General features: G+C 26.5%; 3 protein-coding genes across 3 annotated transcripts; 2 read left to right on the top strand and 1 right to left on the bottom strand.

Moving 5' to 3' along the window:
* Positions 1-9,282: 9,282 nt before the first annotated feature.
* On the bottom strand, positions 9,283-53,543 carry LOC122509769. Its single transcript, XM_043624010.1, has 5 exons — positions 53,386-53,543; positions 11,533-11,701; positions 11,064-11,262; positions 10,679-10,873; positions 9,283-9,542 (listed from the first exon to the last, which is right to left on the bottom strand). Exons 1-5 carry the CDS (start codon positions 53,541-53,543, stop codon positions 9,421-9,423), a joined length of 843 nt encoding a protein of 280 aa, XP_043479945.1. The 3' UTR covers positions 9,283-9,420.
* Positions 53,544-54,068: 525 nt separating this feature from the next.
* Positions 54,069-63,301, top strand: LOC122509768. Its single transcript, XM_043624009.1, has 6 exons — positions 54,069-54,189; positions 59,459-59,601; positions 59,770-60,211; positions 60,521-60,901; positions 61,112-61,393; positions 63,258-63,301. Exons 1-6 carry the CDS (start codon positions 54,069-54,071, stop codon positions 63,299-63,301), a joined length of 1,413 nt encoding a protein of 470 aa, XP_043479944.1.
* Positions 63,302-80,845: 17,544 nt separating this feature from the next.
* On the top strand, positions 80,846-84,793 carry LOC122509767. The gene is made up of 3 exons (XM_043624008.1): positions 80,846-81,017; positions 81,146-81,296; positions 84,433-84,793. Exons 1-3 carry the CDS (start codon positions 80,846-80,848, stop codon positions 84,791-84,793), a joined length of 684 nt encoding a protein of 227 aa, XP_043479943.1.
* The last annotated feature ends 45,932 nt before the right edge of the window (positions 84,794-130,725 follow it).

Here is a 130,725-nt window from a genome sequence, read left to right as displayed (position 1 = left end):
CATATCTTTAACAAATAATTTTAGCTTTAAAACTCCGATTTGTTGCAGGTCCCCAAACTATGCATCTAAGTTTTTTAATACAATTTAAACAATAGCAAATATTTTTTTACTAAATAGCAATCTATATCATTCCTTACTTTATTTATTAGTTAGTTGATAAGAGGGTTCAAATATTTAACAAATATATTTTTAACTTAAAAACTCCGATTTAAAGCAGGTCCCCAAACTATGCATCTAGCATTTTTAATACAATTTTAACAATAGCAAATACTTTTTAGCTAATTTGCAATCTATAACATTTCTTACTTTATTTATTAGTTAGTTGATAAGAGGGTTCAAATATTTAACAAATATATTTTTAACTTAAAAACTCCGATTTAAAGCAGGTCCCCAAACAATGCATCTAGCTTTTTTAATACAATTTAAACATTAGCAAATACTTTTTGCTAAATAGCAATCTATATCATTTCTTACTTTATTTATGAGTCAGTTGATGACAGGGTTTAAATGTTTATCTAAGATATTTTTAGCTTAAAATCTCTGATTTGATGCAGGTCCGCAAACTATACATCTAAGTTTATTAATAAAATTTGAACTTTAGCAAATACTTTTTAGCTAATTTGCAGTCTATAACATTTCTTACTTTATTTATTAGTTAGTTGATAAGAGGGTTCAAATATTTAACAAATATATTTTAGCTTAAAAACTCCGATTTGATGCAGGTCCCCAAACTATGCATCTAGCATTTTTAATACAATTTTAACAATAGCAAATACTTTTTAGCTAATTTGCAATCTATAACATTTCTTACTTTATTTATTAGTTAGTTGATAAGAGGGTTCAAATATTTAACAAATATATTCTTCGCTAAAAAACTTCGATTTGATGCAGGTCCCCAAACTATGCATCTAAGTTTTTAAATACAATTTAAACATTAGCAAATACTTTTTGCTAAATAGCAATCTATATCATTTCTTACTTTATTTATGAGTCAGTTGATAAGAGGGTTCAAATATTTAACAAATATATTCTTCGCTAAAAAACTTCGATTTGATGCAGGTCCCCAAACTATGCATCTAAGTTTTTAAATACAATTTAAACATTAGCAAATACTTTTTGCTAAATAGCAATCTATATCATTTCTTACTTTATTTATGAGTCAGTTGATGACAGGGTTTAAATGTTTATCTAAGATATTTTTAGCTGAAAAACTCTGATTTGATGCATGTCCGCAAACTATACATCTAAGTTTATTAATAAAATTTAAACTTTAGCAAATACTTTTTAGCTAATTTGCAGTCTATAGCATTTCTTACTTTATTTATTAGTTAGTTGATAAGAGGGTTCAAATATTTAACAAATATATTTTTAGCTTAGAAACTCCGATTTGATGCAGGACCCCAAATTATGCATCTAGATTTTTTATTGCAATTTAAACATTAGCAAATACTTTTTAGCCTAATTGCAATCTATAACATTTCTTACTTTATTTATTAATTAGATGATAAAAGGGTTCAAATATTTAACAAATATATTCTTCGCTAAAAAACTCCGATTTGATGCAGGTCCCCAAACTATGCATCTAAGTTTTTTAATACAATTTAAACAATAGCAAATACTTTTTTACTAAATAGCAATCTATATCATTTCTTACTTTATTTATTAGTCAGTTGATGACAGCGTTTAAATGTTTATCTAAGATATTTTTAAGCTTAAAAAATCTGATTTCATGCAGGTCCCCAAACTATGCATCTAAGTATATTAATAAAATTTGAACTTTAGCAAATACTTTTTAGCATAATTGCAATCTATAACATTTCTTACTTTATTTATTAATTAGATGATAAAAGGGTTCAAATATTTAACAAATATATTCTTCGCTTAAAAACTCCGATTTGATGCAGGTCCCCAAACTATGCATCTAAGTTTTTTAATACAATTTAAACAATAGCAAATACTTTTTAGCTTAATTGCAATCTATATCATTTCTTATTCTATTTATGAGTCAGTTGATGACAGGGTTTAAATGTTTATCTAAGATATTTTTAGCTGAAAAACTCTGATTTGATGCAGGTCCGCAAACTATACATCTAAGTTTATTAATAAAATTTAAACATTAGCAAATACTTTTTAGCTAATTTGCAATCTATAACATTTCTTACTTTATTTATTATATAGTTGATAAAAGGGTTCAAATATTTAACAAATATATTCTTTGCTTAAAAACTCAGATTTGATGCAGGTCCCCAAACTATGCATCTAAGTTTTTTAATACAATTTAAACAATAGCAAATACTTTTTTACTAAATGGCAATCTTTATCATTTCTTACTTTATTTATTAGTCAGTTGATGACAGGGTTTAAATGTTTATCTAAGATATTTTTTAGCTTAAAAAATCTGATTTTATGCAGGTCCCCAAACTATGCATCTAAGTTTATTAATAAAATTTGAACTTTAGCAAATACTTTTTAGCTAAATTGCAATCTATAACATTTTTTACTTTATTTATTAGTTAGTTGATAAGGGGGTTCAAATATTTAACAAATATATTTTTAGCTTAAAAACTCCGATTTGATGCAGGTCCCCAAACTATGCATCTAGCTTTTTTAATACAATTTAAACATTAGCAAATACTTTTTAGCTTAATTGCAATCTATAGCATTTCTTACTTTATTTATGAGTCAGTTGATGACAGGGTTCAAATATTTAACAAATATATTTTTAACTTAAAAACTCCGATTTGAAGCAGGTCCCCAAACTATGCATCTAAGTTTTTTAATACAATTTAAACATTAGCAAATACTTTTTAGCTTAATTGCAATCTATAACATTTCTTACTTTATTTATTAATTAGTTGATAAGAGGGTTTAAATATTTAACAAATATATTCTTCGCTTAAAAACTCCGATTTGATGCAGGTCCCCAATTGCTAAATAGCAATCTATATCATTTCTTACTTTATTTATGAGTCAGTTGATGACAGGGTTTAAATGTTTATGTAAGATATTTTTAGCTGAAAAACTCTGATTTCATGCAGGTCCCCAAACTATGCATCTAAGTATATTAATAAAATTTGAACTTTAGCAAATACTTTTTAGCATAATTGCAATCTATAACATTTCTTACTTTATTTATTAATTAAATGATAAAAGGGTTCAAATATTTAACAAATATATTCTTCGCTTAAAAACTCCGATTTGATGCAGGTCCCCAAACTATGCATCTAAGTTTTTTAATACAATTTAAACAATAGCAAATACTTTTTAGCTTAATTGCAATCTATATCATTTCTTACTTTATTTATAAGTCAGTTGATGACAGGGTTTAAATGTTTATCTAAGATATTTTTAGCTGAAAAACTCTGATTTGATGAAGGTCCGCAAACTATACATCTAAGTTTATTAATAAAATTTGAACTTTAGCAAATACTTTTCAGCTAATTTGCAGTCTATAACATTTCTTACCTCATTTATTAGTTAGTTGATAAGAGGATTCAAATATTTAACAAATATATTTTAGCGATTTGATGCACTCCGATTTGATGCAGGTTCCCAAACTATGCATCTAGCATTTTTAATACAATTTAAACAATAGCAAATACTTTTTAGCTAATTTGCAATCTATAACATTTCTTACTTAATTTATTAGTTAGTTGATAAAAGTGTTCAAATATTTAACAAATATATTCTTCGCTTAAAAACTCCGATTTGATGCAGGTCCCCAAACTATGCGTCTAATTTTTTTAATACAATTTAAACAATAGCAAATACTTTTTTACTAAATAGCAATCTATATCATTTCTTATTTTATTTATTAGTCAGTTGATGACAGGGTTTAAATGTTTATCTAAGATATTTTTTAGCTTAAAAAATCTGATTTCATGCAGGTCCCCAAACTATGCATCTAAGTTTATTAATAAAATTTGAACTTTAGCAAATACTTTTTAGCATAATTGCAATCTATAACATTTCTTACTTTATTTATTTGTTAGATGATAAAAGGGTTCAAATATTTAACAAATATATTCTTCGCTTAAAAACTCCGATTTGATGCAGGTCCCCAAACTATGCATCTAAGTTTTTTAATACAATTTAAACAATAGCAAATACTTTTTGCTAAATAGAAATCTATATCATTTCTTACTTTATTTATGAGTCAGTTGATGACAGGGTTTAAATGTTTATGTAAGATATTTTTAGCTGAAAAACTCTGATTTGATGCAGGTCCGCAAACTATACATCTAAGTTTATTAATAAAATTTGAACTTTAGCAAATACTTTTTAGCTAATTTGCAGTCTATAACATTTCTTACTTTATTTATTAGTTAGTTGATAAGGGGGTTCAAATATTTAACAAATATATTTTTAGCTTAAAAACTCCGATTTGATGCAGGTCCCCAAACTATGCATCTACCTTTTTTAATACAATTTAAACATTAGCAAATACTTTTTAGCTTAATTGCAATCTATAACATTTCTTACTTTATTTTTGAGTTAGTTGATAAGAGGGTTCAAATATTTAACAAATATATTTTTAACTTAAAAACTCCGATTTGAAGCAGGTCCCCAAACAATGCATCTAGCTTTTTTAATACAATTTAAACATTAGCAAATACTTTTTAGCTAATTTGCAATCTATGACATTTCTTACTTTATTTATTAATTAGTTGATAAGAGGGTTCAAATATTTAACAAATATATTCTTCGCTAAAATACTTCTATTAGATGCAGGTCCCCAAACTATGCATCTAAGTTTTTTAATACAATTTAAACATTAGCAAATACTTTTTAGCTTAATTGCAATCTATAACATTTCTTACTTTATTTATTAATTAGTTGATAAAAGGGTTCAAATATTTAACAAATATATTCTTCGCTTAAAACTCCGATTTGATGCAGGTCCCCAAACTATGCATCTAAGTTTTTTAATACAACTTAAACAATAGCAAATACTTTTTTACTAAATAGCAATCTATATCATTTCTTACTTTATTTATTAGTCAGTTGATGACAGCGTTTAAATGTTTATCTAAGATATTTTTAAGCTTAAAAAATCTGATTTCATGCAGGTCCCCAAACTATACATCTAAGTTTATTAATAAAATTTGAACTTTAGCAAATACTTTTTAGCTAATTTGCAGTCTATAACATTTCTTACTTTATTTATTAGTTAGTTGATAAGGGGGTTCAAATATTTAACAAATATATTTTTAGCTTAAAAACTCCGATTTGATGCAGGTCCCCAAACTATGCATCTACCTTTTTTAATACAATTTAAACATTAGCAAATACTTTTTAGCTTAATTGCAATCTATAACATTTCTTACTTTATTTTTGAGTTAGTTGATAAGAGGGTTCAAATATTTAACAAATATATTTTTAACTTAAAAACTCCGATTTGAAGCAGGTCCCCAAACAATGCATCTAGCTTTTTTAATACAATTTAAACATTAGCAAATACTTTTTAGCTAATTTGCAATCTATGACATTTCTTACTTTATTTATTAATTAGTTGATAAGAGGGTTCAAATATTTAACAAATATATTCTTCGCTAAAATACTTCTATTAGATGCAGGTCCCCAAACTATGCATCTAAGTTTTTTAATACAATTTAAACATTAGCAAATACTTTTTAGCTTAATTGCAATCTATAACATTTCTTACTTTATTTATTAATTAGTTGATAAAAGGGTTCAAATATTTAACAAATATATTCTTCGCTTAAAACTCCGATTTGATGCAGGTCCCCAAACTATGCATCTAAGTTTTTTAATACAACTTAAACAATAGCAAATACTTTTTTACTAAATAGCAATCTATATCATTTCTTACTTTATTTATTAGTCAGTTGATGACAGCGTTTAAATGTTTATCTAAGATATTTTTAAGCTTAAAAAATCTGATTTCATGCAGGTCCCCAAACTATGCATCTAAGTATATTAATAAAATTTGAACTTTAGCAAATACTTTTTAGCATAATTGCAATGTATAACATTTCTTACTTTATTTATTAATTAGATGATAAAAGGGTTCAAATATTTAACAAATATATTCTTCGCTTAAAAACTCCGATTTGATGCAGGTCCCCAAACTATGCATCTAAGTTTTTTAATACAATTTAAACAATAGCAAATACTTTTTAGCTTAATTGCAATCTATATCATTTCTTACTTTATTTATGAGTCAGTTGATGACAGGGTTTAAATGTTTATGTAAGATATTTTTAGCTGAAAAACTCTGATTTGATGCAGGTCCGCAAACTATACATCTAAGTTTATTAATAAAATTTGAACTTTAGCAAATACTTTTTAGCTAATTTGCAGTCTATAACATTTCTTACTTTATTTATTAGTTAGTTGATAAGGGGGTTCAAATATTTAACAAATATATTTTTAGCTTAAAAACTCCGATTTGATGCAGGTCCCCAAACTATGCATCTAAGTTTTTTAATACAACTTAAACAATAGCAAATACTTTTTTACTAAATAGCAATCTATATCATTTCTTACTTTATTTATTAGTCAGTTGATGACAGCGTTTAAATGTTTATCTAAGATATTTTTAAGCTTAAAAAATCTGATTTCATGCAGGTCCCCAAACTATGCATCTAAGTATATTAATAAAATTTGAACTTTAGCAAATACTTTTTAGCATAATTGCAATGTATAACATTTTTTACTTTATTTATTAATTAGATGATAAAAGGGTTCAAATATTTAACAAATATATTCTTCGCTTAAAAACTCCGATTTGATGCAGGTCCCCAAACTATGCATCTAAGTTTTTTAATACAATTTAAACAATAGCAAATACTTTTTAGCTTAATTGCAATCTATATCATTTCTTACTTTATTTATAAGTCAGTTGATGACAGGGTTTAAATGTTTATCTAAGATATTTTTAGCTGAAAAACTCTGATTTGATGAAGGTCCGCAAACTATACATCTAAGTTTATTAATAAAATTTGAACTTTAGCAAATACTTTTCAGCTAATTTGCAGTCTATAACATTTCTTACTTAATTTATTAGTTAGTTGATAAGAGGATTCAAATATTTAACAAATATATTTTAGCGATTTGATGCACTCCGATTTGATGCAGGTTCCCAAACTATGCATCTAGCATTTTTAATACAATTTAAACAATAGCAAATACTTTTTAGCTAATTTGCAATCTATAACATTTCTTACTTAATTTATTAGTTAGTTGATAAGAGGGTTCAAATATTTAACAAATATATTTTTAACTTAAAAACTCCGATTTGAAGCAGGTCCCCAAACTATGCAGCTAGCTTTTTTAATACAATTTAAACATTAGCAAATAGTTTTTAGCTAATTTGCAATCTATAACATTTCTTACTTTATTTATTAATTAGTTGATAAAAGGGTTCAAATATTTAACAAATATATTCTTCGCTTAAAAACTCCGATTTGATGCAGGTCCCCAAACTATGCATCTAAGTTTTTTAATACAATTTAAACAATAGCAAATACTTTTTTACTAAATAGCAATCTATATCACTTCTTACTTTATTTATTAGTCAGTTGATGACAGGGTTTAAATGTTTATCTAAGATATTAAATATATATATATATATATATATATATATATATATATATAATTAATATATATAAAAATAATATAAAATTAATTATTTTAATATAATTATTTTATATATAATATAAAATTAATTATTTTTATATAAAATTAATTATAAAAATAAAAAATTTTTATTTGTGTTATTTGTATTAATATTTTATATAAATTAAATTATACTTACGCTGTTGAATCTTGTATGACCATCTTTTTGATCATCTCATTTGAAGACATACCGTTTTTATCCATAATTATTAGTTTTTATTTGAATTTTAAAAACGTTTATTATTTTTCACCTTAGGCACAAATAATATGATGGTTTTTTTTAATTAGTACATATAAAAACAGATACGTTTCTATGGAAACATATTTTGTTTTTCATTTGTTTTAAATTTTTAATTCAAATGTATTTTTTATAGTAAAACTTAAGGCTGCGTTTACATTAGAAAAAAATAATGTGTAATTTGTAGCGTAATGTGTATTGTTTTTGGCATTGACAACTGTCAGGGGCAATTACACTATATATTACACAATTTTCTACTCATTATTTTTTCTGTTGTAGACGCAGCCTAAATAATTTTATTAGAATTTTTTATATAGTAAAAATTTATTACAATTTTAATATTTAAAAATATTAATAAAAAAATTAAATATTTGTGATTTTTGAAAATATAATAATTCTTGTTATTAATTTAAAAAAAAATAATTGAATATTATACTTTAAAAATAAAATAAAATTTGGAAATATGAAATAATAATTAATAATAATTGTTGATAAATTAGATTTACTGTATGTATAAATATATTTTTAAAATTTTGTTTATTATTTCAAAATTATTATGTTTTATAATTTAATTGATTGTATTTATAATAATAATAATTTTATCTGAAATATATAAAGATTTTCTATTTAATTTAATGTATTTTAAATGAAGAAATTCTTTTCAATTATTATTTATTATTCTTTTCTATTATTATTTATTATTAATGTAAATAAATAATTAATAATAATTATGTATATATATATATATATATATATATATATATATATATATATATATATATATATATATTTGTAAATGCTTAACAAAACGAAATTCTTTTGCATGAACTTTATACTCTATTTCCTTAATAGAAAATTACGCGGTATAAAAAAAGTTTTTGTAGTAGCTGAATGAGAATCTAAAATCAGATAATTAAAATTGAAAATGATGGATCAAATATCAAGAATATTTATTTCTTGTTTAAGAATGACTTTAAAATACTTTGTTTTTAAAAGAGAAATATTCATAAAAAAATTTTAATTAACCTAATTTATGGAAATTATTGAATTACTATGTTTATTATGTAAATAAATAATTAAAAAAATCTTGTTTATTGTCTTAATCATATTTAAAATTTGATTGATATCATAATAATTATATTTAATTAATGGTATTAATTATTACACGTTTTAAAGATACAATTGTATTTTATTATTATTTATATAAAATTGAATTATAGAATGGAAATATTTCAAGGAAAACAAACAAAAGTATAATAATACATTATTATTATTTGTTTGTAAGAATTATATGAACTATGTAAATGAACAAATTTAAATTAACATAATGAGAAGAAAAAATAATATAAATTAATTTTTGTCTTGCTGTTGCTATTGTAGATTCGAATTCATTTCATATTTTTTATATCAATAATAGTGATTGTTTTGAAATTAATAACACTAAACGTTGAAATTATTAGTGAAATCGGTAATTAAACAAAATACGTTTTGATGTAAAAAAAAGATGCAATACTTATTGCATCTTAAGTAAATAATCTTCTTCATGTTTCTTTTTGGATCACTATATATCCTTCGAAATTATCATCTAATGTCATCTTTTTTTCATCTAGAATTTGAATTCCTTTTGTGCTGCAAAGTTCCACATAAACGACTTTTTCTTCTTCTAAAAATGAAAATTTATTTCAATAATAAATTTTTTTTTCTATTTTGATTAAGAAATTTAAATTAAATCAATTTAATATGAAAAGTAATCTACAATCTATAAAATGTAAAATATTTATCTATAAATAATTTTTTTTTAATTAATTTTTTGTAATATCAATAAAAAATTTATAAATAATAAATAAAAAATTATAAAATTACATATAATAATTTAATTTAATTAATTATTAGAGTTATTTATTTAAATCAGTATAACGTCATTATTTTAGAACATATGTCTTATTCGAATTGTAATATCATAATTGTTTAAGTGCTGTAAGTAAAATTAAAATAATTTTATGAAAGTTTGTCTGCAATTAAAATATTATTATTTAATATATATTTTTTAATACATTTAATTTAATTTCATGTTTCATAAAATTCAAAATTATTGTGAGTGTTCACGAGAAAATATGTTTTAGCTTTCAAACTAAGAAGACTGTTTCAAATATAAATTTTACATGAGAAGGGAAAGAAGAAGCGAGAATGCATAACTATGAATAAACTGTTGACTATTGATCGTTAATAACATAAAATGTAATTGATATAAAAATTGTTTTCTTTTTGCAAGAAAAAGGGCAGCTTAAAATTTATCGATTAGCATAAAAAATGAAAATTAATTTTTTTGAGCTAAGGCACATTTTATCGTAGACTTATTTATTGTCGAAAATGAAATTTAAGGTTTTGTGTTCCAATTCATGGCAATTTCAAAGATTTTAAAGAAAATAAAAATAATTCAAGAAGAGTTAAATATGTTTTTAAAATTTAATATCAAATTTTGCTGGACACCAAAAACAATAATTTTTTCTCATTATTTTTAAAAATTAAAAATATTTTTTTGTATTTTTTATAAAATTCTTTTAAAGTTTCCTGCTTTTTGAATCTTTGTCAACTTTTATTAATTATTATTATTAATTAATTACAATAAAACAATTTATTTAAAGATAATAAAAAAAAATATTTTAATTTTGTTATTAAAATGAATTCATCATTCATCATTAAAAATTTAGTTAAAGAATTCATCATTTTATTATTATTTTAATTTAAAAATTTATGGAATTAACATTATTATGTGTTTTAAATAAATTATTAATTTACTTGTGAATTTTGCTAATCCTTCTACTCTTACATGGTCACCTTGGTTGAATTCGTCAACATCTTCCGGAAAGTTTTTGACTCTAATTTCTATCTTGAATTTCCCATTTGTAAGCGATCCTGTGCCATAATGAATAAGTTCATTATTAATTCGGTATTTCAATAATCGTATTGGTGATTTAATGTATCCTTCCACTACTGTAAATTAGTAAGAAATATTTTTTAGTATTGAATGAAAAAAATGTATAAAATTTGAAATTAATAAAAGTTGAAAATCTGAATAAATGTAATAGGTATTATAAAATTTAAATTCTTATTTTTATTTTTTAAATTAAATATAATAATTAGTTCATTTAATTAAAATATAAAGAAAAATAATTGAACTTACTTAAACGACCTTCTTCATTTTTCATATTTTCCAAATTCACAATATGAACTTCTTCTTTTTGAATCTGCGGCATTGGTCTTTCTTCTTGTAGGCAGGTAACTATAGTATTTTTTCGGATAGTGAGTTGAAAAGGTTGATTTCCTTTGTTTTGATATCCGGCTTTGATATTGCTCACTTCAGCTCCAGAGATGTTTACAATCTTAAAAAAAATTGAAAATTTGAGAGAATGCAATATTTACCTATATATGTTTAAATTTATAAATTATAAAAAAAATATATATATCATTTTTATTTTTAAAGTTTTAATTAATTATTTTTAAGAAATAAAATTCAATTATTATTCTATGTAAAAATATATTTTTTATAATTTTTGTTATTTAATTATATGTAAAAAATTAAATAATTAATAACAATAGTAGTTTACTTATTTTGTATAATGAAGAATAAAATTTATATATTATTTACATACGCTGTTTAGAATTAAGCTTTTTTCTATTCGTGGGATTTCTTCTTGCCACACGGTGATGTGTAAAATCGACCCTTGATCGTTATTAAGAGTAAAGACCATTTTTTGGAACTGCCCGTTGTTGCCGCATGTTCTCGGACTTATGATGGTGTGCACAAATCCTGTGACTTCACTGTAAAAATTATAATAATTATATAATAATATTATAAAAAATATTATTATTATCATTAATAATATTATATAATATGCAACTGTTATTATTATTAAATTTTTTAATTCGTAGGTCATAGGTTAGAGAAATCAGAGAACTCAAAGAAAAGTCAGGGAAATTAGAATTTATCAGAGAAAAGTCAGAGAATTTTATTAAAAGTATATTGAAAAATATTAAATTTATAGAGCCCATAAAAAATTTCGAATTTTTTAAGAACTATTACAATCGTCCTCATTTTCATTTTCTATTCTTAATAATTCGATGTTTTTCTGTTCTTTGGACGCAATTTTTTCTTAAAAGAAAAAATAATAATTAAATTCAAAATTTTTAAAAGTTGTAAATTATAAATTTTTTGATAAAAGTGTTATACTTGAAATTCAGAAAAAATTATATATAATAATTAATTTTTAATGCAAAGTTAAAAAAAAATTTATCATTTTTTTATATAGAACAATTATTAAATAAAAAAAATAAATCATTAGAATTAATAAAAAGCATTTTTCTTATATAAAATTTTAATATTTTGAATTAATAAATATTGTATTGAATTAATAAAATTAATAATTTTTTTAAAATTTAAATTATTTGAAAATTTTGAACATTCAAAAAGAACAATAATAAAGAATAATAAATAATATAACTGATTACTTACATTTAGTAGTTGAGAAACGAGTTATTTTTTTCTTTTACTACAAATTATTAATTTTAAAATAATAATTTTAAATATTTGTTTGCGTTGCTAAGAGGTTGTGTTAGTTTCTATATGTGAAGTTGTTTCTATATTAAAAAAAAGCGAAACGTTTAATTATTTGCATTTTGTTGGAGTTGGTGTAAAATGCGTTTTTTGTTTTTATATACTTTTTAGGCTGAGTACAGAATAAGTTACAAAATTATAAGTGGAAAGTGGCTAGGGTGTAGCGAGTGGCGTGGAATGAACAATAGTGGGGGCAACTTTTCACTTTAAGTTTAACCTTTTTCACCTCAACTTTAAGTTGAGGTTACAATTTTCTTTTTTTTGTTTAAGAGGTTACGATTTTCGAATGAAAGCACAAATCTACGCGACACTGCCCCCGATATCGTACACTCCATGCTACTCGCCACTAAATTTTTTAACCTATTCTGTATTCAGCCTTAAATTTAAATTAATTTTTTTTAATGTGTACTAGAACCAAAAGGACGCGCGTTGCGCGCCCACTTCTGGTCCTTTCCCACAACAAAAACCTTAATATAACCTTAAATTAAATCTTAATTAAATAAAAACATATGTTTATATTTTAAAAATTATTTCTCTGTTAATAAGATTGTTTAAAAGTTTTTTAATTTTTTAAATGTAAGTTTGACAAATTAAATTTTCTAAAAAAAATTACACGTTAATGCCTATAAAAAATTCTCATTCTGGAGAAAATCACCTTTAAAATAAGCATAACATCATTAAAAAGCATTCAGTATTTTAGAAGTTATTAAAATTTTTGTAAAACATTGAAAATTATCATTTTTTAAAAATGTCTAAATAAAATATTAATCAAATGACTTCTAAAAGATCTTGATCAATTCAAAATTTAAACATCTTTTAAAACTTAAAAGATACAACAATTTTAGTTTCCGTACGTGATACATTTTAAAATGTTTTTCATTCTCCTGAAAATGGGTATGGTCTCTAAATTTTAACTGGTAGTGTATATTATATTTTTATTAGAGTTTTTCTTATGTTTAATATTGAAATAATATTTATATATATATATATATATATACTACAAAACTAATTGTGTTCGTAATATGGAAATTACAAAGTAAAAACGCTACAGATATTTTCCATCAGTTTATTATATTTTTACTTATATTATGGCCAAAATAAATGAAACCGGACACTTGAAAAATTATGGCAAAACTCCAAGGATTCATTTAAAGAAAGAAAAATCAGTAACCTTCTATATTATAGAAATCGTGTAGATTTTTCTGCCAAAATACAGGCGAAAATTTTTTTATCACGTCAAGTTTTTGAAAAAAATGGGGTTGAAACCCCTAAAAACAGCGTTTTTGGCACTTTTTGAAAAATTGTGGGGCAAAATCCTGACGTGATAAAAATTTCGCTATTATCAGAAATTAAAGCTTAATTCATGCCCTTTCAAATGAGCCCTCAGCCGATTAATATCCTTCAACCCTTAAAGCAGGGGGTGTGTTTTTGTCCAGGGGTGCAAAAACTTTAAAATACATATACAAAAAAAATTATTTAAGGGATTTTTTAGGGGTTGTGAATTGAGAAAAATTTTGAAGCTATAGGTTTAAGTACACGGCTACCCCTAAAAAACCCTTAAATAATTTTCTTTGTATGTGTATTTTAAAGTTTTTGCACCCCTGGACAAAAACACACCCCCTGCTTTAAGGGTTGAAGGATATTAATCGGCTGAGGGCTCATTTGAAAGGGCATGAATTAAGCTTTAATTTCTGATAATAGCGAAATTTTTATCACGTCAGGTTTTTCTTTCACAATTTTTCAAAAAGTGCCAAAAGCGCTGTTTTTAGGGGTTTCAACCCCATTTTTTTCAAAAACTTGACGTGATGGAGCATTTTGGACTTTCGATTCGTGTCCAGGGCAAAATTTGCCTTCGGAAACACTTTGTCGCTTTCATTATCCCGAAATGATGCAGGCCTGTGTACTTAGAGTTTTGCACATCAATACATGGTAATTTAATTTTCCCAAAATATTCAGAACATTCTTGAATTTGCAATTGTTTATAAGAATTGTTAATAACAATTTTAGATTTTAATTTTTTAACAATCTTTTTATTTTATCATTAAAGTAGGTATAGACATTAAGCTTTATTTAAAAGAAATTACTTTATTATCATTATTTGTTTCAAAGTAATAATAACATGAAAATAAAATGATCCAGAACTTCAACACCAAATTACTTTAATAATAAAATTTTTTTTGAAATTGTTTCACTTATTTTGATCTCTGATAAATGATTTATTACCATTTATTAAATCAATTTTAATTAATTGTACACTATCTGCGAAAATTGTGTAAATACTACATGTTAGTGCTACACAGGAAATGAAAAGTGTTGTTTTAACCTGAATTTGTGTTAAAATAACACGCAACAAATTTTACCCTCGTAGGGTAAAAATGTAAGGGAAACTGGGGCGAAAAGTTAAATTTTGCATAAATGATTTTTTTTAGACAATATAATCCGCTTAGATGCAAATATTTATATATCAATATTGTAGGGCAACTTGTCCCCTACAACTTTCAATAAAAAAGTTTCTGATATTTTCTCATACAATACATGTTTTGTCCTTTCTTGAAAATTTTGTTTTTTTTTACTTTTCGCCCCATGCTGGGGCGAAATGTTGAATTCTATTTCTAGCCTACTAAAACTATTTTCTGATAGGTGTTAAGTAGTAGATAAGTTAAAGTATTCATAAACAAGTTATTTAGTTAATAAAAGATCTGTGTTTATTGCACAAAAGCTTTAGAACAGTTATAAAGTTAAAAAAAAAATTTTTCAAAAAAAAAAAATTTTGGTTTATTTTACGTGAACGGTCTTGTTTTTTGACAGAGTACTTCCCTAATGTCAAATAAGTCATTTTTAAACAAATAAGCCCAAAAAATCAAAAACAAAAGAAATTTAACAACATGTAAAAATACATTTACCTTTTCGCCCCACCATCTAATTTTGAACTGAAATCAAAAATTTTCTTTTTCTGTTTAAGCAACATAAACTTTTGTATAATAAAAAACTGGGTACTTGTTTAAGATTTATTAAAAAAATATTAAACCATGTAAAGTATTCCTGAAATTATATTAATTTTTTAATAAAACAAGGCAAACTCAAGGACGAGATCAAGCATTTTTTAAATGATTCTAGAAAGTTATTTAAATTTCTTTACAAGAAAAAGAATAGTTATTTTCGTATCAAGGGCGCAAAATAGGTGATTGCGACGATGGCGAAAGGAAGGGACCGAGGGGACACAATTTCGCGCCCGAGGCGAAGCCGAGGGAGCGAAAGTGTCCCCTCGGTCCCTTCCTTTCGCCATCGTCGTAATCACCTTTGCGCCCATGATGCTAACATAATTTTTTGTCCTAACTGCACGGAAAGTATGTCATTGAGGGCACGAACGATTAAACGCTTATATTAGTTAAAAATTAAACTCTCTATAAATGTTAACTCTTTGAAGTCTATAATGATACAAGTTTTAATATAGAAATAAGAAAACAATGTATTCTGGAAATATAGTAATTGCCAATTTTTATAACCTAAATGTGAACAAAACCAAATGTGTCTTAATTTTTTTTAGAGAAAATCGAAAAAAAATTGCACATTTTTCTAGAAAAAATAAAACAAGTTGAAAATGTTTGCATTTTTATAGTCAACATAAAAAGAAACTCGAAAATATCACATTTTAATGCCCGCTTCCCCTACCCCTGGGTTGTAATGAGTCACTTTGCGCCCGCTCTAAGTGCTCGAAATGACATACTTTCCGTGCAGGTAGGACAAAAAAATTATTTTATATCATTAAAAAGTAGTATTTTACACAATTTTTAAAAACTTACCTCCTTATCCTTATTTTTAATCACAAAAATTTTTTTCGTCTTATTTTTTTTAATTTTGAAAAGAGAAAAAACATGTTCTTCACTTTGGACTTTTATTTTTCTGTATTATATACTGCAAAAATGTGTTAATAAACTGTAACTACACTGTAAAAAAAGGGAGTTAAATTTTAACTCCCCAGGGGATTCTATAAAAGTCGCACCCATTGGGGAGTTAATGCCAGGGGAGTTAAATAAAGAGAGTTAAAACTTTACACCCAAATGCTAACTCCCCAAGGAAAAAATAACTCGCGCGGGTTTTGAATGAAGGGAGTTAGAAATTAACTTTCTTTTGGAGTTGATTTTTAACTCGAAAAATTTCACTCCCAACTCCCGAGTCCGTTAACTCCCTTAATTTTTTACAGTGTATATATATACTTACTTCAAGTATAAAATAGACTACCAATGCTAAAAAATAAAAAACTGGTAGTCTAAAATAGACTACCAGTAACGCTCCTGTATATAATTTGCTTGAATCTCACTCGCACTCATGCTTACTACTAATTCATAGTTTCTCTCTCTCTCTCTCTCTCTCCTCTCTCTATCTCTGCTCACTGGTCACTCAATAGACTGCCTACTGGTTGAAAAAAACCCTTCAAACAATAGACCAGGTACTCGAGCAGACCTTTCGTTTCTCTTTAAATTATATATATATATATATATATATATACACTAGGGGGGCTTCGCCCCCCTGCGCGCTTCGCGCGCCAACCCCCTATCTCTATTTTTCTATTAATTTTAATTTTTATAAATTTAAAGTAACTTTTTCTTAATATCAATGCATCTTAATAAATTGCATACAATACATGACAAAATACGCATAGATTTTGACGTAATGTAATAATCGTTATGGACCTTTTTTATATATATGTCAAAAATTAGATTAAACTTTGACATATATTTTGACCCATTTTAACCTATAGGTTAAAAAGGCGTCAAATTTTAAATAGATTTTGACGTATCATAGATACGTTTATTGTCCTTTATTGTCCCTTTTTAAGTTGTAGTTAAATAAAAGTCAAATTACACATAGATTATGACGTAACTAAATGAGGAAGTAAAAATAAAACGTCAAAATTAGGTCAAAATGATAGGTGTAAGAGCAAACACAATTTTAAAATTACCTTACATTGTTAGGTAAGATGCCAAACTTCACCTCATCATTAAGTCTGCGCGCGGAAATTGTTTGACAAATTTTGATGTGTAGGTCAAAACTGCCCTCAAAATTGACCTAAATTTTGAGGGTAGCGGAAATTGTTTGTCAAACTTTAACGTCTAGGTCAAAACTGCCCTCAAAATTGACCATAATTTTAACGGTAGCGGGAATTCTTTGTCAAATTTTGACGTCTGGGTCAAAACTGCCCTCAAAATTGACCTAAATTTTGAGGGTAGTGGAAATTGTTTGTCAATTTTTGATGGGTAGGTCAAAATCGCCCTTAAAATTGACCTAAATTTTGAGGGTATCGGAAATTGTTTGTCTAGGTCAAAACTGCCCTCAAAATTGACCTAAATTTTGAGGGTAGCAGAAATTCTTTGTCAAATTTTGACGCCTAGGTCAAAAGTGCCCTCAAAATTGACCTATATTAACGTAATGTGAGGCCTTTATTTATCCTCTTTTTGACCTACAGGTAAAAAAATATGTCAAATTAGACATAGATTTTGACGTAATGTGAGGCCGTTATTTATCCTCTTTTTGACCTATAGGTCAAAAAATAGGTCAATTTTGACATAAGTTTTGACGGCCCCTTTGGGCTAGGGCGCCCTTACAGAATCTTGAAACAGCGGCGGCGATATCTTTTTGTAATATAGGTAGATATTTCAAATATCTTACTGTCTCCTTCTTCTAGATACTAAATACCATTATCGGTCTCTGTTTATAACGCAGAAAATCTAACGCTATTGCTTTCTTCCTCTTTCGAAAGTAAATAACATTAGAATGTCTCTCTTTACCTAATTTGCATATCTACTGATTTCATATAAGGATAAAATATTAATTACACTGGTCGACACTAAAAATGATTCAAAGATCGGACAAGGATATTCTTATAGGATTTTCATCGCTGAACACGGATCTGACCTCCAAAAGTGCCCATCACGTCGAGATTTTGAGAAAAATGGACTCAAAGTATCAAAAAACCCTGTTTTTGGCCTTTTTTATCACGTGTAGAGAATGATGTCGAGGTGCTAGAAATCTCTAATTAGTCTTAAATTAAAGCTTAAACTGTCAACTATAAGAATCAAATCAAAAAAACTCTAAATCAATCAAAAATTTTCATATAGCACAACTTTTTCATGTGCGCGCGCACTCTACTTACACTCATAGAGCGGTACACAATGGCACACTCACTTATGGGTCAAATTTTCTCAAAAAAATCAAAGTTGGTCATGGGTCTTTCAATTTTTGTAAAACTTGGTATAAAGGTAGTGTTTTATGACAGAAGATTTTAGGAAAAAAAGATTTTTCAAAATTTTCAAAATTGTGGATTTTACCGGGCATGAAACATTAAAGCACATTCTTTTTAAAAAACGAATAACTTTTATCCATTTACTTAGATTTTGTTTATATTTTAGGTAATAATAGTTGATTATCTAACAATTTAAAGTGCAATATTAAAGAAAAAAAATCCAAAATTTGCCCGGAAAAAAAGTCAAAAAAAATTTTGATTTCATTTTTTCGAGCATAAGCACCCCTTCGATTTTTTTGTAACTATAATATTTGGATTCGTTATCTTCTCCAGAATTTTTTGCAAAAAAAAATCCCTGGAGACTTTAAAACTAACCGAAATATCGAATTTTTTGTCTCGAGGTGCACATATATCGATCTCGCGTAAACACGCCTGAGATGTGCACCAAACGTTCTTAAGCGTGAATTTTCGCATTCTTATATTTTTTTGTTAATTTTGAGTAAAAAAGGAAGGTTTGAAAATCAAGTTTTGCAATTACAAATTTGTTTTTAAACAATTTTGAATCTCAAAATGTGTATGTAATATATAAGGGGCAAATTTTCTCAAGTGTACCATAATGTCAAAATTGCAAGTTGTTAGATCGGGCTAATATTTTCACAGTATTTAGAACTATGAATCAGTACTTAAAACCACCAAGTAATTATGAAATTTTATTTAAAAAAATGTAGGGGGGAGGGGGTTTAAGATTTTGGATAAGTATAAACAGTGAGTTTTATAAAAAATCGTAGCTTTTATATAATAAAGAAAAAAATTGTGACCTATATGTTTTTGGTAGGTTTTTTTCTGCTCTATCAAATAGTGAGAATTTTTTTTAAAAATTCAAAATTTAACCCTTCTTTTAAAAATTAAAAATTTTTTTTTAACTATACTTCCCGGCTTAATATTTTTTGACATTTTCTAAAGTAAATTTTTTTAATTTTTACATTTTTGATGTAAGAAGAGATGATTATTTTTTATCTAAATAATTTTTTATTATTTTAATATCAATATCAAGCGTGATACACGCATAAGGTGTTTAATATTTTATTTAAACAATCGTTGCAAATAACTGAAATATATTTTTTTAAAGTAGAATTATATAAACATTTGATTTAAAAAAAACTAACACTTTATCTTTATTTTTCTAAATATTTATTTGTAAAACGTTAGTTTAATCAGAATACTTCATTGTAAAATATTTCAATTTTTAATAATTAATTAATTAATAATTCAAAAAAAAACTTCATTTTTTTCATTTCATAAATTGAAAGTACACATCATAAGCTTTCTTTTGGTACAAGAAAAAAAGGGCTTTTTTGGAAAAAAAATCAAAAAAATTTTTAATTTTCAAAAAAGGGTTAAATTTTGAATTTTTAAAAAAAATTCTCACTATTTGATAGAGCAGAAAAAACATATAGGTCACAATTTTTTTTCTTTATTATATAAAAGCTACGATTTTTTATAAAACTTACTGTTTATACTTATCCAAAATCTTAAACCCCCTCCCCCTACATTTTTTAATAAAATTTCATAATTACTTGGTGGTTTTAAGAACTGATTCATAGTTCTAAATACTGTGAAAATATTAGCCCGATCTAACAACTTGCAATTTTGATATTATGGTACACTTGAGAAAATTTGCCCCTTATATATTACATACACATTTTGAGATTCAAATTTGTTTAAAAACAAATTTGTAATTGCAAAACTTGATTTTTTAACCTTCCTTTTTTACTCAAAATTAACAAAAAAATATAAGAATGCGAAAATTCACGCTTAAGAACGTTTGGTGCACATCTCAGGCGTGTTTACGCGAGATCGAAATCTGTGCACCTCGAGACAAAAAATTCGATATTTCGGTTAGTTTTAAAGTCTCCAGGGATTTATTTTTGCAAAAAATTCTGGAGAAGATAACGAATCCAAATATTATAGTTACAAAAAAATCGAAGGGGTGCTTATGCTCGAAAAAATGAAATCAAAATTTTTTTTGACTTTTTTTCCGGGCAAATTTTGGATTTTTTTTCTTTAATATTGCACTTTAAATTGTTAGATAATCAACTATTATTACCTAAAATATAAACAAAATCTAAGTAAATGGATGAAAGTTATTCGTTTTTCAAAAAAATGTGCTTTAATGTTTCATGCCCGGTAAAATCCACAATTTTGAAAATTTTGAAAAATCTTTTTTTCCTAAAATCTTCTGTCATAAAACACTACCTTTATACCAAGTTTCACAAAAATTGAAAGACCCATGACCAACTTTGATTTTTTTGAGAAAATTTGACCCTTATTCATTTTATTTGCGCTATTTATTGTTATTTATCATTTTTGGGGTCGCTGAACGTTGCTGATTGAATGTAAGGTCGTTATTAAAAAATTATTATTAAATTATTATTATTAAATTTTTATGTATTTTTATTGTATTCTTGGGGATTTTACTCTTCTTCCAGACTGTCGCCTCCAAAGCAAATCTCGATGTTTAGAAATTAGAAATAGTGTTTCAATATTTGATTTTGAAACTTGAAAACAATTTAGTTCTTCTTGGGTTATCACTTATTGCTCGTAGTTAAATAAGTGAATTTATTAATTGTTGTACCGCACTTGGTCTCATAAATATACTTGGGGATGTAGTTTAGTTAACTTCTAAACTGTATACTGGGTTTGCACTTAAGTTGACTTCGATGTGTTATGGTTGATGTTCAGAAAAATACTCTCTTTCAAAGATGTTATTAGGTTGATTTCCAAAAAATACTCTCTTTCAAAGATGTTATTAGGTTGATTTCCAAAAAAATACTCTCTACTCTATCGAAGATGCTACCCCTTTTTATATCAAATTTCTAATGCAAGGTGGTTTACGAATATTACACGTGCCGAAAAGCTACACGTGCAGGTAGGTGCAGCGATACCACACCGGACTAATATCAATAGGGTTTTCTTCATTCGCCATGTATTTGGATAGGTCTCACCGGACTTGATTCTGGTATGTGTCGTTTCTCTCTCTTTCGGAGTGCATTCTTCTTTCCTCATGTGTGGTCTAGTTTGCAGCAGGTTGTCAAATTGATGCGTAATCGTTATTCCTTTTACATTATTTGAAATATAACTTCTCTTTCTTGGATTTGTTATAACTTATAAATTTGTTGTAATTACATAAATATAATAAGATATACCATATTAATAGAAAATGTACTGAATATAATGCAATGATATATGACATACACATACATACACATACACATACACATGTAAATATTATAAGAATTATATAAGTATATCAGGAATATTAATAAGAATATACGTAAGTAATTCAAGAATATTAATAAGAATATACATAGGTAAATAAAGAATATAATTAAGAAACTACATAGTTGAATCAAGAATATTAATAAGTTACGGACGTAACAATTTTATTAATAATAAATAGTACACTGTAAAAAATTTAGGGAGTTAACGGACTCGGGAGTTGGGAGTTAAATTTTTCGAGTTAAAAATCAACTCCAAAAGAGAGTTAATTTCTAACTCCCTTCATTCAACACCCGCGCGAGTTATTTTTTCCATGGGGAGTTAGCATTTGGGTGTTAAATTTTAACTCTCTTTATTTAACTCCCCTGGCATTATAACTCTCCAATGGGTGCGACTTTTATAGACTCCCCTGGGGAGTTAAAATTTAACTCCCTTTTTTTACAGTGTAATTTCTACTAATCAATTAGTAAAATTTACTATTTCAAAAGTAAAAAGTGAGTAACAAATTCCAATTAGTAAACATTTTTACTAATTCAGTAAAATTTTTGTGATTAAATTAAATTTTTTAATGAAGTATTTTTATTAGTATTATTATTAGTTTTACTATTAGTTATTATCTAGTAAGCACACATAACATGCTCATAAATACTGATGCATTTGTGCGGTCATCGCGATGCTTTCCTCGGACGAACATGTTACACTCATATATTTCCATGAATGCAACATGTTCGTCCGAGGAAGGCATCGATGACCACAAGTGTATATAACATTTATAGAACTATATTATGCATTAGTAATAGAGATGTGCAAAAAGCTCGAAAACTCGAGCCGAGCCGCAATTTTTTCGAGCCGAGCCCGAGCCGGCTCGATGTGTCGAGTACTCGAATTTTTCGAGCACTCGAGTGACTTCGAGTACTCGAATCTAATCGAGTACTCGAATTTTTCGAGTACTCAAATCTAATCGAGTACTCGAGTGAATTCGAGTACTTGCATTATTTTTTATAATTTTAACTAATACGATTGGTATGAAATGGAGATAATCTATAATTGCAACAATTTAGCCATTGTTTAAACAAATAAATGTTGTTATTTACTAACTCTCAACAAAAAGCACTTAGAACCTTGCAGTTTTTTTCTAGTTTTGCAATTAACTAATAGATCATATGTAGACAATCATAGATTGTCTACATTATTGTAGTCATTCAGCCTAAAAAACTGAATTTATATACATTGGAATATTTACATTTAATTTACACTCGAATTTACACGAGTACTCGAAATCAGTCGAGTACTCGATTGAATTCGAGTACTCGAAGTCACTCGAGTACTCGAAAATTTTCGAGCTTTTTGTCAAGCTCGACTCGGCTCGAGCTCGAACTAATTAGGCTCGGCTCGGCCCGAAAAATGAAAAGCTCGAAAAAGCTCGCTCGAGCCTCGAGCTTTTTGCACAACTCTAATTAGTAACATGTTCCACGGAGAAGTTAACATTTGCGTATAATTATTAAATTAAATTGATTGATAATTAATGTTGTGGGTATGTTATTTGTGTTTACTGGGAAATATTGTCATTAGTATTGTCATTATTCGTAAAATTGTAATTAGTAATGCCATTATTATTAATGACTTATATTTAAGAGCATATGGATTTTTGTTTTAAATTTCTGTTAGTATTGCAATGTGTTTTTTAACAAAGTATTTATTTTTTTTAAACGTTCAAGTGTAGCAGAATAATCGTCATAAAGGTATATTTGACCTAAATAAGAATTTTTTCCTTTTTCAACTGCAATTGTGTTAGGTGTAGAATGATAAACTTGACCCTGAATTTTTAAATTATAAACGCCTTTTTGTGAATGATTTATAGTATTAGCATTAAAAGTAGCAAAGGAAAACGAACTATTATAATAACGAATCAATTCTCTAAACTTTTTGTCATATAAAAGTGTTTTTAAATTTTCATCGTATTCTTTTAAAGGAGAAATTTCTACCTTTCCACCGTGGCAACAACTTTTTTTGGAAAATTCTATGGACCAAAACATAGTTCCACAATGAAAACATGTATAATTTATTTCCCCAAAATCTGAATAATTACATGAAACTTTACAAAATTTTGAAATTAATTGTTTTTTTCGTCTTTTAATTAAACTTTCTTCGGTCATAAATTTTACTGTATTTGTTTCTCTCTTTTTATCTAAACGTTTTTTAGACATATTTTTAATTAAATCCCCTTCCTTTTTTTTGTTGTAACGTTTTATATCCATATTTTTAACCAAGTCCCCTTTCCTTTTTTTATCCAAACGATCCTCTCTAAATCTGAATTAGTAGAATTCTACTAAGAAATAGTATTTGACTAATTTTTAGTAGTTTTCATGGACGACTTTTCCCCTTTTTAATTAGTAGAATATTACTAATTCTTAGTAAAATTTTACTAATATTTTAGTAGAAATTCACTAATTAAAAGTAACTCATTTCACTAAATGAATTAGTAAGACTGTTTTATCGACTATTAATAAAACAGTTCTACTAATTGTTAGTAGAATTCTACTAATCAATTAGTAAAATTTACTATTTGTTAGTAATATATTACTAAATCATTTGGTGGACGACTTTTCACCATTTCATTAGTAACTTTCTACTAATTCAGATTTAGAGAGTCCACATTCATATTTTCAACCAAGTTCTCGTTTCTTTTTCGATTCAACTGATCTTCGTTCATATTCTCTGTTAACTGTATTTTTCTTTTTTTATTCAAGCGATTTATATTCATATTTTCGACTAAATCGCTTTTCCGTTTTTTTTCTAATCTGTCTTTTGTCATATTATTAACTCGATTCGCTTCTTTTTTACGTTCTAAAAACAAAATATTTGAAATATTTTTTTCTCTTTTTAATTTAATCAAATCTTTATTTTTTTCATAATATAATTTATTATAATTTTTTGTATTCCCTTTAAAAAATAAGTATTAAAACAATTAATTATGTCATAATGTCCGCTGTCAATATTTCCTGACAGTAAAAGTACAAGTTTATTACGATTATTACTTTGACCAAAAAAACTTTTGTTATTAAATATGCTGTGTTGAACTCCAACGTAAGTATTATATTTATTGGAAAAAGCTTGAATCTCAACTTCTCCCCCATAGTTACCACTTTTGGACATGTAAACTTTATATGAATTTCGATCCAACAAAATTTCGTTATTATAAGACTCATCCCCTATTATAAAAAGTTCATAATAGTTCCAATTGTCAAGTATAAATGATACAATTTTTAATCTCACTGTTTGATGATTTTCTTGATTATTATATAAGAAATATGAAAAAGATCGAAACAAACAATTCCCATCTCCTACAATTTTTATGGTATAATTTTCGACATTCATGATTTTAATATAACCTTTTATAACTTCAATTTTTAAAAATTCTTAAAGAGTAAGCAAATTAAAAAACTTTAAATATTCATCTTTATAAAATACTAAACGTTTAAAAAATATTTTAATTGTAAACTTTCCTTAAAAATAGTTTCATTTTCTTAATCTGTCCGAAATAATGATGGAACTTTTGAATGGAATACCTATAAAAAATTAATAATTTCTTGATTAATTAGATACATATTTATTTTTAAAAATTTAACTAAAAACTGAAATTGACTTTTTAAATTAAAATTTATATATTTTTCTAAATAATGAATTTGAACATTGATTAAATTTTTTTTAGATATTTATTATAATAATAAAAAAATAATTTATTAAATTTATTTAATAAATGGTTTTATTTATAATAAATAATAATGAATAAAACAGAAAAATAAAAACATAAAAAGAAATCAATATAAATTACAAAACAACAATAAATAATAATAAATAAAACAGAAAAATAAACAGAAATCAATAGAAATTACAAAACAACAATATTATTATTAAACGAAATTAAAAAAAATAAATATAAATTCATAAAAATTCATTATTAGTAATAATTCACTAATAAATAACCTTTAAAAAAATTAAACGAAAATAAAAAAGTACATTAATTTGTAATAATAAAACATAATACAAAATAATAAATAAAATAAATGAAATAGATAAATAAACATAAAAAGAAAGCAATATAAATTACAAAACAACAATTTATTATCACTAAACAAAATTTAAAAAAATGAAAATAAATAAATTAATAATAATAATAATCATAAAAATTCATTATTAGTAATAACTGATTAATAAATAACCTTATAACAACAAAAGTAAACGAAAATGGTTTTATTTATAATAAATAATAATAAATAAAACAGAAAAATAAAAACATAAAAAGAAATCAATATAAATTACAAAACAACAATATTATTATTAAACGAAATTGAAAAAAATAAATATAAATAATATAAAAATTCATTATTATTAATAAGTCACTAATAAATAACCTTTAAAAAAAATTAAACGAAAATAATAAATAAAAATATTAAAATAGATAAATAAACATAAAACATATTGTTTTGCAATTATTATTAAACGAAATTAAAAAAAAATAACAAATAAGTAAATTAAACGAAAAAAAAAGAACAATAATATTTTAATAACAATAACATTTGTAATAATAAAAAATAAAAATTATTAAAAATAATAACAATGAAACTTATAATAATAAATAATACTAAACCAATAATAATAAATAAAACAGAAAAAATTTCATTAGTAATAAGTGACTAATAAATAACCTTTAAAAAAATTAAACGAAAATAAAAATGTACAATAATATTTTAATAACAATAACATTTGTAATAATAAAAAATAAAAATTATTATAATAATAATAAATTAAATAAAATAGATAAATAAACATAAAGAGAAAGCAATATAAGTTACAAAACAACAATTATTAAGAAACGAATTTAAAACAAATTCAATTTATGTAAATTAATAGTAATAATATAATAATATAATAATAACAACACATAATTTCTACATTTGAAACACGTAATTATATACCATACTTACGCAAACTATTATTTTAAATGATTTTAAATGATTTTTAAATGATATCTCTGAGATGTCCTAATGATATTCTTAATATCGCGATGCTCTTGGGGCATACTTTTTGTCTTCTAAAATGTATTAATATTTTTTAGATGATGGAAGTATTTCTGTAACAGTAAATAGCATTTTAGATATAAAAGGTTTTGAGGAATACATGTCATTGGATAAATTGTTAACAGGAGACGAATTAATTTATCGAAATTAAAAAATATAATGTTATAAATAATGTAATGTTAGAATTTTATATTTATTTACAAAATTTTAAGTTTGCATGATATGTTAAATTGGTTAATAATAAAATTATATGTTGAAATTATGAATTTTATTATTATTGTTAATTATAATAATTATAATTTATTAATAATTAATATAAAAGTAAAAAAAAGGTTGTTTTGAATATACTATAGCTTTCACTTGCAAGAGGCCTTTGAGGTTATACTTGCCCTGTGACCTGTCCTTGGGGATAAAGAGGGAGGGGCAATTTTGAGGTTATATTTGACGTGTGACCTGTGAGTGGGAATAGAGGAGAGGAGAGATTTTGAGGTTATGATTGTCCTGTGACCTGTGAGTGGGAAGAAATGGTGTAATGTAATAATATAAATGAGGGTTTAAGGTAATGTTTTGAGGGGGTTTCGAGGTTACATTTGTCATGTTACCTATGAGTGGGAAGGGGGGTTTGTGGTCATATTTGCCATGTGACCTATGAGTAGGGAGGGAGTTTTGAGGTTATGTTTGACCTATGAGTGGGAAGGGGGTTTTGAGGTTATGTTTGACCTGTGAGTGGGAACGGGGTTTTGAGGTTATGTTTGCCCTTTGACCTGTGAGTGGAAACGGGGTTTTGAGGTTATGTTTGCCCTTTGACCTTGAGTGGGAAGGGGGTTTTGAGGTTATGTTTGCCCTTTGACCTTTGAGGAGGGGGGATGGAATCTTGAAACAGCGGCGACAGCGATATATTTTTGTAATATAGGGAGATACATATTATTGGTTAATTTATAATTTATCATATGTATAATTTTAAAATATCAATAATTATATAATAAATTATAAATTAACCAATAATACGTACTAGAAAATATTAAATTAGGAAATTCAAATATTATTAGAGGAAAATAAATAACAAAAGTAAGTAAACAAAAATATTTATTTATATGAACCAAATACGTTTACTAAAACTATTTATTTGAATCAAACAAATCTTTTCTCTTGAAATAAACAAATTTTTTAGTTATATTAAATAAAATTTTTTGGTTAAGTGTAATAAGCATTTGGTTAATACAAATAAATGTATTGGAAGAAATTTTTTGGTTGAATCAAACAAACGTTTGGTTGACTGTATAGCAATGCATTTATTTGGTTGATTCAACCAAAATTTGGTTGATTCGAACAAATTTTTTTCTGAGTGTACGAATCTAATGTTAAAATTTTATTTTTCAAATTATTCGATCCACTATGACGGATTCAAAATTATGATTTTCTACATTTTTAAGTAAATAGTCTAAATATTAATTTATAGATTAATATTTACAAAAAATAATTATTGGGATGTTTTCGAAACTCTTTTATAGAAATTTAACTTTTTATACCTCTGCTCTTAAAAATCGATTATTAAAGGAATATTTAAAAAAAAATTTGAATCCGCCATGCTATATTAGATTCGGTAATTTAAAAAATAAATTTTTAACATTAGATTCGTAAATAGCGCTTCCAAATATCGCCCTTGACGTTGTTTTAGAATATTTACTTCGAAAATGTAGAAAATTAAAATTTTGAACCTGCCATATTGGATCCAAAATTTTAAAAATTAATTGTTACGGACACCCTATTGTGCACGTTTGTACGCTCGCTTCATATTCCGCCTCGCTACGGAGTTTAATTCCGCGGTACGCGCTCCCACTAAAGTCGCAATATCTCGAGAACTATTGGAGTCTCCATAAATTTTTTTGTGCAACACCTGTAAGGAAAGTAATACTTTGCATGCCTGTAAAGTAGGCGCAAAACAGTACTTTGCTGCACTAGTGCGGCAAAGAGCTTACTTTCCTGCACTAGTGCGGCAAAGTGCTTATTTTGCTGCACTAGTGCGGCAAAGTGCTTACTTTGCTGCACTAATGCGACAAAGTTCTTAAACTTTTGGGTTTTTTTTTGAGATATACATAGGTATTTGTTTTCTATTTGTATATAATACCTGTTTTTTACAGTAATATACGCGTAAAAAACCACGAATATTACGTGCGGGAACATACGTTCCAAACCCTGCTAAACAGTACGTATGTTGGCGTCAACTAGCGTTTCCAAACAGCTTTTTTTATCAAAACCAAAAGGTGTTGCACAAAGTACTGTGTGCAACACGTACGAAAGAAGATTTTTCAACTTCGTGCAAATTGCTGCCCTCGCTTCGCTCGGGACAGCAAACTTTGCACTCGTCGGAAAACAACTTCTTTCTGTACTTGTTGCACAATATACTATTTTATGAAATGAAAGGTGAAATTACAAGGAATCGATATTTACTTATTAGAAAATTCAAAAATTAGGCCAACTGAACTAAAAATTAATTCAAAAAATTTTTTTGACTTTTTTTTTGACAAATTTTGGAAATTTTTTTTGTTCATAATATCAAATTAAACTACGTATTTTTAACTATATCGCCTGTAAATTTTATTAAAATCGATCAAAAAGTTTCAGAGTTATTAATTTTTGAAAAAAACGCAACACTCATTTTCAATATGGCGTAGCGGCCGCCATTTTGAAAATTTTTCAAAATCCTTTTAGGGTTAAATTTAATTCATATAAGACTTCTATTTCCCAAGGTTTCGAAGAAATCGGAAGACCACTTGCAAATCGCTTTTTTTCTGACGGAGTCTTACCCTAATATCAATTTTGAATTTTCATTTTTTTAATAAATCTTTTAGAAATAATTTATACTATTTTAGTATATTAAATTAAATATACAGTCGAATCTATCGGAATACAACTGTATTTATAAATTTGTTTACATTCCAAAATGTGAAGCAAGAATTATTTTCACTTAGTTTTACAATATGTGTAAAAATATCAGAAAATTAAATTAATTTTTTTTATATTATGAAACAAAATTTTTTTTATAATTGTTTATTTACAATAATAAAATTAAGAAAATCAAATTACATTCCAACAGAATTTACTGTTGGATTATTATTTTCAGTAATACTTAGGTAATATTAATTATATATAAAATAATAATAATTATTATTATTAAAACTTAAAATTTTTGCAATTATTAATTATAAATTTATGTATTTATGTAATTATTATATTTTAATCGTCAATCACCTAATTTTATGTTTTATGTCATTTAAATTTAATTATTTTTTATTTTAATTTTTATTTATTTAATTATTATTCGAAAAATTATTATTATGAATTATTATTATTATTCAATTAATTAATTATTAAATTTTTAATTTAACGTGTAATTAATAATTTAATTAAAATATTTTGTATTTTGTGTATAAAATATAAAATAATAATAGTACCTAATTATTAAAACAAAAAATAAAAATATTTAGAAATTAATATTTAATTCATTTTACTAATTATTATATTATTATTTATTGATAATTATTAAATTTATTTAATGTAATTTATTTACTTTTATTAAAATAATAATAAATTATTAAAATAATAATAAAACAAATATTACATATAATAAGTGAAAAAATGTGTAATTAATTGCAAAAACTTACCTACTTGAGGAACTCTGCTGATAATTGTTATATTGTATATATATAAATAGATTACTCCTTCTATTCCAAAATTTTTCGTATTTCACGATAAACGCACAATTTTTTTCGTAAACCACTATTTTCGTATTTCACGATAATTTTCTTCGTAAACCACTACACTATTATAACAGTCGCGTTATTAACCAATTATTTATATAATAAGTCGCCTTATTAACGAATTATTATTTTTATAATAATTAACCAATTATTATTTTTTATAATAATAATAATAATAATAATAATAATAACTCAAGAAATCAAAATCTCAATGTGTCACTGTCAAAACAACTGTCAAAACAATATTAAAAATAATAATTCGAAAAAAACAAAATCATACACAAAAACTAACTTCAAACTGCGGACAGAATGAACGAATGAATGAATAAAACTACGAAGATTATTATATGTAATTCGTCGTCGTTTTGTCGTCCGTCGTTCGTGTATTTCCGTACTTCATCGTTCAGTCGTTCGACTTTTATCATTTATTCATCGTATAATATACATATATAATAATACTCATTGTATACATACATATACGCGTGCGCAGTAGTGTTCTGTCAATGTCAGGCATGCGCAGTAGTGTTCGGACAATGTTACGCATGCGCAGTAGTGTTCTATCAGTATCAAGCATGTGCAGTAGTGTTCTATCACTATAATACATGCGCAGTAGTGTTCTATTAGTATCAAGCATGCGCAGTAGTGTTCTATTAGAATCAAGCATGCGCAGTAGTGTTCTGTCAATGTTAGGCATGTGCAGTAGTGTTCTACCAATGTCAGGCATGCGCAGTAGTGTTCTATAACGCATACGCAGTAGTGTTCTATTACTATAACGCATGCGCAGTAGTGGTCTATCACTATAACGCATGCGCAGTAGTGTTCTATCACTATAACGCATACGCAGTAGTGTTCTATTATTATTACGTATAAGCAGTAGTGTTCTATTACTATAACGCATGCGCAGTTGTGATCTATCACTATAATGCATGCGAAGAACATTCAGAACTTCAAAATTGAATTTTTTAATCGATACACAATCTAAAAATTATTTTTCTTCAATACAAAATTTCCAAAGCCCAAAATGTTCAAAATATGAAATTTCCAAAATAAGAAGTGTTAAATTGTAATGTAAGTGAAAAGAATTAGATTATTGAGTATTCAGATTTAACAATTCTATTTCTGTGTAAGTTATTTTTAAAAAATTTTTATTGTCAATGTTTTACAAAAATTTTAATAACTTCTAAAAACATGATAATTATAAGCTTATAAGCTTAAGATCATTAAAAGTGTTAATGTTTTTAGAAGTTATTTAAATTTTTGTAAAACATTGACAATAATGATTTTTTAAAAATATCTTACACAGAAATAGAATTGTTAAATCTCAATACTCAATAATCTTTTCTACAGAATGAGAATTACTTGTAGACATTAACGTGTAATTTTTTCTTAAAAATTGCAGGTCGGCAAAGTTATACACAAAAATTTCAATTTGAAATAACTTTTTGTACAAAAAACTATTTTTCAAAAAATATAAAACATGGTATGATGTAGATTTTTCAAAAAAATTTAGTAAAAAAATATGTTTGAACATTACAAATTATTTTTCTGTTAACCTGTTGCCTGTTAACGACCGTTGGGTAGTAAACTTCTTAGCGCAAAATAAATGCAATTTCTTATGTAAATTATAAAATAAATTGTTTTATATCATTATTAACACACTATTAATTGCAATGATCCTAAATTAAGTAATAAATAAATGATTATTTATTATTTTTAAATAATAAAACAATTTAAAAACAAGTAAAATTTATGAAAATTTATTTTTAATTTAAGTCACATAGTGTATAAGGGTTTTTGGAGTCGGTGATCAATGGCGGACATCATTCTTGAAATTCATTTGGATTTTTATCAATTTCAGTACCTAATGGTTTTTCAGGTGGCTGAATTTAAGTTTGACCATCATTTTTAAAACTTCAAAATGCAGGATCCAAATTGGCGGACATACTTCTTTAAAATTTTTTTGATTTATTTGGATTTTTATCAATTTTAGTATCAAGGGATATTTTGGGTCGCTGAATTTAAAGGCCGTAGCAGTATAAGCATGTAAAAAGTGCCCCCTCTTGGATTAGGTCCATATTTAGGGAATAACTTTGACCTATTATGAGACTTATTTTCACCAAGTTTCAACTCGAAAAAAAATTTTGCTTTTGAGTTATACAATTTTTTTGAAAAATTCAAAAAAATTCAAAATTTTTTTTTCCCTCCAAAATGGCTGAACCGATTTTCATAAAACAATTTTTTTTGTACAATACAATATAAACAGTTGATAAAAAAAATTGTCGACCAAATTCAAACAAAAAAAGTCAGTATAAAGTCAGTAAAAAAAAAATTTTTTTTTAATTTTTTTAAAAAAACATTTTTTTTTTATTGAAATTTTTTTTGCACCACCGCCATTTTTTTTACATAAGATAATAGTCATTTCAAAAGTAACATATAATTTTTGCAAGATGATTGAAAGGGTACTTCATACTTTAAAAAATAAAAAACCAATTTTTGGCCCCTAAATAGTACATATAAACGAGGGGCCAACATTTTTTAAAATTAAATTAAAAATTAATTAATACTTAAATTAAATTTCTAAAAAAGTTAATAATATATGCCTGTTTATTGTATATATTGATTTTTTAGTATGTACAAGATTTATTAAAAAAGTAAATGGACGTACACTATGTACCGTTGGGAATTACCGGTACGGCTGCACGCGCACGGCCCAAAAACATGTCAATCTTGAAAACACAATTTTTTTGTAAATACACTGAGAAAACGATTTATTTGATTCAAAAAATTTTTGTTTAAATCAAACTTAAAATATCTTTGCTATACAGTCAAACAAATTTAAGTTTAATTCAAACATATTTTTTGGTTCATTTATAGAAATAATATATTCAATTGCGAGTTTTTGTGCGTTGCGCTAACTAAGTAGCTCCTATACACGGTGGTCTTCAATCACTTTTAGGTTTACCTAAAATGAGTCAAAATTGTGCTACCGCAGGTTTATCTGCAATCGTCCTAAGATTCCAAATTTTCATTTTCGAAAATCGTAGCTGATTCTTTTTTTGAAAAAACATATATATGGGCAATTCAACGTGAGATTTTAGTCGACCTCTAAAAATCGGTCAAAAATATTTTTTTCTATTCCGTATCGAAGAAAACAGATATACTTTTTTTTTATTTTTGTTTCAATTGTCAAAATTTTCGAGTTATGAATTTTCGAAATTTTGGACTTGTAATTGTAGACCTATATTCAGTAGCTTATAAATCCGAAAGTATTGAGTTTAGGAAAAAGTTGTCAAAAAACGAAAGTTTTAGTTTTCTTTCGACTTTTAAGAAATGTAAACAAAATATTTTTTAAATTTTTTATTAAAAAATTTTTTTTTAAATATTTAAAAAAAAAAAATTTTTATTAACAAATTAATTTTTTTTAACTTTGTGCCAGATTTTTTAACATTTTTTTTAGATTTATTTATACCTTATAATATAGTGGAGATTTTCCAAAAAGTCCCGAGATGGCCCTGATGTGTTAAATGAGTTTGAAAACATCAAAAATCACTTGCAAGCATCACAGGAGGATTTTTTTACAATTAACTTTTTAAACCTGTCTACAGCGTAGAATTTTTAATCTATTTGCGTGTTTTTTGTCTTAAATTAAAGAGTCTGTGCTGTAAACATTTTTAAAAGTTAATTGTAAAATAATCCATCTGTGATGCTTGCAAGTGATTTTTGAAAATGTTTTAAAACTCATTTAACACATCAGGCCCATTTCGGGATTTTTTGGAAAATCTTCTCAATATTATGAGGAATAAATAAATTAAAAAAAATAAAAAAAATCCGGCCTAAAGTTAAAAAAATTAATTTGTTTATAAAAAAAAATTAAAAAAAAAATTTTTTTAATAAAAAATGAAAAAAAAATGTTTTGTTTACATTTCTTAAAAGTCGAAAGGAAACTAAAACTTTCGTTTTTTGACAACTTTTTCTTAAACTCAATATTTTCGGATTTATAAGCTACTGAATATAGGTCTAAAATTACAAGTCCAAAATTTCAAAAATTCATAACTCGAAAATTTGGACAATTAAACAAAAATAAAAAAATACTAGAGCTGTGCAAAATTCGAACCGAAACGAGTTTTGTTAGGTTTTGGGGCGCTGAAATGTCGAATGTCGGTTTTTCGACATTCGAACTGGGCTAGTTCGAATGTCGAATATTCGACATTCCAACTGGGCGACTGAAATGTCGAATTTTAGAATTCGACATTTTAGCGTACTAAAACCGAACACAACTCGGTTCGGTTCGAATTTTGTAGTAACTCGAATGTCAAATATTCGACATCCAAACTGGGCTAGTTCGAATGTCGAAAAACCGACATTCGAACTAAGCTAACTCGAATGTCGAATTTTCGACATTCGAACTAGGCGAAAAAATTCGTACAGTTCGGTTCGAATTATTTTGCACAGCTCTAAAAAATACGTATCTGTTTTTTTTCGATACAGAATAGAAAAAATATTTTTGGCCGATTTTAAGAGGTTGACTAAAATCTCTCGTGGAAATGCCCATATATATATATATATATATATATATATATATATATATTTTTCGAAAAAAGAATCAGCTACGATTTTCGGAAATGAAAATTTGGAATCTTAGAACGATTCCAGATAAAAATGCGTTAGCACAATTTTGACTCATTTTAGGTAAACCTAAAAGTGCTTGAAGACCACCGTGTATATCAGTGTATTTTAAAAGATGATATGACCTTTACTGCTCGCCTCTAATACATTTATTAATTATATACGTATATATTATTATTATAAACAGTTTAACTATATATTTATAACTTTTTTATAAACATTATTTTCCTTTTTTTATTGTAAAAAAATCTTTTCCACCACACTTTATCCAGGCTTATATTTCTAATTTTGTATTGTTATGGTCTTCAGTGGAACAAAGGTCAAACGTTATTGTGTCAAATTTATTTTCTACTAACTGAAAAAATGCTTTAAGGAAAAGATTTTTTACATTAACCCATTGATGCCCATAGGCAAAGGAATGCAGATATAATAAAAGTAACTATTGGAATCACCGACAGATTAGCTCAGTCGGATAGATGCCTCGCTTGGCGGTCGTTTAACCCATTAACGCCCACCAGGACGCAAAATGTACCATGATTTCACGACTCTTATTTTGTATGAAATAATTATTAAAAAATTTTAAGAAACACTATTTCCGACGTAAAATTTATCGCTCTTTCGAAATATAAGGCTAAAATTTGTTAATAATTATCTCAAAAAAAAATTATAACAATTTTATTGCAAAAAAACACACTTTTTTACGAAAAAAAATTTTTTCAATTACTATTTTGACATGGAAAACTAAAGAATATGGTTTCCAAAGCACAAAATATCGCGTCCTCGAACTCTCAGCTATAAAAATCCATAATTACTTTTTCAAAATTCAAAATGGCGTTTCCAATATGGCAGACAATTTTTTAAAAAGTGTTTAACTTTGCTTGAAAATGGTTACTCGGGGGTTTTTGATGTCGCTGATTACGAATCTGATGTTGCTTTTTTAAAATTCAAAATGGTGGATCCAATATGGGGGACATATTTTTTAAAAAGTGATTGGATTTGCTTGAAAATAGTTACTCGGAGGTTTTTGGGATCGCTGATTACGAATCTGATATCACTTTTTCAAAATTCAAAATGACGAATCCAATATGGCGGACAATTTTTTAAAATGTAATTGTATTTGCTTAAAAATGATCATTCGGGGGTTCTTGAGGATGCTGATTACGAATCTAACATCAGAACAATATTATATTAATCCTCCACGTCCGTTAACCGTCAACAAAATTTTATTGACGTTGTCCAGCTCTTACCACAAGGAGGTCGACGTGCAAAGAAGCCACTTTTTTATTTAAAATTTTTTTTCTGATTTTGCCTCGAAAAATATTGCCACTATCATGCAAAGTGCAACTAAAGGACACAAAAATTGTGCATTCAATGTGGCATATATATGTGCGTCACTTGTTTTTAATCAAACCACATGTAGTGTTAGTCTCTTTTTTATCATTGTATAAAAAATATCACAATTATATAAATGTCATAATTATCGTTGATTAATAAAATTGTTGAATAAAATTAAAAAAACTATTTTTTTTGCACGTCGACCTCCTTGTGGTAAGAGCTGGGCAACGTCAATAAAATTTTGTTGACGGCTAACGGACCTGGAGGATAAACATAATATTGTTCTGAAGTCAGATTCGTAATTAGCATCCTCAAAAACTGCCGAATGACCATTTTGAAGAAAATACAATTACTTTAAAAAAATTGTCCGCTATATTGGATCCAACGTGTATATACGCGATACGATCATCAGTGTATATACGCTATTTCAACAGCTGCATACTCTGGGCTGGTGAATCAGCGACTTTTCGCTGATTCAAATTTAGAGAGCAGATATTCAGGATATTCTCCAAATGTTCTTATTGTATCCGGAAATTATTATGTCCGTAGGATGTTACAGAGATATCCTTGAATATCTTGAGGAAATCCTAGGTATATCCTAATTTTTAAATAAGACTATATGACATAGGCAATTTTCTGACATTTCATTTGATTGAATAATAGTGATTAAAAGACTGGTATATTTTTCAGCTATTAGCTTACAAATTGAATCTACTATATTAAACTTATTGTGGTTATTGCAGATTATTAAAGGTGTAAAAATTGAAAAAAACAATTACATGCGGGCACAACATGCCAAAACGGTGTACACAAGGGCGAAGTGGCTATCTTTAGGATATTGGCCTAAAGATATCCACTTAAATTTGTTTATGAAAATAAACCAAAAAAAATGACGACAGCATAGAGGTTGATCACATTGACAACGAACAAGTAGTGTTAATAACACACGAGGACTGCAATAATGTATGGAATATGTAAAGATATTGTTCTTTTCTTTGCCATATTATAACCTCTGATCTTTAATATACACCGAAAGCTATGGGTAAAATAAATAGTAGTTTTCGTGCGCTGCTGACTAATTGAGGCCTTGGATCCAATAAATTGCCTTACGCTAGGAGTCACGAGCTAATATACCAGTCAGTGAGTAATAAGCATTCTTATAGAGCTAGACCCTGCGTTACCGTCACACAATATAGCGCCACGCTAATTCTGAATCCACCTCCTGGGCCACTCACTGCTATACCCGACTAGTATTAGCGTGTGCCTCCGAGCGTTGATGGTTAACTACACGTCTTTGCAAAAATATTGTCGACTACTAAAAAACAAGAAATTATATGTCGCTAAAAGTTATCAACGGTCACTACAGACTGAATCTTATGTTGTCGGATATCTTCATAACGACAAATTAAAATTAGGTTTAGTGCATTACTTCGTTAAAATTAATGGAATTTGTGAATGTCACATTCATAATTTTCAATGTCCAAGTACACATGTCGAAATTATTAAAGAAGTATTGTCAGAGGGTTCCTATATAGCTGAAGGTGATAATTATTATATTTATGATACTAGCAACTTTATAATACTAGCAACTTTTTAGTAAAGTGCAGTTTACAGGACACATTTCAAGCAATTAATGTTATAAATCTTCAATGTGTTGATAATTGATGATAATTGATGAACAACTCTTTGTTGGCATTCCTCATAACAATATGGAATTAGAATGATATTTGTACCCCCAAAAATATTATCAATGTACTAATCAACTGCTGAGTAGTATTTGTAAATGTACAATTTTTTTGTCATTTCACATTTAGAAAATTATAAAAAAATATTTGCAAAATTGTTATATCAAATAAATCTTAAAACATTATAATTTACTTTTTTATTTTTCGTATACCAAAATTACTAAAAATCCCTATATATCAGAAATCATAGATTTTTTGTGTGTTAAAATGCGTGTACATTAGAGCATGCGAAGTAGTTTTTATAATTTTCTTAGTAAGTGTTTTTGTAATTAAAAAAATTATTTTTTTATTTTTTGTTTTATTCTATTATTTCAAATTACACAGTAAAAAGTTAATCTTAATATAAGATCAGTCTTAAAATCAGCACTGTCTGTTATAATGTTAAATCATATAAATTCTATTGCGTAAATTCAGCATTGACTGTCTTAAAAAAGTCGCGTCTTAATTTGGTAGGGAGTCAAAAGTTCCAAGCCAAAAAGTCCCAAAAAGTTCTTTTTCCCAAGGGACATTTTTCCCAGAGTATTAAGGTATTTCTCCGGCTGCTGCTCTTGTAAAAATTGATTTTCGATAGATTTTCTTCAAATTTTGAGAAAATGATTCTTCGGGTGACTTTTAAATGTGGTAAAAATTTAAACCCCTTTGCGATGCTAAATTTTGAGTTATTCAAGTTTAAACTTTCACTTTTACATGCGATTATGTTAGAAATAAAAAATGTCAACCACAATATCTCGTTTTTTGACATGGAAAAGGGTTTTGAAATTTTTACCACATCCAAAGGGCACCCGAAGAAACATTTTCTTAAAATTTGAAGAAAATCTATCAAAAATCAATTCTTACAAGAGTAGCAGCCGGAGAACTACCTTAAAAGTTCCAAAATTGTTCCAAAACAAAAAAATAATAATAATGCAAATCGATACTCAGCTAATCTCATTGTCATCATTCGGTTGTTTTTATAAAAACATTTTAGTGTCAAATTTAAAGTAAATAACATCTTTTGGTTAATTTATAGTATAGCTTAAATTAAATGAAAAATTTGAAGTGAATAAATAATATTAGTTACTGAAAAAATAATAATTACTGAAATGGCTCAAATAATAAGAAAAGGTAGAACTGTTTATTTAGAAGTGGATGGATTTTTGTATAACAAACACTCGGAGGCGAAGGTTGTGTATTGGAATTTTCACTAATTTTTAGTAAAACTTCATTATAGTTTCAATAAATTACAATTAGTTTTAAATTCTTTGCTAAAGTTTTAGTGAATAATTACATACTAAAAATTACTCTCTAAATTTGAATTAGATAGAAATAAACAATTTATTTTCATTAAATTTCATAAAATTTACAATTAATTGTCAATTTAATTTAATTAATTTTTAAATTATTTGTGAATATTTACCTATCTAAAATAATTTTAATTACAACTTTCAAAAGACTAATTATCCAAAATAACGACTAATCCAAAACGATGAAATTATTGATTACTTAAGAACAATTGGTCACAATTTACATTTTTAAATATTTTGACACTTTTTGGAACTATTATTACATTTTATGTTGGAACTTTTCTTTTGGAACTTATTGTTTAGATCTTTTGTACCCAATCGTTAATTAAAGACTATATACCTTTTTATTATGACAGAGAATGAAGAGAAGTAATCGAGAATCAGTCATATCTATAAGCAAAAAGAGAATCAAGATAAATAAAAGAGAACTAAGAGTAGTAATAGAGAATCAAGAGAAGTAATAGAGAATCAATAAAGAACCAAGAGAATCAAAGGAGAACCATTAAAGAATCAAGAGAAGCAAAAGAGAATCAAAACTTCAAAAAAAAAAAAACTTAAAAAAAACTTAGTTTCGGATAACTACCTACAAATAAATAAACAAAGAATTGATTTGAATTTTCTACGAAAAAACGAAAATTTGTGCCTCTCTCTTTAATTAATTTGCCGTGTCCGTTTTAGCCCCATGGGGTGTCTGGTTTAGCCCCACCAATTTTGAGATTTTCGTTTTTGAGGTAGTCACCTTCGAAGCAATATATTACCAACGCTACTGTAGTTTTTTAAAAACGAACAAGTGCGATTTGTAGGTGAAGGAACAAGCTTTAAAACGGTACATTACTTTTTAGCAAAAAATAATTTTTTCTATGAGTTTTCTGGTCAAAGACCAAATCCGTCCGGTTTAGCCCCGGTCTCCCCTACAATTATATGATAGTCAAAAATTAAAATTAGACAACATAGAACTGAATGCTGCTTCTTGGAAGTTTGCAAGGTGTGTAAATACAAATCTGGAATCATTCTTACAAAATTTTTAAATAGCGAATCTAATGTTACAACTATTACAACAATAATATTAAAAATAAGAGAGAAGTACTGTTTTTTTGTCGTTTGCCATTTTCCCTTTATTTCTCTTGATTTTCAAGCAAATTTGCTAAATTTTTCATTTTTGTCCGCCATATTGGATCCACTCTTTTGAATTTGCATATCTGATTTTAGATTAATATTCAGCAAAACCCGAGAATTTAGAAAACAACCATAATTTAAAGTATATGTTACTGATTTAATTTTATTACAGTTAAGTTTAACCTGAAATAATGCGTTGCCGTGTATAAGTTTGTTAATAACAAAAACATAAATAATATAGATTAATTTTTTAAAAAACTACTAAACCCTATTTGTAGAAACATACAAATAAGAAATTTTCGTTGGATAAAGAATCAAAAAGAAAAAATTCCGTTAAGTTTATTCAATATTTTATATAGTTTTATAGAATTTAGGCTAGGAAAACCGAAATAATAGCGATTTTTTGAGATTTAGACAAACATGCAGCGTAAACTCCTAAATGGATTTCTAAAATATTCTAGAATATTTTTAATTAGGTTAAAATCTCGATATGGGTCAAATCATACCTAACAAATCAAAGTTGTCCCTCAGTTCTCCGATTTCGGCGAAACTTTGAGAAATTGTAGGGAAATACATGCGAATAAAAATTCCAAAAAGATTTTCGAAAATTTTAAAAATTTGTGGTTGTTCAGGGTTATCAAAATTTTTTTTTGAAATTTTGAAAACGCAATATCTCAGAGACATATGGATAGATTTTAATTATTTTTTCAGGGATTACTTATTATTTACAGACAATTAAAATGAAAAAATTTGCAAAAAAAATTTTTTTTGTTTTAAATAAAAAATTTAAAAAATATTGTTTAAACAAATTTTTTGTTTATAAGCGTATCTTTAATTTTTTTCTAATAGCGATATTTTGATTCCTTAGGATTTCACGACTATTTTGACATAAAGAAATCTATGGAGACTCCTTAACTTTCGGAGATATTGTATTTTTTGTCTTTGCGCGCAGGGCCAAAAAGCGCACTGAAGCAAAGGCTCTGTGTACAAGGTAACGGTCAACATTACCTAATACTCGCGTAAATTTCAATCGAATTGAATTCTTTCTTTTTTAAATCAATTAGTAACATTCTATTAATAAATAAATAATAAATAAATAATATATAAGGGACATTCCACGTCAACACGGACAGAGCTCTAAACAAAAATTGCTTTGATGGATTTAAACGTTCTAGGGCTTAAAAGATTTCTACGTTCATGTACTTTAAGATGCCGATGGGCGTTTTTTGCAAAATTCCATTTCCGATGCCAATAGAACTGTCAAAAGTCAAAAGGTCCAAAAATCTCACAATACTTTTATGAATTAAAAGCAAAAAACGAGGTAAATTATTCTGTAACTCATTCTTTATCAGTTTTTAGGGTTCCCGAATATCAATCTAAAGTTTTTTTTTAAAAATCCAAAATGGCGAATTCAATATGGCAGACAAAATTCAAATTTGATCAGATTCGATGAAAACTTGTTACTTGGGGGTTTTTAGGGTCGCTGATTACGAATCTGAAGTCACTTTTTAAAAATTCAAAATGGCGGATCCAATATGGCGGAAAAAATTTTCAAATTTGATCCAAATCCCTTAAAACGTGTTACTCGGGGGCTTTTGGGGTCGCAGATTATGAATATGAAGTTACTTTGTAGAAATTCAAAATGGCGGATCAAATTTTTTAATTTGATCAGATTTAATTAAAAAGTGTTACTCGGTGGTTTTTAGCGTATCTGATTATGAATTTGAAGTCTCAAACACAAAGTAACTTCATATTCATAATCTGCGACCCCAAAAGCCTTCGAGTAACACGTTTTAAGGGAATCGGATCAAATTTGAAATTTTTTTCCGCCATATTTGATCCGCCATTTTGAATTTTTTAAAAGTGACTTCAGATTCGTAATCAGCGACCCTAAAAACCCCCGAGTAACAAGTTTTCATCGAATCTAATCAAATTTGAATTTTGTCCGCCATATTGAATTCGCCATTTTGGATTTAAAAAAAAAACTTTAGATTTATATTCGGGAACCCTAAAAACTTATAAAGAATGAGTTACAGAATAATTTACCTCGTTTTTTGCTTTTAATTCATAAAAGTATTTTGAGATTTTTGGACCTTTTGACTTTTGACAGTTCTATTGGCATCGGAAATAGAATTTTGCAAAAAACGCCCATCGTCATCTTAAAGTACATGAACGTAGAAATCTATTAAGCCCTAGAACGTTTAAATCCATCAAAGCAATTTTTGTTTAGAGCTCTGTCCGTGTTGACGTGGAATGTCCCATAAATAATAAATAAGTAATAAATAAATAAAAAATAAAACTCGTAAATTTCAATCGAATTGAATCCTTTCTTTTTTAAATCAATTAGTAATATTCTATGAATAAAAATAAATAAATAATAAATATTTATAAATAAATAATAAGTTATTAAAAAATAAACAAATAATTCGTCTGCGTAAAATAAAATAAACAAATTAATGTCAAGTTAAAAACAATAAAAAAATTAAGAAATATCTCAAATAAGTTCCTCGTAGATTATTTGACTACTTTTTAACTACTCTGATTTGTTCAACAAGTCCTACTCGACTCGGATAACTTTGTCCAGTCTCGTAACGCGACTGCGCGTCCGGAAGAGTGGATTTGTCAAAGAGCACCCTCCATGTTTGTAGCAAGTGATAATTGTAGAACTAGGTCTTTTTAATAGTCTTTTTCATAGTTTCAGGTTTTATTGCATGTTTATTAGTGTCATTTTTGTGGTTTAAGGTTTGTTTGTTTGATTTGTGTTTTCTGTTTTTTTAGGTTTAAGTAAATGTAAATAAGTTTCTTTGCGTTTCTTTTTAATTTTTTCCTTAGGTTTAAGTTTATAATTCCTTTTTAACTATGAAAAAGACTATTAAAAACACCTAGTTCTACAATTATCACTTGTTACAAACATGGAGGGTGCTCGAACGACTGCTGATTTAAAAATGAGACTCTTAGAACCCCCTCTTTGACAAATCCACTTTTCTGGACGCGCAGTCGCGTTACGAGACTAAAATGTTACTTTTCCATCATATATTACTTTTTTATTTTTCTATTTATCTGATTTATTTTAACTACTTTTTGATGATTAATACAAGTTGTTTAATTTAAAGTAGGACTTGTTGAACAAATCAGAGTAGTTAAAAAGTAGTCAAATAATATACTATGAACTTATTTCAGATATTTCTTAATTTTGTTGTTTTTTAATTTACATTAATTTGTTTATTTTATTTTACGCAGACAAATTATTTGTTTACTTTTTAATAACTTCTTATTAATTTATAAATATTTATTTATTTTTATTCATAGAATATTACTAATTGATTTAAAAAAGAAAGAATTAAATTCGATTAAAATTTACGAGTTTTATTTCTTATTTATTTATTATTTATATATTATTTGTTTATTATTTATTTATTAATAAAATGTTACTAATTGATTTAAAAAAGAAAGAATTCAATTCGATTGAAATTTACGCGAGTATTAGGTAATTTTGACCGTTACCTTGTACACAGAACCTTTGCTTCAGTGCGCTTTTTAGCCCTGTGCGCAAAGACAAAAAATACAATATCTCTGAAAGTTTAAGAGTCTCCATCGATTTCTTTATGTCAAAATAGTCGTGAAATCCTAAGGAATCAAAATATCGCTATTAGAAAAAAATTAAAGATACGCTTATAAACAAAAAATTTGTTTAAACAATATTTTTTTTATTTTTTATTTAAAACAAAAAAAATTTTTTTTGCAAATTTTTTCATTTTAATTGTTTGTAAATAATAAGTAATCCCTGAAAAAATAATTAAAATCCATCCATATGTCTCTGAGATATTGCGTTATCAAAATTTCAAAAAAAAATTTTGATAACCCTGAACAACCACAAATTTTTAAAATTTTCAAAAATCTTTTTGGAATTTTTATTTGCTTGTATTTCCCTACAATTTCTCAAAGTTTCGCCAAAATCAGAGAACTGAGGGACAACTTTGATTTATTAGGTATGATTTGACCCATATACATTTCAGAAAATTTTAATACATTAGGAATTTTTTGAAAAATTTTGATTTTTCTCAAAAAATTGAATTTTTTGACATTTAAAAAAACGCAAAGACTAAACTTCTAAACGGTTATGTAAAATATTCTAGAATATTATTGATTGGGTAAAAATCTTGATATATATTCTAGGAAATTTTAATACACTTCGTATTTTTGAAAAATTTTCATTTTTCTAAAAAAATTGAATTTTTGATGCGAAAAGTTCCGCCAAGTAAAAGATGTTGTGAATGTCTAAACAATTAGTAAAATAAAAGTTTACCAAGTAAAATTTATAATTTAAATTTTAATAATGATTGATTTTAAATATTTTCTCTCCTACACAACTCGAAGTACATATTGCAGTTGAAAAAACAACACGGGCTTGGCTGTTATTGTACAATGCGGCTTAATTACATTTCCGAATTAAGTCAATGTTCTTCATTGCATTTTGAATTGTAACAAATAAAATTTAACTTCATAATTAACATTCACAAAAAACGAAATCTAATTACTCGTCATAATAAAAAATTTCTATTTCAGCAATTTAAAAATCTTGGCGTCAATACTTTCATTAATTACAAGTTAGAAGCATTATTGACGCCAAGATTTTTAAATTGCTGAAATAGAAATTTTTTATTATGACGAGTAATTAGATTTCGTTTTTTGTGAATGTTAATTATGAAGTTAAATTTTATTTGTTTCAATTCAAAATGCAATGAAGAACTTTGACTTAATTCGGAAATGTAATTAAGCCGCAATGTACAATAACAGCCAAGCCCGGGTTGTTTTTTTCGACTGCAATATGTACTTCGAGTTGTGTAGGAGAGAAAATATTTAAAATCAATAATTATTAAAATTTTAATTTTAAAATTTTACTTGGTAAACTTTTATTTCACTAATTGTTTGGACATTCACAACATCTTTTACTTGGCGGAACTTTTTGCATCAAAGATGTTTTTGTTGGGATTTTAATTGTTTGAAATCGTAAAGCATTTTAATTACATTAATTTAGGTAATTAAATAAAAAGATATTTCGGAGTTATAACCGTTTTTTATCTTGCAGAAACAAATATCAAATTAATAAATTATAAATATGTTTTTAAAAATTAAAATTGAATTTTTAATACAATTAACTTAGAGTAATGTCACTTTGAGTGAACCGCCTAAGCTTTTAAGTTATCAGACAGCGAAAGCGTGAAATAAATAGTGCGAATAGCAGCACCGCACCTAGAAACCGTTAAAAATTAAGTTCCGCGATAAATATATGGTGGATATCACGTCAAAAGTCCACCCAAAATAAAAATGTTGTCCAATTATTCTCAAATTTTTTTTATGATATGCCCTATAGGTTAGTAATTTATCGGATAAATTTTTTTGAACTTTATAAAAAATTGTCCGAGGGGGAGGGGGTAGAAGTTCTGAACTTTTGCGTGACACGCTCCACTTTGATTACTTCTTATAATTAGAGAAAAAAATTAAAAAAAAATTAGAATATGGGTTTCTTAGATTTTTTTATGGGCTTTCGAATGGCAAAGTCTATTTTCAAAATTTTTTTTATTTTGACATAAAATTGAAGAAATAAAAATAAATTTTTACTTTTCGCATCTTTGGGTCCATTTTTTCTTTTTCCTTTTATTTTTAACCCGTTATCTGTTTGCGACCCAACGTTGGGTCGTGAAAAAAGATGGCCCAGACTGTTTCCGACCCAACGTTAAGTCGTGAAAGTTTTATCAAAAAATAGAAATTTGTTATTTAAATTATAAAATAAATTCTTTTATATCATTATTCACTTACTATAGGTATCAATGTTACTAGAAAAGGTAATAAATAAATAAATGTTTATTATTTTTAAGTAATATAACAATTTAAAAGATTTTGATGGACATTTTGGAGCACTAAAATGAATATTTTTTCAAACAGCGAAGGGGTTAAATAAAAGCTGAGCTTTTTTCTGATGAAATACTTGTTTTCCAAAAAACCGTTTTTTTGTTTTCAAGAAATGAATTTTTGAATATAGCGCATCACGTCGTCGCGCCGCAATTTAATTTATAAAAAGTTCCATTGAACTATTTTCTGCATTTTACGGGGTTAAGACTGACATGAAAACAATATAATGCCTGCATTATAGTTTTTTTAATTTTTTTAATTAAAAAAATATTTAATTTTTTAAAATTTTTAACAAAAATTTTTTGCAATTTTATTTTTAATTTAATGCTTGTATTTTATTTTTTTGTTCGCTTTTTTTACTTTAGGTGTTCTCAACTTTGTCTCTGCATTTTTTGTTTTAGTGACCTTACTTTTTGAATCTATTGATGCTGGAAACTCTACATTATTAAAATCCAACGAAGTTTTTTTAAGGAACAATTTTTCGTCATTTGTAGGAATATCCTGTCAAGTCAAAAGATTAGAAAAATAAGGGTACGAATACAAAAAGTACAGAGACAAAGTCGAGAACAACTAAAGTAAAAAAGCCAACAAAAAGAAAAAATAAAATACCTGTTTTGAAAATGTAACGAAATCAGTATTTTGAAATATTTAAAAATCGGAGGAAACTTTTCAACATCAAAAAATAAAAAAATGAGGAGAAATGAAAATAAATAAATTGTAGGCATTAAATTAGAAATACAAGTCTAAAAAAAATTTTAAATAAATTTTGTTAAAAATTAAAAAAAATTAAATTTTTTTTAATTTAAAAAAATTAAAAACACTATAATGCAGGCATTATATTATTCTAATGTCAGTCTCAACCCTGTAAAATTCAGAAAATAGTTTAATGTAACGTTTTATAAATTAAATTGCGGCGCGACGGCGTGATGCGCTATATTCAAAAATTCATTTCTCGAAAACAAAAAAACGGTTTTTTGGAAAACAAGTATTTTATCAAAAAAAAGCTTAGCTTTCATTTAAAAATAAAAGAAAAAATGGACCCAAAGATGCAAAAAGTGAAAATTTATTTTTATTTTTTCAAAATTTGTGTCAAAATAAAAAAATTTTTGAAAATAGACTTTGCCATTCGAAAGCCCATGAAAAAAATCTAAAAAAAACCCATATCCTAATTTTTTAAAAATTTTTTCCTCTAATTATAAGAAATAATCAAAGTGGAGTATGTCACGCAAAAGTTCAGAACTTCTACCCCCTCCCCCTCGGACAATTTTTTATAAAATTCAAAAAAATTTATCCAATAAATTACTAACCAATAGGGAATATCATAAAAAAATTTTGGGAATAATTGGACAACATTTTTTTTGGGTGGACTTTTGACGTGATATCCATCATATGAGGATGTCCTAAGCTGAAATTTCAACTTCTTGAAAAAAATTGAAACTCAGGGAATTTGTTGTTCTATCAAGTAGAAATGTGCCCCAAAAAATATTTTTGATTTCTTCGAAAATTTGGAGGTGGTAGAGGGGGGTCAATTTGACCAATTTTGCTAACACCGGCTACTTTGTGAATTTTTTCTGAACATACTTGTAATGGGAAAATTTTTTTAGAATATGTTTCTGAAAGGTTTTTTCGTCCTCTTTTGAATGGTGTATTTTATTTTTTAATATTTTAAAAATTTACCCTAATTTATAATAATTAATATTTAATTTTTAATATCCCAAAAATTGGTCCGTTTTATTTAAAAATAAATTATCGCAATCGAAAGCTGACGTTTTTTCCTATCGGCATGTAAATTTTCAGAATGCCCTTTTTTTGAGTTATTAAATTTCAAAGAATAAATTGCGTCGCGGGCGCATCGCCTCACGCCGGTTACCACGCGGCTCAGTGCAACCGCGACGTAGCGCGCATCAAATTTTTGGGAAATTGAAAATGAAATATTAATTATCCAGAATTAGGGTAAATTTTTAAAATATTAAAAAATAAAATACACAATTGGACAGAGGACGAAAAACACTTTCAGAAACATATTCTAAAACTTTTTTCCCATTACATGTTCAGAAAGAATTAACAAAGTAGCCAGTGTTAGCAAAATTGGTCAAATTTACCCTTCTCTACCCCCTCCAAATTTCCAAAAAATCAAAAATATTTTTTGGGGCACATTTCTACTTGATAGAACAACAAATTCCCTGAGTTTCAATTTTTTTCAAGAAGTTGAAATTTCAACTTAGGACATTACTTCTAAATGTAAATTTATTTACAATTTATTAAATTCTCAAATTGATTGCCCTTTCTTACTTAGTAATATTAACTTTAAAATCCCACGTCTTACCTCTAGGTCATGGTATCCTTTTTATTTGCGAAAGCCTACAAGACCAATTGGTTATATGTCTTCGATGTATAGAATGTGTAAAACCATTAACGATATATTTGAATGTAGCGATACTGATTTCGACACTTTTAGTTTAAATGCTTTAGCTTGCAAACGTAATATCATTTCACGCATCATAGCCCTGCGACCATAAATAAATTTGTATTTTGATTTTTTTCTCTAATTCCTTTATCATTTTTGTTTTCTTTTGTTCCTCATCTCTTCGCCTACTTTTGTTTATTTGATAATTGCACACATTTTTCATTTATTTTATACATACTCCCTTTTTTTGTATTATTATACATGAACATGAATTACTTTAATTTGTAGTGCCTATAATAATGGCTTACCTTTGGTTGTATTTTTTGGTTCAAATAAAAAAAAAATTTGGACGTTTTTATAATGAAAAGTTTTGTTATCACGCGTAGTTTTTAAAACAAATATTTTTTAAAAAATTTTAAATAATTTACGATAAGATTTTAAAATTTTAAAAATAAAATTTCATTTTTAACAATGTATGTGAGGCATTCTGTGTAATGCGTGGTTGCTATGTTATCAGGGGCTCAATTTTTTTCAGTATAATTTTCAAATGGCAATATCTTTTACCCATATCAATAGATTTTAAAGTTGTATAAGTGTTTTTAGTAGAGAATTTTCCAAACTTTTGAATGAAATTACTAATTATTTAAAAAAATGTAGTTTCATCAAAAAAAAAAAATAAAAAAATTTTTTTTTTTAATCTCCCTCCCTCTTTCCCCCCTTTAAATTTTTTTAAAAATACCCAAAAATGTTCCTTATTTTATAAGCTTTTTATTCCTCAAAAGCCATTTTGGGACATTGAAATGCGTACAAGCTACCAGATGATTTTGTAATTTGGTGCAACTCATCAATTTTGCCCTTATTATTATAATTTTTACCATAGTGTTGTGCAGTGACTGTCAATTAGGAATTTTTTAGTAAAATATATTGTTTGGAACATGGGAAGTAGGTGTTTCACATTGCACTATTAAAAATTCATTATTTAAAAAAAATCTAGACTTCAAATCTGTGTTTAATTACTTTAAAAAATACTGAATCACTATATGTATTAATTAGGGTGGTTCTTATTTTTGAAAAATTTGGAATTTTTTATGTTACCGGCCGGAATTTGAATTAAAATGCAAAAAAATAAGCTACCCACAAGAACAGCCCATTTGATAAATATTAACCCGTGCCGACGAAGGGTTAAAGTTTAAATGGGGTTTAACATGGGTTTGGTGCACTTCTGCAAACTTTGTATTATAACTTTTTTATTTCTTAAAAATTTGACTTGGGTATATGTATTCCCACAGTTTTTCATACGCTGAACACGAATATGATGTCAAAAATATCTTTTGACAGCTACCAATTGTCAAAAAGCTGTCAAATTTTGAAAATGAGAGTTTTAACGACTTTTACAATAACTTCTAAGAATAAAATAATAATAATAAAATACATTTTTGGCTTGGTGGAAAACTGTACCTTTTCAAGAATTCGTTGTAAACAATACCATTTTAAAGTTTATTATAAAACATACCATTTCGATGAAGATCTAGAAAAGCGTTGCATTAAAGAATTTATAATGATTCACAAGCAATTAATTTAAATTATTAGAAATTTTGAATTAATACATTGAAAAGATGAACAAGAGAATATTTAAAATACCGCTTTCTAAAAATGCATAACCTTATTTTATGTCTAGCAGCAGTGTTGACAAACTTGGAAAAAAGAAAAAAAAAATTTCTTGAATTGGTATGTTTTAAAAACATTTACCGAAATGGTACAGTTTTCCACCAAACCGACGACATATGGTGATTCAGTACCCGCGTAAAAAAATGTTGGCTCGCTAAAAGCTCGCTCCAGGCTCGAGACTTGGTTGAAGCTAAAAATTCATCTAAAACTTAAAACTCGCTCAAGGCTCGAGACTTGGTTGAAGCTAAAAATTCCCCTAAAGCTCAAGGCTCGCTCAAGGCTCGAGACTTGTTTGAAGCTGAAAATTCCCCTCCCGCGTAAAAAAATGTTGGCTACCTCAAAGCTACCCCAAGGCTACCTTAAAGCTACCCCAAGTCTACCTGAAGGCTACCTCAAGGCTACCTCAAGGCTACCTCAAGGCTATCTGAAGGCTACCTGAAGGCTACCCCAAGGCTACCTCAAGGTTTAGACTTAAAATTGATGAAGGCTCAAATCGTACCTTAAACTAAAATTTTGCTCAAGACTCGCTTAAATCTCAAGGCTCACTTGAAGCTCAAAGCCTAAGACTCCTTCAAGGCTTACTAAATTCTCTAAAGACTTATCTTAAAACTTAAGGCTTGCCTCAAGCTTATACTTCGTTTAAAATTTAGGACTAACTCATGGCTCAAGACTCGAATTCATGATTCGAAATAAAGCTCTTTAAGAGCTTTATAAGACTAGAAAATTCTAATTCCTCAAAGATAGAATTCATATTCAAAATGAAAAAATACATTTTTTGTTTACTTACCAATAAACATGAATAACATAAAGCTTCAACAAACTTGAAAAATCATTTAAAACTTTAAGCTCACTAGCGTTGCAAAGTTCGATTAATGCTTGATAAAATTGAAAAATTTTATATTAACATTTTTTAATATTTTACAATAAAGACATTTTTATGAATTTTTACATTTAAAAAAATTGTGTTCTTTATTACAGATAAGCAATAATAATCGATTCTTAAGGCTTGAGTAATTGAAAAATTAATTGTTTAAATCCCAGAAAATAAATAAAAATTTTTATATTATAAAAATAAAAAAATTTTTTCAGATCGGAATTTTTTAATGTAACAAATTTTTTTAAACTTAAGTTAAAAATTATTATACACATTGCATATTTAATAACTTTAAGTCATTTTATATTTGTAATTTTATTTTTTTTATTATAACCTTTTTCACAATATAATCATTATGTTAACTTGTGTTGACATTTTTGCAAATAATGATAATAATAATGATAATTTGAAGTAATAATTATTGACAATATTTATACATTTAAATTGTAAAATAAAAATGTTATTAATAGAATTCGTAAAACTTTAATTGTCGTAATGTAATATAGTGATATAAACACAAAAAATTAAGGTTATTATTTTACTCAAAAAAAGTTTCATTAAGGGTATGTGGAATCAGCCAACTTCAATTAATACATGTATTAATATTCCGACCGGTTTTCTAAAAAAATATTTAATAAATCTTGACAAAATATAAGAAAAATAATATTTTATTTATTGAGGCATGGATCTCTAGTCCAATTAATACAAAAATTTGCTTTTAAATATTATTTTTCATTTAATAAAAAGTTTGATATTTTTTGAGAAAAAAAGACAATCAAATACAAATTAATATTGAAAAAGATGAATAAATTTATATTTTTCTATGTTAACATTCATTTTTTTCAATGGCAATTTGTATTCGATTGTCTTTTTTTCTCGAAAATTGTCAAAAAAATGAAAGTTTGAATAGAAAAATATAAATTTATTCATTTTTTTAAATATTAATTTGTATTTGATTGTCTTTTTTTCTCAGAAAATATCAAACTTTTTATTAAATGATAAATAATATTTAAAAGCAAATTTTTGTATTAATTGGATTAGAGATCCATGCCTCAATAAATAAAATATTATTTTTTTTATATTTTGTCAAGATTTATTAAATATTTTTTTAGAAAACTGGTGGGAATATTAATACATGTATTAATTGAAGTTGGCTGATTCCACATACCCTTAAAATAATAGAATTCTGGTTATTCTAATCGGAATAGAATATTAAATATACCCTTACTACTTTTTCTGTGTAAAAGTTTCGGAAATTCTGATTACAAATTACTGGTTGTATAAATTTCTTGTAAATTTAACCAAAATTATTTAACTAGAATTCTCTGATATTATTAACCAAAAAATTTCCAGTTAATTAAACTAGAAATTTGTTAACTAGATGTATTTAGTAACAATAATCAAAACTTTTTTTGAGTGTTAAACGACAAAATCGAATGAAATAACCTGCACATTGATTACAGTGAAATCATTCAAATTCGACAGTATTAACTGGTTCAGCTGCAAAATTTAATACGGAATCTTTTTTAACTTGAAAGGTAACTTGAAAACATACGCACTGCAAATTGTTCACATTTACAATCTCGAAAGCATCTGGAATTTGCGTAATTTTATGAATATATTGTACTTTTATATGAGGAAATGTACGAAGAGCAAAATCATCTTCAGAAATTGTTGGTTTTATTACCGCATAGTGATTTGCAGGACATTCACACATTTTTTTACAAAAGCAGTTTGTTACTCTTATAAAAAAGTAAATATTTCCTATTTTTAAAATTCCGCTATGGAAATATTTTACGCATGTGGAGTTCGTTTTTTTGGCGCGAGTATATTTTTCTGAAGAAAATACAGTTTGACTTTTGTATAGTCTGTGAAAGATTTTAATTTGCTCTCCATGGATATTATTACGAATAATAGCGTCTTGTATAACAGGTGGTATAACTAATTTTGAAACATTGCCAATTACATATAAATCGTTACCTATTGTTGTTAATTTCATTTTTTTAGAAGGAGTGTGTAACGTTTTACAAAATGTATGCGCTTTTGAACCTTCCTGAAGTCTTTCATTACTTAAGGTATACGTATTTATAAATAATGACATGCCATAATATATTTGCAATTCTGCTGATTTACTTCCTTGCACGAATGCTTTAAGTTTTCCGTTTATATCCTCAAAGGGAAAACAACTATACACCCATATTGGTCCTTTCGTCCGATCGTCGTCTGCAAAGTGGAGTAAAGAATGTATATTGCAAGACATTGTGACGATGTGAATTATTCACACGAGACATTTCTGTCGAAAATTCTAAATCGTCGCGCCATCCGTCGGAAAAGCCCCGAATTGACAATCCCAGTGATAAATGGTAATTGAGGGAAAGCTAGTACCGCCGGATGACCCACTAGTTGAGCGAAAGTAGGTCGCGCGGCTAGCTTAACGAGAGAAAGTGGTAGATGGCGGGGCCAGTACCATTATTTTGAAGAACGAGGAGAAGAAGAAGACGGGCCACGAGGAAATTTCGGGACGCTACAGGTGTCCTATACTTTCGCCGCCATAACGAATTTTGAGATTGCCGCGCCGGTACTACGACCGTCGCTGTAAGAGAATTTTCCGTTACCGTTTTGTTAATTTTGTTGTTGAGCGGACTATAAGTGAAATATATAACGAGTGTGGACGATAACTGTAATAAACGCCAGGATTTAAGTGGAATAAAATACAAGTTAAAGAGTTTAAGTGAGTGACGTTTTGCCTTTCTTTTCCCCAATACCTCCCGTAGCAGACCGAGTGTCCCCCCCAAGAGTTGACGACCAAGAGAACCGGAGAAATCACGTTCTGTGTGGGTAACCAAGGGAAAGATCACCGTGGGTAAGTCGCTTGCCAGTACTAAGCCAGTCGTGTCTCGCCGTTGGCTTTTCTGCTGCCAACTGTTTGAGCAGAATTCCCTCTGAGTGAAAGAGAAACTCAGAGGTGTCGAAATTGTTTGTTGGTCGAGTCAAGTAAAGTTTATTAATTAAGCTTAAAAATTAATTGGCGCCTGACGGCGAAGTTTATTAACTTAAATTTCTTATTATTAAATTTGTTGAAAGCGTCGGATTTTGTCTGACGTAAAGCAGAAAGTTTATACTAAATTAAATTAGTTAAAATTGATACGTCACAACATATATTCAAGACCATATAATTGTCAAAATTTAGACACGAATTCGTTAAGGAGACGAGAAGAATCATTGATCATGTTTTCTGAAATGCTTTGTTCGCAAAGCAGATATATCCCTACAACCAAATTTTGATAATGATCGAAATATTGAGGATGTAAAATATCCTTTCTTAAAAACGAGGTGCGTAAGATCGACTAACTTCAAGTGTAGAACTTTTTCTTGATTGGCTATTTTTTCAAAATCCTTTATTCCTTTATTTTGATTGGATAAAATTCAAAATCCTTTATTTTGATTGGATATAATCGAGACGACATTACTTACTGATGTCAAAGCAGCTAACTTCAAGTGTAGAACTTTTTTCTCATTGGCTGATTTTTGGCTGATTTTATAATGAGTGTTCCTCATTGGCTGAATTTTATAATGATGGTGACCTCACACTTTTAAATTTTCGTTTTTCTCTTTTTTAAAATTAAAATTAAAATAAATTAATTAAAATTTATTTATTAACTAAAAGTTAACCAAAAGTAGTTTAGGATAAAAATAATTTTTATTTATGATTTGGTTTGTAATAAATGAAAAGTTTTTTAATAATAAAATATATTTAATTTTATGATTCATTTTAGACGCTTCAAAATTGTTGCGCGCGCATCTTTTTTTCCAAACAATTGTTTGTTCGCTATGTAACCTCACCACAGTGTGAAACGCATAGTTTTTTTTGGTTGGTATGAAAAATTACAAAATATTACAAGTGTCAGCAACTGTCAGCCATTCGCAAAGTGTGACAAGTGTATCGTTTCGATAAGAAGTATTGGCTGTTATTTGCTGAGTGATTTTTTCTGAAAGTGTTGATTGTGAATTTTGTGGTTTTGTTTTTTTGTACATTTGAAAAAAGTTGCAATTTTTTTGTACATTTGAAAAAAGTTAAAGTACATTGCATACGTTACGTACGTAAGTATTTAAATTAAAATACATGTAAATACAAATTAAATTTTTTGTTAATATTATTTGTATATATAATTATTAGGAAGAGTTTGTAAATATAATGTGTGAATTATTTGATTTATTAATTTAAAGGATTTAATTAATTTTATTAATTAAAGTTAAAGGTTAAAGTTAAATACATTAATTTAATTAAAGTTAAAGTTTTAAAGTTACAGTTTAAAGGATACATTAATTTAATTAAAGTTAAAGTTTAAAGGAATAAAGGACATTTGCCTGTTATTTTGATTTCTAAATGTAGAATATTGATTTTTTAAATTCTGATGTTTGTACATAATTATATTATAGTGGTAATAATTATTATTTAATATTGATTAATATTTGTTTTTTTAAATCTTAATTATTGATTTTTTAACATTTTGTTTTTTAACATTTTGGTAGTTAGTTATTATTTTGGAAAAAACTTTATGAATATTAAAGATGTACTAAAAATAACATGTGATTACGAGATACCAGATACTTGATAAACAGAGATTTAGTCAAGAGGTACTAGATTAACAGATACTCTATTAACAGATACTAGATTAACAGATACAAAACAGAAAAATTTACCAAAAATATACTTATATTTAATAATATTAATAATATTAATAGATGAAGATACATTCTTTACATTCTTAATAATCTTTAATAAGAAAGGATAAGATAAAAATTCCAGTTACTGTTAAATGTGACAATAGTAACATTATTTACATGTGTTCTGAATTAATTAATTTTATGAAAAACTATTTTTTAGAAGCGATATCTTTTCAATAAATTGAAAGAAATCATGTCGAACAAGGAAGGAACTGTTAATTTAAGTGTTACAGATTTTAATATTATACTTACTGAAGGAGGAATGTTAAATGATACTCATATTGATGAATTCGAAAAATTATTGAGAAGGGAATCAAATTCTGCTTTTAGCATGCAAAGCACTTTGTATTTTTATACGCTTGAATTTATTAGTCCGATTGAAAAAGGTAAAAAGCATATTCAAATACTTTTTAGTGGACCTATCAAGAAAGGTCATTGGATTTGCACTTATTATGATGGAATGAGACTTTATATTTATGATAGTCTTAATGAAGGATGTTTAAATGAAGATCAAAGGAAATATTTAAGTAGATTATATCCTTTTAAACCTCCAGTAGTTTTCACAACTGTTGATCAACAACCAAACAATAGTCTTGCTTGTGGAATATATGCAATAGCATTCGCAACATCGATATTTTTTAATATTATGCCCTACTCTGTCAATTACTATTATTATAACATGAGAAATCATTTAATGTTAATGTTCAAAAACAATCGTTTAAGTAAATTTCCGTCAGTAAGGTCGACTAATATTAGAACTATGACTGTTGAATGTAATTGGGAGTGTCTTCTTAGGAATCGAGCTAGAGAAAAAAGTTTCCAAAATGAAGAAAATAAAATTGTTGACAATAATTTATCATCGTTGAATTCAACCAGCAATGTTTGTAAAAAAAATTTTGTTGATAGTTGTTTAGAAGATTTGCCTTTAATTCCAGCAAATGATGTTAATAATATTTCTATTGATTCAAGCAATGGAATGAAAGATACAAGATTAATAATAACTCAGAAGCAAGGAGAAAAAAGAGCTATGGTTCATTTTCCTAAAGAAGAGGAAAAATATAAAATCATAAAACGTCAAAAAAAAGCTGCTTATCAAAAAAAATATCGACAAAAAAAGCGAGAAAATAATAAAATTGTTCGCTCTGAATCATGGATTCTAATGAATTCATTAGTGCAGAGCAAACTTTAAATACGAGACCCCAAGGCACATCTACAGCTTTATCATCAGCAGAAGAAAATATTTCTACTTCTAAAGTTAAAACGTCAATTCGTGACAGAAATGTTGCTTACAAGCGCACCTCTCGACAAAATAAACATACTTCTGTTCAAAAACAAAATCAGTCTGATATTATTTCAAAGTCACATATAGAGATGGGTTATTGTAATGAAATGAACATTACACGTGATCATTCTTATGTAAAACTTTGTGAACATAAAGTTAACAGTGAATTATTTATAAAATCAAAAACTAATGATGATTGTAATGATTCAAGAAATGTTACAAAATATACTAATTTAAAAAATGAAAATCAAGTAAAAAAAAGATCAATAATACGTTCTTTAGAGGAAGAAGAACAACATCAAGTCATGAAACGTCAAAAGAAAGCTGCTTATCAAAGAAAGTTTCGACAAAAAAAACAAGAGAATAATAGAATTCTTAACCCTCAATCACTTCAAACAAAGAACAGTATTATTACAGTGTCAAAATCAAATATAAATTCAGAAAAATCGTCTACAACTGTTACTACATCTTTGGCAAAAGATAATGTAACTGTTACAGCAAATTTAGCAAATACTAATATTTCCGGTCGTCAAAAAAATGTAGCTTATCAAAAAACTCATAGCCAAAAAAACGGGATTTTGCACAGAATCATAATTTCTCTGACAGTATTTCAGTCTCGCATATAGAAGAACATTTTGCTGGTGCGATGAACATTTCATGTGAGCATTGTAATGCTAAACATTTCCAAGCAGAAAGAGTATCTAATAAAAAAAATTCATTTCATGATTGTTGTAAACATGGCGAAGTCATTCTTGAAGATCTACCTGCTCCTTCACTCATATTACAAAATTTATTTGATGGTACCCACGAATTATCTGGGAATTTTCTTCATAATATACGACCTTACAATAATTCATTTGGTTTTGCTTCTTTCAACGCTAACTTAGTTAATTTTAACAATAGACTACCAGGACCATATTGTTTCAAAATACATAGTCAGGTTTATTATCAAATGAATACATCTTTGTATGCAGAAAGGAACGATACTCCTTCATTTGGACAGTTATTTATTGTTGATCAAAACGAAGCTTCCGAAATTTGTTTTAAGAATAATGTTCAATTAAACCGAGATATTGTTGATGGAATTGAAACAGCCCTTCGGGATTGTAACCTATTTGCACAGTCCTACCGTATGATGCATGAAAAAAAGTAAAAAAACAATGACTGAAAATAATGCAAAAATTTAGCCTGAGATGCAATTATTATTTTCATTAAAGCCTGGGATGGATAGTAGACGTTATAATTTACAAAGTGTCAATGAAGTTGCAGCAATTTTTACTACAACTGCTGATGGTGATATTCCAGAATCATATGTTACCGTATATAATAAGAATACAAAAAGTTTACAATATATAAGTTCTATGAATCCCAATGTTGAGCCATGGATATATCCTTTATTTTATCCACATGGAACAAGAGGTTGGGACAAAAATCTGACCTGCGCTAATACAAATAAACGTGTATCAAGAGCTGCATACATCAGGCATAGAATGGCTTCTAGGGACAACAATGTATTTTTAAAGGGTGGTAGATTATTTCAGCAATGGATTGTCGACAGTTATGTGAAAATTAAAAAGGTAGGACAAATTTCTGTCGAAATAATCAAAAGAAACTTCGTGCAGATACTTACGAAGGTCTAATTGATCATTTACAAAGAAGAGCTGATGATTCGAACAATGAAGTTGGGAAAATTGTAATACTTTCATCATCTTTCACAGGTTCTCCGAGAAATATGTTACAGCATTACCAAGATGCAATGGCTATTGTGAGAAAATTTGGTAAACCTGATCTTTTTATTACAATGACGTGTAATCCAAACTGGCGTGAAATTAAGGAAAATTTATTACCTAACCAAACTGCCTTTGACAGACCAGATATTGTATCGCGTGTTTTTACCATAAAAAAAGATAAACTTATTAATACTATTGTAAAGGAACAATTATTTGGCGAAGTGATTGCTTATGTGTATGTCATTGAATATCAAAAACGTGGATTGCCGCATATGCATTTATTAGTGACTTTGAAACAAAATTATAAAATAACAACACCCGAGATTGTAGACAAATATATTTCGGCAGAAATTCCAAGTCAATCAGAAAATGTTATACTTCATGACATCGTTATGAAAAATATGATTCATGGCCCACGTGGAAATTGGTGTAAAGATAATAATAGTAAATGTTTGAAAGGTTTCCCAAAACAATTCCGTTATGAGACAATAATGGATGAAAACGCATACCCAACGTATCGCTGCCTTAATACAGGACAATACGATCGCCTAAATGGAGGAACTACAGATAATCAATACGTTATTCCATACAATCCTACATTACTTCAGTTATTTAATTGTCATATTAATGTAGAAGTAGTTTCAAGTATTAAATCCGTAAAATATTTGTATAAATATATTTTTAAGGGACATGATGCTGCTGCTGTAGTAATTACCGATAGTAGTAATAATACAAGTTCTTTAGAATATGATGAAATAAAAAACTTTATTGAAACTCGATATGTTAGTCCTGTTGAAGCATGTGATAGAATATTTGTTAGACCATTACAGAGTAAAAGTCATTCTATTCTCCGATTACCTGTTCATTTAATTAATTGGCATACTGTAACCATTAGTGAAGAAGCAAATGATGATGCTATAAATGAAGCTTTACAGAAACGGACTATGTTATTAGAATATTTCGATTTAAATAGGCGTGATTCACAAGCTAGACAATATACATATGCAGAAATTCCATGTTATTATGTTTTTAAGAAAGAACGTGGTGAAAATGCATTAAAATGGGTGAAGCGTAAAGGGTCATTTAATGTCATTGGACGGATGTATTCAATTTCGCCCAGTCAATCAGAACTGTTTCATCTTAGATTACTTTTAATAGTAGTTAAAGGGGCTACAAGTTATGATCATCTGCGAACTGTCAACAATATTGTACATGACATTTTTCGTAGTGCATGTTTAGCATTAGGCCTTATTGAAGATGCTGGAGAATGGGAACGTGCTTTGGCAGAAGGAGAAGTATGGATGATGCCGCAACAATTAAGACGTTTATTTGTGCGTATTTTAATTTATTGCCATCCAGTTCATCCAAACGAACTTTGGGAAAAGTTTAAAGAGGCTAAGTCTGAAGATTATCAGAAAAATTATCCATCTAATGAAGCTCATAAAAGAGCATATAATGATATAATTAACTTTCTGTTGCATGAAGGATCAAATATTAGCAATTTTCCTGAAATGATACAGTTAAATGAAATAAGTATTGAAACAGAAAATCAAGCGAACAACGAAATGTCATTGCAACAACATAAAGAGATTGATGAAATGCAATATGTGAAACTGAATTCCAAACAGAAGGATATTGTTGATGAAGTATTAAATGTAGTTATTCAAGATAAAAGAATACCATCTTCTTCATGTTATTACATTGATGGACCATGTGGATCCGGACAAACTTTTGTTTATACAACTTTATACCATTTGTTAAGAAGTAAAGGAAAATGTGTTTGTACTATGGCATTTACAGGCATTGCCGCAATATTACTTCCCCGTGGTAAAAGTGTACATAAAACATTTGGGATGCCTGTTCCATTGTTCTATGATTCTACATCAAATATTAAAAGTCAATCTAAGGAAGCTACATTTTTGAAAGAGGTTGATGTCTTTATTTGGGATGAAGCTCCAATGGCGCCAAGATATGCTATGGAATTAATTGATAGAACATTACGCGATTTTATGAATGTCGATATGCCATTTGGTGGAAAAACTATGCTTTTTGGTGGTGATTTTAGACAATTATTGCCTGTTAAAGTTAATGCTACTAGAAGCAAATTAGTTAATTTATCTATTAAATCTAGCACATTATGGAGTCATTTTAAGGTGATATCATTAACAGAAAATATGAGAACTTTACCTGGTGAAAAAGAATTTTCAGAATATTTATTATCAGTTGGAAATGGTACTTTAAATGATAATGATAATAATATATACCAGAGTATTTGAATACTTTAAATCCATAAAATTTCCCGCCTTATGAATTACGATTAAGAGCCAATTGTATTGTCATGCTACTTCGAAATCTTAGTATCAATGAAGGTTTATGTAATGGAACGCGAATGCAGGTATTAGAACTATCAAACAATCTGCTACGTTGTCGTATTTTAACAGGTGATAAGGTTGGAGATATTGTATTTATAAATCGTATTACGCTGTATTGTGAGGATATTTATCCTTTTACTTTCAAACGACGGCAATTTCCTATAAAATTAGCATTCGCAATAACAATAAATAAAAGCCAAGGACAAACTTTTGACAAGATTGCTGTAGACCTTCGTAAAAATGTATTTAATCATGGGCAAGTATACGTTGCATTTTCACGAGTTAAATCTTGGGAATCATTAATTATATATTTAGGAAATCAAAGACCTAATTTACTAATCAAGAATTATGTTTACACTGAATTATTGAAATAAAAGTAAATATTTTTTCTATAAAAATGTCTGAGTCGTTATATATTTTTTTTCTTAAAAAAGGAGTGTATCTCAGTATGGCTGTCTTTACGCGTAAGACTTTCTTCGACGCTTCTTATTGGTAAATTACGTCATTTTTTGTAATAAGATTCACACGTAAGATTTTTTTACACGTTTCTTTCTTATCAATTGGTCAAAGACGTTTTAATTTCCTAATTTCAAATAATAGTTCAAACTTCAGATAATTAAGACACTTATTTGTACGTATTTTAATGTACTGCCAACCAGTTCATCCAAATGAACTTTGAAAAAAGTTTAAAGATAATATTTCTCAAGATTATTAACGAAATTTTGCATCCCATGAATCTTATAGAAAAGCATATATTGAAATAAATTATTTTCTTCGAAATGACGAAGTACTTACATTTTTTGTATAATATTTACATAAACCACACTTAAATTTCTTTTTTATAGCAAAAGTAGGAACGATTTTAAGAAACAAAAGTAAATTTTTAATTTAATATCCTCTGTTTATGGCTTTCTTTGACAGTAGAGATATTTTTTTACTAGCTAAGTGAAAAATAGTTGAAAATTGTTTATTTAGTAACGTTTTTCTTTCATCACTATTTTTTAAAATATAAATTTACTATGGAAGATTTTAAATGTTACAAAATTTAATTAACGAATAGATTACTTTGATTATAAAAAGGTTTTCTATAACTTCATCGTACAAAACTTTTTATAAAATGTGCCATTCTTGAAATATACGCTTTTCTTTAAGCAAAGATAACTGTTGTTTTTTTATCAAAACCATAAACTTTAGAAATGATACATTTAGAAACAGATAAAAACAGAACTAGAATTGTAAAGGTATAAAAAATTGTTTTACGCACAACATAGGCTATTATTTTATTAAATTGAATAATATTAAAAAATTCCTATTATCAGAAACTGTCACTCAAATTGATACCTTAACAAACAAAAGACTGTAATTTAAAGAATAAAAATGCAAGAGAAAAAACGCGCGCGCGGCAGCGCGCGATCGTTCTCGTCTTTTAAAATTGGCAGAGAATAGTAAAAAAAAGTTTTTAAGCTCCGACGCTTTCCAATATTTGAGGTGCTCTAAAATTGACCTTGGCTTTCTTTAAACAAATTACGGTGGTAAAAGACCTTTAAGTCTTTCATCGACCACACTAACAACATGAGAAACAGAAAACCGTTTACCGCTGTACTTTGGATTGAACCATAATATTAAAAGAGTCTTAAGAATTCCTATGAACACGCAGTGCATACTGTCTACGGCAGTAGTTCTTATCCACGAATAAGCTATTCTAGATAGGATGCTGGAACCTGTTACTCCTTTCACAATTTTATTTTTTGAGTCAGCAGACTGTGCATGAGTTAGCGTTTCAGCTTCAGTTCGTAGTGGTAAGATCGCTTTGTAAGGATACACTTGGCGGTTTTTTACTCTTTGTGAACGAATTTAGCACTTCTGACATCCATATTTGCTATTGTACTGCTGCATGTTCATAAATAGTGCTTTAGCAGGTAAATCGCACATCCCTGCAATAATTATGCTATGCACTATTAAAGGTTCTTTTGCTTCTGGTATATTGAAAGAAACTCCATTTAATAATTGTTGGACTTACTCATATGCTGATAATAAAAACAAATTTGCATTTGGTTTTTATCTCCAAACCAAAGCCCAACAATTATTAAATTCTCTTTCCTAAACCTTTCTTTATACGGAAGTTCATTGATCACTAAATATACAGGCCAAAAGGAGACTTTTGATGATTTGAATACTGGTACACCGTCGGTGTACCAGGTAAAAGAGATGTTATTTGGATTTTCTAAAATTCCACCTTCTTCACTTAACTCTTTGTACAATAAGCCATCGTAAATATCTTCGTAATTGTCCTCAACTTTCTTGACCTTTGTTTGTCGATAAGACAATTTTTCTCTGAATCCACGACGACTATACATTGCTTGAAGCTGAGAAATAATCGACATCGATATAAAATAATTTTGTTTCGTTAATTCCAAACATCTGGTGCATTTATTGTTTTCATTTTGTAAATCCTTGAATCAATTTTCACAATAGTAATTTTTACATAAAGAGGATTGATATTCTTCAAAATATTTTTTAAAAAAATAAAGAGATTCTACGCAAAAATTTGGCTGTGGGCAATGCATCGCAATTAAAGTTAAAATTGATGCTAGAAGAACACCTGATATATTGAATTTTGATGTCAACGCTAAAATGGACAACAGACTTTCTGACAAGGACATTGGTGCACCTGGATACAAAGGAGGATCATTTTCTTCAAAATCAATATTTATTTCTTCATCGCAACCCGAAGAGGTATCAGAATCAATGACTGGCTCTTTATCGGAAAAGTAGTTGAATTCTTCATCAGAAGATATGATGAATTCTATATCAATTAAAAGTTCTTAATTAAAATTAAATTTATTATTATATTATATATTATTATTTATATATTTATTTATTATTATTATATTATTTATTTTTATTTGTTAATTATTTAATTAGTAAATAAACACTGAATCAACATATTTTATTGTTGGATTTGTAATATTTTAAGAAAACACCAAAAATTTGAAATTTTCACATAAAATATATTAAAATTAAAATTTTTAAAATTAATTAATTAATCAATTAATTTAATTAATTATTAAATTATTATAAATTATTACTTATCAAAAATAAACTTTATTTAATTAATTAAATCAATTAATAAAACAAAACATTCAAAATTAATTAAAAAATTTAATATTTATTTATCTAATAATTAATTTTTTATAATTATTTTATACCTTCTTCGGCATTATCATATTCGTCATCCTGTTCTTCGTCAATTAAATCGCTATTTAATTCATTAACACTAATTTCGCTCTCTATTCCGCTTAGATCATTATTTTCGTTGTCGCTTATTGTTGACAATTCCTCATTACTTTCAATATTCAATTCTTCAATATTAAAAGTGTTATTGTCTTCGTTTATTTTAAAAGAACTTTCGCTGGAAATACTCGAAACGCTAACCTAAATTTAATGATTTCCATTATGATATAAACTTATTAATAAAATATAAAAATTTATTTAACCTTTAAAATTTAAGCATCGTTTTAGAATAGAAAATTTTTCAATACCAGAGGATTTATTAAATTTTAGGGTTAAATATATTTTCTAGAAATAAAAAAACTTTATGAGAAAAATGTTTATAAAAGCAAGTTACATCAGCGACATCTGGAATTTGTAATTCTTCAATACATATTTCGCTCATTTTATTCTTTGAAAAATTTAACGTCAATATTTTTACTCTTTGTAATTCAAAAATTGCAGATATAAACTTGCTGATACATTCACATTAAAACTATATTATCATTTGTTTACCTTCATTTATGTCATAGCAACGCATGAGTTTGAAGTTAAATTAATTTACATATTTAGTTTAAAAAATGTGGGTGCTTGTGCAATGGGTTAAGCAAAAATCAATAACTGTAATGAAAGAAGCTGAAGAATTAAAAGGAGTGGAAGAAGAAGAAGAAGCAGAAATAAATTATAATGGAAAAAAATATAAAGCAATATTGAAAATAAGAAGCGGTAAGGACAAAATATATTTAATTTAAATACATGAAAATCATTGATACTATTTATTTTGATTGCATTAAAATTAATTAAAATCTTATTTGTAGAAGACAAAAAATTTTTAAATTCTATAACCTGCACAAAGGAAGGAAAATTAAATTTTAAAAAAGTTGCCACAGCACAAAAAAGAAAAAATCCAAATGATGCAATAGTAAAAAAAATATTAAACAAGGACAAATAGAAATAAATAAAAAAATATCCGAATTACCGAAATATGAAAATTCCAAAATTTTATCAAAGAGAGAGCTACCTTCCAGAAAAGTTCGAAATTCGTTAGAACAAAGTGAGTACAATTTCCACCAAATTAAAAATAATAGTAGTAATTATAAAATAAAAAACATCCTTTACCACAATAATGTAAACAATAATAATACTAACAAAGGGAATTTTTTTTAGATCCGAGTACATCAGGTATCACGCACCGATCGAGAGCCATTGATTTTATCACCGACAATAATCACGCCTATAGAAGAAAAAAACATGCTCAGCCAAACAATTTTCTGGGTAAAAAAACATAAATCTTTCCCTTATTTAATTTTAATATATTTAATTTTTCTTTTCCAAATTTAATACAATTTCTTTGACGAAGTTTATAAACTTTTATTTACAAACAGAATGATTTTTACAAACTTGGAATGTTAGCTAGGACAAAAAATGAAAATATTATTAAAATTAATAACAAATTAAATTATTTATACACACAAATCTTTAAATAATTCCTGCTAAAATTTACAATGACAAATTTTTATAAATTTGAAAAATTATTTACTATTTATTTTTATTATTCAGGAAAAATTTAATTAAACAGATAAATTTATTTATATACATTTTTTATTTAATAAATATTTAAAATTTAATCAGATTTCTGATACAATAAAAATTAACTTAATCTTAGATTATGTGTGGCACACCAAAGCAAAGATCGAGATTTATGGATTTCGAAGATTCTGATTCCAGCATGGACGAAATTCCCGCTCCGAAAAAGAAAATTCGTTCCCATTCAATTAAAAACGAAAATTTTCTGAGTAAAACTAAATGTAATATTTTTTTGTGTTACACAAAAATTTAATTTTGATTTCCCATAACTTATCCTGACTTACTTCTTTTTTAAATAAATATTTATTCATTATTTTCTTTCATATGAATAAGGAATTTGAAAAGTTATTAATTTCAAACCTTTTTAAATTTAATAATTTCTAAAAATTGACACTGTAAATCCTAAAAAATTATTTTTCTGATTTCAATTTAATTTTCTGAAATTTTTAACTAAAATTCTCTAAATAAATTATTTTATATGTATTTTGACAAAATTCTTTATAAATATAGTAAGAAATACAAAAATTAATTTTTTCTGTGAATTTAAAGTTTATAAGGAAAACAAAAAAAAATTAAAAACGAGTTAATTTTTTAAATGAATTTTTAAAGCTTTTTAGACACTAAAATTCAAAACTATTTTATGAATTCCAAGAATTTAATTTTTTCTAAAACTTTTAATAAAATTTGATGATTTTTTCCTGATTTTCTTAATAAATTCTACTTTCCCAGTATTTTTCTTAATTTCCCTGATCTGTGGTAACCCTATTATTGTTAACTGTGGTTTTCTACAAACGGAAAATTATTACAAGTATTATTACAGTATTCGAGCATTAAATTGTTTATAAAGACGAGAATATTAATTATATTTGCAAAATTTTTAAATATTTTTTAATAATAAAAACTAAAAGAATATAATAATAATTAATAATTAAGAGAAATATTTGTTTTTTATTATTTAATAATTGTTAAATTTATTAGATGCATATTATATATTTATTATGCATATTATCGATAAAGACAATAACAGTAACCTAAAATCTAATCCATTGTCAGCCGAAAATCCACAGCATGCGCAGGTGAAATTAGTCTCACAGTTAACTGTTTCCGAAAAGATTGTTGATTACGACTTCGGCGATTCTGATGCCAGCGAGAACGAAATCTACTCTTTCAAAACCAAGAAAGATTCTGAATTAACTAAAAAAAACAATTTTATGGGTAATAACAAATATAAATTTTGCTTTATATAATTTATATTTTTTCTAGTTTTAACAATTTTTTGACGTAGTTTTGTCTAAAATTAGAAATTATTTTTACATGCATGGAAATTTTCATAAAAGAAAAAATGACAATATGTTATTAAAATTAATAACAAATGCTTATTAAAAGTATCTAATTATAAATGCACGCAATAATTTCCATTTCATTTTATAAACTTTAAAAATATAAGATTCTTTTTAATTAAAAAAATTACCTTCTTTTTTACTTTTAGTATTTTAGATAGATTAAAGAATTTACATTTTTTGTACTTACGTTTTAACTTTAAAATTGATTTAAAATCTAAATAATATAATACAAAAAATATTTGTTTTTTCAGATTCTGGCAGATCAATGCTTAATCCACAAAACACCGATAACGGCATCGTCAGTAACTTGGGAAATAAGCCAGTGTTAGACAATAATGCGAAATATTCACAGGCAAAATCAGTCACAAATTCAACTTTACCTGGTAAGATAGTAGATTACGACTTCAACGATTCTGATATGAGCGACAACAAAATCCCCTTTTCAAAAAAGAAGAAAGATTCCCAATTAATTGTAAAAGAATACGGCTTCGAAGATTCTGATGCGAGCGAAATCGAAATCTCTTTCAAAACCAAGAAGGATTTAAAATTAACTGAGAAAAACAATTTTATTGGTAAAATATAAAAATTATATATAAGGAAAAGTCATATTTAACAAAAAAATTTGATTATTTAAAGTACTATTGAATTTAAATAATAATAATATTAAAAATACAAAAAACGAAATTTAATAATAGATTCTTCAAAGCGTAAACCTTAACCTTTCTTCGTAAGCGTAAAGAGAGTTATCGATTCCGTCATTATACGCAACCCGGTAATTAAATCTGTAGCAAACGATAATCCAAAGCATTTTTATATAAAATCAGTCTCAAAACAAAATATTCCTGAAAACAAAGTTGCTGATGATTTTGATGATTCTGATGCGAGCATAGGCAAAATATTCGTTTCCTTAAATAAAAATATTTCTGATTCTATCGAAATCAATAATATTCTGGGTAAATCTTAAACAGTTCTTCCATTCTTCTAATTTAAATTTTTTTATATTGATTTGCATTTTTAAATTGTTCTTATTGATTTTAAATTGATATTTTTTATTCGGATTGCAATTTTAAAAAGAATATTGTTTAATAATGCTTTTAAATTAACTTAAATTTTGGAACTTAATTAATTATTATTTTATACTTAATTATTTCTTTCGTAAAAAACAGACAAACCTTCCTTAATAGAGAATGAGAGTAATATATCGAATAGAAATGAAAGTAACACAGAAAGTATACATCAACCTCCAAAAGGTAAAAATTGGTGTGAATTATTTAAAGTAATTCAATATAAAATATCTATCTAAAAGGTAAAAATTGGTGTGAATTATTTAAAGTAATTCAATATAAAATATCTTCATTTCATGATAGCGTGTAAAAATTGAAACTTTTTATTCTAATATTAATTAGAGTTTGATAGATTTTAAGAAAGTAATTTTTAGAACACTTAATTACTGAATTACATTCGTTTTTCTCTTTCAGTTACACCAGAGATTCTTCATTTTTTTGAAAATCTTATTTTATGGATGCGAGCACAAGTTGGTGACAACAAACTAACAACAGTTTCGTCAGAAACAACAGTTACTTATCTAAATTAAATTTTCATTCTTTAAATTAAAAAACATAAATTTATTTTTAAGTTTATTCTTTAAATTAAAAGAATTTTTTTGTTTTTAAACATACACTGAAAAAAATGATATTGTTAATTCTAACACACGAAATATAGTTAGGACTTTTGTCTGAAATAAACATACTGTATTGCTGTTCTTGACATATATATTATGTGGATACATAGTGGTTATGTGTTCACATATATATATGGTTAGTAATAATAATAATAATTAATAATAATTTTAAATATCCGAATTTTATTTAGCCCTCATCAATATCCGTGAAAACTGAAGGCCATACGCAGTTGACAAAAACTGAAAATATTTTTGTTAAAAACTCTATCATTTACGATGTTTTGAGGCTGACCCATAATCCAGAAGAAATGGTGAGACGTCTTTTAATAGAATTGATTGGAAAAGACCAATTACAATCAATGACTGCTATGGGAAAAAGAGGAAGAGAACGAATACCTAGAGATATATTGAATGCGGTGTTCAGTAAAAAAAATATTGCTTAATTAAATCTACTCTTTCGGAGGCTGATTTTCGTATCCTTCCACAGTAATTATTGATGACTTTGACGTAGTGTTCAAAAGCAAAAGGTAGTCCTTGGTTTTTTCCTTTTACATAAGCTGAATTATAAAATAGAGGATTAATATCACTGTAATACATGCACGCAAATTCTTTAGAATATAATTAGGCCTTTTATGTCTGTTCAATGAATGTCCCAGAGATATTTCAAAAGAAAAATATTTTTAAAAAATAATAAATTTATTTATTTCAAAAGACGTCTTTAGGACATAAAATGTCTTTAGAACGTCTTTTTAAATATGCATGGGAGTCCTATAAATGGCCTAAATATAATCATTCTATCATTTATATTATTATTCATTATTATTCAAAATCTATTCTTTTACTGTAAATTGCGTTAAATATATCTGAAGGGACTCGATCTTTTCCTCTTTTTCCATATGCTGACATTGTTATTAGTTTTTCTTTTCCAATTAACTCTAATAACAATTTCCTTACCATTTCTTCACGATTATGTACTGATCTCAAAATATCAGAAAGTACAGAATTTTTTATGAAAACGTTTTCAGTTTTTGTCATTTGAGTTAATCCTGTATTATTTTCGTTTGCAGATGAAGACACCGACTAAATAAAATTAAGAATACAAATTACTAATTTTATCAAACAATAAAGATAATAAAAATATTAAAAATTTATATTGCTGTAAATATATAGTAAATAACTGGTATCTTGGAAAGTTCTGTAGCATTCTTGTTTTCAACAACTTGCGGTCGCATCCAGGAAACCAAATCTTCGAAATAATTTAAAACTTCCGGTGTAACTAGAAAAAAATTATATTATATAATCACATGATCGAGAAATCAATTCATTAATTTTATTCCGACATTTATTAATGATATACTTACCTACAGGAGGTAGATTCGAAATAGTGCGACTAACACCTGAAAAAATACTTATAGCTATGCTTAAAACAGATTCTTTAATTATTATTCAAACTAAACTTTTTCCAACTTTAATAAAAAAAACTGTTTTTTACTACTTTTTAAAGAAATAATATAAATTACTATTTCTTGAAAGAATAAATAACTTATACAAAAAAAAGTTTTAAAAATGAAATACAGAAAGATTTTTTATGGACTGTGAAAACGTATGTAAAAAATAAATGCATAATTTCATTTTAAGGTGAAAAATAGATAAGAAAAAAATAAAGTTTTTTTGGAGCGTTGAGAAATAGGAAAAAAATAGAAAAAATGTTAAATATGTTTAATCATTATTATTAAAATAATGATAGTTATTTATTTGTTTACTAATTTAAATTCATTTTATTTATTCATTTTTTATTATTTTTCTATTTATTTAGAATATTTTTTAGAATTTTTAAATTAAAATATAAAAATAACTTATAAGAAAATTATGAAAGAAGAAAAAATTATTTATTATACCATTAATGTCATCCTTTTTCGGTTTCTTCTTTTTTGAAAAAGAAATATCATCTTCATCTGAGGTTGCTTCTCCTGAGGTAGAATCATTTTCTGAATCCTCTCCGGAATCTAAAAAAATAGTTTTTAAAATAGATTTAATCATTTTTTTATTTATTTGTAAAATAATAAAAATTTAATTAAATAAATATTTAAATAAAAATTTAAGTTTAAATAAAAAATAAATCAAAATAAAGAATTATGAAAAGAGTAATGATTTATTATACCAGAAAGTTTATCCTATTTCGATTTGAAATTCAATTTTCTTTTCTTTTTCAGAAGAAGAGAAACATCTTGACTGAATGTTGAATTATTTTCTGAATCCTTATCTGTTAATTCTCCATTTAATTCTTGGCCATCTTCGCAAAATTCACTGTCTTCCAATAGTTTGCTCCTTGGTTTTCCTTTCAAAATTGATTGACGAGAATCTAAACAAATTAATTTTTTAACTAATAAATTACGGGTTAGAATGAAATCAATTTTTTCCTAAAAAAAGTTTAATGTTATAAAATAAATAAAATAAATAAAATAAATAAAATAAATAAAATAAATAAAATAAATAAAATAAATAAAATAAATAAAATAAATAAAATAAATAAAATAAATAAAATAAATAAAATAAATAAAATAAATAAAATAAATAAAATAAATAAAATAAATAAAATAAATAAAATAAATAAAATAAATAAAATAAATAAAATAAATAAAATAAATAAAATAAATAAAATAAATAAAATAAATAAAATAAATAAAATAAATAAAATAAATAAAATAAATAAAATAAATAAAATAAATAAAATAAATAAAATAAATAAAATAAATAAAATAAATAAAATAAATAAAATAAATAAAATAAATAAAATAAATAAAATAAATAAAATAAATAAAATAAATAAAATAAATAAAATAAATAAAATAAATAAAATAAATAAAATAAATAAAATAAATAAAATAAATAAAATAAATAAAATAAATAAAATAAATCCTTATTAATAAAATCAGACTTTTGTCTGTACATTGCATAGAATTCAAAATTTCTATTATATTCCTTCTTTTTACACTCTAAGGAATGCGAAAATACTATTAAGAAAATTATGTGTGTATGTGTATATGTGTGTATGTGTGTATGTGTGTATGTGTGTATGTATGTATGTATGTCCGCAAATTTTCGACCGCGTATCACGGAAAAACGGTTCGATCGTTTGAAGTGAAACTTGGCAGTCTTTTAGGCATTAGCCTAACTTAAAATCCTAGCGATAGTAGATTAAAAAATATTAATATGGACGAAAGTTATGCCATTTTTTCAAAAATTCGAAAATTCGAAATTTTTAGTTTTTTCATATACTTTAGTGAATTGTACTTAAACTTGGTACAGGGTTAATTTTAGTGTTTTTTATGAAGATTTAATCGTCAGAATAATAAAATTTTGAATAACAAATAAAAAGTGTTAGATTTAAATATTGAAAAATTAAAAAGTTTAAAAATTGAAATTTTTTTGTAATTATTTTTTATACGGTTGTATTTCTTAGGTCAACAATAAAAATTTGTTGTTGAAATCATAAGTTTACTTTCTTAAAAGAATTCTATTAGGTCAGAATTTTAACAATATCCATATAATTAATATGAGACTTTTGTCAGTATGTTGCACAGAATTCAAAATTGCTATTATATTTTATTAATTAATGATCAAAAAATGAAAAACTCAAATTTCATTCTGATGACTAAATTGTAATAAAAAATACTAAAATTAACCCTGTATAAAATTTAAGTAAAATTAATGACAATAATTATTTCAAAAGATAAATTTTGAGTTTTAAAAATTTTGAAAATATATAGCACTAGCTGTCATGTCGTACCCGTCTTCGACGGGTTTTAGTTTCTACCAATACATTTAACAATGTTTCTACCAATTTGCGGAAAATCAAAAATACCCGGGATAAATTAATTAATAATTAATAATTAGTTAATTAATAATAATTAATAATTAGTTAATAATTAATTAATTAATAATTAGTTACCATTAGCTATTTCGGTAGTATAATTATACTATTTGAATAGTCTCCACCCTTTAGCAAAAAATCAAAAATTATCAAAAATTCGAGAAACCGAATTTCTTAAAATTTAACATTTTTTTCTTCTCTTTTATATCATTAAGCTTCATTATTTTTGTACTCTTAAAAAATACTTTACTTATATTTAATAGTCTCCACCCTTTGGTAAAAAATCTAAAATTATGGAAAATTAGCAAAAATTCATAAAACCGAATTTATTAAAATTCAACATTTTTTCTTCTCTTTTATGGCTTTTGGTTTCATTATTTTTGGGCTCTTCAAAAATACTTTACCTAATTTGTTATCTCCACCCTTTGGTAAAAAATCTAAAATTATGGAAAAATAGCAAAAATGCAAAAAAATGAATTTCTTAAAATTAAACATTTTTCCTTCTTTTTATGGCATTTAGCTTTATTATTTTTGTGCTCTTAAAAAATACTTTACTTATTCAATAGTCTCCACCCTTCGGTAAAAAATCTAAAATTATGGAAAATTATCAAAAATTCAAAAAACCGAATTTCTTAAAATTCAACATTTTTCCTTCTTTTTTATAGCATTTAGCTTTATTATTTTTGTGCTCTTAAAAAATACTTTACCTAATTTGTTATCTCCACCCTTCGGTAAAAAATCTAAAATTATATAAAATTAGCAAAAATTCAAAAAACCGAATTTCTTAAAATTCAACATTTTTCCTTCTTTTTTATGGCATTTAGCTAATTATTTTTGTTTAATGTAGCAAATTTTTTACTTTACATACTGATCTTTAAATAAAAAACTTTAATAACTTTTCCTGAAAAGCTTGCTTACAGATTAAAAATCACTATTTTCTTAGAAAAAAGTTGATCTAAAAAAACGAAAAAAAATTTCAAAATACATCTTTTTTAAAAATTTTATCGTAGAAATGGGTTGTATTTATCTGAAAAAGTTAGCTAAGGATAGTTTTTTCATTCATTTTACAAAAGATAAAAAATTTGCATTTTTTTGTTTTTTTGAATTTTTTGGAAAAATGTCATAACTTTTGTTCAAGTTAATATTTTTTAATCGGATAAGGCTATGATTGTAAGTTACTTTAATACCTAATAGACTGCCAAATTTCACTTTAATTGGTTAAACCGTTTTCAATTGATGCGCGAACAAAGTTTTGCATACAGACAGAGACAGACAGACAGAAATTTTTTTTACATTTTTAGAATTCTAATGTCTCAAAACGAAAAAATATATAAAAATTTTCAAGTTTGGAGCAATGTACAGATAGTCATCTGATTTTATTAATATAGATAATGTTCGTTCACATTAATAACTTTTAGTTTACTATAGCTACACTAAAAAAAGTTATATGATTCAAGTAATTATAATTATTTGAAAAATAATATCTTATTTAAAAAGTTTTTATTTCGATCTAATAAGAATTTATTTCGTTTAAATAATTTTATTTAGTTGAATCAAATAAATCTTAATTGGATTAATTAAATAAATACTTGACTCTAATAAATAAATTTATTTAACACAAATCATTTCTAAATTTTATATTTTTTCATGGATTGCTTCTAAACTTTCTATAGTTGAGTATTACATGTTATTTAGTCACATTTTAGCATAATTTTTCAAAAATACTTTCTTATAACGAAGATGTAAGTATAAAAATGTTTTGAATATCAAAAAATTGAAAAAATTATAATTGATACCAATTGCTATGAAGCTTAATTCAGTAGTATTTGTGGGCTCTCTGATTTAACTTTTAGAAATATCACTTGATCAATGTAAAGACAAAAGTTAAACACGGTGTTTATTTTGGTTTAAAACAATTTCCGGCTTTGTCCAAATTTTTCCTGGTTTACTGGACGGGTTTTTTTTAATAATACATTTAACAGGGTGTTTACCAACCGAGAAAAACTGGATCTACTTGCTATACAATTAGTTCGAATTAGACTGTACTATAACTCAAAAAACTGGAGGAAATTTTAGATTTATTTTAATACATTATATTGATTGAAGTACTACAAATTGAGAAATATTGTTTTCTGCATTTGAATTAGTTAAAAATAACTAATTTGATAATAAAAAGTCGGTCACTGTTTCAAATGGTATTATTTTCCTAATGAAATAGACAATAGTAACTAATTATTATTTTTTCCCTGTCAAATCAAATTCCCGGCTATTTTCCGGTTTTCTAGGTTGGTAGATACACTGTTAAGTGCATTATCAGAAACTACAACCCGTCGAAGACGGGTACGACAGCTAGTAAAATAAATAAAATAAATAAAATAAATAGAATAAATAAAATAAATAAAATAAATAAAATAAATAAAATAAATAAAATAAATAAAATAAATAAAATAAATAAAATAAATAAAATAAATAAAATAAATAAATAAATAAATAAATAAATAAATAAAATAAATAAATAAATAAAATAAATAAAATAAATAAAATAAATAAAATAAATAAAATAAATAAAATAAATAAAATAAATAAAATAAATAAAATAAATAAAATAAATAAAATAAATAAAATAAATAAAATAAATAAAATAAATAAATAATAAAATAAATAAAATAAATAAATAAATAAATAAATAAAATAAATAAAATAATAAAATAAATAAAATAAATAAAATAAATAAAATAAATAAAATAAAATGAATGAAATAAAAAAATTGGAAAAGCAAATAAGAGAAAGAAGAATTTTTTTATATTACCAAGAACTCTATCACTGTTCGTTGATTTATTCGAAATAGTCTTTTTCGGTGATTGAAGGATTTCTTCTACGCTGGGTTTTATTGGTTTATTTTTTGAATCCTCAAAGTCCTCTCTAGCTATTGATTTTGAATTCGGTTGATCGAAATCAACAGCGACTGTCTGTTTGTTGCCCAAGGCAGAATTCTTATTTTCCACATTTTTCTTTTGAGAATTGGAACCGGAATCTAAAAAAAGTTTTTAAATAGATTTAATCATATTTTTAATTTAGTTTAAAATTAATAAAAATTTAATTCAATTAATATTCAAATAAAAAATAAATCAAAATAAACGACTAAAGAATTATGAAAAAAGTAATGATTTATTATACCTGAAAGTTTATCCTTTTTCGATTTGTGATTCAATTTCTTTTTCTTTTTCGGAAGAAGAGAAACATCTTGACTAAAGGTTGAATCATTTTCTGAATCATTATCTGTTAACTCTCCATGTAATTTTTGATCATCTTTGCGAAATTCACTCTCTTCCAATAATTTGCTCCTTGGTTTTCCTTTCAAAATTGATTGACGAGAATCTAAACAAATTAATTTCTCGACTAATAAATAATTGATAATATTTGTCAATTTTTAATTAAATTTTTGTTTTGAAATAATTCTTACAATAGGAATAATGTATCTAATTTTAACGTAATAAATATTGTAAATAAAAAGTTAGAAAAGTAGATAAAAAAAAATAGATATTGCCGAGAACTTTATTCTTTATAGTCGGTGAACAATTTTCAGAATCTAGAGAAATGTTTGAAATATGTACAATCAATTTTATTGAAATTATAGTTGAAAATACTCTACATTAAATTAAAAGAAATAAAAATAACTGATAAGAAAATTATAAACGATAAAAAAATTATTTATTTTACCATTAATCTCATCCTTTTTTAGTTTCTTTTTTTTGAAAAAAGAAACGTCTACATCGGAGGTTGCCTCTTCTGAGGTAGAATCATTTTTTGAATCCTCCCCGTTGATTAAAGATGTTTTCTTAAATTTCACATCTGAATGTACATTTATTGGCGCAGCATGATAATCAGTTTTTCGTTTCAAAATCGACTGACGAGGAACTAAAAAAATTAATTTTTTAACTAATAAACAACGGGTTTAAATTGAATAATTTTTTTCTTAAAATACAATTATTTAATTTTAATTTTTATACTTAATATAATTGGTAATATCTGACAATTTTTTAATTAATAATCATTTTTTGAATTTTTTTACAACACTAATAATATTTCTATCATTTTATAATAATAAACATTTTAATTAAAAAAATTAGAATAGTAAATAAAAGAGAATAGAATTTATTTTATTCTTTTTAGTCAATTTTTTCGAATTAATCTTTGAATTTTTAGTTTTATATTACGGTAAGTTTAATAAAAATGAATGATAATAAATATATTGTTAATAAAATATACGAAAATTAAAATCAAACAAAATTTATATTACCAAGTGTTTTATCAGTTTGTCCTGAATTATTATTTTGAACCAATGCAGGTTGGATTTGTCTTGATTTGGATATTGATAATCTTGGTAAATTGGATATTTTCTTGTTCAATTCCAGTTGACCTTCAGCTGCATGCTTCTTTTTAATCAGTGCATTCGGATCTATTTCTTTTTTTCCTGGATTCAGTTTTTTGCTGGTCACCTTTCCATCTTTTGTCACATTTAAGCTATTGAGGAATGATTTGTCTTCTAGAAATAAAATTTGAATGTATATACATAGAATGTAATATAATTAAAATAACCTAGATTTATATAAATGAATTCTTACCGCTTCTCCTCTTAAGTATTGCTCTATATGTCCTCCCATTATAATTTATGTCTAACTCTTCCTCCTCTTCTTTTTCAATCATTTCTTCCGTTTCTTCCATTATAGTCACAGTACGCTGCTTTTTCCATTGCACCAGCACCCACATTTTTAAAAATCGAGAAATAACCTTTTTTCAAAGACTAAGAATAATTCGTAATAATAATTCTGTTTTCGTAAAAACAATTTTTGTTGCTAAGTAATTAATAGTTTTAAAAAATTATTAATTCATTTGTTTTTTTTTATTATAAATAAAGGGTGTTTTCGGCATATCCACAGATCATGATCCGGATCACTCAGTGGTACTCAATAACACAGGCACACAAAAAAATAAAAAAGTCAAAACCCAGAGGTTACACCCCCCTTTCCCCATGTTTTTGGGGTCGCTGAAACCGAATATGACCATGAAAATTGTTTTTCATCGGCCATTTTCCCGCTACCACCCCCTTACACCTGCTCCCGGGGGTTGGAATTTCAGTTTTAAAAAAAGTGGAGTAGGGTGTCTATTCCTATGTTTTTTGGGTCGCTAAAACCAAAAAAGACTACCAAAAACAAATTCTTCCCTCCATTAACCCCCTACAACCCCCTTAACACCCGAAAGGTGGGTGGTCGAAATTCGAATTTTCACGAAAAGTCGATTACGATGTCTAAACCTACGTTTTTTGGGTCGCTGAAACCAAAAAGATTCCCTAAATCAAATCCTTTCCACCCCGATCCCCTACAACCCCCTGTAATAATTTTTTTCAAATAAAACGAACCGATTTTTGGGAGATTGAAAATTAAATATTAATTATCAAAAATTATTGCAGGGGGTTGTAGGATATTGAGGGTGGAAAGGATTTGATTTTGGTAGTCTTTTTTGGTTTCGGCGACCCAAAAAACGTAGGTTTAGACACCGTAATCGACTTTTCGTGAAAATTCGAATTTCGACCCCCCATCTTTCGGGTGTTAAGGGGGTTGTAGGGGATTAAGGGAGGGAAGAATTTGTTTTTGGTAGTCTTTTTTGGTTTTAGCGACCCAAAAAACATAGGAATAGACACCCTACTCCACTTTTTTTTAAACTGAAATTCCAACCCCCGGGAGCAGGTGTAAGGGGGTTGTAGCGGGAAAATGGCGGATGAAAAAAAATTTCCATGGTCTTATTCGGTTTCAGCGACCCCAAAAACATGGGGATAGGGGGGTGTGACCTCTGGGTTTTGACTTTTTTATTTTTTTGTGTGCCTGTGTAATTTTCAAATGAAAATTATAACTTTAGCGTTCTGTTGTTTTTTGTGATTGGTGAATTTTACGATACCCTCATTTTGATTGGCGCATTATAAAAAAATTGCGACAGTATGTGAAGTGTGCATTAAGTTCCAGAAGAATGGTAACAGAAAATAATTAATTTTTTTTTAAATTTAATAAAACTCGCCAAACAATTGACAATAGAAGTCCGAGATCATAATCTGCTTCATTAGAGAGATCACGGATTTGGATCACGAAAGTTAAAAACAAATGGCAGAAGGTATGTGCAAACAAAAACATTTTAAATGAAAGAGATAAAATTTTGTAATGTTTTCTTGCAATTCGTCGTCAAAGTTATTTTCAATAAAACGAATTGAAAATTTTGTTTAAAAAAATCTTACAATTAGTTAATAAATTATGACGTCATTCAATTATAAATGATATCTCAAATTATAATTAGGTTAAATATTTTTTCTTTTTTATGTAAGTCACTAAGTCATAAATTCTTATTCTCTTATAAATTTAAAATTTTTGAAACGCTTTAATCAAAAAATGAACATTTTCTTTTAAATTATATCTAAAAAATTATTTACATGGAGAAAATTACAAAAAGTGTATTACAACTATTTGTATTTTTTTATAATTGTAAACACAATTACAGCGAGTATTAAACTCAACAGTAGTATGATTATTTTAATTAATTAAAAACTCTTCAATATTTATTTAAATTTTTAAATGTTAATTTAAAAAATAAATATAAAATTGTTTCAAGTTAATGACAATCAAAAATTTTTAAATTAAAATTTTTAATAATTATTAAATGTTATTTAAACAATCGTTCTTTTTATAATACTCTCACTCAAAAATCATTTGTTTACTTTAAAAGCACTTCTTTATCTTTTTTCATAAAACTTTTTTCCTTGCACTAATTAATACAAAAAACTCTTACAACTTTGAAATTTTAGTTAATAAGCATTAGAATTTTATGAAAGGCCCTAAAGCTTAATAATTTATTATTGGTCTTTTTTGAAACTAAGATTGGAGTCACTGAAGATTTTAAGTTTAGATTATAGAAATTTGAATAATTGTTAGCTGTTTTTAAAAATCTTTAAACATAAATTTATCGAATTTGAATTGAATATTAGGCATTATTAAATCAAACTTCTTTGATCACTAACTTTAAAATTTATTTTCGGCTTTTCATGCATTGCATTTTTGTTAAAAATCGATAATTGAACTAATTGAACTTCATTTTAAAACTATAGTTATGGATAATTATCAAATTGGATTGCTGATTACTACGGCCGTCGCTGTCATCTTTGACGATGAAGAAGAGGAAAATGATGATAATGTGTCAATAATTATTGCGAAAGAACGAGAGAATCATACAAAGAACGAAAATTTCTTCGAATTAATCGTTCCTATGTACTCTCTGTCTGGTAATAATAAACTTATTTCGAGACAAATATTTTTGTGTTTCTTAAAAGATTAAAATGATTAAAAGAAGTAAACCAAATGTAGCAACCTTGCATGATAGACTTTAATATAATAATATAATTTTTAATAGATTTCCAATCACATTTTCGAATGTCCAGAACAACATTTGAAGAACTAGGTTTAATTTTGGGACCACGTTTAAATACTGTGTATTCAAATATCCCAGTGATGAAAAAGTTAGCTGTAGAAATTTGGACATTTGCAAACCAAGAAGTGTATAGGTATGTTATTTACATGTATATTTAAATTTTATTGCAAAATATTCATTTCTTGTCTCCTATTTATAAAAGAAAAGAAAATTTTATTGAAGTACTCTAACTAAAGAAAATGTACTCAAATTGGAATAAAACTTGCTCCTAATTTAGCCTTACATGTAAATATTTAAATTAACGTCTTAAATTCTCAGGGTTGCCACGCATCCTGGAAACCTGGAAATGTAAGGGAATTTTTATAAAAATTTTTATAAACCTTAAAAAACCTGGAAAAGTCAGGGAATTTTTATTGGAATCCTGGAAAATTATTGTTTTCTAAAGTTATTGTGCTTATTCTTGAAATTTAATTTTTCTTTATTTTATATTTCAATTTTCTTAATTCAATTTTAAAAGAGTTTCCTTTACAATTTTTCTTCGAAATAATTCAATTATTTTCATAAATAATAAAACTTATCGCAAAATTTCAATTTTTTTTAATGCAATTTTAATGGAATTGAATAATTATTCTTGAAAATTTTATTAAAATTCATCAAAGAAATTCAATTATTTTCAAAAGTAATAAAATTCTTCGCAAAAATTCAATTATTTTAATGAATTTTTTTTTAACAAATTCAATTTTTTTTCAAAAATTCTCCTCCAGTCAATGATTTTCAATATCTACTATTTTTGAAAAAAATTTTCAAAAATATTCAATTTATGTATAAACAGAGATTCAATTACTTTTATAAATATGTAATACAATTTTTTACAGGGATTCAATTATTATTTTCTTATATAATAAAACTTATTGCAGAACTTCAATTATTTTTGATACAATTTTAATCAAATTCCTCGAAAAATGAAATTTTTCTTAAAAATTTTATTAAAATTCATCAAAGAAATTCAATTATTTAAAAAGACTTTTTAATCAAATTTCTTCTCAAGAATTCAATTATTTTCCAAATTAGTAAAATTCTTCTTAGAAATTCAATTATTTCCAACAATTTTAATAAAATTCTTGGCAATATTTCAATTATTTAAAAAAATTTTAATAAAATTCTTGACAAAATTTCAATTATTTTCAAAAACTTTTCTCAATTCAATGAAATTTTTTTACAGACATTCATAATTATTTTTAATCTAATTTCTCGAAAAATGAAATTTTCTTAAAAATTTTATTGAAATTCGTCGAAAGAATTTTAATCACCTATTTAAAAATTTGTTGATAAAATTCTTTAAATGAGAGTTGAATTTTAAAAAACATTCAATTCTTCATTAAATTATTTTTTTGTATTTAAATAATTGAATTGTCGTAGAATTTTCTAATAATAATTGATTCAAATATGAATTTTTAGTTAAAACTTTAGATAATAATTGAGTTTTGAAAAGCAGGTCTCAAATTATAATCTTTGAATGTTTAAAGTTTTCATACTTTTAACTTAAAATTGTGTAGATTTAATTTTTTTGTAAAAGTTGAATTGAATTTTTTTTGAAGTTATTTCAAGTTTTTATTTTCTAATTTATATTTGATTGAAGAATTTCCGAATAATCGATTAAATTTTGTAAAATTGAATTGTAAACAAAAGGATTTGAAAAGGTGGAAAGAAATTTTTCTGAAATTATTAATAGTAATTAATTTAAAGAAGAATTTTAGTTAAAAATTGTGGAAAACAATAATGGAATTAAAATAATAAAAGTAATTTTGAATAAGTTACAGTAACGATATTTTTATAATAGGTATAAAATGATGATTTTATCAGTCCAACATTTTTAATTATTATAAAACATGAAGATAGCGATTGTTCCGAGACGAAGACTCGGAGTGATCGATATTTTCATGTTTTATAATATTTTTTTATAAGTTGTTTAATTTCAAAAAGGTTAGAATTAAAAATTTTGTAAAATATAAATGTAGTTTTAAAAACCTGGAAAAATTCTGTTTTTTAACCTGGAAAACCTGGAAAAGTCAGGGAATTTGAAATGAGCAAAAGCGTGGCAACCCTGATACTTCATACTGGGCTACGTTTCTGCGAAATTTAATAAGCTTTAATTTAATTTATCTATAATTATCTTAATTTGATTAATGGAATTCTAAATTTATTATTATTACTTAATTTATTTATGAAAAAGAAAGAATTCTTTTTCATTTTTTTATTAATTAATAATTTTGGTCGTCTGCATAAAAAGGAACCATTTTACTGACTTTATTTTAGAAGATAATTTTAAAAGGTGGAGTAAACTCAAAGAGAAATAGGCACTGAGTATTAAATACTGAATAATTTTTATTGAGCTTAAAGACAAAACTGTTCAAAAATAGATCAATCGAAGCGTTTTTTAATGCTCTATAAGTTGGTAATGATACTTTAAAAGTTACTTTTACATTTTTCAAAAAAGTATTATTTTCCAAAAATTTATATTTTTAAAAGTTTAATATCTCTGACTAATACGGAGAAAAAAAATTCAGTGAGTGCTGAAAAGATGCGTCTGAGAAAACTACAAAACTAAAGAAAAACATTCATAGGTGTGCTATATTTTTTTTAAGTTATGGCCAAAAAACGTTTTTTGCAAAATTAAAAATGAAAAAAAATATAGTTAAACTTTGTGAATCGGGCTGAAAATACTCTCATTTTATGTCCCCCAGATAAGCTACAATTTTCTTGTTATACATACACGAAAATTCGCGTTTATCTTATATATTGGACAAAAAATAAATTATAAAATGTTTTACGTCAAATATTGTGTTTACTATATCGTAATTAAAAACACGAAATAATACTATTTTTAATATTTTATTAGCGTGGGAGCTAAAGCTTAAGATTTGGTTCTTGAGATTTCTAAATTATACCTTCTCAATAACTTCCCGTATTTTATATTTACAGGGTTCTAAGACCATTCAAAATCTTCGAAATCTAATAGAAAATATGCTCATTTAAATAAGTCTAGTAGTATCAAAATGATTCCTTTTCATGCAGACATCCCCATTTTAATGACCTTTCTTTTTCTTTTCGAAATATTATTTTATATAACTGACATTAAAGAGAAATTAAATATTAGATAAAGAAATAAGACTAATAATAATAATTTTGAATTTACGAATCTAAATTCTGTCCAATACATAATATATTGAAATTATAAAAAGTTGTTTATAAAAAAATGTTTTACGCAGATCAATAGCTGATCGATTTGGCATTGCCAAATCGACAGCTTGGGAATGTATGCTGGACGTAGCCAATTGCCTATGTGCGCGGGTTAAAGATTTCATACAGTGGCCAAGAGGGATAGAAGTATCGAATAGTGAAAGAGAATTTCGCAAAATAGCTGGTCATCCTGGCGTTATTGGCGCAGTTGATGGATGCCATATACAGATAAGTGCGCCACACGAAAATCCTGATAGCTATATCAATAGGCATAAGTATCACTCAATAATTTTACAAGGACATGTGACGCAAAAATGCGATTTATCTATGTTTTTGCTGGATGTTGTGGTAGTACCCATGATGCTAGAGTGTGGTCTTTATGCGATTTGAATATGGTTAGTAATCGTCAATATAATGAATATTTCCCTGAAGAAACACACATTCTTGGCGATAAGGCATATCCAATTCAACACAACTTGCTACCGCCCTATAAAGACAATGGGTTTTTAAGTGAAGTCGACTTAAATTACAATTTAATTCACTCCAAAACGCGACAAATCATTGAACGAGTTTTTACACTACTTTTGGGTCGATTTCGTCGGTTAAAATATTTATATCTACAAAATGTAGAGTACGGTGCACTTATAATCTTAGCATGCTGTTGTCTGCACAACATTTGTCTGATAATGAATGACGAAGCACTTATTGATGAAAATTTTGAACATCATTTGAACGACAGCTATGATGATGATGACGTTGCCCCGTTATTAAATGGAGTAAGAGAAAATGATTTTCCTTTTGATGAAAATGTAAAACGCAGTGTAATAGCTGATGTTTTGTTTAATAATCAAAGAAGATAGTGTTGCATATTTTACATTTACAAGTGAGAGTATTTTAAAGTTAATCATGAAATATATTTTTTACAATTTTTAATCCCAAATTGTATAAAATATATCGTTTTGTAACAAATTATTGTAAACGTGTGGACAAATTTAATAAATTATTTAAATTACAATATCATATTATTACTAAATATATAAATTAACACTAAATAGTGTTCTTCTTGAATAAAATATTTGCAAATTTCAGAGAGAAAGGAAGAAAAAGAAGTCTGAGGACTTCTATTTAGAGATTGGTTCTATTGTAATTATAATTTGTTGTAATTCAATCTTTTTTCTTAAAAAATTTTTTTGTGCAATAATCTTTCAATATTAATGCAAAATAAATTATTTGGAACAAAAAATTATTTTGTGTATAAAAATACTTTCTTGCATAAATTTTTTTTATATAAATCATGCTTTTCTAAAAAAAATAATTTTCTAATATAAAAAAATTCTTTCTATATAAAAATACTGAACATTATTATTTACGATCAAATTTTTATTGTTAGAATTAACCTTTACAAATTCTAATTTTTATCGAAATAATAATCATAAAAATTTAAAACATTAATTAGTAATTGATTGCACATATGTGACTTTAACTTTGTTTAAAAAATAACATCAAGAAAAATTGCGGTTTAGCGCAAAACGGAGCATTTTTTTGAAATACAATAATGGTAAAAAATGCTAAAACTGAACAAAGTATGAATGCTTAAATATACTATTTTTTTATGTCGATCAAGTTTTCAACAATGGATAAAAATTTATCTTTCCGTTTATTATTTTCTTCATGTCTCAGCTGGGCTTCTTCCCTAAAAGCATCAAAGGATGATCTCTTTAAATAATTCTTTTTTTTCTTAATTACTTTCTTTGATACAGCTTTATTTTCTTTATCTTCATCTTCTTTATCACTGTCGTCAGAAAAATTTTGTATTTTTTTCATTATTCTAGTTCTGAATCCATCAATACTAGAAGACAGAGAAGGTGGGTTAATCTCAGGTTTTTCAAACATAATTTCATTCATGGCGTCAAAGAATTCCCATGTTACCGGTGCTTCACCGGTTTGTTTCTTTAATAATACATTTTTCTTATACATTCGCATCATGAGCTTCCACTTTGACTCACACTGTTTAAATGCTTTTGTACAACTGGATTTCAAAATTTCCATTTCAACCCGTTTCCAAAAATCCATTCCTAAACTTGGCTTTTTTCTCGATTTCTCAAGACAAGAATACGTTTCCATTAACAACCTCGTTTCTTTCACTGTCCAATGCGTTTTCTCTCCTGGGAAAATTTTAAAGATTAATTTAATTTTAATTCTTAAAACTTTTTAAACGCAACGCTATTTTTTAAAACTTTTAAAAGCTTTCTCTATCACCATTCAAAATGCGATCCCAAAATATTTAATCCTATCAAGATGAGAAGTATATTCCTACTGAGAGTAATCTTAAATTAAAATCTTTAAATAATAGTATAAAAATAGTCTGTAATAATTTGCATAATTCTACATTTGAGTTTTAATAAATATTTAACCCTTATTAAAATTATTTAAATAATATAAGTTACAGTGGGTTACCTGGATTCACATTTCCCTTTATGTCAGTCAATGAAATTGTATCAACCTTAAAAGATGACTCTTTTTCTGAATAAGATGTACTTTGTGATGGCTGGCTTATAATAAAATCAGAAGGTTCTAGCTCTATGTCCTCATCCTCAACTGTAACTTTCTTCGGCGAATTGAACGGCAATGGTTGTAACTCTACATATAAATTTAAAAAAATTTAAATTTTCTCTACTAGAAAACACTTTTTGTATATTTGTTATGAAATATTACATATGTAGAAAATGCATTTTTTGCAATTAGAATTTTATATCAAGGTCAGTACTTATGTTTTCAGGGTTGCCAAAGGTCAGGGAATTCAGGGAAAAGTCAGGAAAAGCAAAATTAGTCAGGGAAGTCAGGGAAAAGTCAGAGATTTTTAGTAAAAGTACTGGAAAAAATTGAATTTTAAAAATTCATAAAAAAACTATCATAAAATTATGACTTACAAATTATTTAATGAATCATTTTTACAATTTTCATAAATACTAGATTGATAAAAGAATTTTAGTTAAAAATACTAAAAAAATTGAATTTTGGGAAAAGTTACAATAATTCCAGAAATTCAATTCTTTTCAAAAGTAATCAAATTTTTCGCAGAAATTCAATTATATTCAAAAATTAAAAAAAAATTCTGGTCATTTCAATTATATCTTTAAAAATAATAAAATTCTTTTCCAACATTCAATTATGTTAAAAAATTTTTAAAAAATTCTCGTCAAAATTTTAATTATCTTTATAAATAATACAATTCTTCTTCGAAATTCAATTATTTTTAAAAACTTTAATAAAATTCTTGACAAAATTTCACAGGAATTCAATAATATACAAGATTTTTAATAAATTTCTTCGAAATAAATCAATTATTTTCATAAATAATAACATTTTGACAGGAATTCAATTATTTAATATAAAAAATTTCATTTTTTTTTCGAAAAATATCAATTATTTAAAACGAATTTTATAAAATTCGTCGCAGGAATTCATTTAATAAAAATTTAACAAAGTTCTTTTGAATTCCTTAAAAAAAATTTATTATTTATAAAAATAATAATTGAATTCCTGTGAAATTTGTATTATTTCTAAAAATAACCAAATGTTTATATGCAATTTTATTAAAAATTTTTTTAAATAATTGAATTTTTTGGGAAATTTTGTTAAAAATAGTAGATATTGAAAATAATTGAAATTAGAAAAATTTTTGAAAATAATTGAAATTAGGACAAGAATTTCTTTGACATTTAGAAAAATAATTAAACTTTGGAAAAGAATTTTGTTATTTATGAAGATAATCGGGATTTTTACAAAATTTTTTTTCAAATTTTGTACATAGTTGAATTTTATAAGAAGAATTTTATTATTATTTTTTTTCTTTGAAAATACAGTGAGTTCTCGCGAGTCGTTCAACTCACGAGTCGTTCAAACTCGCCAGTCGTTCAACAGCTGATCAGTTCTAGCATGCGCGCGCCGGTGCTCAGTGCTGTGTAATTTAAACGGACCAAAGTCATTGAATATTGTGTCTTTCGGGGCGATAAATATGTTTCACACATCCCTGAAATCGCCTTGGAGGCGTGGCTTATGCTTTGAACGACTCGTGAGTTTTATGATCTTGAAAATTTTCGAGAATTGAACGACTCGCGAGAACTCACTGTAGTTGAATTTCTGCAATTATTTGTAATTTCTCCAAAATTGAATTTTTTTAGTGTTTTCAACAAAAATTTAAATTAGAAAGTTTTCAAATTCTATTATTTTTAAAATTGCTAATTTTATTTATAAAATGTAGTAAAAAGTTAGCCGCGCGAATTGTTGCTAGTTCTTTATTATTTATAGAATTTTTATGTTTTTTATAATGTTAAACATAGCGTTATAATTATATCCCAATAATTTATTTAATGCTTTTTATAAAGTACTGAGTAATAACCGAGGTAATAAGAACAAATTCAACAACTGACGTCCTATAAAGTTGGTGTTTAGTGATATTTGCACGCCGCGACTCGATGTCGCGCTCTCCGCGCTGTCTTTAAACCTTAATATTTTCCACATTTTTTACTAAATCAATCTAATATTTTCCAAAAAACTTCCTTATATACTAATAAACAAATGTCTCGCTGGAAGTTTTTTCAATTCGAAAGTTCACCGCAGACTTTTTGTCGACGAAGGTAAGTTAACCTAAAATTGACAAGCCTTTATTTACATTAACAAATTAGTGAACAATTAGGAAATTTTTACATTCTGATCATTTTATCGTCTTCCCAGAACCCAAATAGACTTGCATGCCAAATTTGAAGTAAATTCGCCAATAATTGTCGAAGATACGATGATTTATGTTTTAAAAAGCAATGAAATTTGAAAAACAAAATTTTACCATTTTTCGTCCTTATTTCCGACAATATTCATCCTACGAAAAAAATTCAAAGGAAAAAAAGATGCGCTATTCAATTTCCTACAAGGTAGTGCTTCTGAAAAATCAAAATTTCAAATTTTAATTTTTGTGACTTTTCTTAACGTTTGACTGGCGTTAGAGTGTTCATCCAAGCGTCGGGCGAGTTCTTGAATTGGGAGGCTCAATTTCTAAAGCATATTTTAGAGCCATTGGTGCTTCATCCCAAATAAAAACATCTATATTTTTTAAAAAGAGGCCTTCTTACGATTGAACTTTAATGTTTGAAGTTGAATCACTGTTTAATGGAACGGGTAAGTCTAACACTTTATGAACAGTTTTTCCATTAGCATAATTCTGTTCTCCTATGTTAATATGTTCTGCAAAATTTATATCATTAACTTGTTCAGTAAAAATTTCATCTTGTATATCTAATAACCCCTGAAAGTCAGTTAAATTATGTCCTTCGTTAAATAACATTGTTTTAATATTTCTAGAAGCCCTTTGTTCAGCTTCAATGCCGTTTATTTTTTAATAATCTTCTAACATTTGACCCTTAAATTGTCCCCATATATAGTTTATCCAGATGTACAGGATGACATTGAATTAAAATTCTTGTGAATAATTGGCAAAGTAAATAAGGCACCATCCTAAATGCAGCTTCTTCGATTGTCCTAATCAGTATCATCTTCTACAAGTAATAATGCCAAACAAGCAGTTGTAAAAGATTCATCAACAACTTCGTTAACTGTTCTTAAACTTTCAAAAGAAGTTACTCCTTTTACTGTAATCAACAATAATCTAAGATGAAATAACTCCAATTGATGTGGATTAACTAAATACATTCTTCCCTATACTTTTACTTTACGAATTCTTTGTTTCCATTCAAGAGATTTTGTTACCTGTGTATAAAGCTCTGGTATATCTGAATAATAATACTTTTGAGCATTACTATCTCGTTGGTTAAGTTTAAAATAATCCAAAATTTTGTATTTAAATCAAAAGAAATGCCGTTACTATATTTTTCTTCTCGATTAATAACATTCTGTACATTTGGCAAATGTATGGGTAAGCGATTAACGCTATGACTCTTTTTCTCTAAAGGTTTACTTAGAATTCTCCAAACTGCCTCAACTGGACCAACATATCTATTTTCTTCATAATGATGTATTTCATTATGATTAACAGTTACCTCACCATTCGCATTTGTGATAACAATAGATGCATCATCATGCCCTTTAAGAATATATTTATATAAATATTTAACAGACTTGATACTCGAAACTATTTCTGCATTAATATGGCAATTAAATATTTCTGAAAGTTTAGGGCAATACGGAACAACATTAGAATTAACAACAATAAATCAATTTGGTCGTTTATACGCTTTATTATTATTTCTTCGATGTCAATGAACATAGCAATTTTCTTCAATTGTAGTTTCTTCTTGGTAACTTTTTGGAAATTTTTTTGAATATTTTCCATCAATTAAACACCAATCTCCACAAGGGCCGTGAATATTATTTTGCATTATTATTTAATGTAAAATAGGATTGATATTTTCATCAGGAATTTCTGCAGAAATATAACGATCAACACTTTCAACTGTTAATATTTTAGAATTTTCTTTCAATATAACTAACAAATGAATGTGTGGCAATCCTCGCTTTTGATATTCAATAACATAAACATAAGATTTGACTTCTACAAATAATTTATTATCAACAATAGGTTTAAGTAGATGTTTAACTTTTAATGCGAAAACCCTAGTTAAATATAATTTCCAATTTCGTCTCTTATCCAATATATAACCAATTTCCAATTTTTCCATTTATCCAATTTCCAGCTTTTTTATCAAATATAACCAATTTCCAATTTTTCCTTTTATCCAATTTAACCAATTTCCAGCTTTGTTTTTATCCGATATAAGCAATTTCCAATTTTTTCTTTTATCCAATATAACTAATTTCTAATTTTGCCTTTTATCCAATTACAGACGATTTCCAAATTATAACAAAATTTTTAATTTATTAATAAACATCAAAAAAATTATAACAAATTTTTTAACTATATTATTAATTAACATCAAAAACAAAACACAACTCAATTAATTATTTAATGATTGAAAAAATTTAGAAAACAGTGTCTTAATGTAATTCTATTATTATTTACTATTCACTTATTATCACTAATTATATTCACTAATACTTACTATTCACTAAATCACTATTTACTAATTCATGAAGTATTAACTAATAATTGACTTATTTAACTTTATATTCACTCATATATAGTAAGTGAATTCCCCAGTGAATTATAAAGATTTTTTAATTTAATTTTCGTTGAGTACACGTAGAACGTGTCCCAAGGAAAATAATCTACGATATGATTTTTAAATTAAAAAAAATATTCTTTCTTATATTTAGGTGGTAGGCTCTAAGCGTGAGTGTCCTTTTCGCACTCGTAGATTGATTCTGAGGCCAATATATATATATATATATATATATATATATATATATATATATATATGTGACGCGACCCGAAGAAAGGTACCTAAGAAGCAAACGAATTATAGGTTGGGTTCGAGTTAGATTTATCTTGATTAAAAGTTCATTTTTAATTATTTGAATTTTAAACCAATATTGATTGAATATTTTAAATATAATGAAAACTTGAAAACCAACAATTTGTAATTAATAATTGATTCTCTTTCTGTATTTTTACTCAAAAAATTTAAAACATAACCTCAAATTTTTTCCTTCTTAGGTACCTTTCTTGGGAACGCGTCACATATATGACGGGTTCCACGTTAAGTGACCCAGGTCAAAATTTTAAATATTTGGGATCGGGTAAAAATTTTGCAGAAACAGTAGTCCTATTAGATACAATTAAAAATACCAAATATTATTAATTTATTTAAACAAATATAAAAACTGGAGGGGGTCAAAGTTTAAATTTTTGGTCTAACATGGAATATTTGAAAAATTTATAGTTTCTTTAAAACAAAACGAAAATACGTTTTCTATTTTGGGTTTTGCTGCTGTTTTTCAACACTTTCTAATGGTGTAAACAAATGTAGAGAAAAAAAATGTTTGACCTTGAAAAATTAAATTAAAAAATAAAATTTCATTTTTTCATCAAATGGACAGTTTTTATTTTTAAAAAAAAATTTTTATCATAAAGGTGAGGTTTTTTCCTAAAAAAAATGTATAGGTCAAAACGTGGGACAAGAACTTTTAACTGGTCAAAATAAACATTTACTTCTGCAATCCACCGCCCCTGCTCGTTGTTGGGCTATATATTGTTTATAACAATTGAAATAGATTATTTTATGCTCTATTAATTATCTGGTGGTCATATTCGATGAATTTAAATTTATTTAGATCATGTGCATCAACGGAATAAGAAAATAAACCTCCTTTTTTAAAAAAGTGTATTAATTTGTTAACTTTGATTTAAAAAAAATTATAAATAATTATAATCTCCAAAATCGGCCTCGAAGGATGTCTTAAGAATTTATTCCTCTTTAATTTAAGACAAAGAACACTCATTTCGGTTAAAAATTGTAAGCTATAGACATTTTTTAATAGTAAATTGTAAAAAAAATTCCACTGTGGGACGGTGCACGGCAGAAGTAAATGCTTAATTTGACCAGTTAAAAGTTCTTGTCCCACGTTTTGACCTATACATTTTTTTTAGGAAAAAACCTCACCTTTATGATAAAATTTTTAAAAAAAAAATAAAAACTGCCCATTTGATAAAAAAATGAAATTTTATTTTTTAATTTAATTTTTCAAGGTCAAACAATTTTTTTTCTCTACATTTGTTCACACTATTAGAAAGTGTTGAAAAACAGCAGCAAAACCCAAAATAGAAAACGTATTTTCGTTTTGTTTTACAGAAACTACAAATTTTTCAAATATTCCATGTAAATTTTTGACCTGGGTCACTTGACGTGGAACCCGTCATATATGAGGCATTCTCTAACATAAAAGCCACCCTAAAAAAATTTCTTTTTGGAAATGAATTAGGTTCAAGTATACATTAAAACAAGTATGTATAGTAGGTTTTTAGGTCTGTGTAATGCGTGGTTGCTGTGTTATCAGGGATTCAATTTTTTTCAGTATAATTTTCAAATGGCAATATCTTTTACCCATATCAATAGATTTTAAAGTTGTATAAGTGTTTTTAGTAGAGAATTTTCCAAACTTTTGAATGAAATTACTAATTATTTAAAAAAATGTAGTTTCATCAAAAAAAAAATAAAATTTTTTTTTAATATCCCTCCCTCTTTCCCCCCTTTAAATTTTTTTTAAAATACCCAAAAATGCTCCTTATTTTATAAGCTTTTTATTCCTAAAAAGCTATTTTGGGACATTGAAATGCGTACAAGCTAACAGATGATTTTGTAATTTGGTGCAAGTCATCAATTTTGCCCTTATTATTATAATTTTTACCATAGTGTTGTGCAGTGACTGTCAATTAGGAATTTTTTAGTAAAATATATTGTTTGGAACATGGGAAGTAGGTGTTTCACATTACACTATTAAAAATTCATTATTTAAAAAAAAATCTAGACTTCAAATCTGTGTTTAATTACTTTAAAAAATACTAAATCACTATATGTATTAATTAGGGTGGTTCTTATCTTTAAAAAATTTGGATTTTTTTATGTCACCGGCCGGAATTTGAATTAAAATGCAAAAAAATAAGCTACCCACAAGAACAGCCCATTTGATAAATATTAACCCGTGCCGACGAAGGGTTAAAGTTTAAATGGGGTTTAACATGGGTTTGGTGCACTTCTGCAAACTTTGTATTATAACTTTTTTATTTCTTAAAAATTTGACTTGGGTCTATGTATTCCCACAGTTTTTCATACGCTGAACACGAATATGATGTCAAAAATATCTTTTGACAGCTACCGGTTGTCAAAAAGCTGTCAAATTTTGAAAATGAGAGTTTTAACGACTTTTACAATAACTTCTAAGAATAAAACGGTTTCTTGTGAAAATTTCAGTTTATATCTAGCAATTTAATACAGCTCATTTTTTTCACATTTTAATTCAAATTACGGCCGGCGACTTAAGAAATTCCAACATTTCCAAAATAAGAACCACCCTAATATCTATTTTTCTTATTCATAACACTTCATGTGATTAGAATATCACTGCTTTTATAGAATTTCGTTAATATCCGTTGATTTTTACACAGTAAATAAATATATTTACTTTACTATTAGTTGTAATATATATATATTACAACTAATATAACCACTGATATTAACGAAATTCTATAAAAGCAGTGATATTCTAATCACATGAAGTGTTATGAATAAATAAAATACATCTTTGGCTTGGTGGAAAACTGTACCTTTTCAAGAATTCGTTATAAACAATACCATTTCAAAGTTTATTATAAAACATACCATTTCGATGAAGATCTAGAAAAGCGTTGCATTAAAGAATTTATAATGATTCACAAGCAATTAATTTAAATTATTAGAAATTTTAAATTAATACATTGAAAAGATGAACAAGAGAATATTTAAAATACCTCTTTTTAAAAATGCATAACCTTATTTTATGTCTAGCAGCAGTGTTGACAAACTTGGAAAAAAGAAAAAAACTTTTTTCTTGAATTGGTATGTTTTAAAAACATTTACCGAAATGGTACAGTTTTTCACCAAGCCGACGACATATGGTGATTCAGTATTTTTTAAAGTAATTAAACACAGATTAGAAGTCTAGAATTTTTTTTAAATAATGAAATTTTAATAGTGCAATGTAAAACACCTACTTCCCACGTTCCAAACAATATATTTTACTAAAAAATTCTTAATTGACAGTCAGTGCACAACACTATGGCAAAAATTATAATAATAAGGGCAAAATTGATAAGTTGCACCAGGTTACAAAATCATCTGTAGCTTGTACGCATTTCAATGTCCCAAAATGGCTTTTGAGGGGTAAAAAGCTTATAAAATAAGGAACATTTTTGGGTATTTTAAAAAAAATTTGAAGAGGGAAAAGAGAGAGGGAAATTAAAAAAAATTTTTTTAATTTTTTTTGATGAAACTACATTTTTTTAAATAATTAGTAATTTCATTCAAAAGTTTAGAAAATTCTCTACTAAAAACACTTATACAACTTTAAAATCCATTGATATGGGTAAAAGATATTGCCATTTGAAAATTATACTGAAAAAAATTAAGCCCCTGATAATATGGCAACGACGCATTACACAGACCTAAAAACCTACTATACATACTTGTTTTTATGTATACTTTAAAATACTTTATTTCCAAAAAGAAATTTTTTAAGGGTGGCTTTTTTGTTACAGAATGCCTCAAATAAATAAGTTACCTTGTGCTATGCTGGTGATTGCCACCCTCCTAATTGCCTAAGCATTATGGTGTTTGCACCCGAGTTAGATAATAGTGTTGCTGCAGTCCTGCAAAAGCAAGGACCAGTGTATGATTTTGCATTTGGTAAACTTAAAAATTCGGCAATCGATTTAGGAATTTCTGCAATTTTATTTCTGCCCATGACTTGGCGATGAAACTTCCCTTTGTAATATTGGATGAAATATCTGTCCGTAAATGGTTCAGAGGGTTTTAACAAGGAATAATTTTTTACTGTGTCGTAAAAGAGTTCACCAATAATAAACTGTCGCGGTTTGTCGTTTTTCGTGTCATTAATAAAAACCAATTATCTGTTCCCGAGGTCTTCGACGTCTTGTACATTGAGATTAGTCAGTTCGTCACATCTCATTGCCCCGCAAATGCCAAAAATAAGAATGACCTAAAATTATTATAATTATAAGAATACTAATTAATACAATAATTAAAATGTAAATGTAAATATATACCTTCCAAGACAAATGAGTTATGTCAGCTGCATTTTTTATAAAATTAACTATTTCAGTCCATTTGCACCAACAATATTAAATGACATTTTATTTTATTAAAATTAGGAATCGCTAAGAAGTATGGACAACACCCATATTTCGAAAGAGTTATTTTCCAATGGAAGACTCTAAATGTATTGTTTTAAATATCAAGAAAAGAAACATACACATTAAAAGTATAGTGGATTTAGAGCATTAAACTCGTGTTAGCCAACTTTAGGAATTTGCAAGCTTGCGAAAAGCTTGCCTGGCAACAAAGAAGTTTAATGAACTGTGTGTAACAGTCTCCCCACTATTAACATTTTTATGAAATTTCAGGGTGTGATCCATGACTTCGATCGATTTAACGATTGAGTCTGAATTTGTTCCTCCCGCAGTAAGGCTGCGTAATATATTGTTTCTACCAAAAATTGGTAGAGTTTATATTTTGTATTTCCCGCAAAGTCGGAGGTTTATATTTTATCCCCAAAAGAAGGGTTGATTTGTGAATTTAATAATTATAGTGAATTTATACGACATAAATTGTGAAGTGAAATATTTATAATAAAAAAAAGTTGATTTAAATATTGAATTGAAGTTTTGTGTTACATCCTGTATATTTTGCACTTTTATTTTTTAAATTATATTTTTCAAATAACTTAAAATGGGCTTTATAAGAGTAACATTGAACAGACTAGACAAACATTTCAAAATTATCTTTTTGCTAAGAAAATTCGTTCACACAACATTTTTATCGCTCACAAATTGTACCGTGAAAAAGGCAGTTCAAATTTCATCCTTCTTAACAGTTAACTTTAACCTTCTAGAAAAAATACATTTTCCGAACAAAAGTCAAAGTGTTTCCAAATGTTAAAGGAAACCATAAATTGTAATATAACCTATGACCAGATGTCTAAAGAACGACCTTTTTAAGGGTACGGTCGAGAGTCCACACATATACACATTCTAAAATGTGTTCAAACAATAGCAACGTTAATTTTCATTTGCAAATGAATAATACATAAAACAATAAATAAAAAATGATAAATAATTAATATTTTAATATTATTAATAATGCGTATAAATAAATATTTATTGTTTATAAAATAATTAATAACAAATAAATATCCACAAAGAATAATTATAAACAATAAACCAATAATAATTCACAAATTATTAATAACAATTTATAAAAAATAAATGATTATAAAATCGAAATAAATAATTAAATGATGCGACAATTACGTTAAAAATTATGATAACATTAAAATTCTAAAACCTACACTACCGTCGGGAATTATCGGTACGGCTGCACGCGCACGGCCCAAAAACATACTAATCTTTAAATCACGATTTTTTTGTAAATACAAATGTCAGAAAATTAACAAATATACCATTCGAAAAATTATTAAATTCTACGATTAATGGTACATAACTGAAAATTTTAATAATTTATAAGTATTTGAATAAATGGGATATAGAATTTAAATAGAATGTTATGAATACTTTAAGAGATACATTTAGATTTATTAAATTCTAAGAAAAGTACATAGTTAAGCAAATAAATACTTATAAATAAAAAATATGCATGTTTTATAAATGTGGGTAAAAATGGGTAAATTTGATTAAATATCGTTTGTCAGGAAACAATCATCGTATTAAAAATTAACAATATAAGTAAAATTACTTGTAAATAATTTGCGCTTGTTTTTATAAATAGGCATGAATTAAACTTCATCAAAACAATAATATTGAAAAAAGGATAAAACTAGATTAATATAACTTTTAAAATCAAAACTCCCACACATTCCGTTATTTCACTTTCTTATAAAAATATGGAATACTATGATTTTCTTAAATAACCACCGAAATTCCAAGCTGACTTACTAATAAAATCAAATGACATTTAAGCTCTAATAAAATTGTGCTTTTGACTTTTTTTTAAAATGTCAAAATAGCATATAGCATATAGCACTTTAAAAGTAATATTTAACACAAAATAGCACTAGAGAAAACAATTCTCGAAGATAAAAAGAAAACAGTAAACATATATATGACTAACATTAATCAAAACTCGCAATGTAACATTGAACTACTAGTATTAACAACATTTTCTAAAGACTCAATTACAATAAAAGAAACCCACTTTAATATTCTTTGCTAGTATTTAAAAATAGATTGAATATTTTCTTTCTCAAACTTAAGAAAATAACTAATAACTTGAAATAAGTAAAAAAAGTAATTTTCTTAATTTAGGGGAGAGTCTCCAGTTGTGAGACGGGTTTTATTTTTGACCCGTAAATTGTAAACGGGTAAACGAAATTGTAAATAAAATGCACCTTTCGAAAGGTAACAGAAATACGCAACTTTTATTAAAAGAAAGTATAGTGTTTCGATGAACTCAAAAAATTTTACGATACATTTTCCGAGCACATCGCTTTTTTCAAAAAAAAAAAATGTCTCCAGTTGTGAGACACTCATTAAAAATTGCTAAAATTTAATAAGTTTGACATAAAACGTTATGTTTAGTAGAAATAATTAAATATATTAATAATATATATTATTATATACTAAATAATAATATTTATTCGCCAAAATATGACTATCAAATAAACACAATTTAATAGCTTCAACAAGAGCATTAAAATTGATTTCTTCTGAATCAATTGACTTTTTTCCACTTGACATGCCCAAAAATACTAGAAAAAAAATCAAAACAACATTTAAATAGTATGCCTGCAAAGTCGTATTTTTTATGCTGCCCAGACGGGTGTTGACACCGTCTCACAACTGGTGATATGCTGTGTCTCACACCCAGAAATTGGCGCTATTTTGAAAAAGGAAAATTAAATTATTTTCAACCGAAGATTGGAACAATGCAATATTGCATCACAAAATATAAGGAAAACACTAAAAGAAAATGCATTACATTTACCTTTTCCAATTAATTAACTTGGAAAAAAAATACTTTGCATTTATTGAAAAAACGCTTTTTAGTCGATTATCACACACAGTGTTGGTATTTAACAGAAACAGTTTATATATCCGCTTCGGCGTACACGAAAAAGTTGGCTCATATAAAAAGAAATGTTTTTATATAAACCAATCGGCTTTTTAATATTGCATGTTAAAAAAAATTGACTGTCTCACAACTGGAGGTGTCTCACAACTGGAGACTCTCCCCTACATGCTAAATGGATTACGGATCGATTTAATAACTGTTGTATGTATAAAACTCAGATGGTATTTTTTTGGAATTTTTCATCCTACTCTACTTTTCTATTTTCTTTTAGAAATGATTTCTGATCTACAGTTCAATATTGAACAGAGCCAAGTATTGACATTTGCTTGTGTCCTCAGTAACTTGTTTTTGATATATAACTCAAGAGACAGCTCGCAGCTAGGTTTGCTGTGCGTGAGTTGACTTAAATTTCTCGAGCTTGAAATATTTCTCGCGCTTTATATTTGTAGTCGTTTCGTGAAGGGTTTTAATTTATTTTATAAATAAGAATGTGTTTATTGTTGGTTTTTTAGGTGTTTTTAAATATCTGTTTATATTTTGTGTTTCCATTGTATTGTATTGCGTAGGGGAGAGTCTCCAGTTGTGAGACGGGTTTTATTTTTGACCCGTAAATTGTAAACGGGCAAACGAAATTGTAAATAAAATACACCGTTCGAAAGGTAACAGAAATACGCAACTTTTATTAAAAGAAAGTATAGTGTTTCGATGAACTCAAAAAAATTTACGATACATTTTCCGAGCACATCGCTTTTTTCAAAAAAAAAAATGTCTCTAGTTGTGAGACACTAATTAAAAATTGCTAAAATTTAATAAGTTTGACATAAAATGTTATGTTTAGTAGAAATAATTAAATATATTAATAATATATATTATTATATACTAAATAATAATATTTATTCGCCAAAATATGACTATCAAATAAACACAATTTAATAGCTTCAACAAGAGCATTAAAATTGATTTCTTCTGAATCAATTGACTTTTTTCCACTTGACATGCCCAAAAATACTAGAAAAAAAATCAAAACAACATTTAAATAGTATGCCTGCAAAGTCGTATTTTTTATGCTGCCCAGATGGGTGTTGACACCGTCTCACAACTGGTGATATGCTGTGTCTCACACCCAGAAATTGGCGCTATTTTGAAAAAGGAAAATTAAATTATTTTCAACCGTAGATTGGAACAATGCAATATTGCATCACAAAATATAAGGAAAACACTAAAAGAAAATGCATTACATTTACCTTTTCCAATTAATTAACTTGGATAAAAGTACTTTGCATTTATTGAAAAAACGCTTTTTAGTCGATTATCACACACAGTGTTGGTATTTAACAAAAACAGTTTATATATCCGCTTCGGCGTACACGAAAAAGTTGGCTCATATAAAAAGAAATGTTTTTATATAAACCAATCGGCTTTTTAATATTGCATGTTAAAAAAAATTGACTGTCTCACAACTGGAGGTGTCTCACAACTGGAGACTCTCCCCTACAAATCATTTTTCGCAAAATATCATATTTGGGGTGATGTGCAACACTTTTCTCTTTTTTATACTTTACGTGCCATAACTGCGATTCATATGATAAATAACAAATTCTGAGTTATTTTTCTTTAATTATATTCCTTATTCAGTTATGAATAAATAAAAAATTAAACAAAAAAATTTTTTTTTTCTTTGGTGAAATCTCCACTTTTTAGAGCTCAACTGTACCTTAGTAAATTTATTTTTTGTCAGTTTTCGATTAGTTTGCATTGAAAAAGCCTAAAATTAATAAGTAAAGAGATTTTCATCGATATTTATGCATTACATACCTGCATTTTACAGGTGTTGCACATCACCCCAACTTTTTTTGAAAATGCAAAAACAGACGTTTTTGAAAAGCGAAAAATTTAAAATTTTAAAAATCTAATAATGCAGAAATATTCTATTATAATGCCTCTAAGTCATTCAATTTTGAAATATTCAAAAATTTAATTATTTGACATGTTTTTCGTCCAACGAAAAAAAACGTTGCACATCACCCCACATCACCCTAGATTTATAATTAGAAACCTAAAAATGATTCAAAATAACAAATTTTTAAAGAATATAATGGAATTTTTAAAATTTAAGCTGTTTTTATTTTTTTTCACTTTCACGCACCTCAAAAAAAAATTGGGAAAATTTTTTTTCTAAAAATAGACACTTTAACGAGTAAATAGTAAAAAATAGAAGGTGTCGCTCTTAAAAAAAAAAATTAAAAAAAAATTTTTTTAAACTGTTTTGTTGACATTTATAACATATTTAAATTTCATTAAAATCGGTTCAGTATTTTTCGAGAAAAACGCATTTTTTGATTTTTCTTTTCCCTTCCATAACTCCCCCAAAAAAACAAATTTTGAGTTCAAAATTTCAGAATTTTATCTTTAAGTAGGTAGGAATGTATGGATAAATTGTGAATTAAATACATGCGGGGGCACTTTTTGCATACTTATCCGCCTATACCCTTTACAAATGTATATGGGTCTAAACACACTTTAAATTATGGATACCACAAAAATGAACAGAATATCAAATAGCTACGGACATTTATTTAGAGTAATAATACTCTTCTATAGTCTTGACTGTTTAAAATTTAGCCACAGTCTCCCCTATATTTAATTCAAAAATATTCGTATATCGTCAGGGTGTCTAACAAGAATTGATAAAAAAATTTCTCTGACTTTTATTGACTTTTTTCCTGACTGTTTACTAATTTCATTTTTGCTTTCTTGGGACAAAAATATGGTAACTGAAATATTTAATAATAAATTTATATCTAATGATAAAAACAAACGGTGATAAAAATGTTTTAGGTTTTGTTAAATTAAAAACAATTAGTTTTTCTATAAATTTATAGAAATTTTCTTAACTTTGAATGAAATTCTCTGACATTCTTTGATCGTTTTCTTAGTAAACAAAAATTTTTCTTCAATAAGCGTAAAGAAAGTTAATTTGTATATTTTATATTGTTAAACCATTACTTACGCTGGACGAAGTTTATCATATAACTTTCTAGAAGTTTCTCTACTTTTAGTTACTTCAGTGTAAAGTGCTCGTTTAAACGCTCTTTCCTTTAGTTCCAATGGATTTGGCGGATGCGTGTAATTGCAAGTAAGAGTGAAAATACCATTTTTCGTATTCCCAGCACCTCAACACAAGTTACTTCTATATTTTGTACATACATAGTATCTGTAAAGATTTTCCTTTTAAAAAATTTATTAATCTATTAAACTCATAATTACTTATACAACATTAATATTATATTTGTTATGGATTTATGTTAGAAATGATGTGCAATATTTCATTCTACAGTTCAATATGAAAGAGGATAAAATTATGACATTAAATTTTTTAATTTAAATTAAATTTATACAAATTGATTATTGTAGAATTTATTTATTATATATTATTATAAAATCTATTATAGATATTTATTATTTAAGCAAATTAACCAATTAACAATAATATCAAAAGCGTCAATTGCAGCCCCATTGAGTTCAATTGACGATTCATTTAAGATTTTCTTTGATTCTTAAATTTTATTTTCAAACGGATTTTTTTAAATATTTAAACACAATACCAAAAAATTATTATGAACTTTAAAATATTTTCATTAATAACAAATAATGCGCTCAGAAGGAGGATTTCCTGAGCATAAAATTGTAGGTTATGTTTGAGATCGTTTTCGGCTTTTATCAATTTCTTTGTAAAAGTTATTTTTTTCTTTCTCTAAAACGTTTAAAGAACGTTTATACAACAAGGATATTTTTCTTCACTGGGTTTATGTTGAAAATATTTTTTAAATAATTATGAAAATTCTAATTATTTTACATTTTAAAAAATTTGAATTGTATAAAGTATACTTGCTTGGTAATATTTTTTGTGCTGTGAACATTATAACGATAACCGTTCCACACAAAATCTTTGTTCATCGTTACATATAAGAACCGATAAAACAAGCACAGAAACAATTGTAAACAATAAAGTCTTTAATTTTAATTACAAACGTGTCAAGAACTCTCAAATTGTAAGTCACTTTTGGCGATTTGTATATAAACAATGTGGGTGCAACGCTATGTTATATCTGTTATATAGAGTCAACAAGACTAGAAACTTTCAGTTGATAATTGCACATATGATGTTATTCACCGGATGATGGCGCCACGTGTGCATTGGTGCCATATATTATTGTGTCAATCTTCTTCTTCTTTTGTTTTAATGGCCTCTTGTATAAACAAATAGCTAGTACTAAGTATATATAAATAATTTCAGTAAAGAATCTTAAGTTTGACAATTATATATTGACATATAGTTGTTGATGATTAACCAAATTATAGTTCAATCTTGATCATGCGCATTATTCAAAACGATGGTTCAGAGATAGCGGGAAATTTGAACAGATCTTCTGATGAAGGTGGTGGCAGTAGAAGTTATGCGGTTGAACGTATGTTTATAACTGCATATAGGTGATTGGGATTTGAGAATTGTTATAGGATATTGGATAGGATGTAAAACCAGAGACTAAAACAGGCACATATATTTAAAAACATTTGCTAGAGCGAAATTGCTTTTATATTATATTACTCTGTGCTTATAATAAAGTTCAAGTATTCATATAAATATTAATAAATCAGCAAGTACTATATTCGAAAAACTATTTCAATTTATTACAACTAAGCAAAAAGGACAAAAATCTGTTGTAATAGAACATTAAAGAAAGGACAAAAGCTTATATACTAGAGGGAATTTGCATAGTATTATGATAAAAAGAAGATATTTAATTTAGTAATCAAATTAATGTGCAACACAAATTAAAGTCAAATCTAATCCTGTTCACTCGATCGCCCAATTTATTTAAAATTATAATTTGGTTTGCTCTTGACAATAGCATGAAACAATAGACACGATTCAAGCGCGACAGATGTGCTTAGGCATTATATTTCCGAAGGGTTAACAAAAACAAATATCAGGGCACACCGATCTAAGAAATCTCAGCATTGTTATGCATTATCAGAGCAATTATACTATAAAAGTTTATTATATTGGTAATGTTATAAATTTTATTTTTATATGAATGAAGTTTAAGAATCATCAAAAGTATTTCAAGGAACATTCATAAGTCGACAGTTTGCTAAGATCTTTCGGTAGATATCAATTTAAATTACAATATAAACTGAAGGTCACGTACATATTATGAATGGTCCCCAACAACTTTAATAATTTAAAAGAATATATCAGTAATAAAATTTTCAAAGAAAAGTGAGAGCAAATAAATAAACAGGACCAAACCCATGTGGTCAAAGTTGCGAAGCATGTTACGTAACAGTCTTTTTGTTTTGTCCATAACTTTTAAATAACAAGGAATTAATAAATTTTTATGTTTCTTTGCATCTTAAAATATATATTTTTTAACAATATTGAATAGGAATATACACTACCGTCCGTGAGTATCAGGGCGCCCCTTTTTTCATGAGTGGAAAAATGCATAAAACGTAGAAAATAAGAATGACAAAAATTTTTCGTATTTTTTTCCTGAAAGCTAATGAAATTATGAAAAGACTGACACCTGATCGAAGAATTTTCGTTGACTATTCTGTCAGATACAGAAAAAATACTGGATTTTGCATGTTTTTCGTAATTTTTTAATTTCTTGAAAACTAATTAACTTTTTTATCGTTCTTGGTCTGGTTTTAATCTCTATTCAATGTAGAATCTAAATTAATTAATGGTATTGTGATATAAATTTTTCCAAAAAAATTTGAAACTGTGAAAGTCGGATTAAAAAAATTCAAAACATAATGAAAATTGAAGTGTCAAAAAGGTCAATGTAAAATATGTTCATTTAATAGATATACTAAATTTCAAAAAAGCTTTTTAATTACTTAATTATTTAATTTAAAAAAAAAATTTTTTGTTGAAAAAGTGTCAATCTGTTTTTCAAAACTTTTTTATCCGACTTTCACAGTTTCAAATTTTTTTGAAAAAATTTATATCACAATACCACTAATTAATTTAGATTCTACATTAAATAGAGATTAAACAAGACCAAAAACGCTAAAAAAAGTTAATTAGTTTTCGAGAAATTAAAAAATTACGAAAAGCATGCAAAATACAGTGTTTTTTCTGTATCTGACAGAATAGTCAACAAAAATTTTTCGATCAGGTGTCAGTCTTTTCATAATTTCATTAGCTTTCAGGAAAAAAATACGAAAAATTTTTGTCATTCCTATTTTCTACGTTTTAAGCATTTTTCCACTCATGAAAAAAGGGGCGCCCTAATATTCACGGACGGTAATGTAAATTTTTTTGTATTTATCATATCATTATTATTTATTCATTATTTATTTAAATTATTTCACCCCGTAGTGAACGTCAATGCTCTAAGGAAACAAATAATTTTATTAAAAGGTAGTGGATTCCTTTTCATTCTTGGTTATCATTTCAACCAATCGGGTGAGAGACTGTATTTTGAAAAGGAATGAAATTATTAATAGGATAATCTAATTTTTAAGTAAAATCAGCAATAAAATAATATTAAATGACAAACTTTTATTTTATATTGAAAACAATCGTTTATGATAATGAATTGTGTATGTGTTCTTTTTGTGTTTGCGTATTCAGTATACTCACTTTAACTGAGATGTAGTGTCTGGAACCTTATATCAAGATTTATTTTATTATTATCTTTTTAACTTTTTTTAATATTTTTCACATATAAAAATACTATGTCAATTACTCTTTTTAAATCACTCAATGAAAATCTCTGGAGTCCCTTCGTGAGACTTAAAGGCAACTTTTGCCTAACTTCGGCTACTATGGCCAAACATACTTTGTTTCGCCAAGATTCACGGGCAACTGCCATGATTTCCCTTTGTCGATTCTTTTTATTGAACGACATTTTGGTGGGAAAGACCTACTTATTATTAAGTTATTACTTAATGATTATCTGCTACCTTGCAGATTTGTTTGAATGTCATTACCCAAGTTCTGTTGCTTGGATGAACCACTTTTTACATTGAGAAATATCGTAAGTAAATTCTACTTACTCTGAAAGAATATTTGACACAGTTTTGCACATTATAAAGTATCACAATCTTCATTTCATTATTTAGATCTTAATACAAAATTCCTTACTGAATGTTGTAATATGTGTGTTACAAAGTGTCATCATGTGTTAAAAGTGTGATTGTTACCTCATAAATCGACATGAATAAATGCTTATTGAGTTCATTTAAATACAATATGTTTTTTTACTAAAAATATAAAAATGTTACGAAGTCATACGTAACAAATGCCCCCCTTTTATTAGGCTGACGTCCCTTGTCAGCTGCTAAGAGAACTGTGTGTGGTTGTGCCGTGGTCCTGATGTATCCTTCTTTCTTGTAATGGTATTTAACTCTTTTGAGTTTTACAAAATAATATGTTCTTGATATAATATTTACATAAATGTCTGTAAGATAAGTATTTTATTTAAAAAAAAATCTTTCTCTGATATCAGTGATTTTCAATAATTGATATTTTGATAGTGCTTTTTGTAGTTTGCTAATTTTATAACATGCGAGAAAATAAACCCGTGGATGCTTATTTAATTGATTTTTTTATATTAAGATCAGAGAAAAATTTTTATGTATAGGACAGGACAACAAAATTGTTGTTACTGCCCCCTTTTTATTAGGCTGACGTCCCTTGGCAGCCTTTTTTTTACAATATAAATATTTTCGTTGTTTTATGTTAACATTGGAAATGATTCTTTTAAATAAAGGCAAACTTTTTGTTTAAAAAAAAACTCGACTCTGTTGTCCGTAGCCAAATCGTGTCCCCCCCCTAGCGGCTAAACTATTTGACCTAAAGAGCTCAAATTTGGTCCAGATATGTATTTTCACTCGTAGATTACAGGAAAAATATAGCGAATGTGATTGGACGTGATGGTCATAGCGTTGTCAAGGAAATAACAAGATTTTTGGCCAAAAATGCATAAAAAGTGACTATTCCCCCCCCCCCTTAACTTCTAAACTATTCGACATGGAGAGCTGAAATTTTGCATGCTGGTGTATTTTTACTCGAATATTACAGGAAAAATATAGAGAACTTGATATGTAATGATGGCCATAGCGTTGTCAAGGAAAAACTAAAAAAATTTAAAAAAAAAATTTTTTTTCTCTAACTTTTACATTATTTGACCTAATGAGCTGAAAATTGGTATCCTAGTGTATTATTACAGTCTGACGACAAAAAATTTATTTAAGAATCTTTTTGAAAAAAAAATCAAAAAAAATTTTTTTTTAATTTTTTTTTCAAAAAAAAAAATTTTTTTAATTTTTTTTAGTTAAAACACGTGGCATTAAATATTTTAAGGAAGAGAGTGAAATTTTAAGAGAATAAATGAGAGATTGTTTTCTGACTTTAATTTCTTAACTAAAAAAAAAAAATTGGACAAGTGCGAGTTGTACTCGCACTGCAATGGCGGGTTCCGTACACAAATATTAAAACAATACTTGCAACATTTATCGGTAATTAATAGAATTAAAATAAACAATTAAAAAAATATATTAAAATCATTTAATAAAAAAAATAACTAAAAAAAATTAAAGTATTGTATATCTAATATTGTAAACAATAATAAGCAGAGGAACTATAATTTTGAAAATTTTGTTCCTCTGCTTATTATTGTTTACAATATTAGATATATACAATACTTTAATTTTTTTAGTTATTTTTTTTATCAAATGATTTTAATATATTTTTTTAATTGTTTATTTTAATTTTATCAATTACCGATAAATGTTGCAATTGTTTTAATATTTGTGTACGGAACCCGCCATTGCAGTGCGAGTACAACTCGCACTTGTCCAATTTTTTTTTTGTTTTAGGAAGATTTTTAAGTATCTTAGTTTGCTTTTATTTGAATTAGTTTACAGCGGTAGAAAGTTTTGTTATTGATTTGCACATTGTTTGTTTGTATTTAATACATTTTTTAGATTAAAATTTTTTAACTTTTTAGACATGCAGCGTAGAAAAAAATGTTGCCTTTTTTAAATTTAATTTTATTGTATTTTATCAAATAAAACTTTTGTTTTATTTCTAGATAAATGACCTTTTTTTTATTTTATTGGCAATGTTTATGGTTTTTATAATTTTAGTTAACGTTTAATTTCATCTGTTTAAATTATTTTTTTTAATCGTATATAAATACACAATTTCTATTAATTTTAAACGAAGAATACATATGAAAATTATTCTTTTAACAAACTTAATAACCTAACTTTACAATATTTAAATTTAATTCTAATATAATTTTTTTTTAACTCAACAAATATTTTGCTTACAATGTTTGTTGCTATTTTACAAGATTTGCTTATTCGTTAAGAAAAATTATAATTCGTAGTGATTTTATAAGGTTGTTTTACCAAAAGAAAATTATTTTTTTTTCTAACATTAGGATATTTTTTTTTATTTTCATAATAAAATGAAATCTAAATTCCGTTACTATTTCCTTCTTAATTTTGTAAGTAATAATTCTGATATTAAAAACGTAATCAAAATAATCGCAAATTTTTGTATACATTGAATTATTATATCATAACATAGCTAGAAAAATTTGAATTTATTATAATTTTGAGAAAAAATATATTTGGTCTTAGTTTAACATTATTTTGTTCATAAAGTTTAGTAAGATGTATCGAACAAGATGCAAACCAAATTGAAAGATATAAAATTTGTTCCTTTAATTCCACAGAATGCAAAAATTTAAAGAAATAATGTTGAATTATTGTCTAACACTGTTTCTTTATTACATTTTTTTAAAAACTTCATTCCCTCTGTTTCATGCGCTGTCGTTTATTACTAGCTTTTCATAGAGAATGAATTTTAAATTTTGACAAGATATATTTTTATTTTAATGTTTAAGTCTTTATAGAATTAAATGTACTTGAATTTGTAGAAATAGGGGAGGATGGGGCAAGGATAGTTAAGGGGCAAGGATAGTTAGGTGCTGTTATGCTTAGACGGCTTGCACAAAAATTGCGTAATTCATAGTATATTCGCGTTTTAACACCAAAAGATGATTGTAAAAATTGCAAGTCAATCTGTCGCCATTTGCGAAGTTGGGAGATTATTTTTGAAAAAAGTCTGTTTTGCTAAAATGTCAACGTAATGTTTATCATATTGATTTCTACATTAGAATTTCAGAATATTTTTACGTAAAATGTTTTCCGGAGTGGAATTTCCTGCTGAACACGAATATCGTATTTATTTTCAAATTAATTCACGTCGTTCCTTAAAATTTAGAAAAAACTGAAATATGGACTCATGGGGCAAGGATAGTTAGAGATAATACGGCACGGTAAAAGCGTGTTAATACCATTGAAAATTTTAAAAAAGTGTTTAATTGTTCTTTTTAGATTGATATACATAATGGTGCGTAATTATATACGGAAAACGAAGCTTATGACCAAGAAATTGGTGGTCGTCTGAAAAAAATTGTTTAAACTTCTGATTCTAGTTCAGATGAATTTTAATATAATAATTGCAATTCAGAAAATGTTCCATACATATTTTTAATACTTGGGATATCAATATTGAATAGTCTAAAACCAGTAAAATAAAAAAAAACAAAAATCTACTGATTTTCTATAACATTTTTGGCATTCGAATTCTTTTAACTATCCTTGCCCCGGTACTGGGGCAAGGATAGTTAAAAATTTTTGTTTACTTTTTCATTCATATCTCGTAGGGATTTAAGTCTACAGTAAAATAATGTACAGCAAAATTTTAGCCAAATAACCAGGCTTTCCAAAAATACTTTTCATTTGCAGATACATAATCAAGTTTGGCCGCTAGATCCGAAAAGGTCTTACCTAACTATCCTTGCCCCATCCTCCCCTACTACAAAAAATTAGTTAAATAAGAAAATAAATTTTTAAAATTGTTTTTTTTTACATTATACCGTTTACGTTTTAGTTTAATTGTTTAAATCTATTGTTTGCAGAATAAAAGTTTTGTTTTCTTAGCTATTTTGAATAAATTTGCTTTAGAAAAAATTTTATTTCAGTAAGTTTTCCGTTTTCATTAGATGCAAGCACAAAATGGCATTCAAAAATTTTTTTTTTTAGTTTTCAACGAGAAAAAAAATATAAATAAATAATTTTTTTTTTTAGAAAAATAATTTTATTTAATATTAAAGTTTATAAATTAATACTGTTAAACTTGTTAATTTATGTTATTGATAATATACAATAGTTTCATTTATGCTGAAAATTAAAAGCATTCCTTTTAATATTATTTAATCCATCATAGTTTTAAGCTGTTATAAGAAAAATAGAATTATTTAAAAATTACGATTTAGCATAATTTAATCAGAGCATATTGATGAAATATAATATTTAAAAAATATTTTAATTAATAATATACTTATTTTTTATAGAATAGTATAGTATTGGTATTTTGAAATTCATCTCGAATAAACTTTTGGTTAATTTTGTTAATATTAATAAAAAAACCATATATACAAATGTTTAAAACAATATTATAACTTTTTGTTGATTTTTATACATAATTGTAGAAAAATAAACATTTTAATCAGGTAATTATTTATTTTTAATTAAATTTTTCTGAGTACCTATTGTTAGCAAAGGTGGTTTTTTAGGTTTCCTGTATTTAGAGAAAACCATTATTTTAAAACTTGTTATATAAAAAAATTTGTTTCTTTAATATTCTAGTGCTTTGGACAAACTTTATTTGTTAGCAAGTGATTATGCAATATTATTCCAAATTAGTACAGCAATTTGTACTATGTTAGTATTTGACTCATTACTTATTCTTTCTTGGATTAACTTTTTCTTTCAAGAAAAGTATTAACAAATTTTTAGTCTTTTGTTTCATTTGTTATACTATTAATTTTATATCCTATTTTTTCCCTTGTTATATATTGAATTAGATGTCATTTAATGTTCTCAATTTTAATTTTACTTTGTCTACTTTAGACGAGAATAAAATAGAATATAGAAAATTTTTCAACAGAATAAGAAAAGAATTATAATCTTAAAAAATTCATGATTATTTTACAATTAGCTTATGAGGTTTTTTTTTAATAGTAAATTTAATATTTTACCCAAGCAGATTGTTAAAAATATTTCATACTTAAAATTACATTATGATCCCCCTGCTTAAGTTTACCTATGTCTTACTTATTCCTAACCTCTCTGATTAAACTCTTGTTTCTAGTTCCCTCCATGTTTTGTCTCGTAATTTTTTATTTTCCTCAAAATAGAACGCATTTAATTTTTGTTTCAAATGACCTTTCACATTTGACCTTTCTTTTTGGATTTTATGAACCCATTTTCTTTTATTAACTACTTTTAATTTCGGTTTTACTAAATTGACTTCCCATACGAATGACATTGACCCTGGTAAACGCAAATTTTGCTGAGTGGCACTGTTTAATGTCGTCATCTTTTCATTACTTTCCGTGTCCAGTTTATCACTTTTCATTTCAATTGTAAATTCATCTGGTACATTCTCTGTCTCATTGTCTTCATTTATTATTAGTAGCCGTTTTTCCTCAGAATAATCTTGAATTATTGATACAAAGTTGTCAGATTTTCTGTTTAAAGTTTGGACCTCTTCTAATATCTCTTGATTTACACTCGTGACAGAAGAAATTGTCATATTCCTTGCAGGATTTTCGTCTTTATGTGACATTTCTATTGGATGTTTGGCATTTTGATTTATTGTTGCATCCCTAAATTCTTCTAATTTTCTTCCTTCTTAATTTTTGCTGCGTAATTGCTCTTGAGTTCTTTCTTCTTTCAGATTTTTTGTTTTATTGATATTAATAATACTAATGTTTTCTTCTTCTTCGCTTGATTTTTCGCTTTCTGTTTCAAGTTGTGGTTCATTTACAGAGGGTGAGACATTATAATCAGATTGTTTTTTATCCTCTAAAGAGTTTTGGTTTGTGGACGAATCTTTAAAACGAATTGGTGGTGTTACGAAATCATAATCATGTATTCTTTCAAATTTAGATCTATTTTCTACAAAATTATTTACTTCGAAATAATTATTTTTAAAAGATGGTTCCTCCCAATTTATATACGATTCTTCGTAATTAGTATATTCATAATCCTTTTGCCGCTCTATTCTATAATCATCTTGTATATCGTTGTATCTTTTGTATTCATTTCTGACATTAAATTCTTGTTCTTCTTCCGCAAATCGATATTGTAAATTTCTTGAATCAATGTTATACTCTTCAAAATTCCTATCGCTGTTATAGAAATTTCCTTTTTCGTATCCCTGTGATGTCATAGTTTGATAATTTTTTTTGAAATTCATGTTTATATTTTGGTTGTTGATACCGTTATTACTATAGATTCTGCTATTGAATCGTTGACTCTGTCGTTGATTTCTTTTTCGCCGTTGGTGGTTCCATGGTTGTTTGTAACTATTGGGTGTAACTTGTTCATACTCATTAAATTGTTTGTTTTCATTTTGGCAATAATATTGATTCTCGTAATCAGCCTGCTCTTTAAAATCATCAAAATATTGTTCATAACAATTTTCTTTCTTTCTATGATCCTCTTTTCCCAGGTTATGGTTGTCTTGATGTTGCTTTTCATACTCTCCATTTTTGTAAACATATTTACGATCCCTTATTTTAAAATTGCATCCTTCCGATTTCCATCTTTCTATGTCACCACTAAGTAACAATTTTGAGTACAATGACATTGTTTATTCTATATAATTTAAATATAATAGATGAATAGTAAATAATTCATTTCTTCATTTTTTTAACGCATCTGTACTTCGTTTTTAATTATTTTAGCGTTCAAAATATGCATTGTCTTGATATTGTAACCTAATAACCATTCATCTTGAAAGTTTACACTAATTTTTCACGATATTATTTTTTAGTATTCCTATTAAAAAATAAAAAAATAGCACTATATTTTTTATTTTTTCGCATTTTCCCGCGATAACGTTGAATTATAAGTGTTTGCTTAAAAAAATAAATGTTTGACTGTAATCATTCACAGGTTTTTATTTTTTTTGTTATGTCGTCTTGCGCAAATCTAGTAAAAATCACAAATTTGAGAAATTATTAAATTAATTTCTAAAAAATGAATGTCAAACTATCTGTACTAAAAAAATTCATTCCTGCCCATTTTGCGTAAAAATGGCTTTGTGTCTGCAACATGATGCCGTACCGTATTACGACATTCTTAGGTATCTTTTATATTGTAAGTATTTAATTTAATCCACTTCCTTAGTGAAATATTTCTTTTATTAATATTGATATAAAATCCCTCAATTTACAATATTTTTTTTTAAATTTAATTTTACTTCTAAACTTCTTCTACTTGAACAAATTCCTGTTTAAACGTAATAAATGCTTCTTGTTTAGGCATATGGGAACGAATGTCAAACTCTACTAACAACGGTACGGGGAGACTATGGTCCGTTGTGAGATGTATGACTTATTTCAATATTAATTGGACTTTTATGTTTAATTAATATTGAATTGATTCGTTTTAAACAAAATTATAGAATACTCAATGCTACAAAAACTTTTAGTTTCGCTTAAAGAAATAAAATTCTAAGCGTACGTAAAAGTTGAGCTTATGAATGGCACAATATGTTTTTAAATAAAAATTTAAAAATGTATTGATTCTCACTTCCGTAATTTTGGGGAGGTAGATAAACCAAATTCTGGTATAGGTATAAGTATAATGAACATCAAACTCTGCTAAACAACGGAACGGGGAGACTGTGGTCCGTTGTGAGATGTATGATTTAATTCAATATTAATTAAAATTTTATATTTAAATAATATTGAACAGATTCGTTCAAATACAAAATTACAGAATATTTAATGCTACAAAAACTTTTATTTTCGCTTGAAGAAATAAATTCTAAGCGTACTTAAAAGTTGAGCGTATGAATGGTACAATAAATCTTTAATAAATTAAAAATATATTGAATCACACTTCTGTACTTTTGGGGAGATTTTTTTTAACCAAATAAAATAATATTATTTTCTTTTTAAATAATATTTCATAAGGAACAAACAAAGATTTAAAAGAAAATTTTACTTTAAATATTATTTCTCAATGTCATTAAATCGATAGTCTAATTTATTTAGATAAATATTGTTTTTTTAAATCTGTCACTTCTTATTCTCTTATTTTGTTAACTCGGAATTTATTTTTCAAGGCTACCTTTAAAATCGTTTTCATGTATAATTTCGATTTATAATTCTTACAAAACAATATCAAGCTGATATTTCTCTTTTAAAGAAAATACTACATACAATATTCGGTCTTGCGAAATTTCATTGATGCTTACTACTCGCGTACGCTCGGCTTTGTGCTGTAACCTAACCCCGTTTCATATTTCGACACCTTGCTTAAAGTTCTTAATACTGACCAAATTTATTTCAGTTAATTTGTATTATAATAAAAACTTGAAATCTTATAGATAACAGTCTAACTTAGAAAAAATAGAGGCTCTGTTTTTATTTTAACCCAAAGTATTATAAGTTAGATACAACTCCTTGTATCTGTGAAAATATTGTTCTTAAATTATATCTAATTTTTATTTTCCGCGAATCTCTATTTTATAAATCTGCAGCTTTATTTTGCGCAATTCTAATATTTTATTCCCACAACATTAACGCGTTAAAAATATTGTGTTTTATTTTAAATAATTTCTACACTACATTTTCCGTTAACTTATTAAATATCTTCTGTGCTACCTCCAATTTCTGCATATAAGAAACGTAAGGAAATAAATGTGTTGACAAACACTTTATTTTATTTTTAAATTCTTTTATTGCTAAACAAAATATTTTAAATTGTTCGAATCCGTAATAATTTTTTTTTAAATGTTAATCCCTTCACTTGCCCAAGTGGCTACACACTTCCGGCAAGGTTAAATCAGAGAAATCAACCGATTTATTAAAGGAACCAGAGCTTGCCGTCGCAAGGGTGGTTACTATTTTTAAATTTTAAAACACGCACTATATTTATTGTAATTTCCTGAAAACAATAATTATATTAGTCTTCACATATAAAAATTCAACATCATTGAGAAAAATCAGATCTATTAATTAGTATTTGTGTAAAGTGTAAGTTAGTTTGTTATACTCAATTTTTATCTTTAAATTTTAATCCTCCAAAATAAAGAAAAGAAATCCCACCGCTGCCACCAATTTGTTAAGAATGAATTTATTTATTATTTAATAAATATTAAATATTTAAATTATTTCACCCCGTAGTGAACGTCAATGCTCTAAGGAAACAAATAATTTTATTAAAAGGTAGTGGATTCCTTTTCATTCTTGGTTATCATTTCAACCAATCGGGTGAGCGTATTTTGGAAAGGAATGAAATTATTAATAGGATAATCTAATTTTTAAGTAAAATCAGCAATAAAATAATATTAAATGACAAACTTTTATTTTATATTGAAACAATCGTTTATGATAATGAATTGTGTATGTGTTCTTTTTGTGTTTGCGTATTCAGTATACTCACTTTAACTGAGTTGTAGTGTCTGGAACCTTATATCAAGATTTATTTTATTATTATCTTTTTAACTTTTTTAAATATTTTTCACAGATAAAAATAATATGTCAATTACTCTTTTTAAATCACTCAATGAAAATCTCTGGAGTCCCTTCGTGAGACTTAAAGGCAACTTTTGCCTAACTTCGGCTACTATGGCCAAACATACTTTGTTTCGCCAAGATTCACGGGCAACTGCCATTATTTCCCTTTGTCGATTCTTTTTATTGAACGACATTTTGGTGGGAAAGACCTACTTATTATTAAGTTATTACTTAATGATTATCTGCTACCTTGCAGATTTGTTTGAATGTCATTACCCAAGTTCTGTTGCTTGGATGAACCACTTTTTACATTGAGAAATATCGTAAGTAAATTCTACTTACTCTTAAAGAATATTTGACACAGTTTTGCACATTATAAAGTATCACAATCTTCATTTCATTATTTAGATCTTAATACAAAATTCCTTACTGAATGTTGTAATATGTTTGTTACAAAGTGTCATCATATGTTAAAAGTGTGATTGTTACCTCATAAATCGACATGAATAAATGCTTATTGAGTTCATTTAAATACAATATGTTTTTTTACTAAAAATATTAAAATGTTACGAAGTCATACGTAACACTGTTACGTTACAAAAGTTTCGTTTTTCGCAATTTTGACCATATAAGTATTGAATTGAAGAGACTTCTATAACTTGGTTACTAACTTTGTTTATTATTTATGTTAACGAGTATTTGAAGGTTGTACAAATAAGATAAAGGTTGAATGGTCAGATTATTTTCCTTTCAACTCGATAATTAAATTATTATGTTTAAATTTATCATTTACAGTTATAAAATCAAGTAATACGAGAAACAAAGAAAAAACAAATTTATTTATAGTAAGTTTAGACAAATACTTGTTTTAAAGTTGTAAATATTTAAAAAAACTGCAAAAATAAGATTACCAAAATGTGTCAATTTTACCTTTCCTGGTTCAAATTTATGTTTAAAAGTGATAACGATGTAGAAGAAGTGCAATTACGTATTGTAAGATGTAGACCAGCTTCCTTATTTAATTTCCTCATTTCCACTATATTTTAATATGTTGATGAATCTTGTGAATAATAATCATTCCAATTATTCTCAGCTTCATATTCCAATTCGTTTCCTATCTTCTTGTACAGTTGGCATTACCACGTGGTGGTTCACATTTATGATCAAGGAGAAAGAATAATCATGAATTAATTGTTAAAGAATAAATTTTCCTCAAAAGTATCGATCAACATTCAAAACTAATTACACTTATTTAAACACAATTCAGCTATAAAATTTACATTTAAAGCGGGTCTCAATCAAAGAACGTGTTTCCCGCTCAACATACAAAACGGAAGCCTTTGTGTCAATCAATCCGAGCGAAATTATGAATCCTAAAGGAGCATTTAGTTGAAAATTGAGGGAAGATTTGAATTTTAATAGATATTTAAATCTTCCCTCATTTTCAACGAGAAAAGTGAGGTGTGAACGATCTTCTGCCTGCGCAGGCAGAGAGTCTGCAGAGGTCTGAATGCTCCTTAAATCAATCTGTAAAAATCTTAAATGTCTATGAATTAAATCTATAATTGTTCCGTAACAATCCGAAATTATATATGTTAAACAATTAAATTTATATTAATAGGGTAATGTCACATTGAGTGGACCACCTGAGCTTTTAAGTTATCTGACAGCGGAAACATAAAATAAATAAAACGAATAGCAGCACCGCACCTAGAAACCGTAAGAAATTAAGTTCCGCGATAAACATGTACGTTATTGTTTGATGTAACGCATTTTTAAGAATACAAACCAAAAAAGAAGTCGCTCTTACAATGAGTAAAGTGATTCAGAAGTGTGAAAGTAGTGTAAAATTTAAGTTTTAAAAGGTAACTTATTTTTTTCCTACTACTTTGGACATTGAAATTGATTGTCTTAGTTTAATTAAGTGATAATTTTGACTAAAAAAAAAATTGTGGTGGCTGCTATAAAAAGTTGTATTTGACTATGAGTGGACCACTGTTTATAACCATGAGAGGACTTCCTGTTTTTTTAAATTTTTAATGTCAGTTTACCATTTTTAAGGAAATAAATTGACAATAAATTGGTTTGAAACTATGTTTTATGTTCTTTATTAATTTTTTTGTGATATTGATGTGATATGTGCCAAAATTATTAAAAGTGGTTTCACTTGTAAACATTGCGACACAATCATGGTCTGAAGCTGCATAAGCATAAATTTTGTTTTAATATATTAGAAATATTAAATTAATTAAAGAAAATATAATAACTTTTACAATTTTTTAGGAGTGGTCCACTCAAGGTTACATTTTTTTCATTCCTTAAAAATTAGCTATTTTTTGAAAGTCAATTGTTTTTTCCAAATAAAAATAAAACAAAGCTTTTATAGTGTAAACACTTACCTAGGGATCTAAACTAAAGCATGGAAAAGAAACCTCCGATTAATTTGCTTTCATAAAGAATTTTTTCGAAAAAAAGCTTAGGCGGTCCACTCAAGGTAACATTACCCTAAAATCTGACTTTTGTCTGTACATTTTTACCCATAAAAAAATGAAAATATTGATATCTAATTATTTTTTATTTACCTTATTACTTCTGAATAAGATTTTTTTTGTTTTTACAAATTATGATCCAAGATAATTTAGTAATACTAAAGTGAAAATATTTCATATTTTTTATGGAATTTAATTAACAAGAATTTTATTAGGCTTGTCAAAAACAACCAATATTGGTTACCTTCACGTGGTGCTTCTCGGAAACAAAGCAAATAAAATGGTTTCTTATAAGCTCAGAGTGCGAAATTCCAAGAATGCTAAACGGGTCCGTCAATGTCTGCAGAAAACTGTCAAGGGCCAATACTGGCATTCAAAACGTCTCATTTCTGGTAATAGGGCTTAGCACGGACCAATAATGGTACATTATTAGCAGAGAAAAACAGTAACTAAATTTTCATAGTTCCTATAGGCGCCCGTAACAAATTGTAGTTGTAACAACTGTAAAAAATAGTTAAATTAACTATTTAAAGTACACTCGAATCTTGATATAACGAGTCTCGATATAACGAGCTCTTGATACAACGAACTGTCAACTCTCGTTACAACGAGAAATATTTATCCTTTTTTATCCCCACTATTGGAAAACATTTGAGCATCGTTTTTTTGCACATGACATTAATTACAGTTACTTAACTTCACACAAATAAATTGTTTGAGAGTGGGGCCCCCTCACGCAGTCATTATATCCAGATTTTCGGATCCCTCACTTCTCGTTATATCAAGATTCGAGTGTAGTAAAATGAAATTATTTATTTGTTTTTTATTATTATTGAGGTCCATTTTTTACATTTTCTCTTACCTATTTTTGTTTATATATAATTTATATATTACATTCTTATACACCTAACAGAGAAAAATCCCCAAACGCCGGGGATTGAACGCACGACCCTAACATTAGCAAATCGATAACCTAACCACCTAACCACGCTCGCACGCTGCGATGACTCGCATTGTACACGGAGAGAAAAAACAAGTTCCCCTTAAGTTGAGTCTCCAATAAGACAAGGTGCGCATCGATGTTCATAGCTATAGGTATACTAAAGTATGATGTGGTATATCTATAGCTATAAACATCGATGCGCACCTTCTCTCACATTGGAGACTCAACTTTAGAGGAGAACGGGGTGAGGCAGCCAATTGCTTCTTATCTCCGCATAATTTTTTCAAATCGTGCGCTATTGATAATGTAGACTGCTTATGGTAGTTTACTTTAGTTGCAAACAGATAAGCATTATTGCTGCAGCAGTTTAGCAATGACAGTATCATTTATGAAAACAGACTTTTTGGATGTAACTTTTCTAAGAGTTATTTTGGTGATTTTAGTTAATAGAGTTACACGAATAAAATTCTTGTAAAGTGGTTTTTAATGCAGAATTTAGTGCTGAAGACGATGGCGTTAATGGTGTTAAAGTAGGATTTAGAAATTTAATATTTAATTTTAAAAGATTAATTTTTAAAACTTTAACTCACGTGTCCTTTGGACAAAAAAATTGTAAAAGTAGTGGATTCCCCCTCTACTTAGTTATTGATTCAACTAAGAGGTTGAGAACCCTACTCTTGTGAAAAAAGAGAAGATAGGAAAATTACTAGGATGTTGAAATTAAAATGCAAAATTATGATGAAAACAATTAAATGTATATTTTCCCAAAAAGTCCCTAATACAAATAAATCTAATTTTTACGTGTGCAAAAAGAGTACTTTTGTACGTGTGAATGAAATAGTAGTGTGTGTGTTATGATGTGTAAGACTTTTATACTCACTATTCGGTAATTCAAACTCTTTGAAATAGTAATCCAATGACGTGTTCTGACTTTGTAATTTTAAGTTGTTTCTCCGGAAAACTAAAGAAATACCTAATCTAGGTTCACTAGATTGATATTTAACTATGAAATTTAGTATTCCTTCCGTTGCACAAATATCAAGACCCAAACCCCGTAAATAAAGGCTGTCTTTAAAAATATGTTTAATCTAATATTCTTTTTAAGAATTACTTTTATTTTTGCTGATACTAGGCTTTTTCAATATTTTCTTTTAATTCTTTTATTTTATATCTCTTTCACAAATTCTTTATATTTATTTTTATCCACTTTATTTTCAATATGATTTTTCAATTCTTTAATTTTTTCACTTGACACTTTTATTATTTTTATATTTCAATATAACTTTTAAAATCAACCTTTCTTTACTCTTTAATTATTTATATTATTCTCAATTAAAAATTCACTTTTCTGATCAAACTTCTTATTAAACCCTTATAACTTTTGAGAAAATCCCTTGCTGGCATGGCTTAAACTGCGCAGATTTCCCAGTGTCAATCAATTTTATTGAATGACGATTTAGTGGGGAAATCGTATGTTAAGTTTATTGCACTTGACTGTTGCCAAGCCAATTTTGCAAGCTTGCAGATTTAGGCAGTGGCGTGATCCGAGTTCAGTGACTTAGATGTTTGCAACTAATACAAAATAGTTTTTCTTACTGCCATAATAGTAAAATTAACTTTTTTAACAGTAGTTTTTACTACAGAATTATTGTTGAGTCATTTACTACCATCTATTAGTAATTTTAACTACGTGAAGTAGTAATTTTAGCTACATAAAACCAACTACTTAATTTTGGTTCCACCAACTGAGGAAGTGTAGTTAAAATGCTGCTGAATATGGTAGCTTTAACTACTTTTTTTCTAACTACACATAATTATGTATTTTAAATAAGTTTAATTTCTATTCTTTTCTTCAAATGACACAATAAAATTGTACTTAATCATTAATTTTGTAAAAAAATGGTTTTTTAATAGAAAAACTGTCCTTTTTAGAAAAGGGCCTATGTTGTCGATTTTTCGTATTTTCACAATTAAGAGGGGAGGGTGGTTTTAAAAATTTAAAACCTGTTGGTTTTTTATCTTCAAGGTGCCCTGAACTGGAAACAATTATTATCTGAATAACTTCCAGGAAGAACCAGAGATACAACAATTAGTTGGTATATATCGCAATCTTTAATTCCGTTTTTCTCGAAATTAGATTTTTGGCGATCTAAACTTTGAAATTACGTAACTCAGCGAATTATTAACCAAGAAAGTTCTAAGACCACTCAAAATTTTCCAAATTTTGTCAGTAATACGCCCATATACATAACTCCAATAGTGCAAAAATGAGCCCTTTTCATGTGGACGTCCACATATATTCCTGATTTACTAGTTAAAATTAAAAGATAAATTTCGGACTTCATCGGACCAACTCCGAAATCACTAGTTGTTCACAAACCGTATATTGTTACTAATACATTTTTTAAACATTTTAAGAACACATTTCTTCGCTTCATAAGTTTGTCAACAACACATCTTAAAAATATTTTTGGAACACATATTCTTTTTGCTTTTTTTAAACGTAACGTAATTCATAAATTAAAAACATTCATTTTTGCACTTACAGTTAAACTTAAACTTAAGGGGGAAAACCACATTAGAACGCTGTTTTTAGCCGTTTTTCGGGAATTTTTTTTTAGGGTAAGAATTTTTTTGAATGAAATAAAACATTTCCACCATGTTTCACATATATTAGTAGATAAATAAAGTGAGTACCGGGACACATGTTCGCGAGGCCGCCGCTATAGGCGCCACTAGCGCTGCAGTCGGTTATGGCGCGCATTTCAAATTTGTACATTATAGTTCGTGCGACAGCCACCAACGCTGTGTCGGTTGCTAACCCACAGTCGGTATTGCAGATTCCATCAGTATCAATTGATGGTAATGCAGATTCCTTCCATAAATGTTGACTTGATCGGTAAAGTAGGGAACTGTTTTACCAACATGCTTCAACCCTCGTCTGTGTTATCAGTTGCATATGTGTTAGTGCAATTTGCTATGTGTGAATCTGTGATTTGGGTATAAATATCAGGAATTCAATGGAATTCGCATTCGTAGCAGCCTCTTCGAGTCAACCGGATCAACCAGCAGAAGAATATTAGAAGCAAAGTTGGAGAGAAGGAGAGAGAGAGAGAGAGTCTCAGCGTAGGAGAGAGGAGTGGAGAGCACCGTCAGAAGGAGTTGCCGTGAGAGAGAGTGAGAGGGAGATAGAGTCTCAGCGCAGCAGAAAGAGAAAGGCTCCACCGCTACAAGCCGGCACTAGCTGTGGCGTGTAGAAGGGAGACTCCGTTGAATCCTTAGGTGACGCGCAGCAGTAGGCAGCATCGTTGTAATTTTAGGTGGCAGCACCATGGACATAAGAAATATAGGGACGGAGCGCAAGGTTCTACTTTAGCGAGGGGGTGTTTTCGGTCGATCGGAAGAGGGAGAGCTTAGCGGGGACCTTTCCGATTGGTAGATTTACTACGCTTGCGCTGTATGTTTAAATACAAAGCGCGCACTTGTTCTGTTTTTTGAATTACTGTGATTGTTCAGTAGAACGTGTGAATGCCTTCCCCCTGAAGTTGCTGCTAGAAATTAAATATTTGTGGTGCAACTTGTATTTTTATAGTCCATGCGCAAGCAACTGTCATATTAAAAAATGTCATCATTGGTCATCATTAAAACGTAAACAAATAAAAAGAAATAATTTAAATTGTAAAATAAATTACAAATTTTGATATAATAAATAAAGTGTTAGGAGTGCGTCGAGTAAAAGTAATTTATTATTGATGGTAAGTAGAAAATTTTTTAATAATAAATAGAGAAAAATTATTTATAAAAATGTGTAGGTTATCTTATGTTATTAAATTATAAACATTTCATTCAATATTTATTTTATAAAATATAATTTGATTAAAGTTGTGAATTTAATGAAAGTTAAAAAATAATATTTTAATAACAATAAATTAATAATTTTTAATTGCTTTAATTTAATTTTACTTGTATAGGTTAATTTAAAGAATTTTTCAGATGAATTTTATTAAAATTTCTTGTTAAATAATTGAATTCTTTTGTGAACATTTTCTTTAAATCGTAGACATTGAAAATAATTGAATTTTGACAAATTTTTGAAATTAATTAAATTTCTGACAAGAATTTTATTTAAATTATTTTGAAAAAATTTCTTGAAAATTTTTGGACTTTTGTTCTCAACGAGAGACAAAGTTGGATTCTTGTTTGGTAATTGATAAATATTTGCTTTTAAATTTTAATTTGTTTTTTCTTTTTAAAGTAAGGAAATAAAAATTTGTGTTTAGCTTTGCCATGAAGATAACATATACGGACGTTTATACGGAATTTCAAAATGTAGCGTTGGGAAATGTTCATCTTTTATATTTATTCGTATCGAACGTTGAGCGATGTCAACTGCAAGATCCAGTTTGGCTAACAATGCAAGGGCAATTAAAAATTTTTTAAAAAGGAATCCTTCTTGTCTCTATTGACGGCGAATTTAAATTGGGATACTTTCGAGCAATACTGCTTCTGGCAATTAATATTCGCACACGACTTTCCCATTGACTATGCATTTTTAATTCTACTGAAACTTCAATTTGTGGAAAATCATCAAAATGAGGAAAATTAACCGCTGCCCACAAGTTCATGCCAACAAGGAGAGTTATCGACAAGCACACGGGAGAGAAATGCATTTTACAGACAATCTAAAATTTCTTTTATACCTGACAACAATTTCTTCTTTCTTTCATTGAATTTTCCACAGGGTGTCTATTAATTGGGAAAATTATTCCCAATTAATTGGGAATAAATTTTCACATTGTGAAATTCGACTGACAATAATATTTTATTAAATTTGTTAAAGAATTTCGTTACAAATTTTTTAGCAAATAGAATTTTCAAACAATTTTAATTTAATAATTAATTAATAATTGGATTTTATAAAGACTCACATTCTAATGTATTCTTGTTTATTACTGCGAAGATTATTTAATTTAAAATCTTATTAGTTAATTTTACAAAAGATACACACTTTCAATGTTTTAATAAAATTGAATTTTCGCAAAATTTTTTTTTTAAATTCCTAAAAATAAGATTGTTGAAATTTTTCAATTCCATTGTTTCAAGATAATTTAATTTTTCTAAACAAATAATTAAAGTTTCTTTACATTTCTTTAAAAATAATTTAATTCTTTTAAAGAATTTTATTTATATTTTTTAAAAATATTGTTAGTGATCGTTATTATAATTTTATTTTTAAAATCCTAAGTCCCACTTTAAATTTTAAATCAATTTTCTGCTACTACAAATTATATTATTTTATTATTACACAATAATTGGAATTATTAAATTTTTCTTACATTTTTATAATTTCGAATTTATGAATATTGAAGTGTATGATATTTATTTATTTCTTGAGTAAATTTAATGTTTATTACTTATTAAGTAAATAATTAATTATCGCTGCTTATTATTTTCAAAAATTTTAATAAAAATTTTTGTCAAGAATTAAATTATTCTCATAAATAATAGCATTCTTTGGAAGGATTCAATTATTTTTATAACTAGTAAAGTTCTTTGCAGATATATAATAAACTTTAAAAATTAAATTTTCAATTCTACTTGTAGACACATGATTATTTTTAAAAAATTGTAATTTTTTTTTACAAATTTTCAATTAAAATTATTTAAAAAAAAAATTTTCTTTCAAAAAATTTTAAGATTTATTTGTGTTTAAAATCAAATTTTATTCTAAATTAGATGAGATAAGAAAATCGCGAAAAAAATAGAACATAACCGGGAAATTTTGTTGAACGAAAATAGTAGACACCCTGAAAGTGAAAATTGTCAAATTGATTTTTTTTAGTTATACTCAAAAATCTACTCGGAAAACTGAAGTAAAATAAAAAAAAATAATTGACAGATTTGTTCAAAATTTTAAGATCAACTGGAAAAGCAACTCAAAAAACCGAATTACAATAAAAAAAAATTTTTAACACTATAGTAGTACATTTCTACGCATTTTTTCCCGCTGAATCCGAATTTTAAATCAGAATTGACAGAATTGCCTAAAATTTTAAAATTATTTCAAACAACTATTGAAAAATCTAAGTAGAAAAATATAGAGACGGAATATTATTTCAATAATTTTATTTAATATAAATTTATTGCAGTTAATTTTAATTTTTTTTTAGTTTTTGGGAAAAGGCAGCTTGAACACTCGTAAAATAAAATAATTCCTGTTCAGCCTAGTCTATTCTTGTTCAGAATAATTAAATCTAAGTAGTAAAATGTAGAAACGGAAAATTACTCAATAATTTTATTCATTTTAAATCAATTGCAGTTAATTTTAATTTTTTTTAGTTTTTGGGAAAAGGCAGCTTGAACGCTCGTAAGATAAAATAATTTCTGTTAAGCCTAGTCCATTCCTGATCAAAATAATTTAATCTGAGTAGAAAAATGTAGAAACGGAAAATTACACAATAATTTTATTCATTTTAAACTAATTGCAGTTAATTTTAATTTTTTTTAGTTTTTGGGAAAAGGCATCTTGAACGCTCGTAAAATAAAATAATTTCTGTTCAGCCTAGTCTATTCTTGTTCAGAATAATTAAATCTAAGTAGAAAAATGTAGAAACGAAAAATAACTCAATAATTTAAAATGAATATATTTTAAATCAATTGCAGTTAATTTTAATTTTTTTTAGTTTTTGGGAAAAGGCAGCTTGAACGCTCGTAAAATAAAATAATTTCTGTTCAGCCTAGTCTATTCTTGTTCAGAATAATTAAATCTAAGTAGAAAAATGCAGAAACGGAAAATTACTCAATAATTTTATTCATTTTAAATCAATTGTATAGACGTCTCATTTTGAGAGGATAAAATATTTCGGGTTCATATTTGGAGGGTTGATAGAGGAAGACTCTCCGAGGAGCGGCCCTCACCGTTTTTGCAATAATTTTGGGAGGAAATTATTTTATTAACGATTGAAAGTGGAGTAATTTGAGTTTAATACATTTCCCTCAGTTCAACTCGCGACCACTTCCGAGAATTGGCGCCACCTCCTTGACCACTGACACATAGATCCACTTGTCTGTGTGCTCGCCGCCATATTGTCTCTCACTTTCGCCAAAAATCCAACTTTTGTAAATTCGTTTTTCAATATTTATTTAAAAAATTACTTGCAAATTTCGAGAATATTCTTTATCATCATGAATTCCCCTAATTATCATGATAAATCCGAACTAAATATCTCTAATTATTTAGGAGTGAGATGACAAGCGGGAAAACACTTTTTGGGCTCGATTTTTCCCGGATGCCCTTAAGTTACTAGTATTGAACGATTTTTCAGGTTAGGATGAAGTTATTTTTGTGGAACAGTGCAAAAACTATTCAATTTTCAATACCAAGTATTTTAAATTAAGAAAATTTTCAAATACATTAGATTTTTTAATTTTTTTCGTAAGTCTCACAGGCCAACTCACAAAAATCCTTAAGTTACTAGAATTCAACGATTTTTCAGGTTAGGATGAAGTTATTTTTGTGGAACAGTGCAAAAACTATTTAATTTTCAATACCAAGTATTTTAAATTGAGTAAGTGGTGAAAATAAAAAGATATTTTGTAATTTTTTCGTAAGTCTCACAGGCCAACTCACAAAAATCCTTAAGTTACAGCAATTCAACGATTTTTCAGGATAGGATGAAGTTATTTTTGTGGAACAGTGCAGAAACTATTGAATTTTTAATACCAAAAATTTTAAATTAAGAAAATTTTCAAATACATTAGATTTTTTAATTTTTTCGTAAGTCTCACAGGCCAACTCACAAAAATCCTTAAGTTACTAGTATTGAACGATATTTTAGGTTAGGATGAAGTTATTTTTGTGGAACAGTGCAGAAACTATTGAATTTTTAATACCAAGAATTTTAAATTAAGAAAATTTTCAAATACATTAGATTTTTTAAGTTTTTCGTAAGTCTTCCTCGTGCTCCATTTTTGTTAAGTGAATTTAATTTGATAAACATTTGTGACCTATACTGACCTCGATGTTATTTGGAGATTCCTGGTGTTATTTTTTGTCAAATTATGTCAATTTCTCAAAGAATTGCAGAAAATTAACTTTCCCGGAAAATTCCTCAAAAATTCTGCGGAATTCCCGCAGATATTACCGGTAATCTGTTTACGTGGTTTCTCTAATTTATTTATATCATCCAAAGAAATTAACGTCTTAGGCTCATTTTAATCGCATTTTCACATAGAATGAAGACTTTTTTACAAGAATTTCTCTACTATATTATATTTTTGTTTAATGATCCCGTGTAGAAATTTCCCTACTTCGCCTTATTTGAAATGGGGCTCTGATAAGGAATTAGTAAGGCCAACCACACTAGAAATTTCTAGATAGCACCTATCTAGAAATTTCTAGTGTGGATGGCCTTACTAATCTATTTTCCCATATCATCACCTGATATTCCAAGCGTGATGAAATTAGATAGGTCCTGACGAATTTTCCTAGTTTGCGCCTCACTTGCGAAAGGGCATGTATTCAGGTCCTTATTAAAGCATATTTTCAATTTCTACACGGGATATTGATTTTTAATAAACAAAACAATTGTTTATTTATAAAAAATTTAAAGTTAAAATAATTCTACATATTTTTTATCTTTTTCTGAATAATACTCAGAAGATTAAAAAAAATGTCACGCATATGTGGTCGTCCACAAGAAAAGGGCCCATTTTGGCACTATTGGAGTTATCTATATGGCCCTGTTCCTGGCAAAATTTGGAAAATTTTGAGTGGTCTTAGAACTTTTTTGGTTAAAAATTCGCTGAGTTACGGAATTTCAAAGTTTAGGATGCCAAAAACCTTATTTCGAGAAAAACGGAATTATAGATTGCCATACCAACTAATTGTTGTATTTCTGGTGCTTCTTGAAAGTTATTCAGATAAGAATTGTTCCTAGTTCAGGGCACCTCGAAGATAAAAAACCAACAGGTTTTTAATTTTTATAACCACCCCCCCCCCACTTAATTTTGAAAATACGAAAAATCGACAATATGGGCCCTTTTCTAAAAAGGACAGTTTTTCTATTAAAAAACCATTTTTTACAAGATTAATGATTGGGTACAATTTTATTGTGTCATTTGAAGAAAAAGAATAGATATTAAACTAATTTAAAATTTTTTGACAGTCTCTATTATGAAAAAATTGACGCAAAATATCCAAATTTTCATTTCGACAATTACGAAAAAAAGACTCTAACATCAATATCTCTGATTCTTCTGGGAAGTTATTTAGATAAGAATTGCTTACAGTCCAGGGTACCTAAAAGATTAAAAACCAATAGATTTAAAATTTTTAAAACCACCCCCCCCCTCCTCTTAATTTTGAAAATACCAAAAATCGACAATATGGGCTCTTTTCTAAAAAGGACCGTTTTTCTATTAAAAAACAATTTTTTACAAGATTAATGATTAGGTACAATTTTATTGTGTCATTTGAATAAAAAGAATAGATATTAAACTTATTTAAAATTTTTTGACAGTCTCTATTATGAAAAAATTGACGCAAAATATCCAAATTTTCATTTCGACAATTACGAAAAAAAGACTCTAATATCAATATCTCTGGTTCTTCTGGGAAGTTATTCAGATAAGAATTGTTTACAGTCCAGGGCACCTTAGAGATGAAAAATCAAGAGGTTTTAAATTTTTCCACATCTCCATTTTTAAAATACGGATTACTTTTGCAAATGACCGACAAAATGGGCACTTTTCATTTTTCTAAAGAACCAATGAAAACAAACAGTTAAATTATCGATAAATTAATGAAAACCGCATGATTCGACTTGTCAAAAACATATAGATTGATAAAAAAAATAGATTTTGCTCCAAAATTACTAAATTGCGATTATCTCGAAAACTAGAACCGACAATATGGGCCCTTTTCATGTGGACGTCCACATATACGTAAAATTATTCATATTTATGCGTATATGTCGAGTACAAGAGAATTCGAAATATAACCCTCTAAAAAAGAATTATATTGTAGCGCATGCACATGTCTAACGTTTAAATTATTTCGTACACATTATTAAAAATAATTATTTTAGCTACTTCTTAATGCGTTCCATTTTTTAAAGAATAAGTTGAATTTTATTCGATTTCAAATTTCATATATAAAGTGGTTTTTTACGTACATTTTTTAAGTTTTGTTTAATTTTCTTTTGTTTTGTTTATTAAAATTAAAAAAATTTATTTTAAATTTGGATTTACGACAAAAATAATGACAGTTGAATCTTTAAAATTAGTTAACATTTTTTTCCTATTTATTAATTTTTTTTAAACATGAAAATAAATACTTTGGAAAAAATAAAAAATGTTCGAATTTTCTGTGACACGTTTCAGAAATGCTTTCTCAATTATTAATCTCAATACTTGTCGTAACCTTATCTAATAAAAATTTGCTATTAAATTAAAAACACTTTTGTAAAATAATTTGTTTATTATTATTATTATTCTATTATTTACTTTTTTATGTATCAAATATAATAAAATATTCTTGACTTAGAAGAAAATTTTTTCCAGAGTAGAACATTTTTTCAATGAAGATAAAGATAGAAAAAAATTTGCATACAAGACTAATTAGTAGTAAAGTATTAATGAATTGCATTTATTTTTAAATTTTAGTATTTTAGGTAGTCTTAATCCACCTAGTTATGGTAATTGCATCGAATAAATGTGTCAATTAATTTAAAAACAGTTAACAAGGTTTAAATATTTAAAAATATCTGTATATATTTTTTTATTTATTAAAATTTTTATAAAATATATTTATTTAAATTTAGTTGTACTTTCAAAACACTACAAAAACCAATAAACTGGAGAAGCCCATTATTTTTTATTTGCTCTACTTTTAATATATTTGTTCAAAAAAGAGAACGTTTCCAAAAACTTTTTATCGTCAACAGATTTTACTAATTTCCTCGAAATGATGTAATATCTGTTTTTAATTTTCAGCCACAATCCTTCGACTGTTCCCGCTAAAATAAAATTATAAAATTAATTATTTGGATTATTTTTTAAATTAATAAATTTTACTATTATTACATTGTATTTTACTATTACTCTTACGTTTCACATTTTTAAAATTATCTTTAAGTTTAGTTTTAAAACTAATTTTTTTTCTTTTAAATTTTTATAATTTTGTTTTGAGATAAGATTATTTAATATTAAAAAGTTAACCTTTTAACCAAAAATAGCAGTCTTCCTTCTTTTTAATATTCTCAGCGATAGACTCAAACGCTTTTTTCGTGAGTTGAAATTTATTCCCGTAGCGGGGAATAGTATAGTTTTTATCATAAATTATATGACATTTTTCAATTTCAATTGCGAGAAAATTAATTAATTTTTTATCGTCCATTTTGTATGTCAAATTCACAATACAAAGTAAACTAAAAACATGTAATAACCTTTAAAAACAAAAGAGTACGAAAAGCGCTCGGAAACTCAT

The sequence above is a fragment of the Leptopilina heterotoma genome, unplaced genomic scaffold (genome assembly GCF_015476425.1).
Source record: "Leptopilina heterotoma isolate Lh14 unplaced genomic scaffold, ASM1547642v1 Lhet_627, whole genome shotgun sequence".
Classification (NCBI taxonomy): domain Eukaryota; kingdom Metazoa; phylum Arthropoda; class Insecta; order Hymenoptera; family Figitidae; genus Leptopilina; species Leptopilina heterotoma.
Note: the sequence above shows the minus strand (reverse complement) of the source record. Positions and strands in the feature narration are given on the sequence as shown.

What these genes read in the sequence shown, in the direction of transcription:
- LOC122509769 (XM_043624010.1), bottom strand. Translation starts at nt 53,543, where the DNA reads ATGTGTGAATGTCCTGCAAATCACTATGCGGTAATAAAACCAACAATT. An exon ending in AAATGAAGAAGGTCGTTTAA is followed by an intron (nt 10,874 to 11,063) that starts GTAAGTTCAATT and finishes ACTAATTTACAG; the next exon opens with TAGTGGAAGGATACATTAAA. An exon ending in AGGATTAGCAAAATTCACAA is followed by an intron (nt 9,543 to 10,678) that starts GTAAATTAATAA and finishes TTTCATTTTTAG; the next exon opens with AAGAAGAAAAAGTCGTTTAT.
- LOC122509768 (XM_043624009.1), top strand. Translation starts at nt 54,069, where the DNA reads ATGTATATTGCAAGACATTGTGACGATGTGAATTATTCACACGAGACA. An exon ending in TAATGTAGAAGTAGTTTCAA is followed by an intron (nt 60,212 to 60,520) that starts GTATTAAATCCG and finishes CTATGTTATTAG; the next exon opens with AATATTTCGATTTAAATAGG. An exon ending in CGCAATATTACTTCCCCGTG is followed by an intron (nt 61,394 to 63,257) that starts GTAAAAGTGTAC and finishes TCCTATTATCAG; the next exon opens with AAACTGTCACTCAAATTGAT.
- LOC122509767 (XM_043624008.1), top strand. Translation starts at nt 80,846, where the DNA reads ATGGATAATTATCAAATTGGATTGCTGATTACTACGGCCGTCGCTGTC. An exon ending in TCCTATGTACTCTCTGTCTG is followed by an intron (nt 81,018 to 81,145) that starts GTAATAATAAAC and finishes AATTTTTAATAG; the next exon opens with ATTTCCAATCACATTTTCGA. An exon ending in GCAAACCAAGAAGTGTATAG is followed by an intron (nt 81,297 to 84,432) that starts GTATGTTATTTA and finishes TGTTTTACGCAG; the next exon opens with ATCAATAGCTGATCGATTTG.